Source organism: Ranitomeya imitator, chromosome 7, assembly GCF_032444005.1.
Source record: "Ranitomeya imitator isolate aRanImi1 chromosome 7, aRanImi1.pri, whole genome shotgun sequence".
In the NCBI taxonomy this organism is placed as follows: domain Eukaryota; kingdom Metazoa; phylum Chordata; class Amphibia; order Anura; family Dendrobatidae; genus Ranitomeya; species Ranitomeya imitator.
In genome coordinates, this window is record NC_091288.1 from 151920161 (window position 1) to 152064339 (window position 144179).

The 144179-nt window shown below is 47.6% G+C and overlaps 3 protein-coding genes and 1 long non-coding RNA gene across 5 annotated transcripts; 1 reads left to right on the forward strand and 3 right to left on the reverse strand.

Annotated features, from left to right (window-relative positions):
* Positions 1–4768: 4768 nt before the first annotated feature.
* Positions 4769–32721, reverse strand: PTCD1 (pentatricopeptide repeat domain 1). Its single transcript, XM_069733905.1, has 9 exons — positions 32626–32721; positions 25918–26340; positions 25139–25279; positions 22975–23193; positions 22346–22447; positions 18508–19194; positions 9464–9580; positions 9115–9297; positions 4769–4992 (listed from the first exon to the last, which is right to left on the reverse strand). The coding sequence occupies exons 2-9, from the start codon at positions 26308–26310 to the stop codon at positions 4864–4866; spliced, it is 1971 nt and encodes a 656-aa protein (XP_069590006.1). The 5' UTR covers positions 26311–26340; positions 32626–32721; the 3' UTR covers positions 4769–4863.
* A 22-nt stretch (positions 32722–32743) lies between these two features.
* On the forward strand, positions 32744–49062 carry CPSF4 (cleavage and polyadenylation specific factor 4). Of its 2 annotated transcripts, none has more exons than XM_069733907.1 (8): positions 32744–32972; positions 35203–35253; positions 35470–35622; positions 36782–36877; positions 36976–37069; positions 39595–39667; positions 39764–39931; positions 48693–49062. In XM_069733907.1, the coding sequence occupies exons 1-8, from the start codon at positions 32870–32872 to the stop codon at positions 48759–48761; spliced, it is 807 nt and encodes a 268-aa protein (XP_069590008.1). In that variant the 5' UTR covers positions 32744–32869; the 3' UTR covers positions 48762–49062. The 2 variants fall into 2 exon arrangements, with proteins under 2 accessions (XP_069590008.1, XP_069590007.1); XM_069733906.1 differs by having other exon boundaries at positions 32746–32972; positions 39761–39931.
* An 11353-nt stretch (positions 49063–60415) lies between these two features.
* Positions 60416–93961, reverse strand: ATP5MF (ATP synthase membrane subunit f). Its single transcript, XM_069733909.1, has 4 exons — positions 93815–93961; positions 90491–90598; positions 85209–85325; positions 60416–60514 (listed from the first exon to the last, which is right to left on the reverse strand). The coding sequence occupies exons 1-4, from the start codon at positions 93828–93830 to the stop codon at positions 60486–60488; spliced, it is 270 nt and encodes an 89-aa protein (XP_069590010.1). The 5' UTR covers positions 93831–93961; the 3' UTR covers positions 60416–60485.
* Positions 93962–102684: 8723 nt separating this feature from the next.
* Positions 102685–103651, reverse strand: LOC138644961 (uncharacterized). The gene is made up of 2 exons (XR_011314695.1): positions 103390–103651; positions 102685–102957 (listed from the first exon to the last, which is right to left on the reverse strand). It is a non-coding gene; the product is annotated as an uncharacterized lncRNA (long non-coding RNA).
* Between the last annotated feature and the right edge of the window lie 40528 nt (positions 103652–144179).

The window sequence follows — 144179 nt, forward strand, 5'->3', positions numbered from 1 at the left end:
GTTACTAACCTGAAGAGGAATGAGACGTCCAGGAGCTGATGGACGTCCTCGTCTCCGCAACCGACAGGCTCTGGTGGGCGAGTGGGTGGGGGACGGATACAGGACCGGACTTCTGAGCACGCTTGTGTGCCAGGATCATGGTCCTGCTGAGGGATCTATGAGGATACGGGGTGGCAGTACACGCCGTACTCATAGTCCGCCTAGTGGGACTACAGGTGCGACTGTTCACCCTGTATCCCTCCGGAAAACCTGAAAGAAAACAACACACATTGAGGTAGATAAGGTCTAATGAAAGACCCGTGTCCACCTCCTACTGACACTAAGCTAAAACTGAATATCCTACTTCCTGTCGGTGGGGTGTACACTGCAGAGGAGGAGCTAACTTTTTTATTTGCATAATGTCAGCCTCCTAGTGGCAGCAGCATACACCCATGGTCCCTGTGTCCCCCAATGAGAGGCGATAGAGAAACTAACTTTGCCCTGTTCCCTCCTTCCAAATATTACTCTGAATCTGCACCCTACTACTCATCTGTCTCCACACCCTCCATGCACATGATAACTGCACTTGATACTTGACTATTGCACTTAAAACACACGGGCTGATGACCGGATCATGCAGCTTTATATGAAAATCCCAATTTATTATAATTACCAGACCTGAAATAAGCACTTTTCACCTATCGTGTCCCCCCATTTCCTTGTAGATTGTAACCTTACGAGTAGGGACCTCACCCCTAATGTCACTGTTTAAATTGTCTTAACTTGTATTGAATTTATTGTCTGTACATGTCCTCGCTTAATTGTAAAGTGCTGCGGAATATGTTGGCGCTATATAAATAAAAAAATTATTATTATTACCTAAAACACCCTGCGTTTCTCATGCTGTCAAGTGCATGACAGCATGGCAAGCACTGCCTCTGGTGGTAAAATCATTACTGCTGGTCAGGCAGCTGCAGTTCCCACGCTGTCAAATGACAGTGTGAGCCTGCAGCTGTGATAGTAGGTAAAAAGTTTACTTCCGGGCACTGGTGTCAGCTGATAAGACTACTACTCTCATCAGCCTATGCCTGCTGCTTCTAATAACCGAGAGCAGGTGTGGCTGATGGGAGTATTCATCAGCATGCAATCTAAATACATTTTTTAAAAATTGGCATGGGTTCCTTTGTATTTTTAGTAACCAGCCAGGCAAAACTGACAGTTGCTGGCTGCAATCCTCAGCTGTCAGCTTCAGAAAGTTTGGTTGTCAAGAATAGAGTCACCCCCCCCCAGATTTTAACCAGAGTTGTCTCCTGGATGAGTTGCAGACGACGGCAGCTTTTGCAGCTACTCGGACAGATTCAGCGGAGGCGTTGGCTAGAAACCCCGTTGCCTTCTGTAGTAGTGGTAGGGAGTCTAGTATCTCCTCTCTTGAGGTGCCCTGTGTCAGATGATCCTCAAGTGTGCGTAACCAGAGAAACAGGGATCTGGCCACACATTTAGAGGCTATGTTAGTTTTCAGTAAATTTGTGGAGGTGTCTCAGGACTTCCTTAACAAGCTATTTTTCGATCCATTGGATCTTTGAGCTGGGAAGAGTTCTCAGAGGGAAGGGCTGTTTTTTTAGTTACCCAGGACACTTGTACATCATCTTTTGGGGTTCCCCATAAGGAGCTATCCCGTCCAGGGGGAAACGTTTTTTTTTTAGCTCTGAGGGCACACTAAGGAGTTTTTCAGGGAGGCCCCAATCATGGAAGATCAGATCCTGTATATTTTTGTGTACAGGAAACCCCTTTTGATCTTTGGGCTTCAGACCCCCAAACACTTTGTCCTGTACAGTGAATTTAACTTCTTCCTCCTCCACCCCCATGGTGCATCTCACCATACTGATCAACTCACCCATATCTTCAGAACTAAACTAGTATTTTTTGTTCTCTTTAGGGGTAGAAGTGGAACCCTCATTCTGCCAAACGTCCTCCGAACCCGAGGACTGAATCTCGCCCGAGTCCGATTCTACTGGGGCCTTCTTCCTCTTTTTTAGAAGGAGGTGGTTGAGGCAACGGGACCTGAGAGAAGGTAGCCATGGAGGTCTGGACTTCTTGTTTAATGAGGGATCTGATGCTATCCAGGAGAGAGGGCTGCTCGGAGAATAAGACCTCATCTGTACAGGACTGGCAGACCTTTTTCCCATATGTAGAGGGGAGCCTGGCAGCACATATTTTACACTTGCGGCTGGTCCTCTTAGGGACAGAGCCCTTTTATAGAGAGAGAAGGTTTGCTAAGCCACTTGAAGGAATAAACACTGGATAGCCGGGGCAGACACCTGCTTACAGTATGAGGGGGTATGCTGGGCTCCGCAGACGCAGAGGAAGGGGGCTTGTTACCGTCTATGTCTATCTGTCCACAGTCAGCGTCAGACAAGGTGTCTTACCTGGTGACTCCCCACCCGGATCTTTTATAGGATCGAGGGTCCAGCGTCATCTGTGCTCCTCCTCCCCCTTTCTTGGCCCAATGGGGGGAAAAACCACCTTTGAACGCCCCCAGATGTTGCCGCCGATCCAGGGAGGAAAGCGCCGGCCAGCGCGCGCTCCACCGTGGAAGTGACCCGCGCTCCTCCAGAAGTGACCCGCGCTCTAGTGGAACACACAGCGATGACCCAGAAGAGGAGGCGCACCACCTCAGGCCAGCGAGCTCTCCCCGAAGATGGCAGGATGGGGGAGGAGGAAGCGGGAAGCTACTGGAGGCCCCCGGCGCGCACATCACCGCTCCACTTTACCCCCGGAGGGGGTGGAGAGGTGGGAAGGTCCCCAGTCCTGCGAAGCGAGGAGACGGGAGCAGCTACAAGACGAGAGAGTAGAAGCAACCGACCTCTGCTAACCGGATTCTGGAGGTAGCGTGTTGTGGAATTGCACTTTTTTTGCAATTTCACAACGCTTGGAATTTTTTTCCCACATTCCAGTACAATATATAGTAAAAACAATAGTGTTGTTGAAAAGTGCAACTCATCAGGCAAAAAAAAGCCCTCTCATGGCCGTATTGATGAACAAATAAAAAAAAGTTATGGCTCTGGAAAGCGGGGGAGCAAAAAAAGAAAAAAAAAAGCAAAATCCCAAGGTTCTGAAGGGGTTAAAGATAGCAAGAGTTGGGAGGCTCTGTGCACAAATCTGCAGTGGAGAGTATATCAGAGTGCACAGAAAACAGACTATAGACAAGGATATAAGTACAGCTCACAACTTGTGCTGATATATGAAATCAAGTGAAAACAGGAAGGAACACACTGGATACACAGACTTCATATGAAACCTATATTACTGGGAGGGCCCCATGTTTAGCCTATATTACTGGAAGGGCCCCACATTCAGCCTATATTACTGGGAGGGTCTCACGTCTAGCCTATATTACTGGGAGGGCCTCACGTCCAGCCTATATTACTGGGAGGGCCTCACATCTAGCCTATATTACTGGGAGGGCCTCACGTCCAGCTTGTATTACTGGGAGGGCCTCACATCCAACCTATATTACTGGGAGGGCCTCACGTCCAGCCTATATTACCGGGAGGACCTCACGTCCAGCTTGTATTACTGGGAGGGCCTTACGACCAGCTTGTATTACTGGGACGGCCTCACGTCCAGCTTGTATTACTAGGAGGGCCTCATGTCCAGATTGTATTACTGGGAGGGCCTCACATCCAGCCTATATTACTGGGAGGGCCTCACATCCAGCTTGTATTACTGGGAGGGCCTCACATCCAGCCTATATTACTGGGAGGGCCTCACGTCCAGCCTATATTACTGGGAGGGCCTCACATCCAGCTTGTATTACTGGGAGGGACTCACATCCAGCCTATATTACTCAGAGGGTCTCACATCTAGCCTATATTACTGGGAGGGCCTCACATCTAACCTATATTACTGGGAGAGCCTCACATCCAGCCTATATTAATGGTAGCAGCTCATTTCCAGACTATAATACTTGGAGAGAGACACAGACCTCGCATCTAGGCTATCCAACTGTGAGAGACTCACAGACTTCACATTCAGCTATGTTACCAGAAGGGACTCACATACTTTACATCCAACCTATAGAACTGAAAGAAACATTCCCACAAGAGTAAAATCTTAAACTTAGATCAAGATCTAAACTGCGTATCAGGGGGTCAATGAATGAAGAAACTGGAGCCATTGTGCCTGCTGTCACCATGGGATAAAATAATGTTTCAGCAATATTATACACAATCTATAAAGTTGCCACTTGGAGCTGCCTTACATCTTTTTAGGCATCATAGACTCAGTGTACCCTACGTGATTTATATACAGCAGTCTCAGTGTATCCTATGTGATGCATACAACATGTAACTATTATCCTGAACATGTGAGGACTTACGGAGGAACTGTGAGGGTGGAGGGAAGCCGTAAATTATGATTAGTTTGCCAGCCACGCTATTTCATACCCTTTTCACACTAAGCTCTGTCCACAAAGAGAGGACAGCTTTTCTAAGCTAGCCGGACGTGGGGAAAACTAAAAAAGGTTGCAAAATTTTTTCGTCTCTACAAGTTGGGCACAATGCTGCAACATTTCAAACAGTTTTTGTCAGAATCCTGGAGAGAACAGTTTGATTAATTGGGACTATACGTGCAAAACAATATTGTTGGAACGCTTCGTTAATTTGGTCATACACCTGCTATTCCCCCACACATGCGCAGATAAGTGTATATTGGTTACCAGTTGAGAGAAGGGAGTAAGCCGCTGAAAGACACCTCGTAGGTGGGTAGGTAAAAACAAAAGGGTGAAAAATATTTTTGTGAAAGCGTTTATTCATGAAGAATGTAAATTATCGCTGATCATTACAGTATATACACAGTCACACATGTAAAAATCATTAACTGGAATCACTGAGGTTTAGTGCGGAATTTCTGCCATGGATGTTCGGTTTCTTCAGCATTCATCCATTCCAGCCAGCGGTTGTAGTAGCCACGGAAGCCGTCTATCTTCTCCAAGAACACATTCTTCTTAAGGTACTACAATGGAAATAACCAAAAGAGAACTAACAGTCATCAATGAATGTTGGATTGATGTCAGTGGGAGGGAGGCATCATGGCTTTCATTATGAATCCTAGCAGTCTACATACAGCAAATAACACTAGAACAAATAATATAATATGTGTAGTGAAACCTCCACCAGCGGGAGCTGGTGAGGGAAGAGAGGTTAAACACTAAGCTAAGTAACACAGAGCTCAGGCACAGGTGTCACAGGTAATGAGAGAAGTCAGACAAGCCAAGGTCATACACAGAGATATCAGCACTGTACACACGGGCAGTCAGGAGAATAGTCAGGGACACGCAAGAAATCAGAGCCTATCGGGGACGTGGTAACCAAAACGTGAGACGTAAGACAAAGTCGGAACCAGGAGGGGAGCGTGGTGTCAGAGACAGAAAACAAGAAGCGAAGTCCAGAGATCAGACCGAGTCATACACGGGTAAAGGCAGTCAGAGACACAAGGATCACCAAAATCAGAATACAGGTCAGGGGCTCAAGCTGGGAAGCATGAACTATCACTAACACCAGTCAGCAGGCTGTGAAGGACTGAAATAGCCCAGCTAGCTCAAGAACAAGGCTGAGGAAATTAACCCCTGCATGACCAGTCCCAAGAGAGGAAAGATGAAAATAAACTCCGGACTGGACCATGACAATATGGAGACACATTAACACAGGAGTGCGGGGAAGAGGTGGGAAGGGTTGTCAGACCATCATGCTCCCTTGAGGGTTCTGCAACCTTTGATTAGACCTCACAATCATATTAAATAAGAATAAAGACCTTTTTAAGAAAGAAAACTGTAACGATATGTAATCATATGCAATGTAATAACTTGCTCAGAAAAAAAATTCTCCAATTCTCTTAAGCCTGAGTATATGAACTGAAAAGTGGTTTTACAATAGAAAAAAAAAATAGGAATAGTTTTTCAAGCATTTTCTGAGGAGGTTTGCAAAAAAACACCCGAAGAAAAAAATAAACACAAAAACTGTGTGTCAACTAATACTTAGAGGCAGATGTCAGCTATATAATACAGCCAGCACCATCTTTGTATGCATGTAGAAAAGCCGCGGAGACACCATCACGTGTTTCTCAACGCAAGCAATAAATAGCCAGGTCTTTCACCGGGAAGGAACAACCACGGGAAGGGCAGCATCCAAAAGGAAAACCACCTATGCCAAAACATGGTATCCATCCACAGACAGCTGTTTTCCTTTTTATTGCTTGCATTGAGAAACACGTGATGGTGTCTCTGCGGTGTTGGATGTTTTGATCTCCCCGAGGTCATTCATCCTTATGTTTATAGTCCTTTTAATAGGCACTGCTCCTAATAGCCAGTTTCCTACTCCACACTGATGAGGGGCAAATACCCCGAAACAGCTATCTGTGGATGGATACCACGTTTGGCATAGGTGGTTTTCCTTTTGGATGCTGCCCTTCCCGTGGTTGTTCCTTCCTGGTGAAAGACCTGGCTATTTATTGCTTGCGTTGAGAAACACGTGATGGTGTCTCCGCGGCTTTTCTACACGCATTTGCATATTTCCCATAAGGGATGGAGGCAGTGTTCTGGATCACTGCGTTGAGAAACACGTGATGGTGTCTCCGTGGTGTTGGATGTTTTGATCTCCCCGAGGTCATTCAGCCTTATGTTTATAGACCATCTTTGTACTGTATGTACAGTTGAAACCAAAAGTTTACATACACTATATAAAATGACATACACGTTTTTCTCAATATCTGACATGAAATTAGAATAATCCTTTCCTGTTTTAGGTCAATTAGGATTACCATAATTATTAATATTTGCCTAATGCCAGAATCATGAGAATGTATTGAGGCATTTTTATTACTTACTGCAAAGTCAAAAGTTTATATACATTTCATTAGTATTTGGTGCCATTGCCCTTAAACTGAATGACTTGGGTCAAACGTTTGGGATCTCCTTCCACAAGCATCTCACAATAGTTGGTCGGAATTTGGGCCCGTTCCTCCTGACAAAACTGGTGTAACTGATCCAGGTTTGTAGGTCACATTGCTCACACCGGCCTTTTCAGCTTTGCCCATAAATTTTCAATAGGATTGAGATCAGGGCTTTGTGATGGGCACTCCAAAACATTTACTTTGTTATCCTTAAGCCACCTTGTTACCATTTTGGCAAAATGCTTCAGGTCACTGTCCATTTGGAAGACCCATTTCCGCCCAAGATTTAACTTCCTGGCTGATGTCGAGATATTGCCACAATCTTCTTTTCTCATGATGCCATATAGTTTGTGAAGTGCATCAGTTCCTCATGCAGAAAAACAACCCCACCACATGATGCTGCCACCTCCGTGTTTCACAGTTGGGGTGGTGTTCTTAGGCTTCCAAGCTTCTTCCTTTTTCCTCCAAACGCAACGATTGTCATTATGCCCAAAAAGCTCAATTTTAGTTTCATCACACCACAGGATGTCTCCAAAAATTAAAGTGTTTGTTCCTGTGTGCATTTGCAAACAATAATCTGGCTTCTTTATGTTTCTTTTGGAGTAATGGCTTCTTCCTGGCAGAGTGACCTTTCAGCCCATGCTGATAGAGTACTCGTTTCACTATGGATATTGACACAATCTTACCAGCCTCCACCATCATCTTCACAAGGTCATTTGCTTTTTGGCCTTGGGTTGATATGCACATGTCGGACAAAAGTACGTTCATCTCTGGGACACAGAACCCGTCTCCTTCCTGAGCAGTATGATGGCTGGACATTGCCATCTTATTTGTACTTGCGTAGAATTGTTTGTACAGACGAACGAGACACCTTCAGCTATCTTGAAATTGTACCCAAGGATGAGTCAGACTTGTGCAAATCCACAATTCTCTTCCTGATATCCTGGCTGAGTTATTGACTTTCCCATGATGCTACACAAAGAATCAGTGTGTTTCACGTGTGCATTAAAATACAACCACAGGTGTGTCTGTAACTCAGATGTTGCCAAAAATCAGAAGTTTCCAAACACATGACATCATCATATGGACAGTCCAGAATTGTTTAAAGGCATAGTAATCTTTGTGTATGTAAATGTTTGACTTTGCAGTAAGTGATAAAAAATGTCTTAAAACATTCCCTTTCTCATTATTCTGGCATTTGGCAAATATTAATAATTATGGTAATCCTAATTCACCTAAAACGGGAAAGGTTTATTCTGATTTCATGTCCGATATTGAGAAAAACCTGCAGATGTGTATTTTTTATATAGTGTTTGTAAGCTTCTAGTTTCAACTGTATATGACACATACCTGATCCAATCAATGAGAGTCTGCAGGTGTCTAAACATAAGCATTAGTTTCGGACAGCTGCTTTATTCCTCCACCCGGTTATTTATTTTTTGTTATATACAAATTCCTAGTCACTTTAAAGGGGAACCTTCCACTCGGATAATGCTATCAATCTGCAGACATAGGGTTAGTCACCTGGTTAATAGCATTAGGAAGGTGACTGGCTGACTTACCGGGAGTCAGCACCCAAGAGAAAATTAACTTTAGTCCTCCGTTGAGCCGCTGGCTTTCAGTCATGCAGGTGTGCCTTTAGTCACCAAACTGTACACCGCGAGCAGTGGCGGTAAGCACACCCCGGCACTGACTGACAGCCAACATAACAGGGCATCAGTGCAGAGCAACCTGTCAGTCAAAGTTCTGGAGCGTGCTTATTGCCACTGCTCATTGTGCATGGAGTGGTGACTGAAGGCACGTCTGCATGACTGAAAGCCGGCGGCTCACGGGAGGACTAATGTTAATTTTCTCTAAGATGCTGCACATTCAATATAGCGGACGGGCACCTAACTGACAGTATTACCCTGCAGATTAACCCCATAACTGCAGGTTAATAGCGTTATTTCACAGCTTCCTTTTAACTTCAAGGATCATGTTCACAAAAGGAAACTTCTGCAAACGCTTGTTTCTATTGGATCACTAGTTTTACTGGCCTTCTTGGTTGACTGAGTGCGCTGTGGATTATTTTTTACCAAACACAAGTTTCCATGTTGATAAAAACAATCCATTTTACCTAAAAGGAGGCCGATTCGCTCCTCTTCACCAGCCTCGAATATTATTGGTTTTATCAGCTTGTATACTCACTTTATCAAAGTTTGGTGGGTACTGTGCTGCAAACTCCAGCTGACGGATCACCACTTCATTAGGAGCCACATTTCTGTTCCTCATGTCCCGCAGAATATTGGTTAAGTAGACGTAATCCAACCTCTTTATGGCCGCATTAATCAATGTGCTATATACATTGACATTTGGATGGAATCCACAAATCTGTAAAGTAAGTTACCGATCAGATATGCAAGAAGATCCTTGTGACTTGGTTTATATAAAAAGGCAAATCAGTGAAAACATTTTATTGTTTTCTAGACTTTATCAAGTAAGAGTAAAAAAAGCCAATACACTAAATAAACAATGTAAACCAGCAATATGTTATTACCACCATGTCTTCCAGGAGCTGTAAACCATCTTTTTCTTTAAGGCATGCCCTAGCGAGATTGCAGAAGGTATGGACGTTAGGCGCAATTCCTCTCTGTGCCATCATAGGCAACAGCTCCTGTAAAGAAACCATTCAGACGATCAGATTTTAGACTGTACGTGTGACATCAAGTGTGAAACAATCGGCACGAGGTTTCCGAATGTGTCAGTGTTCTCCACGGCAGCCAACCAGATGCCAGATTTAATATTTCCAGGGCAATAAAAGAAGAGCTCCGATTGGTTGTTGTGGGTATCTGTCCGTTTTTTCAAAAAGTCAGCTTATGCATGAGGCCCAACATATTCTCAAAAAAGGGAAATGCTAAAATCTGTATTAAATAGTATTCACACATAAAATATTGCTGCGGGCAACTGAACGTTGTATTTTGGCGGCAGCACACAAAACGCCTACATACAGGCTCAGTGCACAGTTCCCGGTCTAAGCGCAAATTCACATGAATAATTGGCTGCTTACCGCTCAGGAAACAAAGGGACAGCTTTGATCCGTACAGTGGTTCATTTGTCATCCATAAGCAAAAAAAAAGGAATAAAAATGGCCAAGTACACTTTCCTATGTAATCTATACAACGCATCCATTAAAAACGCACCAGCCCCGCGGACTGTGCCCCACGGATGGCGGCTGATTCTTGTGCACCCATTGAAATCTATGGTTGAATCTCATTTATAAAATGGATGATGAGAAGTGCTGCTGACATTGTTTCCCCACAGTCTGGTGGTCATTACATTTATGTGGACTATTATTGGGCAACATGAATTATATTAGCAGATCATCAATGTAGCGGAAGTATGCAAGAGGTTTAACAGAGCAAGATGACAAAAATTCTTCCTCCAGTTTCGCCTGAAAGAAGTTCGCATATTGTGGGGACCTGGACACAGTATGACAGATTTAAAAGTCTTAATACTAAAAGGTCATTTTAAGGATGACAGAGAAAGGAAAATTTGGGAATTCAAACTAATGAAAATGTTCAATTCTTTAACACTAAGACTTAATTTAACACCTGGATTTATGAGTCACTACATGGATACAATTCACACCTCCACCAGACGGACTCCAGATAACTAAGAACATTATTCCCACTGCCTCTCCATTTCTAAAGGTACCGTCACATTTAGCGACGCTGCAGCGATCTAGACAACGATCCCGATCGCTGCAGCGTCGCTGTGTGGTCGCTGGAGAGCTGTCACACAGACAGCTCTCCAGCGACCAACTATGCGAAGTCCCCTGGTAACCAGGGTAAAAATCGGGTTACTAAGCGCAGGGCTGCGCTTAGTAACCCGATGTTTACCCTGGTTACCAGTGCTAATGTAAAAAAAAAAACAAACACTACATACTTACATTCCGGTGTCTGTCCTCCGGCGCTGTGCTTTCCTGCACTGACTGTGAGCGCCGGCTGGCCGTAAAGCACAGCGGTGATCTGCTTTACGGCTGGCCGGTGCGGACAGTGCAGGGAAGCAGAACGCCGAGGGACGCGACAGACACCGGAATGTAAGTATGTAGTGTTTGGTTTTTTTTTACATTTACACTGGTAACCAGGGTAAACATCGGGTTACTAAGCGCGGCCCTGTGCTTAGTAACCCGATGTTTACCCTGGTTACCAGTGAAGACATCGCTGAATCGGCATCACACCGATCACACCGATTCAGCGATGTCTGCAGGAGATCCAGCGACGAAATAAAGTTCTGGACTTTCTGCTCCGACCAACGATGTCACAGCAGGATCCTGATCACTGCTGCCTGTCAAACACAACGATATCGCTAGCCAGGACGCTGCAACGTCACGGATCGCTAGCGATATCGTTGTGAAGTTGGTCAGTGTGAAGGTACCTTAAGAGAATGCCAAATTTGATTTCTCCTTCGCCTCATTGGGGGACACAGGACTGTGGGTGTATGCTTCTGCTGCCAGGAGGCTGCCACTAAGTAAACGTGAAAAAAAGTTAGCTCCTCCTCCATCGTATACACCCTGACACTGGCTACCAGAGACTCCAGTTTATGCTTAGTGTCTCAAGGAGGCACACCTCTGAGTCCTGTTCCTTTGGACTCCTTTTTTTCAACACTATGAATTGAAGGCGCGACGGATCCTTTTGAGGGTCCGATCTCCCCAAAACCATCAACGGGCAAGCACGTGTGATTCCATATCCACGTACCCTTTCCCGCTACGTGGGATTCTGCACCAGACTTGGCCCTGACCACCCTAAGGTATTTAGACCCTGGGCTGTACAGGTGCCCCTAGACGTCCGTGTTTCCCCCCCGGATTTCTACACCCCTGCTCTGCTGCGGTGATAGATGGGGTGGTGGACGGTCCCTCTCCTTATCCTAGGTAATGGAGATAGGGCTCCTGCACCGTCTTTTTTGCTTCCCCCCTCGCCCTGCTGGCATCTAACAATGGGGGGGCTCCTGACTGTGCGCTTTAGGTTTTACCTTACGCCCCTGGCATCTTGCGACTGCAGGGGCTCTCTAGTGCTGGGGGGGATCCGTTGCCTGCGCCGTGTTCGGATTGTGCTGCGGCTCTGCAGCGCTCCTTTGCTGCCGACCCCTTTCTTTCAGGCGGCCGTTTCTGCGGCGCTGTGGTGGGGTCTCTGTACCCGGCGCTGCGGTGCTGTGTTGCGGCCGGCGCCACGGCGTTACGGCGCTACTGGCGCCGCAGCGCTACGTGTGGCTGGTGCCGCACTATCATCTCCAGGTGCGGGCCAGGTCTCCAGATTGCTCGGGGACATCTTCGGGCAGCACAGGGCCCGGGCTTCCACCCAGCAGACCGTGCCGTTAGGCTCCTCCCCTTCCGGTGCGTCCACTTCCGGTTCCGCCTTTCCTCTCTCAGGGGGAAAAAATTGAGGTTCCGGCTTTAGGCCTACTACAGGCCGCAGCGCTGTTTGGCGGTCCCTCCCCCTGACATCGGCTCAAGGGGCTCTGAAAAAGATAAAAGCAGCATCCTTTTGTTCCGCAGCGTGCGTCTGGAACTGTCGCAACGTTCTTGGGGACACAGGACTGGGGTGAGTGCTTCTCCCTCCAGCTGGCTGAAGCAGTATTTTTTGACCCAGTCTCTGGCCCCAGGTATAGCATTTACGGATCGCTATGTCTAGAAGAGTTAAAGTCTCACACGGTTCTATTTACCGGTTGTGTAGATTGTCGTGCCCCATTCCCGCACGCCCAGAGTAATCGCCGCTGCGAGGCCTGTGACTCTGAACGCGCCCAGGAGCCCCCCCCCTGCCAGCTCCCCAGCAATCCCTCCGGCTTCTGCCTCTGAGGATTTTGAGGCAGCTCCGCCGGTCACGTCTTTGTCGCAATCGATGGCGTCCCTTACTGAAGCAATCAAATCCCTTCAGACCCCGGCAGTTAGGGCCAGCAGTCCATCTGTCTCGGAGAGGGCCTCGGGGTCTCAGGAGCCTCCGGCTTGCAGGGGCCGCGCTCACACTAGACAGACGCGTGGAAAGCGGATTCGCGCTGCGTCTCCCAGGCCCTCAGGTGCTTCCGCATCCTGGAGCTCTGTATCTCGTTCTCCTTCCCCTGCAGAGAGCGGGGAAGTTGAGACAGACTATGAGTCTGAAGGGTCCCTTAATTTTGAGAATCCTGGTTTTCAGGAGTCGGTAGATAGCCTCATTGAGGCTGTCAATCAGTCCCTGGGAATAGAGGACGAGCTCGCCTCATCCTCGGATCATAAGGTCTCGTTTAAGCGGGCAAAACGGGCCCATAGGGTATTTTCCTCTCATCCGGAATTTGAGGACCTGATTCGCCGTAACCGAGAACACCCGGACAAACGCTTTTCAGGGCTTAGGGCTCTGAAAGCTAGGTATCCCTTTGCTACTGAACTTTGTAGTAATTGGGCAGAAAATCCTGCTGTGGATCCTCCGGTGTCCCGTTTAGCCTCTAATACATTGCTATCTCTCCCTAATGGCTCGGCAATTAAGGATCCTACGGATCGTCTTATTGAGAGCTTGGCTCACTCCGTTTTCGAGGCTTCTAGTTCAGCGCTTTTCCCTTCCTTCGCGGCAACCTGGGTTACTAAGGCTATGATGTCTTGGTCAGAGTCGTTAACTAAGGCTCTTCAAGAGAGTGATTTGTCAGCAGAATTGGCGGAGATGTCATCTGATTAATGCATCTTTGGATGCTGCAGATTGTGCCTCTGCAGCGGCGGCTAAAGCTATTGCTATTAGAAGGGCTCTCTGGCTAAGATCATGCCGGGCTGACTCTACTTCTAAAAAAATCGCTTACTACTCTACCGTATCAGGGTGGTCGCTTGTTCGGTGAAAAACTGGATCAGCTGATTTCGGATTCCACAGGAGGGAAGAGTAAGTTTCTTCCTCAGCTGAGGACTAGACAGCCTTTTCGCCGCCAATTTCAGGCTCGTTTCAGACCCTTTCGCAATGCTAGATGGGCTCCAGCATCGAGTTCTGCTGCGCAGGGTCGACCCAATCAGGACCGTGACGTTCGGTTCCCCTATTCGGCCAACCAGGGGGGAAGAATGCGTTCCCAGTCAACTAGATCCAGAGGATCTAGGACTCAAAGGTTTTCGGCTAAGTGACTGGAGGCCTCCTCGGGGTTCCTCCAACAGAGTAGGCGAACGTCTTCTTTTGTTTCACCAGGTCTGGCTTCAGGTAATCCACGACCGGTGGGTGGGGGAGCTTGTATCTTCAGGTTACAAGATAGAGCTGGTCCGTCTACCTCCTCCCCGGTTCTTCCCATCCCGTCTTCCCAAGTCCGAGTCTCTCCGTCAAGACCTGTACAACTCCATAGAGACCCTTCGTCTCAGCGGAGTAATTTCTCCTGTTCCAAGGGAGGAAAGGTTTTGGGGCTTTTATTCCAATCTTTTTGTAGTCCCCAAAAAGGACGGAACAGTCAGGCCTATTCTAGATCTAAAACTTTTAAACAGGTTTGTCCGCGTTCGTCACTTTCGGATGGTATCCCTCAGGTCTGTCATCGCCTCGCTAGAAAAGGGAGTTTTTGGCCTCAATAGACATTCAGGACGCCTATCTACATATTCCCATCTTTCCACCTTATCAAAGATTTCTCCGGTTTGCCTTAAACGATCAGCACTTCCAGTTCACGGCTTTACCCTTCGGGCTGGCCTCCGCCCCCAGGGTGTTCACAAAAGTCATGGCAACTGTAGTATCCATTCTGCACTCCCGGGGCATAGTTGTCCTGCCTTATCTAGACGATCTACTGATCAAAGGGGCGACTTTTCAATCTTGCAGGGAAAATGTCGGCATCACTCTGGACACCCTTTCACGTCTAGGTTGGCTAATAAATTTAAGGAAGTCATCCCTTCAACCATCTCGGAGAATCTCGCTTTTAGGCATGATCTTCGACACCTCTCAAGCCCTTTCAATTCTCCCCCAGGACAAGGTCCTTGCCCTTCGGCAGGAAGTATGGAAGCTTCAACAAATGTACTCTCATACGATCCGGTCTTGCATGAGGGTGTTAGGAAAGATGGTTGCAACTATAGAGGCAGTTCCTTTTACGCAGCTTCATCTTCGCCCTCTCCAACAAGCTATCCTGGCAGTGTGGAACAGAAATCCTCTCTCCCTCAACCGCAGATTCCGGTTGTCTCTCCAGGTCAGGCAGTCCCTCTCTTGGTGGCTAAACAGCTCATCACTCCTCAGGGGGGAGCCCTTTCCCCCAACCAATTGGCTAGTGGTCACAACAGATGCCAGTCTCCTGGGTTGGGGAGCAGTGTTCTTCCATCACACAGCTCAGGGGCTCTGGTCCCCTCAGGAATCAGCCCTCCCCATCAATCTCTTAGAGATCCGAGCAGTTCGGCTAGCCTTGCGACATTTTCACCATCTTCTGGCGGGTCGCCCTGTCCGAATTCAATCGGACAACGCCACAGCTGTGGCCTATATAAATCACCAGGGGGGCACTCGCAGCAAGGCAGCCATGCAGGAAGTAAAACAGATTCTGTTCTGGGCAGAGAGAAATCACTCTGTGATTTCGGCAGTTCACATTCCGGGCGAAGAGAACTGGGCGGCAGATTTCCTAAGCCGTCAGGGTCTAGCTTCCGGGGAATGGTCTCTCCATCCCGAGGTTTTTCTGCAGATATACCATCGTTGGGGGACGCCAGACGTGGATCTAATGGTGTCCAAGGGCAATGCCAAGGTACCCAGATTTGTCTCTCGGTACCGAGATCCTCAGGCTATCGCGGTAGATGCGCTAGTACTGTCTTGGAACCAATTTCTCTTCCCTTATCTGTTCCCGCCTCTGGCTCTGCTCCCGAGAGTAATCAAGAAAATCAAGGCAGAGAGAGTACCGGCTATTCTGATCGCTCCGGATTGGCCTCGTCGGACCTGGTATGCAGACCTGGTGCAGCTTCTCGCCGGGGTTCCATGGCGGCTCCCCGATCGGCCAGATCTTCTTTCGCAAGGGCCGATCTACCACCAGAACTCAGGGGTCCTACGTTTGACGGCCTGGCCATTGAATCTTGGGTTTTAACTCAGGCAGGGTTCTCCCAAGAGGTAGCAGATACTATGATCAGTGCACGTAAGACTGTTTCGGCCAGAATCTACCATCACACTTGGAAAGTTTTCCTTGCTTGGTGTAGAGAGCACGGGCTGCCCCCTCTGCGTTTTTCCGTCCCAAACATTCTAGCCTTTCTTCAAACAGGCCTGGACTCCGGGCTTGCGCCAAGTACTCTTAACGGCAGATCTCGGCCTTATCTGTCTTCTTTCAGCGCAGGATTGCTACTAATCTTCAGGTCAAAACTTTTTTCCAGGGTGTCGCTCATAAGGTCCCTCCTTATAAGACTCCTTTGGATGCTTGGGACCTTAATTTGGTCTTAAGGGCTTTACAGGACGCTCCTTTTGAGCCTCTTCAGGATATTTCCTTGACTCTCCATTCCTGGAAAGTTGTATTTTTAGTGGCCATAACCTCCATAAGGCGGGTATCAGAGCTGGCAGCCCTCTCCTGTCGTTCTCCCTTTCTTCGTTTTCATCAGGACAAGGTAGTGCTCAGACCAGCACCGTCTTTTTTGCCGGAGATTGTTTCCTCATTCCACATCAATGAGGATATTGTTCTGCCCTCTTTTTGTCCTGCGCCTACGCACCGTGTAGAAAAAGCTCTCCATACGTTGGATCTGGTGAGGGCACTGAGGAGGTACATTTCCCGAACGGCTCCTTTTCGCCAGACAGATGCTCTGTTTGTCCTTCCGGAAGGTCGCAGGAAGGGTTGTGTGGCCTCAAAATCCACCCTGGCCAGGTGGATACGGGCAACCATTCAGGAGGCCTATCGTACCAAGTGCATGATGGTTCCGGCTGGAATCAAGGCTCATTCCACTAGAGCAGTGGGGGCTTCCTGGGCGATTCGGCACCAGGCCTCAGCAGAACAGGTTTGCAGGGCTGCAACCTGGTCTAGTTTGCACACGTTTGTCAAACATTATAATGTCCACTCCCAGATCTCTGCGGATGCAAGTTTGGGTAGAAGGATTCTTCAAGCGGCGGTGGCGCACTTATAGAGAATCATTATCCGAATAATTACTACTGGTGAGTTAATTTCCCTCCCTGGGACTGCTTTAGGACATCCCACAGTCCTGTGTCCCCCAATGAGGCAAAGGAGAAATAGGGATTTTTGTGTTACTCACCTTAAAATCCTTTTCTCCGAGACGCTCATTGGGGGACACAGCTCCCTCCCTGGTAGCCTGTTGGCTGCTTTGGCTGTATCTGTTTTTGTTAGTCAGTAGGATCTTTTCTAGACATAAGTTTTCCGTATTTATGCTGTTATATCATTTTTTGTGTTTTGTTCTCCTACTGCTTTTGCACCAAACTGGAGTCTCTGGTAGCCAGTGTCAGGGTGTATACGATGGAGGAGGAGCTAACTTTTTTTCACGTTTACTTAGTGTCAGCCTCCTGGCGGCAGAAGCATACACCACACTGTCCTGTGTCCCCCAATGAGCGTCTCGGAGAAAAGGATTTTACGGTGAGTAACACAAAAATCCCTATTTCCTTGGCTTATCTATGGACTCATCACAATTCCCACCCCTTAACAAATGTCCTACTGTAGTATTCTTTAAATGTTGTGCTATATTCTTATTAATCTCTTTGTAATCTTGCCTGAAGAAGGAGCCACTGTGCTCTGAAAGCTTGCAAACATATTATTTTCTAGTTAGCCAATAAAGGTATCACTCCTAGAATACTTCTGTTATCATTGGGCAGAAAAGTATTCACATTGATAAAAAAAATTAGAAATGCCTAAAACATGCAAAAAAATCCTAAAGATCCAAACTTTTATTCCAAAAGAGATTAATGAGCCAAGGGCCGTAATGTATAGATCTAAATCTAGATGTGACAATTCCTGCCAAAGTGAAGGTCACCTCACAGTGGTAAATCTGCCCCATTACTTTGTAATGATAGACACATATGGACAGATATCTAAGAGTCATTTCTACATGAACTGGAAATAAAAAATTTTGGGTCGTTATTAAGCAATATTAAAACATTTACTTTTTTCTTTTAAGAAAACAAAAATATAAAAAAAGTCAGGCATATCTGTCACCAGCTTTACAAAATGATTTTATACTACAAATATAATCTTGTAAGGCTGTGTGCACACGATGCGGATTTGCTGTGGATCTGCAGCGGATTTTTCCACGCAGAAACGCTGCAGATCCGCACTGTGATGTACAGTACAATGTTATTCAATGGGAAAAAAAAAAAGCTGTGCAGAAAAATCAGTGCGGAATTGCTGCGGATTTCAAAGAAGTGCATGTCACTTCTTTTGTGCGGATCTGCAGCGTTTCTGCACCCCTCCATGTTAAAATTCCGCAATGGCAAAATCCGCAGAAAATCTGCATAAAAACCGCAGCAAATCCACGGCTGCAGATTCTGCCAGGAGATGCGGATTTTGTGCAGAAAATTCTGCACTTCTTTTCCTACGTGTGCACATAGCCTAACACCGGGCACCTACTGCAGCCTCTTTGCTGTCAGATATCGTGGATTTTCTCACAAGCGGTGGTAAACATTTTGTGATGCATTTTTATCATTTAAATTACTTAAAACATCCCCTTACCAAAGCCGACTGCAGATTCAGAGTTTTACTCCTCTTCAACACCAAAGTGTTAAAAAAGGTGAGATCAGGCTGTACTCCATAGGCATCCATGATGGCCAGTATGGCCGATTCTGACCCCACTTCTGGTCTCACCACTTCCGCTAGCAGCGTGAACGTTTTTATTGTAGGACAGACGTTGTCTTCTTTCATCTTTTGAAGAATGCCCCCTAAGTCACCAATCAGTGCCAGTCTGTCAGACGGGGTATTGACATTAGCAAGTGAAACTATTTTTTCCGTATTTATAGACAGGTCCAAGAGGTTTGGCCTATTACTGGTATCAAAAGAGGGCTCACTGGGAAAATGGTCAGCCTTCCTCACCACGGCCAGGGTCTGTGAGCCTACCAAGCCCACAGCTGTGTTATAGGTGCCACTGGTAACTGAGGAATCGTCCAGGAGCATCTGCTGCCCCATCTCTTGAGGGCTATCCTTACTTTTCTTGACTTGCAGGCTTTTCTTGTCTTGACGGCTTTTCTTGTCTTGCTCCTCTTTGCCTGCACTTAAAGTCAGGGTTGGCAGATCCATAGGCTGCGTGAGTAAATGTAGGGCTTCAGCTGCATCTCCAATTCCACAATCTCGGGTGGCACGAATAAGCAGGTTATAGGTGTTTACATCCGGCTTTACCCCCATGAGGAGCATCTGCCTCCAGACCTGAAGCACAAGATGGCATATACATTCATTATACCAGGACCAGAGAAGGATAATACATGCAAGTGTGGTAAGCTGCAAAAGTATGTACACCCCGTCACAAAGAAAGCAGTGATTAACTGGACACTGACTAGTTGACATGTAACGGCAGTATCTAAGTATACGACGCAGCGGCGACGCACGGAAAAACGCGCGCAAACGCGCGCAAAAACGCGCGCGTTTTGCGACGCGTGCGTCGTTTTTGACGAAAATCGGACGCACAGAAAATGCTACATGTAGCGTTTTCTTGCGTCCGACGCTAGCGTCGGAAACGACGCACGTGGCGAAAAACGCCACCAAAACAACGCACGCGTCCCCTATGTTAAACATAGGGGCGCGTCGCCGCTGCGTCGCCGACGCAACGCTAATGTGAACGTAGCCTAAGTATGTTCCGATAGGTCAGAGGATCACATTGGCAAAGCCTGTGATTTCCAGGATAAAAAGCTTTGTAGAGGGCTTGGCCCATCGTCTTATACCATTTCCAAATGCATGATCACATACTAGGCAATTTCTAGTAGCACATTCTTACAAGTTCTGAGCTATTTTCAGTATCTGTAAAGCCTTGCTATGACGACACAGCACATAATATTAAATATCCAGATGTAAGTTCAGTAGGCCAGGAGACATACGTTATTATCTTTATGCTGACTTTTGAATTTGTGTGTCTTTCTTTGGTTGGTCATGAAACACAGACTATTGCTCGTACTAGCCTGACTGTGACTCTGGAGTTGCTGATGGTTGCAAGCTTATTGTCTGCTATCATTGAGGGATAAAGATATGGGGTAATTGAACTATGGATGTATGCTTAATATGTTGAATGACCATTCTGTGGCACCCTGTGATTTGTTGACTTGCAAAACAGAGGAGAAGAACTATGCAAATTGATTAAATACTCAAACAATGCAAGTTAATCTCATCACTCCTTCCTCTTGACCTCTAGATGATGGCTTGAAGATCAACAGTTGCAAACTATATAGAGGGGATATGCCCCTGTAACAAGAGATCCAAAGAATCAGAGACTCTTTACAAAACCACAGCCAGAAGCACTTTGCAGGACAGCAGCCAGGGAAACAGCCAGGACAACATGGCTCCATTATGAGGGACACATATTTAACATTCTACAGGATACCAGCTTAGGGGACAACGGCCCTGGCTGAAATTATACAGATCTGCTCCATTGACCATCACTGAACCCATGGATACGTTTGGGGAGGCCAGGATTTGGACCTGTTGGTCACCCAAGTCCCATGGATATGTTTGCGAAAGCCAGGATTGGGCCCCACCAGTCACCTCGCTCATGGAGATGTTTGTAGAAGCCTGGTTGTGACCCTTCCGTCACCTGGCCTGGTACCTCAATGGACTGTCAGCTTCCATGCACCATCTTGGGTAATTTGCTGGGACTGTTCTATGGGTTATTGTCTGTTTGTGGATAATTAAAGTATTGCAACGCTATTTTACCCTCACCCTGTGTTGTCTGAGTAGTATTATGCCCACAATAAAAGGTGAGCGGGCGTTAAGTGGGATGATTCCTGGTCCATGCGGTCTCAAGGCAGCGGACTAGAGCACCCGTTGACCCTACCCCATGTCGCCACACTTGCCCACAGGCTTTCCCATTCTCTCTATACAGCATCCATACCTTCAGAGAATTCCCAGGTAAGCGTGCGGTGTAAGGGTATAGGCCGGCAGATGTAGGGTGTGAGGGTGTGTGCACAATCGATACCTGTAGAGAATTCCCAGGTAAGCATGCAGTGTAAGGGTATAGGCCGGCAGATGTAGGGTGTGAGGGTGTGTGCACAATCCATACCTGCAGAGAATCCCCAGGAAAGCGTGTGGTGTAAGGGTATAGGGTGGCAGATGTAGGGTGTGAGGGTGTACGCACCAATCCATACCTGCAGAGAATTCCCAGGTAAGTGTGTGGTGTTAGGGTAAAGCCCGGCACATGTAGGGTGTGAGGGTGTGTGCACAATCCATACCTGCAGAGAATCCCCAGGTAAGCGTGTGGTGTAAGGGTATAGGGCGGCAGATGTAGGGTGTGATGGTGTACGCACCAATCCATACCTGCAGATAATTCCCAGGGGTAAGTGTGTGGTGTTAGGGTAAAGCACGGCAGGTGTAAGGTGTGAGGGTGTGTGCACAATCCATACCTTCAGAGAATTCCCAGGTAAGCGTGCGGTGTAAGGGTATAGGGTGGCAGATGTAGGGTGTGTGCACAATCCATACCTGTAGAGAATCCCCAGGTAAGCGTGTGGTGTAAGATATAGGGTGGCAGATGTAGGGTGTGAGGGTGTACGCACTAATCCATACCTGCAGAGAATTCCCAGGTAAGTGAGTGGTGTTAGGGTGAAGCCCAGCAGATGTAGGGTGTGAGGGTGTACGCACCAATCCATAACTGTAGAGAATCCCCAGGTAAAAGTGCGGTGTAAGGGTATAGGGCGGCAGATGTAGGGTGTGAGGGTGTACACACCAGTCCATACATGCAGAGAATTCCCAGGTAAGTGTGTGGTGTTAGGGTAAAGCACGGCAGGTGTAAGGTGTGAGGGTGTGTGCACAATCCATACCTTCAGAGAATTCCCAGGTAAGCGTGTGGTGTAAGGGTATAGGGTGGCAGATGTAGGGTGAGTGCACAATCCATATCTGCAGAGAATTCCCAGGTAAGTGTGTGGTGTTAGGGTAAAGCCCGGCAGATGTAGGGTGTGAGGGTGTGTGCACAATCCATACCTTCAGAGAATTCCCAGGTAAGTGTGCGGTGTTAGGGTAAAGCCCTGCAGATGTAGGGTGTGAGCACAATCCATACCTTCAGAGAATTCCCAGGTAAGCGTGCGGTGTAAGGGTATAGGCCGGCAGATGTAGGGTGTGAGGGTGTACGCACCAATCCATACCTTCAGAGAATCCCCAGGTAAGCGTGCGGTGTAAGGGTATAGGCCGGCAGATGTAGGGTGTGTGCACAATCAATACCTGCAGAGAATTCCCAGGTAAGTGTGCGGTGTTAGGGTAAAGCCCTGCAGATGTAGGGTGTGTGCACAATCCATACCTGTAGAGAATTCCCAGGTAAGTGTGCGGTGTTAGGGTAAAGCCCTGCAGATGTAGGGTGTGAGGGTGTGTGCACAATCCATACCTGCAGAGCTTGTAGGAAGCCCAGCTCTTCATCCTTTATGCATCCCATAAACAGAACGTTGTATGTTTCAGGGCCGATGACACGAAATTTTTGTGCAATTTCCTTAAAATCCAAGAAGACAATATTAGCTTGTAATTCTCCAGCTTGTGAGAAATCTAACCAGCGCTGCTATGGGTCATGACATATGGTCACTTTAGTGGGACAGCGCGGCAGTTCCCAGCACAGCGGAGTGGCCAGAGCCCGTGCAGAAAAATAGTGAGGGGGACGCAGAGCTACACCGGTGGCAAGGATCTGTGGGGGTCCGTGTGCCACCATAATACGAGACATACTAACTAGCTGACATTGACACCACAGCACCATCTTCCCATGTATTGTGCTGGCAGTGGATGTGTTGGTAGCAGATAGTACAATGCCGTCCACATGTCTCAGAATTAGTCAGTGACCCCATTGGTCCCCAGAGAAGCACTGAATCTGGTGGGGTCTTCTTATGGCTGCCACGTCACTGCCCAGACACAGTGCACAGGTGATTCAGGAGGCTGAAGGATTCCCTATGGAATGATTCGCTCCCGTTAACCTACTTAGGGATAGTTATAAGGACTCCATTGTGGGTGACCAGGACTGTGACTTACCTTGAATACCTCACCACCGCCTTGCAGCCCTGAGCTCAGCGTGCAGACCTTCAGCAAACTCCGGTAAGTGATGGGATTAAGCAGAACGTTCTTGTTCATCAATTCTTCCCGCAGTTTCAGTGCGTGCTGTAGACCCGAGTCTTTCCATGGGGACTCCGCGCAGGCATTGAACAGGGCAGTGTACGTGGCATCCGTAGGAATCAGACCTCTCTTTTTCATCTAAATTTTGTAACAAGAAATGAGTCTATAATAACTGTATGTAATGATAGAGGAACATGAGACCCAGGGCGTGATCAGATAACTCCATTACGTCATTGGTCCCCCTCAACTAACAGAACAAATGGTCCGTGGTGCTCACTGGGGCGCTGATGCCTTCACAGCAAGAAACATCCCCACAGCTTCTACACTGATGGACAATGAACGTTACACTAAGGAACACTCTCCTAAGGCAGAACAGTCCTATCAGGTGGCTGCTGCTAAGTGTATGTAAGAGGAATAACACTATTCTGCTCCTTCGTGTCCTGCAATTGTCACCAGCGCTAAGCTTCAGTTACCTTCCAGCTAGTGGGTAGAGTATGGTTTTGTAGGAGCTGAGCACTGAGGGGAGATAACCCACTGACTAGAAGCTGCAGCACGTTCTGCCCGTCTCTCCCTCTTGTTGTTCTATCACTGTGCTCCTGCTCCATTCCTCAGTGACTTGGAAGTCCATCTAGTTTTTATATAGATGGATTATAGCTGTATGTCTGACTAAATAATGACTTCAGGAAGAAGGAGAAGTGGCTCTTGAGTAGAGAAAGAAGCGTATTTCTCTGACTAGATAGATTTGGTAATATTATTAATTTATGCTAAGTTTTTTGAAATGACAGTTACCAGCTAAATAGTATCTCCACTTTGTTTCATTAATCAATAGTGCAAGTGAAGACAATACACCTTATCAGGTAAACCTGCTTCTTTTGTCACTTACAATCCATTTCTCTCCCCTCTGTACCAGTCTGTCATTGTAAACTTGTTTACTGTGAACGATATCTATAACATTGTATGTAACCCCTTCTCATGTACAGCACCATGGAATTAATGGTGCTATATAAATAAATAATACGGTAGTAATAATTTCTGGCCTCTTGCACTAATCATTCACTTTCCGTAACAGCTAAATCTATGGGAGAAGGGAACCTGTCACCAGAAGAAACGTGATTAACCTACATATATGGGGTTGACCTGCAGGTTACTAGTGTTCTGAACCTGCCCAGTGGCGGCATTTAGACTCCCGCTGCCAGGAGGTCACAGGCTCAGTCACTACTCTGTGAATAGATAGCGGCGGCTGTAACCACACGCTGGCCCTGACTGACAGCGTGCCCTAATGCTGAGCTGCTGTCAGTCACTGCAGCGGGTGCCGTTACAGCCATCGCTCTCTATACACAGAGAGGTGCCACCCCCATGATTAACTCGAATGCTACCGGGAGGAACGCGACAGGTTCCCTTTAACAAAAATGTCTGCAATGCCCCTATAAGCCGATGGAAGAGGGAGCTGGAAGGAGAAAAGGCAGAGCACAAAAAACTGCTAAAAGTGCAGGATACACAGGATCATATAATCTACCCCCATGAGTGTATAATCAGGGGCAATTATTCTCATGGGGTATTCCTTATTCTAAGAAGCCATCTGAAAGTGCAGGTGAATCATAAAGGGAATCCTCACACGGTTTTAGATACCCCATCTGAGAGCAGCAGGATAGAAGGGGCGAGACCCCGATCCCAGCGATGCGTCACTCTTTTTGCTGCTTATTATTTTGATAAAAATCCCTGTTTTCTCTGCTGCAGATCTAAAAGTTCTCTAATGCTGTGCTCTGTGTAACCCCGCCCACACAACTAGTTGGCAGTTTTCTGCCTATGCACAGTGTACACTAAGATGCCAATCAGCGGTGTGGGCGGGGATATACAGAGCTCATTAATACATCAGTCTGCCTGATGAAGGTCTGTGTAAGACCAAAACGTTCATGTATGTTATACGGACTGCATTAAACATCTTCACAGATTCCTCTTGAGTGCCAAGTGTTATTTTTATACAGTCACACAGTGACTGCAGACGTATTCATTTGGCCCGGACAAGCCCTTTAACCATGGACGGCACAATGATGGGCGCACAGACTTGACCCCCGGTCCATACATCTGAATAGAGCGTGAAGGCCTTCTTCACATAGCCCGCTCTTCCGCAGCCTCCGATGAGAACAGTGTAGTTGCGTTCTTCAGGCTGCAGCCGCTCCGCTTTCAGCATCTGTACCTCGAAGAGCTCCAGGGCCTGGGCCAGCTGCACACAAGAGGGGACACATCAGAGGACAGCAATGGAGGGCTTACACAAGGAATCAGGAAAAGGCAAGGAAAGAAGGAAAAAAATCAAATAAATCACATAACTTAGAACATGTTGCGACTAGTAACAAAGGAAAAACTGTAAAAACGTACAGATGCAACGAAAGAAGCAAAAAGACGGAGAATGCAATAAAAACACAAGGAAAAGACTAAGCAAAGACACAGCAGCTATTTCTTAAAAACTCTTGTAACTAATTTATTGGTCTTGGATGTGATTTTCCTAATTGCAGGATCGCTGGGCCGTGTAGTGACTGCAATAGTTTTACTGTGATTACAAACAGCACTTGAAAAAAAAAAAAAAAAACACGGCACAAGAGCGACTTCTGTAAATGCCCTTTTAGTGATGGCTATGGTCCTAAACAATAATGGCGGCTATCTGCTCCATCCGGGCACTTGCCAGGCTTCGCTGTGTTTCTTAGGTGTTAGTGGTGACTCTACCGCCCTTTCTTAGGTTACTATCCGCCATCATTTCGGACAATGTTTGCCATAATCAGACATTACCTCATTATAAACCAGCATTGCGATGTAAGATCCCTCCCCTGCGGATCCCCAGTACCATGACATTACACACATTCTTACCTTGCCCTCCTTAATTTTGGCCTTACACTGGAGGAAGTACCAGTACGGAGTGTTTCGTCTTCCCCTGTACTTATTATGAGAGGGTTGCTTGCCCTCAGTAATTTCCTCATCCTCCTCATATCTCAAGTCCTGGAGATCTGGAGACGATTTCCTAAACACAGTTTTTGAGGAGTAGGTCTTGGACAATGTCCCAAAGTTGTCCTCCTCTGGGACTGGTGAGTTCTGACCAGCACCGGCATAGTCAGAGATAGTCCTGAATCGCGGGACTCTCTGCTGGGATGGAGTCTGGTAAGGAGTCAGACAAATCTGTCTGCACAAGGGTTGCAAAGTTATTAACCAGCCTGATGCCAGGGAGCAAGATGGCAACTTAGCGAGGATCTTCAGAATGCCCATGGTTTCTCACGAGCAATGGTCTTCATGCAACTGAAACAATTCACAAAAAGAAGAAAACATCAGCTCTAAACAGTGTGGTGGCTCCATGGTCAGCAATGTCGCCTCACTGCTCTGGAGTGGCGTGTACCAGTGTGCAGGCAACCAGGGGACTAGCAGCGTGTGACTGCTCTGTAGGAGACAGAACGCGGAATGGTTGGAGGGGAGCAAATACTTATTGCTCACTGCAAAATGCACATTTATACAATGTGATTTTCTGGATTTTATTTTTGATACTCTATCTCTCAATATTAAAATTAGCCTACCCTTAAAATTATAGACTATTCATGTCTTTGTCAGTGGGCAAAGTTACAACATCAGAAAGGGAGCAAATACTTATTTCCCCCACTGTATCTATGGGTGATACTGATGTACAGATATAAAGGGGTGATGACAATGTACACATACTGTATATAGGAGTGATGATGATGTACACATATATAGGGGTGATGATGATGTACACATATATAGGGGTGATGATGATGTACACATATATAGGGGTGATGATGATGTACACATATATAGGGGTGATGATGATGTACACATACAGTACAGACCAAAAGTTTAGACACACCTTCTCATTTAAAGATTTTTCTGTATTTTCATGACTATGAAAATTGTACATTCACACTGAAGGCATCAAAACTATGAATTAACACATGTGGAATTATATACTTAACAAAAAAGTGTGAAACAACTGAAAATATGTCATGGGGGTGCTGCCTTATTACAGGGTCTAACTATGGGGGCTGCCTCATTACAGGGTCTGACTATGGGGGCTGCCTCATTATAGGGTCTGACTATGGGTGCTGCCTCATTACAGGGTCTGACTATGGGGGCTGCCTCATTACAAGGTCTGACTATGGGGGCTGCCTCATTACAGGGTCTGACTATGGGGGCTGCCTCATTATAGGGTCTGACTATGGGGGCTGCCTCATTACAGGGTCTGACTATGGGGGCTGCCTCATTATAGGGTCTGACTATGGGGGCTGCCTCATTACAGGGTCTGACTATGGGGGCTGCCTCATTATAGGGTCTGACTATGGGGGCTGCCTCATTATAGGGTCTGTCTATGGGGGCTGCCTCATTATAGGGTCTGACTATGGGGGCTGCCTCATTACAGGGTCTGACTATGGGGGCTGCCTCATTACAGGGTCTGACTATGGGGGCTGCCTCATTATAGGGTCTGACTATGGGGGCTGCCTCATTATAGGGTCTGACTATGGGGGCTGCCTCATTATAGGGTCTGACTATGGGGGTGCTGCCTCATTACAGGGTCTGACTATGGGGGTGCTGCCTTATTACAGGGTCTGACTATGGGGGCTACCTTATTACAGAGTCTGACTATGGGGGTGCTGCCTTATTACAGTGTCTGCTGCCTTATTACAGTGTCTGCCTATGGGGGCTGCCTTATGCTATAGAGTCTGCCTATGGGGAGTGCATTATACTATATTGTGGACTATTTAGTGCATTATGCTACTGTATATGGAGGCTATCTAGGGGGCCATCATACAGTATGGAGATTACAGTGTGGGGGTCACTATAAATTGTTGGAGCCATCAAACAGTTTGGGGACTACTAAGGAGTCAAGGAGTCAGTATACTGTGTGGGTGCTACTATACAGTGAGGGGCATTATACTGTGTATAAGAGAGCTGTACGGGGGGAGACTTGGGCCATTATTAAATGTAAAGTGGGCACTTATTGTTATAGGGGAACTCGGGTTACTGTGGCTATCAAAGGGGCACACAGGGCATTATTACTTTCTAGGGGGCAAAATATGGGCACTATTTTCTAAGGCACTTGCACCCTGGCATTACTATATTATAGAGGGGTGCTTTAGAATTTAGAGAGCACAGAGAACCACACAGCAGGTGCAGTAACAGGGACACATACAGCAGCAGCGGCTCAGTATTGGGGTATCAGGTGGAGTAATAGGGACACATACGGCAGCAAGGGCTCAGTATTGGGGTATCAGGTGCAGTAATAGGGACACATACGGCAGCAAGGGCTCAGTATTGGGGTATCAGGTGCAGTAATAGGGACACATACGGCAGCAGTGGCTCAGTATTGAGGTATCAGGTGCAGTAATAGGGACACATACGGCAGCAGCGGCTCAGTATTGTGGTATCAGGGGCAGTAATAGGGACACATACGGCAGCAAGGGCTCAGTATTGAGGTATCAGGTGCAGTAATAGGGACACATACGGCAGCAGCGGCTCAGTATTGGGGTATCAGGGGCAGTAATAGGGACACATACGGCAGCAAGGGCTCAGTATTGGGGTATCAGGGGCAGTAATAGGGACACATACCCCAATACTGAGCCCTTGCTGCCATATGTGTCCCTATTACTGCCCCTGATACCCCAATACTGAGCACTTGCTGCCGTATGTGTCCCTATTACTGCCCCTGATACCCCAATACTGAGCCCTTGCTGCCGTATGTGTCCCTATTACTGCACCTGATACCCCAATACTGAGCCGCTGCTGCCGTATGTGTCCCTATTACTGCACCTGATACCCCAATACTGAGCCCTTGCTGCCGTATCAGGGGCAGTAATAGGGACACATACGGCAGCAGCGGCTCAATATTGGGGTATCAGGGGCAGTAATAGGGACCCATACGGCAGCAGTGGCTCAGTATTGGGGTATCAGGTGGAGTAATAGGGTCACATAAGGCAGCAGCGGCTCAGTATTGGGGTATGAGGTGGAGTAATAGGGACCCATACGGCAGCAGCGGCTCAGTATTGGGGTATCAGGTGCAGTAATAGGGACACATACGGCAGCAGCGGCTCAGTATTGGGGTATCAGGTGGAGTAATAGGGACCCATACGGCAGCAGCGGCTTAGTATTGGGGTATCAGGTGCAGTAATAGGGACACATACGGCAGCAGCGGCTCAGTATTGGGGTATTAGGTGGAGTAATAGGGACCCATACGGCAGCAGCGGCTCAGTATTGGGGTATCAGGTGGAGTAATAGGGACCCATACGGCAGCAGCGGCTTAGTATTGGGGTATCAGGTGCAGTAATAGGGACACATACGGCAGCAGCGGCTCAGTATTGGGGTATCAGGTGGAGTAATAGGGACCCATACGGCAGCAGCGGCTCAGTATTGGGGTATCAGGTGGAGTAATAGGGACCCATACGGCAGCAGCGGCTCAGTATTGGGGTATGAGGTGCAGTAATAGGGTCACATACGGCAGCAGCAGCTCAGTATTGGGGTATCAGGTGGAGTAATAGGGACACATAAAGCAGTAGCAGCTCAGTATTGAGTTATCAGGGGCAGTAATAGGGTCACATACGGCAGCAGCAGCTCAGTATTGGGGTATCAGGTGGAGTAATAGGGACACATACAGCAGCAGCAGCTCAGTATTGGGGTATCAGGGGCAGTAATAGGGACACATACGGCAGCAGCAGCTCAGTATTGGGGTATCAGGGGCAGTAATAGGGACACATACAGCAGCAGTGGCTCAGTATTGGGGTATCAGGGGCAGTAATAGGGACACATACAGCAGCAGCGGCTCAGTATTGGGGTATCAGGGGCAGTAATAGGGACACATACGGCAGCAGCGGCTCACTATTGGGGTATCAGGGGCAGTAATAGGGACACATACGGCAGCAGCGGCTCAGTATTGGGGTATCAGGTGGAGTAATAGGGACACATACGGCAGCAGCAGCTCAGTATTGGGGTATCAGGTGGAGTAATAGGGTCACATATGGCAGCAGCGGCTCAGTATTGAGGTATCAGGTGGAGTAATAGGGACACATACGGCAGCAGCAGCTCAGTATTGGGGTATCAGGTGGAGTAATAGGGTCACATATGGCAGCAGCGGCTCAGTATTGAGGTATCAGGTGGAGTAATAGGGACACATACGGCAGCAGCAGCTCAGTATTGGGGTATCAGGTGGAGTAATAGGGTCACATATGGCAGCAGCGGCTCAGTATTGAGGTATCAGGTGGAGTAATAGGGACACATACGGCAGCAGCAGCTCAGTATTGGGGTATCAGGTGGAGTAATAGGGTCACATATGGCAGCAGCGGCTCAGTATTGAGGTATCAGGTGGAGTAATAGGGACACATACGGCAGCAGCAGCTCAGTATTGGGGTATCAGGTGGAGTAATAGGGTCACATATGGCAGCAGTGGCTCAGTATTGAGGTATCAGGTGGAGTAATAGGGTCACATACGGCAGCAGCGGCTCAGTATTGAGGTATCAGGGGCAGTAATAGGGACACATATGGCAGCAGCGGCTCAGTATTGGGGTATCAGGGGCAGTAATAGGGACACATACGGCAGCAGCGGCTCAGTATTGAGGTATCAGGTGGAGTAATAGGGACACATACGGCAGCAGCAGCTCAGTATTGGGGTATCAGGGGCAGTAATAGGGACACATACGGCAGCAGCGGCTCAGTATTGAGGTATCAGGTGGAGTAATAGGGACACATACGGCAGCAGCAGCTCAGTATTGGGGTATCAGGTGGAGTAATAGGGTCACATATGGCAGCAGCGGCTCAGTATTGAGGTATCAGGTGGAGTAATAGGGACACATACGGCAGCAGCAGCTCAGTATTGGGGTATCAGGGGCAGTAATAGGGACACATACGGCAGCAGCGGCTCAGTATTGAGGTATCAGGTGGAGTAATAGGGACACATACGGCAGCAGCAGCTCAGTATTGGGGTATCAGGGGCAGTAATAGGGACACATACGGCAGCAGCGGCTCAGTATTGAGGTATCAGGTGGAGTAATAGGGACACATACGGCAGCAGCAGCTCAGTATTGGGGTATCAGGTGGAGTAATAGGGTCACATATGGCAGCAGCGGCTCAGTATTGAGGTATCAGGTGGAGTAATAGGGACACATACGGCAGCAGCAGCTCAGTATTGGGGTATCAGGTGCAGTAATAGGGTCACATACGGCAGCAGCAGCTCAGTATTGGGGTATCAGGGGCAGTAATAGGGACACATACGGCAGCAGCGGCTCAGTATTGAGGTATCAGGTGGAGTAATAGGGACACATACGGCAGCAGCAGCTCAGTATTGGGGTATCAGGTGGAGTAATAGGGTCACATATGGCAGCAGCGGCTCAGTATTGAGGTATCAGGTGGAGTAATAGGGACACATACGGCAGCAGCAGCTCAGTATTGGGGTATCAGGTGGAGTAATAGGGTCACATATGGCAGCAGCAGCTCAGTATTGAGGTATCAGGTGGAGTAATAGGGACACATACGGCAGCAGTGGCTCAGTATTGGGGTATCAGGGGCAGTAATAGGGTCACATATGGCAGCAGCGGCTCAGTATTGAGGTATCAGGTGGAGTAATAGGGACACATACGGCAGCAGCAGCTCAGTATTGGGGTATCAGGTGGAGTAATAGGGTCACATATGGCAGCAGTGGCTCAGTATTGAGGTATCAGGTGGAGTAATAGGGTCACATACGGCAGCAGCGGCTCAGTATTGAGGTATCAGGGGCAGTAATAGGGACACATATGGCAGCAGCGGCTCAGTATTGGGGTATCTGCAGGATGAGGAGTTTGTGCAGGTTGGGAATAGATAGTGATGGGGCTGGAATGTGAGAAGTGAAATGTGTCTTTGTTGTATTCTCTGCAGACGAGTCGTGGCTGGAAGAAGTTGTCATGTCGGTCTGGGCCAGATGGAAAAGACGGGAAAAATGAACGATTCCATCAGAAAGAACATCAGCGGTAAGTCATTATCTGTAACTGTGCAGTGATCTCTTACATGTTCTGTAGGACTGGTATCTTACCACTGACCATATGGCGGTAATATCTACGTTGATCTTTATATAGAGATTATCTTCAGTAACAGAGCGGTCATCTGCTGAGGTTCTCCTCCACTATTAGGGCGCGTCACCCAGTTATAATAAAGGTTACCTGGTTAGGGGACCACTCAGAAGCTTCGCCCCCTGAACCATAACCCTGGCTACGCCTCTGGTGCGCACTGTCCCAATACTCATGGACACGGCTGTTATCACTCTCCCATAGTGACAGTTCTGTGCTGTGTTGTGCATAAATATGTGATTCTTCAGATGTTGTTTTAGTCTTTGCCTGATGAAGAGACCTGTGTAGTCTGCAGAGTTTGCAATTTGTCACCATCTTTTCAGTTAGCCATTAAAAGGTATCAACCACTGAGGACTCTCAATCCTAAGTATTCTGTCTGGCACTGGGATTTCTGCAGTTCCTATTGGTAATGCCAATACAAACCCCGATAGTCACCGTGAGGCTGATAACAGCGAGCAATAGTGTGAGACAGAGAGCCGTTGGCACGTACCTGCGGCCGCTTCTCCTGGCCGTGCCCCCCGGCACACACCGCCACGGACCGGCAGCCCCTGCGTGCCATGCCGTCCTCTGTCACAGGTCACGTTACCCAGCATGCACTGCCGCGGCCTCAGCGCTTCCCTTTTCCCACAGTGCCTTGCGTCAGCTCGTTCAGCCGCTGCACGGCAATTATCTGCGCGGTCCCGGCCGGGGCTGATGCTGGTTCCCGGTGTGTGCGGCCCTGCGCTCCGGTCACCATGCAGGAGCTCATCGCGTGTGTGGATCATATCCGCTTCGACCTGGAGCTGGCTGTGGAGCAGCAGCTGGGGGCGCAACCTCTGCCCTTCCCGGGCATGGACAGTAAGTGATGGTGGCCGCGGAGCCTGCGCTCATCCCTCCCTCCGGGCAGCAAACCGGAATAATCCTGGCTCCGGACTTCATGAGAGCGTCTTAACCCCCCCACAGATCCGTCTGGTGTGCGATTTGTGCCGGGAAAGGCATGCGGTCTACCGACGGGGCTCCCGGTGTAGGGGCTGCTGGCGTGCGGGCGACCTGCATGCAGCATGGGGCTACCGGCGTGTGGTTACCGGTGGGGCTATTGGCATGCAGCTAGGGGCTACTGATATGGGGGATACCGGTGTGCCGGCTATGGGCATACAGTGTGGGGGCTACTGCCGTGTGGGCTATCAGCATGCAGTGTGGGGGCTACTGACGGGTGGTATGTGGGCCGTGATGCCAACCACTGTGTGGTGGTGACCACTGTTTGCCATGCTGGTTTCCGCCGTGGTGGCTACTAACATGTCTGTCACCTCTCCCAGTATGGTGGCTGCTCAGCTGTCCTGGACTCATGCGCTCCATCATGCCGGGTGTCTGCCTGCTGAGACCCCCAAACTGCTCCGTGCCCTCAGATCTCTGTTCAGTTCCTTCCTGTCAGGTCATGGAGCCGGGTGGGTTCTTGGGCTGTGTTCACATCTGCGTTTCCACCTCTCAGATTGTGTCAGCCATGCGTGACTGTTTTTCTGATACAATGACCATACATTGTGGCATCTGGAGGCCAAAGTCTGCTGGTGGTAGCCGCTCTCTGGGGAAGCAAAGTATCAGGCGTTGTAACTGAATGTGTCTGATTCGTCTCCCCCAACATCATCTGTCAGTGAGTCGGACCCTCATACCATAGATGGTCAGAAGGTGCAGCCGGATAAATTTAGTGTGTATGGGGCCTAGAATGGTAACCTTGGTGTATAGTGTACAGAACAGATCAGTAGATGTAAAGAAGCAGATGTATAGCAGTGACTGCAGAGCAGTGTTACCCAGGGGCATGAGCAGCCTAGCATCAGCAGGGCACACAGTGTCACCCAGGGGCATGAGCAGCCTAGCATCAGCAGGGCACACAGTGTCACCCAGGGGCATGAGCAGCCTGACATCAGCAGGGCACACGGTGTTACCCAGGGGCATTAACAGCCTAGCATCAGCAGGGCACACAGTGTTACCCAGGGGCATAAGCAGCCTGACACCAGCAGGGCACACGGTGTTACCCAGGGGCATGAGCAGCCTAGCATCAGCAGGGCACACAGTGTCACCCAGGGGCATGAGCAGCCTGACACCAGCAGGGCACACGGTGTTACCCAGGGGCATGAGCAGCCTAGCATCAGCAGGGCACACGGTGTTACCCAGGGGCATAAGCAGCCTGACACCAGCAGGGCACACGGTGTTACCCAGGGGCATGAGCAGCCTGACAGCAGCAGGGCACACGGTGTTACCCAGGGGCATGAGCAGCCTAGCATCAGCAGGGCACATGGTGTCATCCAGGGACATAAGCAGCCTGACACCAACAGGGCACACGGTGTTACCCAGGGGCATGAGCAGTCTGACACCAGCAGGGCACACGGTGTTACCCAGGGGCATGAGCAGCCTGACACCAGCAGGGCACACGGTGTTACCCAGGGGCATAAGCAGCCTGACACCAGCAGGGCACACGGTGTTACCCAGGGGCATGAACAGCCTGACACCAGCAGGGCACACGGTGTTACCCAGGGGCATGAGAAGTCTGACACCAGCAGGGCACACGGTGTTACCCAGGGGCATGAGCAGCCTGACACCAGCAGGGCACACGGTGTTACCCAGGGGCATAAGCAGCCTGACACCAGCAGGGCACACGGTGTTACCCAGGGGCATGAGCAGCCTGACGCCAGCAGGGCACACGGTGTTACCCAGGGGCATGAGCAGCCTGAAACCAGCAGGGCACACGGTGTTACCCAGGGGCATGAGCAGCCTGACACCAGCAGGACACATGGTGTTACCCAAGGGCATGAGCACATAAGCAGCCTGGCACCATGTGCTTAATGTCACAGTACATCAGGTATACAGTGATGTGGTATAGATAGGGGAACTCGCCCACCAGGGACCCGACGCGCGTTTCTCTGTATACCTGATGCACTGTGACATTAAGCACATGGGGATTTCTGACACTCTATCCCTCAGTGGTGTGGCCCTGCTCCCCTATCCTGTGACCTGTGTGTGATTGAATAAATGGATGACTTTATTTTCTTCATGTTGTGCAGATGATGATATTTGCTGCTTCTCTCTTTTCCAGAGTCCGGGGCAGCTGTTTGTGAATTCTACCTGAAGACGGCCTGCAGCAAAGGTGAGTAAGTGACTGAGGACGCATGGGCACGTCGTCTGGACATTACTGCAGTACAACAATGCATACAATACACTTTGTACCCAGATTGCTGTGTAACGTGTACGCCGGAGTTTCTATGCACAATTCTAGTTTCTATAGACATTAGCAGAACAGCACTAATGTAAGGTTATTTCATACTCACTCTGTGGATGTAAAATCCAGTTTGTTTGACTTTAGGGGGTATGTGCCCATTTCGACATATTAGTGGGGAGAAGACCGTGGTCTGTAAGCACTGGTTACGAGGACTATGTAAGAAAGGAGACCAGTGTGAGTTCCTCCATGAATACGACATGACCAAGATGCCTGAGTGTTACTTCTACTCCAAGTTTGGTAAGTTACGTTATCCCTGTGCGTGAGCCTGCACCTATGTAGCATGAAGCACTCCTTCAGTTACAGGGCTTCGTAGGACCACAGCCTTGTGTGCATACACTTACCTATAATCTGTGTGGAAAGGCTGCAGTGGTGGCATCACAGCTAGAGTATGTGAGCGCTGCAACCAATCACTGGGCTCAGCTGTGATGTTTTTGTAGTTGGGAACAGACAACTGAGCCAGGCCATTAGCTGTGGTGGTCATGTATTATACCTGTGAAGTCACCACTGGAGCAGCATTGGATGAAGGAAACTGTGTATTTTAACACTGGACAAGCCTGTGAACATAATAACAAAATCCTGCTGACAGGTTCGCATTAACTTAAGTAAACTACAGACAGTGTCATGTTGGCACTGTTATACTGATTAAAATGATATCTGGGGTGAAGAAAATTTGATTTATGGTTCTTGTGTAATCAGTGTTAGAAGTTTTCAGTTAATGATATGCCCGCGCTCCAGAGCGGGCCTGTAGGCAGGGTCTTATCTTCCTGCTCTAAGCCGGAGAAACCAAGGAAAGACTTGCCCACAGGCCGCCCCGAAACACAAAGTCTGTTTCTATGATGAGGAAAATGTTTGTGCTTCGTGGCGGCCTGTGAACAGATATCTCCTTGGTCTTTCCTTGGTTTCTCTGGCACACAACTGATTGCACAAGAACCACAAGACAGATTTCTTCATCCAGGTATCATTTGAATCCGTAGAGTAGCAGCAAGCTGACAGTGTCTGTAGTTTAGTCAGCACAGTCCTGACAGGTTCTTTTTAATCCTGGAAAACCTTCAACAATGCAATGTGTAGAGAAGATGACGGGCTGGCTTTCACAGGAGGATTGTAATGACAGGCATGGGGTCATACTAGCCTTCTACGGAGCAAGCTCAGCTCCTATTACAAAACTATTAATTACTGAGGACTCTCACTTGTTATTGTTTCCATTTACAAGTGAACACTGTATGTTCTTTCTCAGTAGTTTTGGCTAAATCCATGGTGAATTGCAATACATGGGCTAACAGACGTCAGGGCAGCCCCTCTCCGTTGGTTACAGGCACTACAAGCAGTACATCTGTGTGTGTATTGGTACTGTCACATAAAGTAGATCCGCTTTGCTTGAACTCTGTTTCTGTTGCAGGTGAGTGCAGTAACAAGGAGTGCCCGTTTTTACATATTGACCCAGAATCAAAGATAAAAGACTGTCCTTGGTATGATCGAGGCTTCTGTAAACACGGTAAGGGGGACGTCTGCGAATTCTGCTAACCCCACATCACCCTTACTGTCTGCCGCAGATGGAGATGTCGGTGCCTAACAGCTTTGCTTGTCTCCTAGGCCCCCTGTGCAGACATCGGCATACACGGAGAGTCATTTGTGTCAACTATCTAGTAGGATTTTGTCTGGATGGTCCTAACTGTAAATTCATGCAGTGAGTATATAATATCTCAGTATTTACTGCTCGGTAAGTATATGGATACTACATCGGAAAGTCTCATTACTGCCGTCAGGAGGCCACAGGTAGCTCAGCCGCCGGTACAGCGGGAGTGTGTGTGACCGGGGTGTATACTGCTAGTATCTGCAGTGATACCTACTGTATGCACAAAGTGGAGTGCCAGCTGGGGTCACACTTCACACAAAATATTATATTTAGAGCAAAGTAGAAATACTTCCCTTAGCATTTCTAAAAAATATTTTAGTAAAGAAGTATTTAGTTTTCACTAATGCAATTTTATAGTAATTTGGCTGAAGAACATTTAGGCCCTGATTCTTCAGGATTGACAAATTCCATGCTGGAATAGGATGTGCCAAATTCCCCCCTCGCCCGAGGCCGGCGCGGAAGGACCCCAATCTTTCCTTCACCTTCTATATCCAGTCTCTTTCCCACTGTTGTCACTTAACACCTAAAGAACATCTCTAGAATTCGCCCTCTTCCTCACCATGGAAACAACAAAATTCCTCACTGTAGCCCTGATCCACTCCCACCTGGACTACTGTAATGCCCTAGTAATTGGCCTCCCCCTCAGGCCGGCGTCACACTGGCGTTTAAAACGGCCGACTGCAATGCGATAAAAAAAATCGCATTGCACTCGGACCAATGTTAACATATGGCGCTGCTTCCAGCAGCCGACTTTTTGCTGCGATTGTCTCGGACCAAGGAAAACTCTCGGCTCACTCGCACCCATATAAGCCTATGGGTGCGAGTGAGACAGCGCACACCACTCGGATATCATCCGAGTGGTGTGCGCTATAAGCGGACCCCAGCAATGGAGGAGATGGAGAAATTCATTTCTCCGCCTCCTCCGCAGCTGTGCTCCGATCCTCCCTGTGCGAGAGAATCTGAGCACAGACGCATGACACTGCTGCGAGCAGGAGCCGAGGGTCATTAGCATATCGCATCCGATGCTCTCGCATCGGATGCAATACGCCAGTGTGACGCCGGCCTCACTCTTCTTTCCCCTCTCCAGTCCATTCTTAATGCAGCAGCCAGGGTCATCTATCTGGCCAATCCTTACTCGGATGCCTCAGGTCTGTGCCAGTCGTTACACTGGCTGCCCATACATTATAGGATCCAATTTAATCTGCTTGTTCTCAGCCACAAAGCTCTGCACAGTGCAGCACGCCCCTACATCTCCCTTCGCTTGTTATGCTCCACAAGCGACTTTCGACTAACATCTGCACTAATCCCATACCTACCACTCCCCGCTCCAATACTTCTCACGAGCTGCACCAATCTTCTGGAATGCTCTACCCCAAGAAATCAGAACTAACCACAACTTACCAGTATTAGGGGCTCCCTAAAAACACATCTGTTTAGAGCGCTATCACGTTCCCTAATCAAAGTCCTTTCGTGTGAGTGTGTGGCCCATTCACTATCTGTCTGAGAATAACCGTCCATCATACTCCACCGCACCCAACAGCACAACAAATAGTGGCTGGTGACTACCTCATGTAGCCTTTATCCCCATTCCCATCATTGTAAATAAGCACCTGTACTTTGTGTCACCCCCACCTCACTGTAGATTGTAAGCGCTAACAAGAAGGGGTCTGCAGTTTCATGGTGAATGGTTCCCTTTTAAAAAAAAAAAAATTCTCAAAATCAGGCATCTACTTTGGCTACTAAGTATTTCTTTTGGAAAATAGAGAAGGAAAATGCTATGGTAGCCGCAGTGGACAGAAAAAGGCAGCGGACGGATTGCTCATGTGGAATACTCAGGCAGCGGCTCACAATGCTGACATAATACTTTCTGGTGTGTGTGAATTGTACCTATGGACTGAGACTGTCGGATTCCGCCGGGATCATTCCCAGAGCTTTCTGTACCACTGGTTCTCACGTTTTCGGCACTTCCCCATGAATCCGCACTGGACAATGCCTGTGTATTTCTTCTCCTTCAGGGAAATTGTTCCTGGGCTCGCTCACACCACCGTCTCCATCTGAGTCCATCCGATTGTTTTTATCAGATAGCACTCAGACCAATGATATGTAATGGGGCAGTGCTGAGAAACGTATACTCATTCGGCATGAGAGAAATATCACAGCATGCTGCAATTTGTCTCATAAAGCGGCGAGACTCGCCCATGCATGTCAATTGGTGTGTGTAAATCATCAGACTGCACTCGGATGACATTAAAGTGCAGTCCGATTACCGTAGACTCACAGGAAAGAGAAGATTGAGAAACGTTCTCCATTTTCTCCTTACAGTGTGTTCTGATTCCCGCATCCAAGATAATCGGGTCACTATGCCGACATTGGAATAAACTCTGATAAGGGTCCTTAGCATAATGTATCACATTCTCCTGCATGAGACCCTGCGGCCATCTGACCCTAGTCTTAGTAAGATAATATGCTTTTTGGAATGATATGCAAGTCTGCCATGTTTTCCTTCGGGTACAGGCACAGGTCACAGTTCTGTTTTTGGAGCAATGCCGTTTATAGTAAACTCTGTTATTTTGCAGCCCCCGCTTTGAATTGCCTATGGGAGCCACAGAACAACCTCCTCTACCTCAGCAGGGCCTGAACCAGCAGAAGGTGACCTCACACACTGTCCTGGGTAAAATGTGGGTGCATGTATAGAATATGAAAATCGCCACCAAAATATTAATCTTCCATTCTCGCCTGCAGCAGAATAACAGCCAGCCTTTACAGCGATCGTCCTCCCTCATCCAGCTAACCAGCCAGAGTTCGCCCATCGGCCAGCAGCGGTCTCCACAGACTATTGGGGTCATGCAATCGCAGAACAATAATATAGGAAATCGGGGGCCCAGACCCCTGGATCAGGTCACCTGTTATAAGGTAAGATGCGGGCTGCGTGTTTCCAGCACTAGTAATGGGCCACTTTGCTCCAGACTTTGTGGCTCTATCTACACTGTTATGCTTAGGCCATGTGTTTTACTTTAGTTTGTACCTTGCTTGTACTTATTTGTTTGCACAGTCTCCTCTTTTTTACCCCTTAACTGCCAATAGCCATTGGGAATAATAGAATAGCGCCCTGCCACCGGTGCAATTCCTGCGGATGACAGCTGACACCCTACGGTATTTGCCCCAGCCAGTTTTGGAGCCAATCAGGGCCAATTAACCCCTTAAATACCTATATAAGGGGTTTAAAGACCCCCTTTGACAGGATTGACTCCCCTCGCGATCATAATAGCCGAGGTCGTCGATCATTGCCATGGTACCCTAAGGTCATCTGATGACCCCAGGGTGTTGGATCTCACTGACTCCTCAGCATCTAACAGGCGACTCGCTGACAGATCTCAGGCACTGCAGTAAAAAATGATACATGTCCCATAGTAGAATTACGTGAAAAAGTAAAATAAAAAAATGACTTGATGTGTAAAAAAGTACAAAAAAAGCACACACAAATCACGAAAAGCTGTTTCGCCACTAAAAACAGTGTTTACATTAAATCAAAAATAAAAAAGTACAGTACACATTGATATCTCTGCATCCAGAATAACCTGATCTATAAAGCTGGCACATTATTTATTCTGTAAACTGATCACTTTAAAAAAAAAAAAAAAAATAATAATAATAATAGTAAAAAACATTCCAAAAATGATTTTTTTTTTATCTTACTGACACACTAAAAAATGAATAGAAAGCAGTCAAAAAGACCTATGTAAAAAAAATTGTATAAATGACAGCTCCAAACTGTCCTGCAAAAGACAAACCCTGATATGGCTCATTTGGCAAAAAAAAAAAAAAAAAAGTTACAGCTCTCAGAATATAATGATGCCAAAACAAATTAATTTTTGTAAAATATTATTTTTGGTCTGTAAAGGTAACAAAGCATAAAAAAACTATATATTTTGTATCGCTGTGATCGTACTGTCCTGAAAAATAAAGCTGCCTTATCCCTTTTACTGCACAGTGAACCACGCAAAAATTAAAAACTATAACTGCATTGCTAGATTTTGTTCATTCTGTGTGAAACAAAAAAATAAAAAACCACAACTGAATAATAAGTGATCAAAAACGTTGTCCCAAAATGGGACCCAAAAAATTACCCAGCTTTTTGCGAAAAAAAAAGCTTTCTGCCAAATAATAAGTTACAGCTCTCAAAACGGCAAGAAACAAAAACTATTTTTTAATAAAGAAAAGTATTTTTACTGTGATATTAGAAAAAAAGTTTTGAAAAAACAAACTATAAACCTGCTATCGCTGTAGTCGCATAGACATGAAGAATAGTTGTCTTATGACTTATACCGCACAGAGAAACGTGCAAAAATAAAAATAAGAACTATTCTTGTACTCTTGTCTATTTACTCATTTTGCCTCCCAAAAACTTAGAACAAGGCTCGGCTCACATTTATCCTGCGCTCTCCACTGAGCGCTTACATTGGGTTTTCCTTGTAAATCCCAAAACATGAGATTCAGACAAAACCTCAAAGGAACCACTCGCTTATGAAGCAGATGGAATCACTTTGGACGGCTCTCTGTTCCGGCGGTTTCCCATCATTTTAGATGTCTTTTTAGAGCACAAGTGTGGACTACCACCATTCTGTGAACTCCTAAAAATATGGACACCACTAGAGCAGATGCCAAATGGAGTTGAAAGTGTCTCTATCGGCCTCATTGTGGTGGGTGGTTCCATTGGGGGTTTTCTCAGAATCACATTTTTGTTGGATTTACATGGAAACGCAGACGTAAGTGCTCAGTGTAGAATGTGATCCCAGCCTTATTCTAGAAACACTCGAAAAATATTACGTACCCCAAAATGTTACCACAAAGCCAGCCCCCACTGAGGTCCGATATGTCACTGGAACTATAGGGGGTTGCCATTTTACTGGTAGAATAAAGACTAGAAAAATGACAGTGCTTCTGCCCCCTCAAATGCGACACGGCGCCTGCAATCTCTTTCAGACTCCTTCCCTTCCGAGTACTGCTGTTTGCCAAACACAGGTTTATGACCACATGTGTGGTATCGGCATGCTCCGAAGAAACTGTAATAAATTGTGGGTCCATTTTCTTCTGCTATTCTTTGTCAAAGTGTAAAAATTGGATCTAAAACAACATTTTAGAGTAAAAATTACAACTTTTTTTTTACATTCAAATTTGCATTCGTTCATTTACTAATCCCAGTATTCGATGCGGGCTCAGGCGCTGAGCCTGCATCTGTCCCGGCGCATGATTTGATCAGCTGTCTTGGGTCCCTAACAGCCCCGTATGGATATGCGATCCACCCACGGCTGTTAACAAGTTAAATGCCAGTGTCAATCTCTGACAGTGGCATTTAATTCGCTCAAGCTGGAAGCGCGTCATAAGACACGCCTATCGGTGCCCATCGCCGGCGTTCATAGGAGATTATAATTTACTAGATGGCAGCCCGATTCTAAAGAATCGGGAGTCTAGAATCCATATATACTTTATTTATTCAAATGTAAGAATAATACAATTAATAAATAATAGTAAGAAAGAACAAAAAATGGCTGCACTCACTAGCTCTTGACAAAAGTTCAAAATTGGTGTGAAAATGTCACTGAACCACTTCACAACTAAATATATATAGTTTTGGTAAATGGTATTATCATTTTTTTGACGAAATTCGGCAGGAGCTTGAAGAGCAACGTCACTGGGCCCGCCTCCACGCAGTAGAAACTTGCTGTGAGGTAAAAATTCAAAAATCACACCAAAATGGTGGGCGGAGTGTGTCACAGTACGGCACGTTTCTGATTGGTCGCTCGCAGCAGGCGGCAACCAATCAGACACTGGACACTGTTGACGTCACTTATCTCCGGACATTAGCTCCGGACATTAGCTCCGGACATTAGCTCCGGACATTAGCTCCGGACAAAGCCACGGAAGTTGGCACAAATTGCAGGAAGTAGTATTCTAGGCAATTATATATTAGATGTTACACATAGCAGTGCTGAAGACCTGCCATGTATAGCACAGGCGATCGGGGACTAAGTCCTAAGGTGACTATTGAAGACAGTAAAAAAAATAAAATATTAAAAGACATAAAGTTTATCAACATATAAAATAAATTAATCCAATCTGTAAACTGTGTAATAAGAAAACAAATCAAACCGCCAAACTGTGCTAGTTTTTCAACATTTTTACCAACATTCTGATATTTTCACAAAGAGATGCAAAACATACCAACCTAAATTTAACACGAGCATAAAGTACAATATCCAGAAAAGTAACTCCGGCACACAATAGAAGTCAATGTGATTCACATATGAGTTTATTAGAAATTTCCAAACGTTGCCAATGACGTTTCAAATGACGTTTATCCGTTCAAAGAAGAAATATTTAACACCGCATACGTATTTAGAAAAAATGAGATAATAATATTCATCACTCCACAGGTAATTGTTTCGACGTTTCGGCTTATGAGCCTTTTATGAGCCTTTTTTATTTTTATTCTTTATTTGTTCCAATGTCGCTATATGTACTCAAATGTATCCATTTTTTGATATCATTACAGATACATGTACAGTATCTGTAATGATATCAAAAAATGGATACATTTGAGTACATAAAGCGACATTGGAACAAATAAAGAATAAAAATAAAATGAAACCTTGGTAAAAATCAACAAAACCTCGGATCATATCCTGATATCACATAGGATATAAAATAATCCCTTTTAGAAAACGGAAGACCATACATCCGTGCTGGGATATACTACGTAGTCGGAACTGAAAGACAAAATATCTACCAGTCAAACTAGAAAACCATCCAAAAAAGAGAAAAAGAAAAAAGAAAAAGGAGGGAGAGGGGAAACATAAGATCCAGAAAAGAGAGAAACCAAAAGTATAAGAAAAAAAGAAATATACACACACACATATATATACATATATACACACAAACACATGCATACATACATATACACATAAACCTATATAAGTAAATAAACCTATATAGGAGGGGAGGTGCCCTGAAAAGAATAATATAAGGCAAAGGCTACAGGCAGAACCATATTGTATGTTAATACAACAGACGTGTAAGGCCCAAGAGTACAGAGTATAAAAAATACAGACAGCATGTGGCCAAAGAGAACCCCTAAAAGAGGAACCAGAACGGCTAAGGTGAAGGGTAGCAACGGGCGACCCAGAGGGCTACATAAGAAAAGAAGAGAAAAACAAAGTATATTAGTAAAAGACATTACCAGTGATGGGAGTCCAGCTATGCAAGGTCCGTAGTGCGGTGAGGGAGAGAGCGCAGAGCCGCGCTTATATGTGCCCGCCGACCGCAGTGAATGGAGGAGGAAAAAGAACTTCGGGTGCCCAGGAGGTCAGGGTCCGTAGTGCGCAGACGCTGGGAGAAAATGAAGCGCCGGAGAAAGCCGAGTGGTAAGCGTCCTTAGCGCATGCGCAGTTAGCGCAAATCGGAGCCGACCTGCAAAAGAGAAAACCAGATAAATATATGCAACAAGAGAACAAGAATAAGAACACCAGTGGCCAGAGGAGGAAAGGGAAACCTAAGGAAAGAAAAAGGAAAAGGGGGGGAAAAAATCCATATGCCAAAAGGTGAAACTAATAATAATAAAAATAAGGATAATAATCCCAATTACTCAAATAAAGATAGAGGGAGAAAACAGACCTCCACATCAATGATGGAGTCCATAGGGGGCAGTACCTGCCAGCAACTGAGAGGGTCAGACATAACTGGTAGCAAGATGACTACATATCAATAAATAATGTCATAGTCCCTGTTGAGGCCAAAAGGAGAGAGTGTCTGCAGCTTATGAATCCAATAAGATTCACGAGCCTTAAGTTTTTTAATCCTATCTCCGCCTCTCCTGGCTAAAGGAACACAATCACCTGATAACGTAATTGTGCAATGGTGTATCTATGCTCCAGAAAATGGGCAGGAATGGGTAGCAGGCTACGTGAACACCTAATGGTAGATTTGTGCTGGGAAATGCGGTCCCGAATATGCTGGGTAGTCTCACCAACATATCCGAGACCGCATGGACATTTAATGAGGTACACCACATACGTGGAGTCACATGTGAAGTGACCCTTAATCTGAAATCTGCGCCCAGTCCGTGGGTGTGAAAAGGAGTCACCCTTTATGATGTTAGAACATTGGCGGCACCCTAGGCAAGGAAATGTCCCTTTCCGCGGAGTACTCAAAGTTCGTTGTCGTGGTGTGACTATTGCTGAACCAACATCTGCTCTTACGAGGTGGTTCCTGAGATTATCAGATCTTTTATTACAAATTAACGGCCGTGAATTGAATTCAGGGATATTAGGATACGAAGTCTGTAAAATGTTCCAATGTCTAAATATACTCTGGTGTATGGGCCGCTTGAAGGGGTGAAACATATTCACAAAAGCTATCCTGGGAGTCTTACTTCTGTCACGTGTTGATGTGTCAGTATTTTCTGATACCCCTGAAATCATTTAAGGATAACCCCTATCACGAAATTTAAAATCCATCTCGAGATGTCTGCGAGAGCGAACTAATGGATTTGAGACTATCCTCCTAATCCTCTCATGCTGGGATTTAGGTAGAGCCTTCTTGACATGACGGGGGTGGCTGCTTGTATATAAGAGAAGACTATTTTTGTCTGTTGGTTTTACATACAGATCTGTCTCAACCAAACCGCTCGGCTTTATCAGTACCAATGTATCCAAAAAGTTGATGGAACTATAATCATATTGGATGGAAAATGCAATATTTGGTGTACATAAATTTAAATCTCTGTGAAAGCCAAGTAGTGTCTCTACATCTCCTGTCCAAATAAGAAACACGTCATCTATATAACGCTGCCAAAAAAATACATGGGAAATGAACAGAGGATGACAGTAGACAAACGTGTTTTCAAAAAAGAGGACCGCATTTCCCAGCACAAATCTACCATTAGGTGTTCACGTAGCCTGCTACCCATTCCTGCCCATTTTCTGGAGCATAGATACACCATTGCACAATTACGTTATCAGGTGATTGATTGTGTTCCTTTAGCCAGGAGAGGCGGAGATAGGATTAAAAAAACTTAAGGCTCGTGAATCTTATTGGATTCATAAGCTGCAGACACTCTCTCCCTTTGGCCTCAACAGGGACTATGACATTATTTATTGATATGTAGTCATCTTGCTACCAGTTATGTCTGACCCTCTCAGTTGCTGGCAGGTACTGCCCCCTATGGACTCCATCATTGATGTGGAGGTCTGTTTTCTCCCTCTATCTTTATTTGAGTAATTGGGATTATTATCCTTATTTTTATCATTATTAGTTTCACCTTTTGGCATATGGATTTTTTTCCCCCCTTTTCCTTTTCCTCTTTCTTTCCTTAGGTTTCCCTTTCCCCCTCTGGCCACTGGTGTTCTTATTCTTGTTCTCTTGTTGCATATATGACATGTGTGTGTGTGTGTGTATTTCTTTTTTTCTTATACTTTTGGTTTCTCTCTTTTCTGGATCTTATGTTTCCCCTCTCCCTCCTTTTTCTTTTTCTCTTTTTTGGATGGTTTTCTAGTTTGACTGGTAGATATTTTGTCTTTCAGTTCCGACTACGTAGTATATCCCAGCACGGATGTATGGTCTTCCGTTTTCTAAAAGGGATTATTTTATATCCTATGTGATATCAGGATATGATCCGAGGTTTTGTTGATTTTTACCAAGGTTTCATTTTATTTTTATTCTTTATTTGTTCCAATGTCGCTATATGTACTCAAATGTATCCATTTTTTGATATCCTTACAGATACATGTACAGGTTTACTTGAAAAAGGCTCATAAGCCGAAACGTCGAAACAATTACCTGTGGAGTGATGAATATTATTATCTCATTTTTTCTAAATACGTATGCGGTGTTAAATATTTCTTCTTTGAACGGATAAACGTCATTTGAAACGTCATTGGCAACGTTTGGAAATTTCTAATAAACTCATATGTGAATCACATTGACTTCTATTGTGTGCCGGAGTTACTTTTCTGGATGTTTCTCCTGAGCACCAAATCAAAAGTAGTGAGCACCTCATTTTCTATATATTTAATAAAGTACAATATGTCACAAAAAACAATCAGAATCACTGGGATACACTGAAGCCTTCCAGAGTTATTACATGAAGTGACCCCGTCAGGAAGGATCAAGTTGGCTTGATCACTAGGGGGTTAAAGGGTAGCTATTGTTTCCATTTTTTCTGTTATTGTTATTGGTGCTGCAGATCACTGGTGCCACGGCCCTGAGGCCCCTGTAGATCGCTCAATAGGCGGCATTCAGGTGCTTAGTTCCTGCACGCATGAAATGTACGGACCCATAGAAACACTCCTGTTTAACCCCTTAGTGACCGAGCCAAATTTTTGAAATCTGACCAGTGTCACTTTATGTGGTAATAACTCTGCAACGCTTCAACAAATCCCAGTGATTTTGAGACTGTTTTTTCGTGACACATTATACTTTATGATAATGGTAAATTTTGTTCAACATTTTTTGTGTTTATTTATAAAAAATATCAAAAATTTGAGAAAAATGTTAAAAAATTAGCACTTTTCTAAATTTGAATGATTATCCCTTTAATCCAGATAGTCATACAACAGCAAACCATTAATAAATAACATTTCCCACATGTCTGCTTTACATCAGCACCATTTGTAAAATGTTATTTTATTTTTTTAGCATTTTAGGAGGTTTAAAAATGTAGCAGCAATTTTTCATTTTTTCAAAGAAATTTACAAAATTTATTTTTTTAGGGACTTATCCATGTTTGAAGTGATTTTAGGGGTCCCATATATTGGGAAACCCACAAACGTGATACCATTTTAAAAACAGCACCCCTAAACATATTGAAAACTGCTGTCAGGTAGTTTATTAACCCTTCAGGTGCTTTACAGGAATTAATGCAAAGTGGTATGACAGAAATGAAAATGTGCATTTTTACCACCTAAATGCCGCTAACTTCTAAACAGATTACTACAGCCGTCAGACTCTAAGGCCACTATCTGGTCATGAATTGCCATCGCAAACATCAGGACAACAAAATCATGATCTGAGGGCACCAACTGTGACAAAGAAGAAGCCCCCACACTCTGTTAACCATTTATAATGATGTAGTCACTATTGACAGCAGCATCTAAGGGGTTAAACAGATTTAGATGGTGCAAATACTGATCGTGGCTGGTACAGCAAGTTGTCAGCTATAGTGTACAACCGACAGATGCTGGATTGTCATCTGTATGGGGAGGCTATTCTCTTATATCTCAGGTCAGTTAAAAGACGTATTGGCGGTCATTAAGGGGTTAAAGCTTTATTGGTCCTACTTGTGTATATAGTGTAAGTGTGTAAATCTAGTGACTGATCTCCGAGAAGACCCAATGTACAGTCCGGCCCCTGTGCTCCGAAGAAGAACAAAGTGGATTTTTTCACCTTAAGTATCAATATAATCTGCGTCATTACAGCCAGGTCTTCACTTTACACTGCAAAATTGTGCTCACAGTATCTGTATAAAACAAGGAGAAAAAAAACTAAGTGGAAAATGGAGCACGTATCCGATAAATATGGCCACGTGGGGCAGTCTTCTGGCTCGCTTCTCTGTAAGGGACACTGTGCTCATTTCTCAGCTATAAGAACGCCACTAAAGTACAACGTTTTGCCTTTGCAGTGCGGTGAGAAAGGACATTACGCCAACAGATGTACAAAGGGTCACTTGGCGTTCCTGAGCGGTCAGTGACTGAAGACCAGAAGTGGAGGATCCGCTTTTATAAGTAGTGAAGGCATTTTGCTCGGTGGAAAAGGCAAAGGACCATTGGCTCTATTTTATTTTATTTTTTTATATATATATGTATAATTTTAACTTTTCAAATGTCAGGGTTTTTCTCTCTCCTGTAAATAGCGGGCCAAACCTCAATTAGTTTGCAATTTCTAAGAACATTTTCCTTTGTCTAGTCACTTTCCAAAATTATATTTTGGCGATTTAATTTTTTTCTATTTTTTTTTTTTTTTTAAATAAAATGTACATTTTTTTGTACTGATCTACTGCGTTTATTTTATATTTCTATGAGTGCGTCCTATCACCTATTTCTAATCATGATGAACAAATTCTCTATTTCCTTCAAAGATCGAGAAGCAAAAACACATACATGGGGAAGATTTAGCAAAAGTAGCAGAGCAGTATAGCGGCCAATCAAGAAGCAGCTTTCAATTAAATAAGGTCCACTGAAAAATAAAAGCTGGAATCTGATTGGTTGCTATGGACGGCTGCTTTACTTTTATGTATAAGGAGAGAAGCAGAGAACAATATATGTCTGTATTTGATTGCACCAATATTCAGGTCACAAGTAATCACTGTGAATTAATTGCTTTAATAACCTTTCAGCGACCAGGCCTGTTTGGGTCTTAGCCTTTAAAGGGTTTTTCTCCATTCGCATCTATGGCATTCACTGATTGACCGCAGTGGTTATGTGCTCTGTAATTCAACCATTCAACAAAAACTGAGCAAAGGTGAAGTGACACTAATGTCGATTTTACATAGAGGGAGCTGAGGGGTATAAACGAGTTCATGAAGCAGAGTCAGATTATCCTTTAACATCCCCCAATGGATATATTCATCATGGAGCGTGTCTGGGACTGTGGATCAGGCTCAGAAGCAGAGTCCACACCACACAGAGCACATACCAGCTGTAATATATGCAGTTAGGGACAGAAATATTTGGACAGTGACAAATTTTTAGCTGTTTACAAAACATACATATACACACACACACACACACACCATTTTCCAAAGAAAAAAGTGTCTTGTAGTCAAGATGTACCTGCTCTGGCTGTGGTTGGGAGGTGGCGGAGCGGCAGCAGGTCACAGGAGGCAGGGGCCGGTTGCTAGGACTAACTTCTATGCCCGCTGCTAAAGAGAAATATTCACTGCTCTCCACGCCCATGGGAGTGGAGAGCAGTGAATACTAATTTCTCTTTATTAGCGGACACACTGTTAGCCAAAGCTGCCAAATTTCCACAGCTGCCAGGCTTCTACCTGTGCCCGCTCTTTAAGGGAATTTATATTCACTGCCCTCCACTCCCATAGGCATGCAGACGAGTGAATATTCATTGATCTTTCATAGCGGGCACAGGAGCAGCCGCCAGCGACGACGCCTGCAGCTGCCAGATGATCATGTGGGCCCACTACTTAAGAAAATGAATATTCACTGCTCTTGGTGAATATTCTTTCCCTTTATTAGCTGGCACACGTGACCGTCCGGCAGCTGCAGGAAGCCAGTGGCTGTGGCGAACACTCTGCCTGCTATTTCAGTGAATAGTAACAGTTATTAAGGTTGAAGGAAGACTTTAAGTCCATCTAGTTAAACCCATAGCCTAACCTAACATATTGATCCAGAGGAAAGCAAAAAAAAAAAACCCATGTGGCAAAGAGTAAGCTCCACATTGGGGAAGAAAAATTCCTTCCCGACTCCACATACGGCAATCAGACCAGTTCCCTGGATCAACGCCCTATCAAGGAATCTAGTATATATACCCTGTAACATTATACTTTTCAAGAAAGGCATCCAGTCCCCTCTTAAATTTAAGTAATGAATCACTCATTACAACATCTTACGGCAGAGAGTTCCATAGTCTCACTGCTCTTACAATAAAGAATCCGTGTCTGTTATTATGCTTAAAGCTTAAACCTTTTTTCCTCCAGACGCAGAGGATGCCCCCTTGTCCCTGTCTCAGGTCTATGATTAAAAAGATCATCAGAAAGGTCTTTGTACTGTCCCCTCATATATTTATACATTAAAATAAGATCACCCCTTAGTCTTCGTTTTTCCAAACTAAATAGCCCCAAGTGTAATACCCTATCTTGGTATTGCAGACCCCCCAGTCCTCTAATTACCTTGGTCGCTCTTCTCTGCACCCGCTCCAGTTCAGCTATGTCTTTCTTATACACCGGAGACCAGAACTGTGCACAGTATTCTAAGTGTGGTCGAACTAGTGACTTGTATAGAGGTAAAATTATGTTCTCCTCATGTGTATCTATGCCTCTTTTAATGCATCCCATTATTTTATTTGCCTTTGTAGCTGCTGCCTGACACTGGCCACTGAATATGAGTTTGTCATCCACCCATACACCCAGGTCTTTTTCATTGACGGTTTTGCCCAGAGTTTAAGAATTGAAGCCATAGTTATACAACTTATTACTTCTACCCAAGTGCATGACCTTTCATTTATCCCCATTAAAGCTCATTTGCCATTTATCAGCCCAAGCTTCTAGTTTACATAAATCACCCTGTAATATAAAATTGTCCTCCTCTGTATTAATTACCCTGCAGAGTTTAGTGTCATCTGCAAATATTGAAATTCCACTCTGAATGCCCCCCTACAAGATAATTAATAAATATGTTAAAAAGAGGGCCCAATACTGACCCCTGTGGTACCCCAGCTAACCGCGACCCAGTCCGAGTGTGCTCCATTAATAACCACCCTTTGTTTCCTATCCCTGAGCCAGCTCTTAACCCACTTACACATATTTTTCCCTTTCCCCATTATTCTCATTTTATGTATCAACCTTTTGTGTGGCACCGTATCAAAAGCTTTTGAAAAGTCCATGTACACTACGTCCACTGGGTTCCCTTGGTCCAGTCCGGAACTTACCGCTTCACAGAAACTGATCAGATTAGTCTGACATGAACGGTCCCTAGTAAACCCGTGCTGATACTGGGTCATGAGGTTATTCCTCTTCAGATACTCCAGTATAGCGTCCCTTAGAATGCCCTCCAGGATTTTACCCACAGTAGAGGTTAAGCTTACAGGCCTATAATTTCCGAGTTCAGTTTTTGTCCCCTTTTTGAATATTGGCACCACATTTGCTATACGCCAGTCCTGTGGTACAGACCCTGTTATTATGGAGTCTTTAAAGATTAAAAATAATGGTCTATCAATGACTGTACTTAATTCCTGCAGTACTCAAGGGTGTATCCCATCCGGGGCCGGAGATTTGTCAATTTTAGTGATTTTTTTTAGACACCGACGTACTTCCTGCTGGGTTAAAGGGACTCTGTCACCTGAACTTGGCGGGACCGGTTTTGGGTCATATGGGCGGAGTTTTCAGGTGTTTGATTCACCCTTTCCTTACCCGCTAGCTGCATGCTGGCTGCAATATTGGATTGAAGCTCATTCTCTGTCCTCCATAGTACACGCCTGCACAAAGCAATCTTGCCTTGTGCAGGCGTGTACTATGGAGGACAGAGAATGAACTTCAATCCAATATTGCAGCCAGCGGGTAAGGAAAGGGTGAATCAAACACCCGAAAACCCCGCCCATATGACCCAAAACTGGTCCCGCCAAATTCAGGTGACAGGTTCCCTTTAAGCAGGTGACATTTAATGGGGAATTTTTATCACTAGTCATTTTGTCCGCCATGGGATTTTCTTGTGTAAATACTGATGAAAAAAGTCATTTAGCATATTGGCTTTTTCCTCATCCTCATCCACCATTTCACCCAGACTATTTTTAAGGGGGCCAACACTATCATTTTTTAGTTTCTTACTATTTACGTAGTTAACCCCTTCATGACCCAGCCTATTTTTACCTTAAAGACCTGGCCGTTTTTTGCAATTCCGACCAGTGTCATAAAGATGAGGTAATAACTCAGGAACGCTTCAATGGATCCTAGCGGTTCTGAGATTTAATAAATAACATTTCCCACACGTCTACTTTACATCAGCACAATTTTGGAAACAGAATTTTTTTTTTGCTAGGAAGTTATAAGGGTTAAAATTTGACCAGCGATTTCTCATTTTTACAACGAAATTTACAAAACCATTTTTTTTAGGGACCACCTCACATTTGAAGTCAGTTTGAGGGGTCTATATGGCTGAAAATACCCAAAAGTGACACCATTCTAAAAACTGCACCCCTCAAGGTACTCAAAACCACAATTCAAGAAGTTTATTAACCCTTCAGGTGCTTCACAGCAGCAGAAGCAACATGGAAGGAAAAAATGAACATTTAACTTTTTAGTCACAAAAATGATCTTTCAGCAACAATTTTTTTATTTTCCCAATGGTAAAAGGAGAAACTGAACAACGAAAGTTGTTGTCCAATTTGTCCTGAGTACGCTGACACCTCATATGTGGGGGTAAACCACTGTTTGGGCGCACGGCAGGGCTTGGAAGGGAAGGAGCGCCATTTGACTTTTTGAATGAAAAATTGGCTGCACTCTTTAGCGGACACCATGTCACATTTGGAGAGCCCCCGTGTGCCTAAAAATTGGAGCTCCCCCACAAGTGACCCCATTTTGGAAACTAGACGCCCCAAGGAACTTATCTAGATGCATAGTGAGCGCTTTAAACCCACAGGTGCTTCACAAATTGATCCGTAAAAATGAAAATGTACTTTTTTTTTCACAAAAAAATTCTTTTAGCTTCAATTTTTTCATTTTCACATGGGCAACAGGATAAAAGGGATCCTAAAATTTGTTGGTCAATTTCTCCTGAGTACACCGATACCTCACATGTGGGGGTAAACCACTGTTTGGGCACATGGTAAGGCTCAGAAGGGAAGGAGCGCCATTTGACTTTTTGAATGGAAAATTAGCTTCAATTGTTAGCGGACACCATGTCGCGTTTGGAGAGCCCCTGTGTGCCTATGCATTGGAGCTCCCCCACAAGTGACCCCATTTTGGAAACTAGACCCCCTAAGGAACTTATCTAGATGCATACTGAGCACTTTAAACCCCCAGGTGCTTCACAGAAGTTTATAACGCAGAGCCATGAAAATAAAAAAATAATTTTTCTTTCCTCAAAAATAATTTTTTAGCCTGGAATTTCCTATTTTGCCAACAGTAATAGTTCAAATTGGACCATAAATGTTGTTGTCCAGTTTGTCCTGAGTACGCAGATACCCCATATGTGGGGGTAAACCACTGTTTGGGCGCACGGCAGGGCTCGGAAGGGAAGGCACGCCATTTGGCTTTTTAAATGAAAAATGAGCTCCAATCATTAGCGGACACCATGTCGCGTTTGGAGAGCCCCTGTGTGCCTAAACATTGGAGATCCCCCACAAATGACCCCATTTTGGAAACTAGACCCCCAAAGGAACTAATCTAGATGCATACTGAGCACTTTAAACCCCCAGGTGCTTCACAGAAGTTTATAACGCAGAGCCATGAAAATAAAAATTTCTTTTCTCAAAAATGATTTTTTTAGCCCGCAATTTTTTATTTTCCCAAGGGTAACAGGAGAAATTTGACCCCAAAAGTTGTTGTCAGTTTCTCCTGAGTACGGTGATACCCCATATGTGGGGGTAAACTACTGTTTGGGCACATGCCGGGGCTCGGAAGTGAAGTAGTGACGTTTTGAAATGCAGACTTTGATGGAATGCTCTACGGGCATCACATTGCGTTTGCAGAGCCCCTGATGTGGCTAAACAGTAGAAACCCCCCACAAGTGACCCCATTTTATAAACCAGACCCCCCAAGGAACTTATCTAGATATGTGGTGAGCACTTTGAACCCCCAAGTGCTTCACAGACGTTTACAACGCAGAGCCGTGAAAATAAAAAATCATTTTTCTTTCCTCAAAAATGATGTTTTAGCAAGCAATATTTTATTTTCTCAAGGGTAACAGGAGAAATTGGACCCCAGTAATTGTTGCGCAGTTTGTCCTGAGTATGCTGGTACCCCATATTTGGGGGTAAACCGCTGTTTGGGCACACGTCGGGGCTCGGAAGGGAGGGAGCACCATTTGACTTTTTGAATAAAAGATTGGCTGGAATCAATGGCGGCGCCATGTTGCGTTTGGAGACCCCCTGATGTGCCTAAACAGTGGAAACCCCTCAATTCTAACTCTAACCCTAACCCCAACACACCCCTAACCCTTATCCCAACTGTAGCCGTAACCCTAACCCCAACACACCCCTAACCCTAACCACAACCCTAATTCCAACCCAACCCTGAGGCTATGTGCCCACGTTGTGGATTCGTGTGAGATTTTTCAGCACCATTTTTGAAAAATCTGCGGGTAAAAGGCACTGCGTTTTACCTGCGGATTTACCGCGGATTTCCAGTGTTTTTTGTGCGGATTTCACCTGCGGATTCCTATTGAGGAACAGGTGTAAAACGCTGCGGAATCCGCACAAAGAATTGACATGCTGCGGAAAATACAACGCAGTGTTTCCGCGCTGTATTTTCCGCACCATGGGCACAGCGGATTTGGTTTTCCATAGGTGTACTTGGTACTGTAAACCTGATGGAACACTGCTGCGAATCCGCAGCGGCCAATCCACTGTGGATCCGCAGCCAAATCCGCACCGTGTGCACATAGCCTAATTCTAAAGGTATGTGCACACGCTGCGGAAAACGCTGCGGATCCGCAGCAGCTTCCTATGAGTTTACATTTCAATGTAAACCTATGGGAAACAAAAATCGCTGTACACATGCTGCAGAAAAACAGGGCCGCGCTTAGTAACCCGATGTTTACCCTGGATACCGTTGTAAATGTAAAAAACAAACACTACATACTTACATTCCGGTGTCTGGTCATGTCCCTCGCCTTCAGCTTCCCGCACTAACTGGTGAGCGCCGGCCGGCCGTAAAGCACAGCACAGCGGTGACGTCACCATACGTATAATGACCACACATGATGCTCCATACTGTATAATGGCCACACATGATGCTCCATACTGTATAATGGCCCCACATGATGCTCCATACTGTATAATGGCCCCACATGATGCTCCATACTGTATAATGGCCACACATGATGCTCCATACTGTATAATGGCCACACATGATGCTCCATACTGTATAATGGCCCACATGATGCTCCATACTGTATAATGGCCACACATGATGCTCCATACTGTATAATGGCAACACATGATGCACAATACTGTATAATGGCCCCACATGATGCTCAATAGTGTATAATGCCCCCCTCCCATCTTGTATGCATGGCTCATCTTCCTCCCATCCCATATGCATGGCTCATATCCCCCCGCGTATGCATGGCTCATAATTCCCCCCCCCCCTGTATGCATGGCTCATATCCCCCTATGCATGGCTCATAATTCCCCCACCTCCTGTATGCATGGCTCATAATTCCCACCCCCTGTATGCATGGCTCTAAACCCCCCCCCCCCTGTGTACATGGCTCATATCCCCCCACCTCTTGTATGCATGACTCATTCCCCCCTGTGCATGGCTCATCACTCCACCCCCCGTATGCATGGCTCATCACTCCACCCCCCCCCCCCCCCCGTATGCATGGCTCATCACTTCACCCCCCCCCCTATGCATGGCTCATCACTCCACCCCCCTATGCATGGCTCATCACTCCACCACCCCCCTCCCAGCTCCTTCTCCCATCTTGCATGGTGCGGGTGGCTTACCGTCCTCCTTCACCCCCCTGTACTCTGTCCCTCAAACTCACCTGTCAGCTGTCTCACACAGAGCGGGCGCGCCAACATCCCTCCGGCTCTGTCCCGACTCCCGGTGCAGCACCTTCTTCCTGCGTGAGCGGTCACGCGATACCGCTCATTAAGGCTCATGAATATGCGCCTTAATGAGCGGTACCACGTGACCGCTCACTCAGGACGCGCTACAGAAGCTGAGACCAGGCATCGCTGGAGCAGGGTGAGTATCGTCTTCAAGGAGGGCGGGGGGCGGCGATCAGAGGGTGGGTGGGAGTCTGGGCGGGGTGGGGGGGGGTTTCGGGCGGGGTTTGGGGCGGTCGGGAGGTGAAAAAAAAAAACCTTACTCAGGTGCCCCCCCCCCCCCCCGCATCGTCCCCGCCCTAGGCACGTGCCCTCGAGTGCCTAGTGGCAAATACGGCCCTGCTGTGGATGCTGTCTGACCTGTTATCTGGCAGTGTCCGTCTTTTTTAAGCGTGTATAAATGTGCAGTCCGCCACAGTTTTGTGCATCTCTAAAAAGGACATCTATGAACAGAGGCCAATTCAGTGCAACTCTGCTGACATTTTAGTGAATGGATCCCTCGGTGATTTCTTCTGAATCACGTCAGTCAGATTTCGATGGAAACTCCGATGTAAGTGGTCAGCATAGAGCGTCAGATAAATGGGATCCCAAACGATATGTAAAATGTTCCCAACTAAAGCTTCAACTCAATCCACAAAAAAAGCAAGTCCCCACTCAGGTCACTTTTCTGTCAATGAAAATATAGGGGGCTTCCATGTTACTGGTAGCACAAAGGCTCTGGAAAAGCGCTATGGCTCCTTGCACCCTAAAAGAAATTCTGCACATTTCGCATTGCCATCTCGCCCCCCTCCATTCTGAGCCCGTGTGCCTAAACTGCATTTAGCGTCCACATTTGGCATGTCTGCAGTGATTACAGTCCGCCTAATTTACAGGTGCATGTGTCCAGAAGCATGAGCTGGTCACAATGTGCTGGTCGCTAGAGTGTACTGATGACAACGTACCACAATAGCAGATTTGACATTTTCACTCACCAACATCCACTGCTTCGTTTCTGGAAAACATCCATGGGGTCTAAATCAACACTACACCCGTAGATAAATTCCCAGAGGGGTATAATTTCCAAAATTGGGTCACTTGCGGAGGGATTCTGCTCCTCTAGCACTTAGGGGTTCTGTATATGGAGATATTCTAGAAAAGTCTGTTCTCCGCGGCAAATGCGGTAGCTCTCCGTGCCTTCCAAGTCTTTCCGTATGGCTAAGCAGTACTGTACAGCCACATATGGGGTATTGCCACGTTTAGCAGAAATTGTGGGACAAATTTTGTTGCAATTTTTACCCATTTCCCCTTGTAAAAGCGTAAAATCTTGGGCTAAAATAACATTTTTGTGATAGAAATGTAATTATTTTTTTCTTCACTGCCCAATGGTATAAAATTCTGTGCCACACCCATGGTGTCAATATGATCACTGTAATAGATGAATTAATTGAGATCAGACAAGACCGCCCCTCCGGGTGAGTAGAATATAACTTATTTTTGTTCACTTGCAGGTCGGATTGGGGGCTTATATGCAGCATTATAGAATGCTGTAGATACGCCCTGAAAGGCAGTGGACGCATCTTGGGCTACGTTCACATTAGCGTTCTGCCGGGCTGCGTCAGGTGCAGCCCCGGCGACGCATGCGCCCCTAAATTTAACATGGGGGCGCATGGACATGCGTTTTGCAATGCATGCATCTTTTTTGCCACAAGCGTTAGGGCGCAGAGGACGCAGCAAGATGCATTTTTTTTTGCATCAAATCAGGCAAAAAAAGGACGCATGCGTCGCAAAACTATGCGTTTTGCATGCGTTCTTTTTTGCTTTGTGCGTTGCGTTGCCGACACAACGCAAATGTGAACGTAGCCTTATAGTGGCAAAATCTGCTGACAGGTTCTTTTTAATAGGCTCATCTTGCTAAGGTCTCCTTTGAAACTTTTACGCCATTTCTAGACCCAGGAAATGATGCAAAATGGCCTATCTTTCCTCCAAGGTTCTGTGTGTTAAATACTGCAGTAAACCTCTTCTGACATCTAAAGTACGTAGTTTCTTACTTAGGATTCCTAGGATTAGAGCAGAATAATGGCAAAACAATCTTCTGCGACCTCTGGAATTTTGAACCTACCTTAGGGAGATTACCCGGGTCTAATTTCAGAACCTATCATCCAGACCCTGAGTGAGTGGAGGATCTGCTGATAAAGCTTGGGTGTCACTAAGGCTATGTGCACACGTTGTGGATTATTTGCGGTTTTTTAGCGTTTTTGCGCTATAAAACCACAAATAATCTGCATACATTAAGCATCCTATCATTTTTAATGAAATCCGCAACTTCTGTGCACATGATGTGCGTTTTTCCGCATGAAAAACGCATTGCGGAAAAATAATGAACCTGCTCATTAATCTTGGGGTTTTTTCGTGGTTTTCCCACTGTCTAATGCATTGGGAAGTGTCTGGGAAAAACCGCGTCAAAAACGCGCAAAAAAACGCATGCGGATTTCATGCGGAAATCTGGCAGAAATGTCCGGATTTTCACAGGAATTTTCTGCATGAATTCCTGAACGTGTGCACATAGCCTAAAGGTACCGTCACATTTAGCGACGCTGCAGCGATCTAGACAACGATCCCAATCTCTGCAGCGTCGCTGTGTGGTCGCTGGAGAGCTGTCACACAGACAGCTCTCCAGCGACCAACTATGCGAAGTCCCCTGGTAACCAGGGTAAACATCGGGTTACTAAGCGCAGGGCCACGCTTAGTAACCCGATGTTTACCAGCGTAAATGTTAAAAAACAAACACTACATACTTACATTCCGGTGTCTGTCCTCCGGCGCTCTGCTTCTCTGCACTGTGTAAGCACCGGCCGAAAAGCACAGCGGTGACGTCACAGCTGTGCTCTGCTTTACGGCCAGCCGGCGCTGACAGTGCAGGGAAGCAGAGCGCCAGAGGACAGACACCGGAATTTAAGTATGTAGTGTTTGGGTTTTTTTACGTTTACGCTGGTGACCAGGATGAACATCGGGTTACTAAGCGCGGCCCTGCGCTTAGTAACCCGATGTTTACCCTGGTTACCAGTGAAGACATCGCTGAATCGGCGTCACACACACCGATTCAGCGATGTCTGCGGGAGATCCAGCGACGAAATAAAGTTCTGGACTTTCTGCTCCGACCAACGATGTCACAGCAGGATCCTGATCGCTGCTGCGTGTCAAACACAACGATATCGCTAGCCAGGACGCTGCAACGTCACAGATCGCTAGCGATATCGCTGTGAAGTTGGTCAGTGTGAAGGTACCTTTACTCTGCAGCTGATGTTAAGGATACTAGCAGGGATGTTTTTAGACAGACTATTTTGTCTCTATTATATACTCTGACAAATTGAATATTATTAACCAAATAATTCATGTCTTCCTTTACCTAACCATGATTTTATTTTACTGCTGATTTTGCACTTTGGTATGTCTCTGTACTTTTTTGGGGTTCTGGGGGATTGGAGATATGTGAGGGTACATTCTTTTTATTTTTGTACGGGAAAAAAATTCTCAATGAAAAACATCTGATTAAAAAATGAAAAGGCAGACAGATGCTGCTAGCTATTCTATGTGATTTCTAGTGCCGGAGTGAGCTCTGGAAGAGCCTATGACTAGCACTGCCCCAATGAGGACTACAGCCTAGCAGGACGCTGCCTCGATCAGGACAGTCAGCAGCCCAGACCCCGGGTGGCCCATGCAGCACATTAACAATAAAACCTTTAATCGAATGATTTATAAAAATTATAGTGCAAAATCCTGCATGATAACGGTTGTTCTCTTCAAAGTGGAGGTATGCTTTTCAGTACTATCGAGATTACATGCTGAATGCAATATGAAGTGTGGGTTATGCTCCAGAATACCCAAGATTAGGCCTTATGTACAGAAGGATCACACATCCAGGACGGTTTTAATAACTTTAATACAGAACAGATACAGAAGCGTCTTGTGTAGTATGCGAAGACTCCTGTGATCAGTGGTACTTTCTCCAGCGGTCGTGCTCTATAAAAGAAACAAGAAAAATATTAGCAAGGCGTTTTAAAGTATTACAAATAAAGGGGACTTTCTAGGATTTTGGGTGCGCCATAAAAAAACAGATTGTTGAGGAAGCCTGCACTCAGAGCACCACTAATGAGAAGACTTAGGGACTCCATCAGGAACTTCCCATCACTTTTTCCAAGCACAGAACCATAGTGACTCTTTGTTGTATTCTAGCTCAGTCCACTGTACAGGGCACTGGGGCTAGAGTCGGCTGACCAGTAGAAGAGCAAGTAGTCAGGACACCACACTGATCGTGAAATTCCCTTTAAGGTTGGAATCACTAGTATGAGATCTGATGCGATATGCTAATGATACTCTGCTATGAGTGTGATCCCAGTGTCAGTGCTCCAATCCTCTTGCATGTGAGAGGAGACAAAGTCATTTCTCCATTGCCTGTCTTAGCGTATATCGGACTGCACTCGGATGACATCCGACTGCAGTCCAATGTTCCACATGAACCCATAAACTTGTATGGGTGCGAGTGAGTAGAGTCTCCCTGTCAATCGCAACATGCAGCTATTGCTCTCTCTAGAATATGTTGTGGCAACATAAGCAAACTAAGGCCATGTGCACACATTATTATTATTATTTATTTATATAGCACCATTGATTCCATGGTGCTGTACATGAGAAGGGGTTACATACAAGTTACAAATATCACTTACAGTAAACAAACTAACAATGACGGACTGGGGGGCGTGTCCTAGCTGGCCATGTGAGTGGAAGCAGGGAAGAGTGCTCCTGCTGCCATAAGGACAAAAATCCTGCTTTAACCCCGATTTTCGGGTAAACTCACCTAAATCCGGCTGGCTGAAGGTCCGGAGAGTGCAGCAGTGCGGAGCAGCAGGTCCGGAGTCGGCAGCGATGACCAGGAGGCGGCAGAAAGACGCTGGCACCAGCGATGCAGGAGCCAGCCAAGATGGCTCCGATGCTAGAGAGGACGCCGAGAAGGAGAACGCCGCATGTCAGCGGCGCATGGAGGTGGCCGCAAAGCTGCAGCAGTATTCCAGAGTGGAGGCTGCTGAGGAGGCAGAACCAGGATCTGGAGCTGGAGCGGACCAGGAGGAGGAGGAAGCAAGCACAGCCGAGCAGCATGAGGTACAGAGGGGGAAGGAGAGAGGCAGCATGGCTGGGGCTAGTGGGGGACCTGGAGGCATATCACAGGGAGAGGAGCCGACTCTTAGAGATGTTATCACACTGATCTCTTCATGTCCGCAATCCCTGAACTCCTTGGCCCAGCAGATGCAGGAAGTTAAAGGGGACACGGCACAGATTAATGCGGCTCTGCAGAAAATGGACAAACGTATAGGAGTGGTGGAGGAGAGGGTGAGCACGGCAGAAGATCACATAGTTAAGCTCCAAAAAGCTGAAAAGAAGTTCGCCCAAGCAATAGCCGAGCTCGCTGCCAAAAATGAGGATCTGGAAAATAGATCCAGAAGAAATAATATACGTATAGTGGGGCTGCCTGAAAATACTGAGGGGAGAAATCCCACTGAGTTTGTGGAGAACTGGCTGCTGGAGAAGATTGGGAGCACAGTGTTGACAAAAGTTTTTGCTGTTGAACGGGCTCATAGGGTCCCGCCGCAGCCCCCTGCCCCAGGAGCGAATCCCCGTACCATGCTTGCTAAAATACTCAATTACAGAGACAGAGACATTATCCTTAGAAAGGCTAGAGAGATGGAGGATCTGACGGCTGGAGGTCAGAAAATCGCCATTTATCCGGATTATTCCGCTGCGGTTCAGAAGCAGCGGATGAAGTTTACTGGAGTCAAGCGGCGACTGAGGGAGCTGGGAGTGCAGTACTCAGTGATGTTTCCCGCCAAGCTGAGACTGGTGGCTTTTAATAAGACCCACTTTTTCCTGACACCGGAGGACGCTACCCAGTGGCTTGATACTCATGAGAAAAAACTTAAGGGAATGGGCGACTGACATTTCGGCGAGATCCAGTTGGGATTTGTTTTCTCTGTCGATGGAGGAGAGTTCTGCGCTCGTTAGCAATGGTTAAAGAGTTGAGCAACTGTTGGGGGTTTTGCTGGGCCATATTGAAGGAATGGCCGGAGGGGACAGTACCAACTACTAAGTACGGGGGAGGAGGGTTATGCTGGGTACTGTGAACTGGTTTGGTACTTTTTCTATATGTTAATATAAGTTGAAATGTTAAGATACAATAAAGTGAAAGTTGGGGGGGAAATTGTGATTGCTATGGCAGCGGGACGCGAATGGAGAGGGTTAAGTAAGGGAGAGTGTTCGCAGTGGGCAGTGGAGCCCCACTCTTGATGAGGGGAAGAATGCGTTATATTGGGGGGGTTAGGGGGGCAGGTTGGGAGGGGGCAGGGGGGGTGGGAGGGTTGGGGCAGCTCATACTTGGGAAATTGGATACTTTAAGAAATGATGAGCCACATGATGGGAGATTGTATTAAAATATTGAGTTGGAATGTGAGAGGTCTGGCAGATAAAACACGGCGGGCGGCAAGTCTGCAGCATGTCCGAGAACAGAAGGTCTCAATGATATGCCTGCTGGAGACACATTTAGTGCGGGAGAGGGTGAACATATTGAATAGGCGCTGGATACAGAGGGCGTATCATTCTACTTTCTCGACGTATTCTAGGGGTGTGTCTGTGTTAATACCTGCGGGGGTGCAGTATGAGGAGGTAGTGGTAAAAGAGGATGTCGATGGTCAGTATGTGGTGGTGAAATGTAAAATGAATGGAGTGTTGATGTGTATAGTGGCAATGTATATTCCGCCCCCATACTCAAGCAAGAAGATAAGAGAGGTGCTGGAGAGGGTAGAGCGCTGGGGACCGTTACCATTACTAATTATCGGCGACCTTAATAATATATGTGATGACTTTTGGGATAAGAACAAAAACCCCCAGAATAGGACGGCGGGACATACCACTACGTTTGGGACTTGTCGGGGAAGTGGGCATGGTTGATTTATGGAGAGTTAGGCATATCGGGGAAAGGGCGTATTCATGCTACTCACCAGCTCATGGTACGCTGTCTAGGATTGATCTGGCACTGGGTAACCGATTACTAGATACGATGGTAAGGGACGTGAGATATTTACCTAGGGCTCTCTCAGACCATAGTCCAGTTGAAGTGGAATTTCGATCAGTGGGGACACAGAACGGGAGCAGAAGGGAGTGGAAAATTCACCCTAATTGGCTACACAGTATAGACTTGGAGAATATTAAGAAGGAATTGGTGGAATTTTTTGAGATAAATGAGGGTAGCGTAGATGTGCTTACTGTGTGGGAAGCCATGAAAGCGTACTTGAGAGGGCTGTTGTTTAGGGATATTAGCAGGTGTAAGCGGAAATCGAGAGAGGCAGAGAGGCTGGCGATAGATGGGCTGAGGGTGGCTGAAGATGAGATGGTAATAATGAGTACTTTGGAGGCTGGGAGGAGGTTAAAGGCAGCTCAAAGCCAGCTAGAGGCGGTCTTGCTGAGTAAGGCTGAAAGGAAGAGGGAATTCATGAATTTGGCCTATTACCAGGAGGGTGAATCAGTGGGTCATTTGCTGTCGCTGGTGGCATCTGCCCAGAGAAATACTTCCTTTGTTCACTCTTTGGTGACTGGGAGTGGTGTTGCTGTTTCTGAGACTTCAGAGATTTTGGAGACTTTTGCAGATTTTTACGCAGACTTATACTCCTCTCGGGTAGATGGGTCAATGGAGGACACGGTGACGTTCCTTGAGGAGTTGGAGCTCCCGAGGCTGAGTGACACAGCTAGGGAGGATTTGGAGGCTCCCATTACGGAGGAGGAACTGGGACGGGCATTGCAGTCGATGGCTAATGGGAAGGCGCCTGGCGTAGATGGATTTCCTGCCGAAATTTATAAAAGCTTGGGGGAAGTGTTGATCCCTAAATTGAAGGCGGTCTTGGAAGAGGCTACGAATGGTGGAAGGCTACCGGCATCTATGCGGGAGGCCACAATAGTGGTGATTCCAAAGGAGGGGAAAGACCCGACACAGCCGGATTCATATCGGCCAATTTCTTTGCTTACTATCGACGTTAAACTCCTGGCTAAGGTGTTGGCGATGAGGTTGACAAGTGTTATTTCTGGCCTGATACACTCAGACCAGTCTGGCTTTATGCCTGATAGGTCAACTGCGATTAATCTACGAAGGCTGTATATGAACTTGCAACTCAAAGCCGATAACTGTGGCCAGAGAGTTATTGCATCTTTAGACGCTCACAAGGCGTTCGATAGTGTGGAGTGGGGGTATCTCTGGCAGGTGTTGCGAAGAATGGGGTTTGGACCGCAGTTCATATCATGGATTCAATTAATGTACTCGATGCCGATGGCCAGGGTTAGGGTAAACGGGGAGTTGTCACGGACCATACAATTGGCTAGAGGGACGAGACAGGGGTGTCCGCTTTCCCCCCTTTTGTTTGCTCTGGCGGTGGAACCACTGGCCGCTACGCTTCGACAGTCTGATGAGATGACGGGGTTTAAATATGGGGTGATTGAAGAAAGGGTGGCGTTGTATGCGGATGATATTTTGTTGTTTCTGGCTGACCCGGTTGCATCCTTGGAGGGAGCCATTGGGATTATTGAACGATTCGGATCAGTGTCGGGACTTAGGATAAATTGGAGTAAGTCTATCTTGTTTAAGGTGGACGATGTGGATGGGGAGCCATTGGAGGACGGGCGACTGGAGGTGACGAGTAAATTTAAGTACCTGGGAATATGGGTATCTATGCCGGTCACTGACTATATACATGAGAATCTGACTCCAATCTTGGGTGCCCTCAAGGCAAAAGCGGATGCATGGCTTAAGCTACATTTGTCTGTGGTAGGCAGGGTGAATCTTATCAAAATGATTTTGATGCCGAAAATACTGTATATTCTTCACAATGCGCCGGTTTGGATACCACGTGGGAAATTTAGACAGATCAACTCTCTGTTTAGGAATCTGATTTGGGGGAGGCAGCATCCGCGTATCAAACTGGAGACACTTCAGCCACCCAAGGATGATGGGGGTCTGGCATTGCCTAACCCTGAGTTGTACTTTCTTGCAGCCCAGAGTCAGCATTTAAGGGGCTGGGCGCATGAGGGGTCATCTGGGGCAGTACAGCGGTTGATGGAGGTGGTGACAAAAAGAAGGCCAGTGGTGCAATGTTTGGAGGATGGATCCTTGGAGAGTTTGGGGAAGCTATATCCGACTTTGCTGTTGATACGCAAGCTGTGGAGTAGATTGAGGCACATACGTGGGATCACGGACTTGACTAGATACTCGCCGCTATGGCATAATAACAATCTGAAAGAATTTGAGGCATTGGGGGTACTGATAGAGTGGTTGGGCAAAGGGATTCAGTATGTGTATCAAATAATTGAACAAGGTGAACTGAAATCATTTTCCCAATTGCAGGTGGAATTTGGTCTTGGGTCTGCAGGGGAGTATCAATATTTGCGGATGAGGCATGCCTTTGGAGCTCAGAGTAGGAACGGAGGTATTAGGATTCAAAGGGATATAGTACTGGAGTATGTGTGTAATGATGGGACGACTGGAGGAGTCATATCCACTCTGTACAGGGATCTGTTGCACACTTTTCTATTGGGGTTTCCAATAATGGCAAGAGCTAAATGGGAAAGGGATTTGGGCCCAATAGATAACGAGACTTGGGAGTCGGTGTTGGAATGGATCCCAAGACTGTCGCTGAGTGAACCGTATAGACTGTCACAGCTCTATATGATACACAGAGTTTATAGGTCTCCGATGGTGCTATATAAGTTACATAGTTACATAGTTATTAAGGTTGAAGGAAGACTATATGTCCATCTAGTTCAACCCATAGCCTAACCTAACATGCCCTAACATGTTGATCCAGAGGAAGGCAAAAAAACCCCATGTGCAAAGAGTAAGCTCCACATTGGGGAAAAAAATTCCTTCCCGACTCCACATACGGCAATCAGACTAGTTCCCTGGATCAACGCCCTATCAAGGAATCTAGTGTATATACCCTGTAACATTATACTTTTCCAGAAAGGTATCCAGTCCCCTCTTAAATTTAAGTAATGAATCACTCATTACAACATCATACGGCAGAGAGTTCCATAGTCTCACTGCTCTTACAGTAAAGAATCCGTGTCTGTTATTATGCTTAAACCTTTTTTCCTCCAACCGCAGAGGATGCCCCCTTGTCCCTGTTTCAGGTCTATGATTAAAAAGATCATCAGAAAGGTCTTTGTACTGTCCCCTCATATATTTATACATTAAAATGAGATCACCCCTTAGTCTTCGTTTTTCCAAACTAAATAGCCCCAAGTGTAATAACCTATCTTGGTATTGCAGACCCCCCAGTCCTCTAATAACCTTGGTCGCTCTTCTCTGCACCCGCTCCAGTTCAGCTATGTCTTTCTTATACACCGGAGACCAGAACTGTGCACAGTATTCTAAGTGTGGTCGAACTAGTGACTTGTATAGAGGTAAAATTATATTCTCCTCATGAGCATCTATGCCTCTTTTAATGCATCCCATTATTTTATTTGCCTTTGTAGCAGCTGCCTGACACTGGCCACTGAATTTAAGTTTGTCATCCACCCATACACCCAGGTCTTTTTCATTGACGGTTTTGCCCAGAGTTTTAGAATTAAGCACATAATTATACATCTTATTACTTCTACCCAAGTGCATGACCTTACATTTATCCCCATTAAAGCTCATTTGCCATTTATCAGCCCAAGCTTCTAGTTTACATAAATCATCCTGTAATATAAAATTGTCCTCCTCTGTATTGATTACCCTGCAGAGTTTAGTGTCATCTGCAAATATTGAAATTCTACTCTGAATGCCCCCTACAAGGTCATTAATAAATATGTTAAAAAGAAGAGGGCCCAATACTGACCCCTGTGGTACCCCACTGCTAACCGCTACCCAGTCCGAGTGTGCTCCATTAATAACCACCCTTTGTTTCCTATCCCTGAGCCAGCTCTCAACCCACTTGCACATATTTTCCCCTATCCCCATTATTCTCATTTTATGTATCAACCTTTTGTGTGGCACCGTATCAAAAGCTTTTGAAAAGTCCATATACACTACATCCACTGGGTTCCCTTGGTCCAATCCGGAACTTACCTCTTCATAGAAACTGATCAAATTAGTCTGACATGAACGGTCCCTAGTAAACCGTGCTAATACTGGGTCATGAGGTTATTCCTCTTCAGATACTCCAGTATAGCGTCCCTTAGAATGCCCTCCAGGATTTTACCCACAGTAGAGGTTAAGCTTACTGGCCTATAGTTTCCGAGTTCAGTTTTTGTTCCCTTTTTGAATATTGGCACCACATTTGCTATACGCCAGTCCTGTGGCACAGACCCTGTTATTATGGAGTCTTTAAATATTAAAAATAATGGTCTATCAATGACTGTACTTAATTCCTGCAGTACTCGAGGGTGTATCCCATCCGGGCCCGGAGATTTGTCAATTTTAGTGATTTTTAGACGCCGCCGCACTTCCTGCTGGGTTAAGCAGGTGACATTTAATTGGGAATTTTTATCACTAGACATTTTGTCTGCCATGGGATTTTCTTGTGTAAATACTGATGAAAAAAAGTCATTTAGCATATTGGCTTTTTCCTCATCCTCATCCACCATCTCACCCAGACTATTTTTAAGGGGGCCAACACTATCATTTTTTAGTTTCTTACTATTTATGTAGTTAAAGAATATTTTAGGATTATTTTCACTCTCTCTGGCAATGAGTCTCTCTGTCTCAATCTTTGCTGCCTTGATTTGCTTTTTACAGAATTTATTTAATTTTCTGTATTTATTTAATGCCTCCTCACTACCTACTTCCTTTAATTCTCTAAATGCTTTCTTTTTGTCACTTATTGCGCCCCTTACAGCTCTATTTAGCCATATTGGTTTCCTCCTATTTCTAGTATGTTTATTCCCATACGGTATATACTGTGCACAGGTCCTATCCAGGATGCTAATAAACGTCTCCCATTTTCTCTGTGTATTTTTGTGTCTCAGGATATCGTCCCAGTTAATTGCACCAAGATCCTCTCTCATCCGTTGGAAATTTGCCCTCCTGAAGTTTAGTGTCCTTGTAACCCCTCTACTACACATCTTTTTAAAGGATACATGAAAACTTATTATTTTGTGATCGCTATTTCCCAAGTAACCCCCAACCCTTATATTTGATATGCGGTCTGGCCTGTTGGTTAATATTAGGTCTAGCAGTGCCCCCCTTCTTGTTGGGTCCTGAACCAGTTGTGAAAGGTAATTGTCTCTCATAATTGTCAAAAACCGATTACCTTTGCTGGAACTGCAGGTTTCTGTTCCCCAATCTATTTCAGGGTAGTTGAAGTCCCCCATAATAATGACTTCTCCTTGAGTCGCAGCTTCATCTATTTGCTTTACGAGGATATTCTTCATTGCTTCCATTATTTTTGGAGATTTATAACAAACCCCTATCAGTAATTTATTATTTTTCCCCCCTCCCCTTATCTCCACCCACAGGGATTCTACATTTTCATTAAATTCACCTATATTATCGCGCAGGATGGGTTTTAAGGATGATTTTACATATAGACACACCCCTCCCCCTCGCTTATCTGTACGGTCATTTCTGAACAGGCTATAGCCCTGCAAGTTAACAGCCCAGTCATGGCTCTCATCCAGCCACGTTTCAGATATCCCCACCATGTCATAATTATGCTCCAACAACATTAGTTCTAATTCGTCCATTTTGTTGGCGAGGCTTCTGGCATTAGTATACATGCACTTTATGTTCCTCTCTGTACTTCTATTTCTTAAATTATTAACTGTTCTGACCCCACCCCCCATGCCACCGCCACCCCCAACTTCCTTATTTGTGCCCAGGACTCTGTCTGCACTATCTTCCCCTCCTATAAAATGAATACCCTCCCCCCCAATTCCTAGTTTAAACACTCTTCCAACCTTCTAGCCATTCTCTCCCCCAGCACAGCTGCACCCTCCCCATTGAGGTGCAGCCCGTCCCTAGCGTAGAGCCTTGCAGGATTGCGTAATGACTCTGAATGTCCGAGGTGTAAGTCTACGGATGCAGACATTTTCCATATGATGTGGACATGTCCGAGGTTGGCTGCCTTCTGGGTGGTAGTTTTGAGTCGTATGGAAGGTGCGTATGGATACACGGTGCCAAGGGATCCAGTTGTCTGTTTGTTGGGATGCGTGGATGAGATTGGAGTGGATAAACACCTAAAGATAGCTATAGCTAGATTGCTATACATGGCTAGGAAGGTGATAGCTAGAAACTGGATTAGGGAAGAGCCGCCGTCAAGAGGAGAATTCCTCCAGTACGTAAAACAGGGCCTGACACTAGAAAAAGGGATTTATAAGAAGAAAGGTAAAACTGAAACGTTCAATAAAATGTGGTCTCCATGGATTGCTATGGGATAGTAATGTGAAGTGTGGCTTATACGAATGGTTGAGGGATTAGATACTCTATTGTTTTAATGATGGTAGTAATTAACAAGATGAGCTGCTTTGTGGGGTGGGGTGGGGGGCTTTGGGATCGAAGGGGGCTGTTTGAAGGGGGAGGGGGGGGGAATACTCTACATTGAAAATGTAAATGTAACATGTTAATTGCCTTGTTATTCTTAATAAAAATTTATTTGAATTAAAAAAACAATGACGGACTGATACAGAGGGGCGAGGACCCTGCCCTTGCGGGCTTACATTCTACAGGATTATGGGGAAGGAGACAGTAGGTTGAGGGTTGCAGGAGCTCCGGTGTTGGTGATCCGGTAGCTCCGGTGTTGGTGAGGCGGTAGCTCCGGTGTTGGTGAGGCGGTAGCTTCGATAGTGATGAGGCAGCAGCGGTGTCAGTGCAGGCTGTAGGCTTTCCTGAAGAGATGAGTTTTCAGGTTCCGTCTGAAGGATCCGACTGTGGTTGATAGTCGGACGTGTTGGGGCAGAGAGTTCCAGAGGATGGGGGATATTCGGGAGAAGTCTTGGAGGCGATTGGATGAGGAGCGAATAAGTGTGGAGGAGAGAAGGAGGTCTTGGGAGGACCGGAGATCACGTGAGGGAAGATATCGAGAGATTAGTTCAGAGATATATGGAGGAGACAGGTTGTGGATGGCTTTGTAGGTCAGTATTAGCAATTTGAACTGGATACGCTGAGGGAATGGGAGCCAGTGAAGAGATTTGCAGAGGGGGGAAGCGGAGGAGTAGCGAGGAGAGAGATGGATTAGTCGGGCAGCAGAGTTAAGGATGGACTGGAGAGGTGCAAGGGTGTTAGCAGGGAGGCCACAGAAAAGGATGTTGCAGTAGTCAAGGCGGGAAATGATGAGGGCGTGCACAAGCATTTTAGTAGATTGGGGGTTGAGGAAAGGACAGATCCTGGAGATATTTTTGAGCTGGAGGCGACAGGAGGTGGAAAGAGCTTGGATGTGTGGTTTGAAGGACAGGGCAGAATCGAAGGTTACTCCGAGGCAGCGGACTTCGGGTACAGGGGAAAGCATGATGTCATTGACTGCGATAGATAGGTCAGGTAAGGAAGATTTGTGGGATGGAGGAAAGATGATGAGTTCAGATTTGTCCACATTGAGTTTGAGGAAGCGAGAGGAGAAGAAGGAGGATATGGCTGATAGGCACTCTGGGATTCTGGACAGCAGAGCGGTGACGTCTGGGCCAGAGAGGTAGATCTGAGTGTCATCAGCATAGAGGTGGTACTGGAATCCATGGGACTTTATGAGTTGTCCCAAGCCAAGTGTATAGATTGAGAAGAGTAGGGGTCCTAGAACAGAGCCTTGGGGGACTCCAACATAGAGAGGGTGGGATGAGGAGGTAGTATGGGAGTGGGAGACGCTGAATGTGCAGTTGGAAAGGTAGGAGGCGATCCAGGATAGGGCGAGGTCTTTGATGCCAAGGAGGAGAGCATCTGTAGTAGGAGGCAGTGGTCAACTGTGTCGAAAGCAGAGGACAGGTCTAGAAGGAGGAGTACAGAGTATTGTCCAGTAGCTTTGGCGGTAAGTAGGTCGTTAGTGATTTTGGTCAGGGCAGTCTCAGTTGAGTGATGGGGGCGGAAACCAGATTGTAGATTGTCGTACAACAAGTTAGATGAGAGGTGGGAGGAGAGTTCAGCATGGACGTGCTGCTCCAGGAGTTTGGAAGCAAATGGGAGCAGCGATATTGTGCAATAGCTGGACATAGCAGTTGGATCGAGGGTTGGCTTTTTAAGGATAGGCGTGATTGTGGCATGTTTGAACGCAGAGGGGAAGGTGCCAGAAGTTAGTGATAGGTTGAAGAGGTGGGTTAGGGATGGGATAAGTGTGGTGGTGACATTCAGTATTTTACATCAGTATTTGTAAGCCAAAACCAGGAGTGGGTGATAACACAGAAGTGGTGATGTGTTTCTAATATACTTTTCCTCTGATTGTTCCTCTCCTGATTTTTTGCTAAAGCCGGCGTCACACTAGAGAGTTCTACGGACGTATGAGAGGCGCAAAAACAACGCATTGCACATGGATCAATGATTCTCTATGGGGCAGCTCCTATCTGCCGTATATTTCGCAGCCGTATTTTACGGGCTGAGAAAAATCACAGCATGCTGCGTTTGTCAGCGTATTGCACAAAAATTCGCCAATGAAAGTCTATTGGGGCGAGAAAAAAGGAGATTTTTGTGTACTCACCGTAAAATCTTTTTCTCCTAGCCAATCATTGGGGGACACAGGACCATGGTGTTATGCTGCTTGCCACTAGGAGGACACTAAGTAAACACAAAGAATTAACTCCTCTGCAGTATACACCCCTTGACTGGCCAGTAACGACCCAGTTCGGTAGTAAAGCAGTAGGAGTATAAGAATAACCAGACAAGTAAACTATTTAAAAAACGGAGGAAGAAACCACAATAACAACCAGCCGATAGGCAAACAGGGTGGGTGCTGTGTCCCCCAATGATTGGCTCGGAGAAAAAGGTTTTTATGGTGAGTACACAAAAATCTCCTTTTCTCCTACGCCTCAATGTGGGACACAGGACCATGGAAAGTCAAAGCAGTCCCTGGGTGGGGAGCAATTGCACTGCTAAACCCCATGTACCACTGGCTTACTGAGGTACTGCTGTCTGCAGAATGCGCCTGCCAAGGGCAGAGTCTGCCGAAGCCTGGGTATGAACGTGATAGTGCTTCGTGAAAGTATGCAGACTGGACCAAGTCGCAGCTTTACAAAGCTGTTGTGCTGAAGTCTGGTGCCGAATGGCCCAAGAGGCACCGACCAAGTCGAATGCGCCTTAACCCCTGCGCCTTAACCCCTGCTGGGACAGAGGCGTTCCTGACGCGGTAGGATTCCTGAATAGTGGAGAGAATCCACTTGGCTAGAGTGACCTTTGAGGCGGGTAGACCTTTCCTATGTCCCTCCGTAAGCACGAACAGGACATCCGACTTACGGAAGGGAGCCGTGCGGGATATGTACTGCCGAAGAGCTCTAACCACATCGAGAGTATGGAGAGCCTTCTCGATACGATGGGTTGGCGCCAGACAGAATGACGGCAAGACAATGTCCTCATTTAGATGAAAGGAGGAGACGACTTTAGGTAGGAAAGAGGGAGAGGTTCTCAAGACTATCTTGTCTGGGTGAAAAATCAGAAAAGGGGGCACGAGAGGGCCGCCAACTCAAACTCTTCTGATTGACGTAATTGCCACGAGAAAGACCACCTTCCATTAAAAGGAGGATGAGAGATGTCCTGCAATGGTTTGAAAGGGGCCTCCTGAAGAACTCAGAGAACCAAGTTAAGATCCCATGAAGCCAAAGGCATTCTATAGGGAGGAACCACCCGGGAGACTCCTTGGATGAACGTCTTAACCAGCAGTCTGGAAGCGATCTTTCGTTGAAATAGAACAGACAATGTGAGCCTTGAGCGAACTTAGGGCAAGGCCTGACTCTAAACCTGATTGGAGAAACTCCAGAATGGACGGAATGGAAAACACCAGAGAACGTCCATGGGCATTGCACCATGAAAAGAAGATGCGCCAGGTGCGATCGTAACTGCGCATGGATACGGGTTTCCTAGCGCGAACCATGATAGAAGAATCCCGCTTGGGCTAAAATTATTTATTATTATACATTTTTATAGCGCCATTTATTCCATGGCGCTTTACATGTGAATACGGGGCAAATATAGACAAATACATTAAACATGAGCAGATAACAAGGCACACGAGTACATAAGGAGGGAGGACCCTGCCCGTCTGCAGGGGGTGGGTGAGGATACACTAGGAGAGGGAAGAGCTGGCTGTACGGCTGTTCAGTAGGTTGAGGATCACTGCAGGCTGTAGGCTTGTCGGAAGAGATGAATCCAGGATTCAATGGCCACGCCGTCAAAGACAGGGCTTGTGGCAAATCAGGCTTTATGAGAGGAGATCCATGCGATCTGGAATTGCTTCTCCGGGTGTTCCCTGTGCTTTTGGACGATGTCCTGAAACTCAGGGTGATTAGCAAATATCTTTTGAACGCGTTTAGTCTTTTTAAAAGACACGTCCCTGAGTAGATACCGATTCCTTGTCCACCATTAGTGTTTTGTTGACTGCCTTAATAAGGGAGTCAAGGGTCTCCTGATCGATAGAGGAGTCTTGGGGTTAAAGATTCCTCCGACTCGTATTCTGAGTCATGTACGCTGCGACCCTCGGGGGGAGCGAGAAGATGAGCTCACAGATACTGAAGCTCGAGCATGGACGGGGAATGAGGGAAGGGTTCTTTTCCTGGCACCCCGAGATTCCCGTAGTATGGTACGCCCCTTGTGGTCGGACAGCCCCGCACCGGCACCAGATTCCGTCGCAGCCGACGGAGGTGAGTTCTGGCTTAAGGAGGACCCTCGGAAAGAATCCAATGCCTTGACCAAGGACTCCATTGAACTTGACAAGGACGCAGCCCACTCAGGAGGGTTAGGCTCGGCAGGGTCGGTGGAGACATTGGAGGTGGCAGCAGAAGGTGGCTGCGCACAGGCCGGGTCACAGTTCTGGCACAGAGGGGTATTGTGGGCACGTGGCAACGCAGAATTGCAAGTAGCAAATGAAGTAAAAAACACAGTGTGCTTTTTATTGCCCCTTTTTGCCTCCTTAGATTGGGACAGTGTATGTCTATTCTCCAGTAAGCTGCTAATAGCAGGGCTATGGGTGCAGAAAAGGGGTTAAGCTTTTCCCTATGGAGTGGAGCCGCTTACCCACGGTCCTGTGCTGGTGTCTCCAGGGAGGAAGAGAGGGAAGTAGCGTTATCGGCAGTATTTCCCTGCAGCAGTGGAGTCCCAAGATGGTGCCCGAGATTTGCAGGGCTCTTCTCGTTCAGAGTGAGAAGCGCCTGAGTAGTGGTCAGGGCTCCGGCAGTGGGCGGGATTTTTGAATTGCGGCCTAGTCCGGCTGAAGAAGGCTGCGGTGGAGCCTGGGAGATGCACATGAGAGGTATACTCTATGTGCTCGCCATCTTACAGGGGGGAGATCGGGACTGTATAGGAACCGTCACCCTAGCGTAAATTAGGCGTGCCCCAAACGTCTCAGGAGAGGTACGGGGAGGTATACTCGCCTGTTGATGGTTCGGGGGAGAGCGGACCCTGAAAAGGAGTCAGTCGCCCCCTTCACTCAGTTAATTAAATAAAAAATTACAGAAAAATAAACGTTGGGGTCTGAAAAAGACCCAAGTGTATCCTACAGACACTAAGCAAGAACTGGGTCGTTACTGGCCAGTCAAGGGGTGTATACTGCAGAGGAGGAGTTAATTCTGTGTGTTTACTTAGTGTCCTCCTAGTGGCAGCAGCATAACACCCATGGTCCTGTGTCCCCCAATGAGGAGTGGGAGAAATACGGATTACACACGGACCATCAGTGTGTCTTGCAAGAAATACGCACTGGTGTTCTATAAAAAAGCCAGTAAGGCTATGTGCACACGTTGCGGTTTTTGCTGCGGATCCGCAGCGGTTTTGACGCTGCGGATCCGCAGCAGTTTTCCATGCGGTGTACAGTACAATGTTAACCTACGGAAAACAAAAACCGCTGTGCACATGCTGCGGAAAAAAACACGCGGAAACGCTGCGGTTTATTTTCCGCAGCATGTCAATTCTTTGTGCGGAATCCGCAGCGGCCTGGCACCTGCTTCATATTAAAAAACCACAGGTGTCTAAAACAGCAGTGGAAACCGCACAAAAAAACCGCGATAAATCCGCAGTACCATGTGACCGCTCAGTGCAGCAAGAATCTGCAGCGCTGGAAGAAGCAGGGACCGTGCCGCGCCGGGAGTGGGTGAGTATAATTAGACAGCCCCCACTCCCCCTCCCCTGCCGACCCCTCCGTATGACTCGAGTATAAGCCGAGAGGTGGAGAATATAATATAATATTATATATATATATATATATATATATATATATATATATATATATATATATATATATATATATGCTTTACGGCCGGCGCTCACAGTCAGTGCGGGAAGCTGACGGCGAGGGACGTGAGACACAGGAATGTAAGTATGTAGTGTTTTTTTTTTTTTTACATTTACAATGGTAACCAGGGTAAATATCGGGTTACTAAGCGCGGCCCTGCGCTTAGTAACCCGATGTTTACCCTGGTTACAAGTGAACACATCGCTGGATCAGCATCACACACGCCGATTCAGCTATGTCTGCGGGAGATCCAGCGACGAAATAAAGTTCTGGCCTTCTAGCTCCGACCAACGATGTCACAGCAGGATCCAGATCGCTGCTGCGTGTCAAACACAACGATATCGCTATCCAGGACGCTGCAACGTCACGGATCGCTAGCGATATCGTTCTAAAGTTGCTCAGTGTGAAGGTACCTTAACGTGCTTGTTATGGAGTCCTCTGGGTTTCTTTTCACTCCTTTTTAGAACTTCCACCACATATCCAGTTCCGGTGGTCAAAAATGCCCAGTCTCATCAACTAGATGCTCTTGTAGATGGGTGGCAAACTGAAGGATATTGTACAGACCAAACAATAACACTTCCTTTTACCAACAGGCCATGAGATGGAGTTTCTGGAAGGAAATCAAAAGAACACTAGGGGGCGCCAATAACAAATAGAAATTTGGGTAATCTAATAGTAGTACAAAATAATTGAAAGGGAAACAATCAGGTCAAAGGAAGCTGAATAAAATGACACCTCAATAGCTGTGATCCGATGTCTAAAGGTACCGTCACACTCAGCGACGCTGCAGCGATATAGACAACGAGCCGACCTAAACTAGATCGCTGGAGCGTCGCTGTTTAGGTCGCTGTAGAGATGTCAAACACAGCTACTCCAGAACGATGCAGGAGCGATCCAGTGACGTAACGGCGACTCACTTCTCGTTCTCGCTGGTTGTTAGCTCCATGTCAAACAGCCGGAGTTTACCGATCCGACACACATCTAGGGGCCCTATGCTCGTTGCTGGCGTCGTTGCTTTTGATGTCAAACATGACGATACACGCCGACCTGGCGACGAAATAAAAGTTCTGGACTTCTAGCTCCGACCAGCGATGGCACAGAGGGATCCAGATCGCTGCTGGTGTCAAACACAACGAGATCGCTATCCAGGACACTGCAACGTCACGTATTGTGGTCGTTCTTTTTGCAAAGTTGCTGAGTGTGACGGTACCTTAATTCCAGAGAAATCCCTGTTTTTCTTATATGTAAATGAGCAGTTCAGGATTATGGGAGGAACCTTAATCTGCATGAGACTCTGCCTCCAGAGATTATTTCACATGAGGCATTACCAGTGTGCTGTGCGATGGCCGCTCTCCTGATCACACTGCGGAGTTCAGTTGAGCTGATAGGCACACGCCTGTCATAGCGCTGTTAGTGAATTTGGGGCATCTTATTCCTGTGTGCCCCTCAATAATATTGGAGTACAAAACACAATGAAGTGGAGCCATTGTATTTCATACAAAATGGTATTAACAGCTTCCAAACCAAAAACTAAGCCCTCACCCGGCTCAAATGAAAAATAAAGTTATGGGCCTCGGAAAATGGCGACACCATCTAAAGTTTGGAGAATCATACTGCCAGGTCATTCTTACTGCACAATTAATTTAACCCTGAAAACTGAGACCCAGAAAACTATGGCAGAATTGTATACTGTATCACTTCAATTGGATTTTTTCCCTTATTTTCCTGTACAGTAAAATGAATGCTTTTTTTCAAAACAACTCATCCCACAAAAAAACAAGCCTATATAGCCACGACAAATAAAAAGTCATGAATCTTTTCAAAAACAAAAGTTGGCTTTGTCCTTATGAGTTCAAGGCAGCCTTAGTAAGGGGAGGCATGACGGGTTGTAATTATTGGCGTTTTATAGAGATATGTATTAAATAAAGCTGTCTGCCAGAACTTTTACCATATGTATGACGTGTTTCCAACAGTTCTACGCCTTGTCCAACAAAGGGGTATGGCTTAGTGTAAAGAATCAAGGCCTGGCATAATGGAGTGTGGCCTACCATGCAACATCGTGCATATACTGTCATGGCCAAAAGTGTTGACACCCCTGCAATTCTGTCAGATAATACTCAGTTTCTTCCTGAAAATGATTGCAATCACAAATTCTTTGGTATTATCTTCATTTAATTTGTCTTAAATGAAAAAAATAGAATTATTCTTACCGTTAATTCGGTTTCTAGGAACCTTCCACGACGGCATATGGAGGTTGTCTCTTTGCCCTAATGGGGAACAGGAAACACAGAGAGGTTTAAAAGGACCTCCCACCTGCCAGTGACTTACAACTGAAACCATAGCACCGGTTTACCTTCTGAATCCCAGAACTAGTCCAGGAATATGTATCGGGTGGGAAATTAGTGCCGTCGTGGAAGGTTCCTAGAAACCGAATTAACGGTAAGAATAATTCTATTTTCTCTAGTCACCTTCCACAACGGCATATGGAGGAATACCAACTAATTTGGCACTAGGGAGGGACAACGGCCTGGAGAACTTTACGGCCGAAGACTAAGTCCTTATTGGACAATACATCTAATCTGTAATGTTTAGAGAACGTATAAAGTGAAGACCACGTTGCTGCCCTGCAGATCTGCTCTGGGGATGCACCTGCTCTTTCTGCCCAGGAGACTGACGTAGATCTTGTTGAATGGGCCTTGATCCCTACTGGAGGTATTTTGTTTTGAGCAAGGTAGGCTTCCGTTATAGCCTTTTTGATCCATGTAGCAATGGTACTTTTAGCTACTTTTTTACCCTTATTTTGCCCAGAGAGATGGACAAAGAGGTTATGATCGATTCTGAAAGCACGGGTCTGATCTAAGTATTGCAGCAGAATACGTCGGACATCCAGAGTGTTAAATCTTCTTTCTTCCGAGTTTGCAGGATTATGGCAAAAGGTTGGTAGAACAATCTCTTGGGAACGATGAAAGTCAGAGACTACCTTCGGAAGAAAAGAAGGATCTAGACGAAGTACTATTGAGTCATCTCTCACTAGAAGATACGGCTCTCTTATAGATAAGGCTTGTAGTTCACCCACTCTTCTAGCCGAAGTTATGGCTACCAAAAACACAGTTTTATAGGCAAGATTTTGAAGAGAGCAGGAGGACAAAGGTTCAAAAGGCGGGCCTGTAAGACCTTGGAGCACCACATTAAGATCCCATGGGGGAACTATGATCTGTTTTCTAGGATTCATCCTAGTTGCTGATGTTAAGAACCTTTTGATCCAGCGATGACCTGCTAGATCTTGATCAAAAAAGGAACTAAGTGCCGAGACCTGGACCTTGAGAGTACTGGGTCTAAGACCCATTTCTAAGCCTTTTTGTAAAAAATCTAAGATGTTAGGTATATTGGGCTTGAGAGGGTCTGGAAGGTTAGGCAAACAAAACGACGAAAACTTTTTCCAGATTTTGTTGTAGATGGCGTTGGTTACTGGCTTTCTCGATTTTTGGAGAGTAGCTATGACAGGGTCCGATAGTCCTTTTGCTTTCAAGACTTGGGCTTCAGTAACCACGCCGCTAAGTCTACGTTCACATTGGCGTTCCGCCAATGTGCGTGGCTGTTGCGCCGGCGACGCAGCGGCGACGCGCCCCTATGTTTAACATAGGGGACGCGTGCGTTTTTTGTGTGGCGTTTTTCGACACTTGCGTCGTTTCCGACGCTAGCGTCGGACGCAAGAAAATGCAACAAGTTGCATTTTCTGTGCGTCCGATTTTGGTCAAAAAACGACGCACGCGTCGCAAAAAGTTTTTCCGTGCGTCGCGCGTTGCGTCGCCAACGCAGGGCGGCGCAACGCTAGTGTGAACGTAGCCTAAGTTCCATTTCTGAGGGTCTGCGTGGAGAATAGGACCCTGAGAGAGGAGATTGTTTTTTAGAGGTAACATTACCGGTCCATCCACTTGTAGTTGGATGATCAAGTTGAACCAACTTCTTTTGGGCCAAAAAGGAGCTATCAGGATAGTCGAAGTCCCTTCTATTCGTATCTTCCTTAGAACCTTTGCAAGGATTGGGATTGGCGGAAACGCATAGGCAAGCTGGAAGTGCCAATCTTGGACTAGGGCATCCACTCCTCTGGGATTGCCTCTTGGGTTCAAGGAAAAAAAGGTTTTGACTTTTGCGTTCTGGTGAGAGGCAAAGAGGTCGACCTCTGGAAGACCCCACTTTTTTACTAGCATGTTGAACGTTTGAAGATCCAGGCTCCATTCGCCAGGATGAATGTCCTGGCGACTCAGGTAGTCTGCTTGAATATTTGCAGTCCCTTTTAGGTGAATTGCCGTCAGGGACAGTAAGTGTTTTTCGGCCCAATAAAAAATTCGAGCGGAGATCTTTTTCAAACTGAGGAATTTTGTACTGCCATGGTGCTTGATATGAGCCACCGTGGTCATATTGTCTGAATAGATCTGGACATGTTGACCAGAAATCTGATGGCTTGCTGCTAGCAGGGCCTCTTCCACAGCTTTGAGCTCTCTGAAATTCGACGATTTCTCGCTGATTGACTGGTTCCAAAGACCTTGGTAAGGAACATGATTTATTATGGCTCCCCAGCCCCTCCTGCTGGCATCTGTCTTGATCGTGGTTAGCGGAAGCTGAATCCAGCTCACACCCTTTAGGAGGTTTCTGGAATTCATCCACCATGTTAAGGATGCTTTCACTTGACCGGATGTGTGAATCCTTTTTGTTAGAGTGCCAGGTCGACCATCCCACCTGTCTAGAATGTGGGTTTGGAGAATTCTGGAGTGAGCTTGAGCCCAAGCTACCAATTGTATGCAGGCTGTCATGGAGCCTAAGAGAGACATTCCTTCTCGAAGAGTAGGCAATCTCGTCTCCTTGAATTTTCTGACTTTTGCTACTAATGGTAGCCTGTGATCGTCTGGGAGAAAGGACATCTGTCTTGCTGAGTCCAGAACCACACCCAAGAACTTTCTGGTTTTTGAGGGTTGAAGCTGAGACTTCTTCATGTTTGGAATCCAACCCAGAGACTTCAATATCTCCAAGGTGGTTGACACATGAGACATCAGGGTCATCTCGGTGGGGGCTACTATCAGGTGATCGTCCAAGTAGGGCACTATACAGACACCTTGGCTCCGGATAAATGACACTGCCTCTGCCATGATCTTGGAGAATACTCTTGGTGCTGAGGAAATGCCAAAGGGAAGGACTCCAAACTGATAGTGCTCCACTCGATGACTCCCCTGTATCGCAAACCTGAGGTATTTTCTGTGTCTCGGGTGGATAGGAATGTGAAAATATGCATCCTTTAGATCGATGGTTGCCATAAAGGAGTGATGTCCTATCAGAGGAATTGCAGATCTTACAGACTCCATCTTGAACTTGCGATATTTCACATGTTGGTTTAGACCTTTTAGGTTTATAATAATTCGTACATCCCCTGAGGGTTTGGGTACTAAGAATAGCCGGGAATAATGTCCTTTTCCCTGTTCCAGATGTGGAACTGGGGAGATCACATTTGATTCCATAAGATCCCTGAGACCCAATGTCAACAAATTGTGATCTCTTGAGGTCGGAAGGGTAGTAACGTTTAGACCCTGAGGGGGGGAAGAGATTAACTCGATCAATAGGCCCTCCTTGATGACATTGAGGACCCAGTGGGAACTGGTGATATTTTCCCACTGACCCACATATTTTGAGAGTCTCCCCCCTACCGGGTCGGAGTCATTGTTTGTCCTGTTGGGACTGTTGCTGCTGCTGCTGGGGGACAAAAATATTTTTCCCTCTACCCTTTGCGTAACTCCACCTGCCGGTTTTGCCTTTCCCTCTTGCTTGAGGGGGCTGAGACTGTGGGGCACGAAAAAACCGTTTCCTCGGTTGTTTTTGCTCTGGGAGTGCCTTTTTCTTGTCAGTAGCCTTGTCAAGAATATCGTCTAAGGCCGGACCGAAAACAATCTCCCTTAAAGGGTATAGCACACAACTTGGCCTTTGAGGTGATATCACCGCTCCACATTTTAAGCCAGAGGGCTCTTCTAGCGGAGTTGGAGAGTATGAGAGATCTGGCGGCCACTCTAACTGATTCTAGAGAAGCGTCAGCCAGAAACCCAGAGGCTCTATGCAGGATGGGAAGTGAATCTAATAATTCACCTCTTGGGGTACCCTGAGATATATGAGACTCTAATTTCTCCAACCAGCAGGAGAGGGCTCTGGCAACACAAGTGGAAGCGACATTGGCCTTAAGGATAGACGTAGAAGTTTCCCAAGACTTTTTTAGGAGACTTTCAATCTTTCTGTCCATAGGATCCTTTAATTGTGAGGAATCCTCAAAAGGGAGTGCTGTTCTTTTGGCGACTCTAGCCACCTGCACATCAACCTTAGGAATGTCCAATTTGATTGTTTCACCCTCTAGAGGAAATCTATGCTTCATCTCTGAAGGGGTACTGAGGCGTTTCTCAGGCTGTTCCCATTCCTGATCAATCATACTAACAATGTTAGCGTGCACCGGGAACCCCACTCTCTTCTCCGATCTGAGCCCACCAAACATCTGATCCTGTACGGACTGCGGTTCATATTCCTCTTCTAGGCCCATAGTATTACGGACAGCAGAAACTAGATCCTCAATGTAATCTGAGGAAAAGAGGTATTTCCTGACCTCAGCTTTAGGTGATACAGGATCTTCCCAGCCCACAGATGAAGTATGGGAGAGGTCTGAATCAGAGTCCGATTCAACCACCTGAATTTTTCTCTTTTTAGCTGGGGAATGTGGTGGCGGAGGCGGAGGTGGAGAAGTAAAAGCTGCTAACGAAGATTGCACTTCCTGTTTTACTAAGGAGCGAATTTCATCCAGCAGAGATGGTTGCTCAGCTTTTACAATCCTGTCAGTACATGGCTGGCAGAGCTTTTTGTCCCAGTTAGGAGGGAATTTAGTAGAACAGACTGGGCACTTCTTTTTAATAGCGGCTTTAGGGGCAGACTTTTCTCCCTGAAATGGAAAGGGAGAGAGGAGTGAGGACACTAAACCCCCTATAGGTACTACCTCCCGGATCCTATCCCTGCAAAACACTCACTGTAGCAGGGGTAGCGCTGGGCTCCGCAGACGCAGGGCACAAGGAACCATCCATACTGGGGAAATAGCCTTACCTCAGTGGTGGTTCAGCAGGGTTTAAGAACGCTGTCCTGCACCTGCCTCCAGCAATCAAGAGTTCCCCCTCCCCCTCCAGGATCCATGTGAGGGGACACCATTAGTCCGACACGCCGGCCGGCGATCCCGGAAGAACTGGCTTCCAGAGGAATGAAGGACCGGAAGTGACGCGCGAGACCGCCGACGTCACATCCGGAACGCCGAGCCGTCGATGGAGGGGGAGAACGCCGGGCAGCTCATGGAGGAGCCCGGTGAGGGATCCCAGGCCTGCTTTGCCCTCGTGGGGGCGCGGGAAGGCCGGGAAGGGGTCCCGAGGCACCTGCACAGCAGGACGACGGGAGCAGCAAAAGGAGTAGGCGGAACGCGACCACAGCTGCCCGGCTCTGACAGGCAAAGCCTGCATAAAGGTACCGCAGTCGCCGGCCACTACAGCACCTGGAGACCTCTCCCTGTCCCATGGGGAACAGGAAAGACACTGGCAGGTGGGAGGTCCTTTTAAACCTGTGTTTCCTGTTCCCCATTAGGGCAAAGAGACAACCTCCATATGCCGTCGTGGAAGGTGACTAGAGAAAACACAAAAGAGAATGAAGCAAAAAGCAAAACATTGATCATTTCACACAAAACTCCAAAAGTGGGCCAGACAAAAGTATTGGTACCCTCAGCCTAACACTTGGTTACACAACCTTTAGCCAAAATAACTGCGACCAACTGCTTCCGGTAACCATCAATGAGTTTCTTACAATGCTCTGCTGGAATTTTAGACCATTCTTCTTTGGCAAACTGCTCCAGGTCCCTGATATTTGAAGGGTGCCTTCTCCAAACTGCCATTTTTAGATCTCTCCACAGGTGTTCTATGGGATTTAGGTCTGGACTCATTGCTGGCCACCTTAGAAGTCTCCAGTGCTTTCTCTCAAACCATTTTCTAGTGCTTTTTGAAGTGAGTTTTGGGTCTTTGTCCTGCTGGAAGACCCATGACCTCTGAGGGAGACCCAGCTTTCTCACACTGGGACCTACATTATGCTGCAAAATTTGTTGGTAGTCTTCAGACTTCATAATGCCATGCACACGATCAAGCAGTCCAGTGCCAGAGGCAGCAAAGCAACCCCAAAACATCAGGGAACCTCCACCATATTTGACTGTAGGGACAGTGTTCTTTTCTTTGAATGCCTCTTTTTTTTTCTCTTGTAAACTCTATGTTGATGCCTTTGCCCAAAAATCTCTACTTTTGTCTCATCTGACCAGATAACATTCTGCCAAAACGTGTTAGGCCTTTTCAGGTAAGTTTTGGCAAACTCCAGCCTGGCTTTTTTATGTCTCAGGGTAAGAAGTGGGGTCTTCCTGGGTCTCCTACCATACGGTCCCTTTTCATTCAGACGCCGACGGATAGTAAGGGTTGACACTGTTGTACCCTCGGACTGCAGGGCAGCTTGAACTTGTTTGGATGTTAGTAGAGGTTCTTTATCCAACATCCGCACAATCTTGTGTTGAAATCTCTTGTCAATTTTTCTTTTCCGTCCACATCTAGGGAGGTTAGCCACAGTGCCATGGGCTTTAAACTTCTTGATGACACTGCGCACGGTAGACACAGGAACATTCAGGTCTTTGGAGATGGACTTGTAGCCTTGAGATTGCTCGTGCTTCCTCACAATTTGGTTTCTCAAGTCCTCAGACAGTTCTTTGGTCTTCTTTCTTTTCTCCATGCTCAATGTGGTACACACAAGGACACAGGACAGAGGTTGAGTCAACTTTAATCCATGTCAACTGGCTGCAAGTGTGATCTAGTTATTGCCAACACCTGTTAGGTGCCACAGGTAAGTTGCAGGTGCTGTTAATTACAAATTAGAGCAGCATCACATGATTTTTCGAACAGTGCCAATACTTTTGTCCACCCCCTTTTTAGGTTTGGTGTGGAATTATATCCAATTTGGCTTTAGGACAATTCTTTTTGTGTTTTTTCATTTAAGACAAATTAAATGAAGATAATAAAGAATTTGTGATTGCAATCATTTTCAGGAAGAAACTGAATATTATCTGACAGAATTGCAGGGGTGTCAATACTTTTGGCCCTGACTGTAGATTTTGAACCACCCAGGTAAATATGGCGCCTTTTGGGACGGTCTACGCTTGCACAGTAATGTATACGTCCTGCTCTATAACCACTTACTAATGTGATCGTATTCCCAGGTGTAGCTCAGCACTACATACGCAGCCAGCACCATGGCTATTCCCCCGATTCCTCCCTTCTTCACATTGATGTACTTGTTATAATATCGGTCGTGACCTGCGGAATAAAAAATGGTTTAGTGAAACTTGTACTCGTTTGTAAGAGCTTTACTTTGTAGTGTCTGGTATTCATCAAACATTACATTTGTTACTTAGCTTCATTTTATAGGGATTGTCCAATATAGATAAAATAAGGTATTTTATTACAAGCATGGATGCGGCGTGCACCAGCCCCGGGAGCAATGATTGGCTGAAGTCAGAGGACCACTGCAGTGTCCATGTGACTATAACGTGCAGTCAGACAGCCATATAAATGGAGCCGAGATCGGAACACAGTGCATAGGCCGGCGGATCTCCCAACCAGAGCGCGATAGCTGCACAGAAATACATAAAGCCATCAAGCTCGGGAGAGCCCATTCATGTGGCTGTCTGACTGCGCCCCAAGATGATTCCTGATAATGTGCTGTTCTAATCAGCTGACCACTGAAGCCAGTCACAGGCTGCAGCGGTCCTGGTAACTTCTACACTCATTTTACACAGATAACCCATCCTCAGTCTTCATTATAAGATTGAAGATGGATGCAAAACAAAAAGAGAAGCCAGCGCTGCTTGTGGTCAGAACGCAATTTGAAAAGCGCAAATGCGCATATTAACTTCTGACAGTATATCAAAATGAGATATTTAGCAAACAATTGATCAATTCTTTGAGCCACCCCGCCACGTCAATCTCTTGGGGCAGTCCTGCTCTACGATTTTTATATTCGCTGTGCCATTACGGCCTCCTTAATATGCTGGGAGAAAGACCACATTAGTCCCGCTGTAAGTTTACATACAGCAGCCCTGCCCTGCCTCAGGCTTTGTTTAATTATGCACCTGTGCCTCAGCCTGTTTCACTCTTCATCTGTGGCTCTGGATGGGCAGTGTGGAGGTTGGATCCGAAATGTCTGTCTGGACCTGGTCAACCTTTATCCTCGCTTGCCTACTCTGGCGCCATGGGGGCAACTCAGTATATGCTCCAGGTACAGCATGTTTTTAATGTGGTCTTGCATTTAGTTCATATAGGAGGCCTTTATGGCACAGCGAATATAAAAAACGTAGTGTAGGACTGCCCCAATATGAGATTGCCGTGAAGAGGCGGGGTGGCTCAAAGAATTGATCAATTGTTTGCTAAATGTCTCATTTTGAAAATACAGTTAGAAATTAATATGTGCATTTGCACTTTATGTATTGCGTCTTAACCTTAGGCTGCGCTGGCTTCTCCCCTTTTTTGCTCTGAAGATGGATGCAAACACGGTACAGACTGGAGCACAGCAGCGCCGCACACTTAAGTGGCTGCTGCCAGGTACTGCAGATCAGCTAGTCACACTATGTTGCCTCTGGAACGTGGAAGTGTTTTGGAGAATTTAAAAAAAAAAAAATCTGTGGCTGCCAATCTGATGCACAATGCTTGTGGTGTGGGCAGCAGGAGTCAGGCGGCTTCCCTCTATTTTATAATATCAAGAATGGGGGATTCAGGACCCTACAAAATTGCCAATAAGATTGGGTGATAGACTGCAGCAGTCAGGTGCCTGATGGACAAGATGTCATCACTTATGTCAGTGGTGGAATAAAAGACTGCAGCAATTCTTGGTATAGGCGACTGGTGTTTCTTTGCTAGAACTTTTTCTGCTTTAGGGCCAACTGCAAATCATCCTGAAAAACCCTTTAACCCCTTCTTGACATGCGCCGTACTAGTACTGCGCTGCCGGCACTGCAATTTGTGCCAGCCGCAGTACTAGTACGGCGCACCGATCACCGTGGTCTCGCGCTGAGCGCCACGGTGATCGGGTGCGGGTGTCAGCTGTATATGACAGCTGACACCCCGCAGCAATGCCCACGATCGGCGCTAGCGCCGATCGTGGGCATTTAACCCCTCTGATGCCGCTGTCAGTAGTGACAGCGGCACAGAGGGGGATCGCGCAGGGATGGGGGCTCCCTGCGCTCTCCCACCGGAGCAACGTGATGCGATCGCGTTGCTACGGAAGGAGTCCCTGAATCCAAGATGGCCGCGGGACTCCTTCCGGGTCACGAAGTGAGGTGGCAGAGCAGGCGCCAGAAAGCCTCCTGCACTGCGTGTCAGATCACTGATCTGACACAGTGCTATGCACAGTGTCAGATCAGCGATCTGATTTAATATAGTGATGTCCCACCCTGGGACAATGGTAGAAAGTAAAAAAAAAAAAAAATAGAATGTATTAAAAAAAAAAAAAAAGAAAATCCCCAAATAACAGAAAAAAAAATTTCCCAATAAAACAATTTATGTAAATTAAAAAAAAAACAATAAAAGTACACATTAGGTATCGCCGCGTCCGTAACGACCCGCTCTATAAAACTATACCACTAGTTAACCCTCTCAGTGAACACCGCAAAAAATAAAAAACAAGGCAAAAAACAACGCTTAATTATCATACAGGCGAACAAAAAGTGGAATAACACGCGATCAAAAAGACAGATAAATAACCATGGTACCGCTGAAAACGTCATCTTGTCCCGCAAAAAAAGCCACCATACAGCGTCATCAGCAGAAAAATAAAAAAGTTATAGCTCTCAGAATAAAGCGATGAAAAAACAATTTTTTTTTTATATAAAATAGGTTTTATTGTGTAAAAGCACCAAAATATAAAAAAAATTATATAAATGAGGTATCGCTGTAATCGTACTGACCCGAAGAATAAAGCTGCTTTATCAATTTTACCACACGTGGAACGGTATAAATGCCCCCCTAAAAGTATTTCAGGAATTGCTGGTTTTTGTTCATTCCGCCTCCCAAAAATCGGAATAAAAAGCGATCAAAAAACGTCATGTGCCCGAAAATGATACCAAAAAAAACGTCAACTCTTCCCGCAAAAAACAAGATCTCATGACTCTGTGGGCCAAAATATGGATAAATTATAGCTCTCAAAATGTGGTGATGCAAAAACTATTTTTTGCAATAAAAAGCGTCTTTTAGTGTGTGACGGCTGCCAATCATAAAAATCCGCCAAAAAAACGCTATAAAAGTAAATCAACCCCCCCTCATCACCCCCTTAGTTAGGGAAAAATAATTAAATTTTAAAAAATGTATTTATTTCCATTTTCCAATTAGGGTTAGGGCTGGGGTTATAGTTTCAGTTATAATTGGGGAGTTTCCACTGTTTAGGCACATCAGGGGCTCTCCAAACGCGACATGGCGTCCGATCTCAATTCCAGCCAATTCTGCGTTGAAAAACTAAAACAGTGCTCCTTCCCTTCCGAGTTCTCCCGCGCGCCCAAACAGTGGTTCCCCCCCACATATAGGGTATCAGCGTACTCAGGACAAATTGGACAACAACTTTTGTGGTCCAATTTGTCCTGTTACCCTTGGGAAAATAAAAATTTGGAGGCTAAAATATCAATTTCATGGAAAAAATATATATTTTTCATTTTCACGGCTCTGCGTTATAAACTGTAGTGAAACACTTGTTGGTTCAAAGTTCTCACATCACATCTAGATAAGTTCCTTGGGGGGGTCTAGTTTCCAATATGGGGTCACTTGTGGGGGGTTTCTACTTTTTAGGTACATCAGGGGCTCTGCAAATGCAAAATGACGCCTGCAGACCAATCCATCTACGTCTGCATTCCAAATGGCGCTCCTTCCCTTCCGAGCTCTGCCATGCGCCCAAACGGTGGTTCCCCCCAACATATGGGGTATCAGCGTACTCAGGATAAATTGCACAACAATTTTTAGGGTCCAATTTATCCTGTTACCCTTAGGAAAATAAAAAATTGGGGGCGAAAAGATCATTTTTTGTGAAAAAAAAAATATGATTTTTTTTTACGGCTCTACATTATAAACTTCTGTGAAGCACTTGGAGGTTCAAAGTGCTCACCACACATCTAGATTAGTTACTTAGAGGGTCTACTTTCCAAAGTGGTGTCACTTGTGGGGGGGTTTCCACTGTTTAGGCATATCAGGGGCTCTCCAAATGCAACATGGTGTCCAATCTCAATTCCAGCAAATTTTGCATTGAAAAGTCAAATGGCGCTCCTTCCCTTCCGAGCTCTGCCATGCGCCCAAACAATGGTTTACCCCAACATATGGGGTATCGGCGTACTCAGGACAAATTGAGCAACAACTTTTGTGGTCCAATTTCTCCTGTTACCCTTGGTAAAATAAAATAAATTGGATCTGAAGTAAAAATTTTGTGAAAAAAAGTTAAATGTTCAATTTTTAAACATTCCAAAAATTCCTGTGAAGCACCTGAAGGGTTAATAAATTTTTGAATGTGGTTTTGAGCACCTTGTGGGGTGCAGTTTTTCGAATGGTGTCACTTTTGGGCATTTTCTGTCAAATAGACCCCTCAAAGTCACTTCAAGTGTGAGGTGGTCCCTTTAAAAAATGGTTTTGCAAATTTTGTTGCAAAAATGAGAAATCGCTGGTCAACTTTTAACCCTTATAACTCCTTAACAAAAAAAAAATTATGTTTCCAAAATTGTGCTGATGTAAAGCAGACATGTGGGAAATGTTGTTTATTAACTACTAGATGGCAGCCCGATTCTAAAGAATCGGGAGTCTAGAATCCATATATACTTGAAATTCGGCAGGAGCTTGAAGAGCAACGTCACTGGGCCCGCCTCCACGCAGTAGAAACTTGCTGTGAGGTAAAAATTCAAAAATCACACCAAAATGGCGGGCGGAGTGTGTCACAGTACGGCACGTTTCTGATTGGTCGCTCGCAGCAGGCGGCAACCAATCAGACACTGGACACTGTTGACGTCACTTATCTCCGGACATTAGCTCCGGACATTAGCTCCGGACAGGAAGTTGGCACAAATTGCAGGAAGTAGTATTCTAGGCAATTATATATTAGATATTATGTGATATAACTCTCTAATTTAAGGGCATAAAAACTAAAAGTTTGAAAATTGCAAAATTTTCACAATTTTCGTCAAGTTTCCGTTTTTTTCACAAATAAATGCAAGTCATATCGAAGAAGTTTTACCACTATCATAAAGTACAATATGTCACGAGAAAACAATCTCAGAATCCAGGATCCATTGAAGAGTTTCAGAGTTATGACCAGTGCTCTGGTCTTTGGAAATGCCCCAGAGATTGGATGGTCCCCCAGGGATCATGAGACCAAGGAGCAAAACGGCAGCTGCACATTCACGGATACTCTCCAAGGAGACAAATGGGAGGCGGACGTCTCTGCAGCCCCGACTCACCTCTGCGGAGCGAAGCAAAAATCCCATTGGGAGTGAAGTTACAGGTGGAGAGCCAGGTGGGCAGCTGCCCGACCTTCACATCCAGGAGGCGCTTCTCCGCCAGGGGAACTGCAACACAATGGATTAAAAGTATTTAGTGACATCATAGCAAGGATATACACAGGCCAGAGAAATATAATGGAGAACCCCAGCCAAAAGGGAATGGTCACAGCCCAGGACCTCTTAAAGGTCACGTGACGCACAGGTGATCCCCAATATGCAGCCCCCCACACACCCCATCACATACGTAAGCCCGTGCCCTGCACAGCTCCTGTACATCCATACAGGGGTGACCCCCGACAGGCAGCCCCCCACATACAGCTCCTGTGCATCCATACAGGGGTGACCCCCGACAGGCAGCCCCCCACATACAGCTCCTGTGCATCCATACAGGGGTGACCCCCGACAGGCAGCCCCTCACATACAGCTCCTGTGCATCCATACAGGGGTGACCCCCGACAGGCAGCCCCCCACATACAGCTCCTGTGCATCCATACAGAGGTGACCCCCGACAGGCAGCCCCCCACATACAGCTCCTGTGCATCCATACAGGGGTGACCCCCGACAGGCAGCCCCCCACATACAGCTCCTGTGCATCCATACAGGGGTGACCCCCGACAGGCAGCCCCCCACATACAGCTCCTGTGCATCCATACAGGGGTGACCCCCGACAGTCAGTCCCCCACATATAGCTCCTGAGCATCCATACAGGGGTGACCCCCGACAGGCAGCCCCCACATACAGCTCCTGTGCATCCATACAGGGGTGACCCCCGACAGGCAGCCCCCACATACAGCTCCTGTGCATCCATACAGGGGTGACCCCCGACAGGCAGCCCCCCAAATACAGCTCCTGTGCATCCATACAGGGGTGACCCCCGACAGGCAGCCCACCACATACAGCTCCTGAGCATCCATACAGGGGTGACCCCCGACAGGCAGCCCCCACATACAGCTCCTGTGCATCCATACAGGGGTGACCCCCGACAGGCAGCCCCCCACATACAGCTCCTGTGCATCCATACAGGGGTGACCCCCGACAAGGCAGCTCCCCACATACAGCTCCTGAGCATCCATACAGGGGTGACCCCCGACAGGCAGCTCCCCACATACAGCTCCTGTGCATCCATACAGGGGTGACCCCCGACAGGCAGCCCCCACATACAGCTCCTGTGCATCCATACAGGGGTGACCCCCGACAGGCAGCCCCCCACATACAGCTCCTGTGCATCCATACAGGGGTGACCCCCCGACAGGCAGCCCCCCACATACAGCTCCTGTGCATCCATACAGGGGTGACCCCCCGACAGGCAGCCCCCCACATACAGCTCCTGTGCATCCATACAGGGGTGACCCCCCGACAGGCAGCCCCCCACATACAGCTCCTGTGCATCCATACAGGGGTGACCCCCGACAGGCAGCCCCCCACATACAGCTCCTGTGCATCCATACAGGGGTGACCCCCGACAGGCAGCCCCCCACATACAGCTCCTGTGCATCCATACAGGGGTGACCCCCCGACAGGCAGCCCCCCACATACAGCTCCTGTGCATCCATACAGGGGTGACCCCCGACAGGCAGCCCCCCACATACAGCTCCTGTGCATCCATACAGGGGTGACCCCCGACAGGCAGCCCCCCACATACAGCTCCTGTGCATCCATACAGGGGTGACCCCCGACAGGCAGCCCCCACATACAGCTCCTGTGCATCCATACAGGGGTGACCCCCGACAGGCAGCCCCCCACATACAGCTCCTGTGCATCCATACAGGGGTGACCCCCGACAGGAAGCCCCCCACATACAGCTCCTGTGCATCCATACAAAGGTGACCCCCGACAGGCAGCCCCCCACATACAGCTCCTGTGCATCCATACAGGGATGACCCCCGACAGGCAGCCCCCCACATACAGCTCCTGAGCATCCATACAGGGGTGACCCCCGACAGGCAGCTCCCCACATACAGCTCCTGTGCATCCATACAGGGGTGACCCCAGACAGGCAGCTCCCCACATACAGCTCCTGTGCATCCATACAGGGATGACCCCCGACAGGCAGCCCCCCACATACAGCTCCTGTGCATCCATACAGGGGTGACCCCAGACAGGCAGCTCCTGTGCATCCATACAGGGGTGACCCCCGACAGGCAGCCCCCACATACAGCTCCTGTGCATCCATACAGGGGTGACCCCCGACAGGCAGCCCCCCACATACAGCTCCTGTGCATCCATACAGGGGTGACCCCCGACAGGCAGCCCCCCACATACAGCTCCTGTGCATCCATACAGGGGTGACCCCCGACAGGCAGCCCCCCACATACAGCTCCTGTGCATCCATACAGGGGTGACCCCCGACAGGCAGCTCCCCACATACAGCTCCTGAGCATCTATACAGGGGTGACCCCCGACAGGCAGCCCCCACATACAGCTCCTGAGCATCCATACAGGGGTGACCCCCGACAGGCAGCCCCCCACATACAGCTCCTGTGTATCCATACAGGGGTGACCCCCGACAGGCAGCCCCCACATACAGCTCCTGAGCATCCATACAGGGGTGACCCCCATACAGGCAGCCCCCCACATACAGCTCCTGAGCATCCATACAGGGGTGACCCCCATACAGGCAGCCCCCCACATACAGCTCCTGAGCATCCATACAGGGGTGACCCCCGACAGGCAGCCCCCACATACAGCTCCTGAGCATCCATACAGGGGTGACCCCCATACAGGCAGCCCCCCACATACAGCTCCTGAGCATCCATACAGGGGTGACCCCCGACAGGCAGCCCCCACATACAGCTCCTGAGCATCCATACAGGGGTGACCCCCGACAGGCAGCCCCCCACATACAGCTCCTGTGCATCCATACAGGGGTGACCCCCGACAGGCAGCCCCCACATACAACTCCTGTGCATCCATAAAGGGGTGACCCCCATACAGGGGTGATAATAAGGAGAGGCCTCTGCTGTAATGAGAATCTCCCACACAGGAGATGGGCCCGTGCTGCCCCTGCAGTGGAGGACAAGGTGACCCCGCGCTATGGCCGCTCCTGCCTGGTGCAGCATAACCCTGAGTAGCAGAATGCCGTCACCACAACGTTACACAGCGCAGGAGCGGGCACCGGGGGCTGCGGCATTACTGTATGCGGGGTAGGAGAGCGCTGACCCTCCGCGGCCTCCGTTACTGTCAGCCTGCAGCCACCGGACTCCACCATGATTATACCGCCGGGCATTGCATCACACCCGTCCACGGAAGGTGCAGGGACACGCACACGCCGCGCTCACTTACCCAGCTTGTCCGCCATTTTGTCCTCCGGAATGACACTGACGCTCAGGAGTGAAAAGAGAACTTCACCGCTCAATGACTGCCGGAGAGGGGCGGGGCCGGAAGCTCGCCGTGACGTCACTCTTCTGATAGAATGGAAGCAGCCATATTGCAGGTGGCAACTGAGCTCTCGTCAATCATGATAGATACAAGGCATTGTGGGCAGGAATATCTGTTCATTGCGCATGCGCCACATGCACGCGAGGCAATCGCGTCCGCACGGCCGCGCGCACCTAGCGCATGCGCAGTAGATAGGGCTACTGCGCGCCGCCCGAGGCTGCACGGCCGCGCGCACCTGGCGCATGCGCAGTAGCTGCGCGCCGCCCGAGGCTGTAATAGCAGGTGGGCGGGTGCTTACCCAGCGAAACACGCCCCAACCCTCTTCTCCCGCCTTCTCGTTTTGGCGGCATGCCAAGACAGCGGACAGCCGGACACTGCTACCGGTACCCCCTTGGGGGGGGAGGTGTTATTAACCCTTTAGGGGGGTGCCAACACTGCTACCTGTATTAACCCCTTGGGGGGGAGGGGGGTATTAACCCTTTAGGAGGGTGCCATCACTGCTACCTGTATTAACCCTTTTTGGGGGGGGGGGGGTTATTAACCCTTTAGGGGGGTGCCAACACTGCTACCTGTATTAACCCCTTGGGGGGGGGGGGGGGGTTATTAACCCTTTAGGAGGGTGCCAACACTGCTACCTGTATTAACCCGGTGGGGGGGGGGGTTATTAACCCTTTAGGAGGGTGCCAACACTGCTACCTGTATTAACCCTTTGGGGGGGCGCGGAGGGGGGGTATTAACCCTTTGGGGGGGTGCCAACACTGCTACCTGTATTAACCCTTTGGGGGAGAGGGGGGGGTATTAACCCTTTAGGGGGGTGCCAACACTGCTACCTGTATTAACCCTTTGGAGAATCCGCAACGTCCTAGACGTACAGCAGAGGAAGTGTCACGCTGGTAGCCATGGTAACGGCCACCTTTACTATCCGTGTACCCAGCCTGAGGTCGGAGCCCGGAATCAGGAATAGCAGGGTCTGAATGCTGTGCACTGGATCACTGAGCGCATCAGATCACTGAGCGCACTGGATCACTGAGTGCAGCGGATCACTGAGCGCACTGGATCACTGAGCGCACCGGATCACAGCGCACTGGATCACTGAGCGCAGCGGATCACTGAGCGCACTGGATCACTGAACGCACTGGATCACTGAGTGCACTGGATCACTGAGCGCACTGGATCACTGAGTGCAGCCGATCACTGAGCACAGCGGATCACAGAGCGCACTGGATCACTGAGCACACTGGATCACTGAGCACAGCGGATCACTGAGCGCAGCGGATCACTGAGCACACTGGATCATTGAGCGCAGCAGATCACTGAGCGCACTGGACCACTGAGCGCACTGGATCACTGAGTGCAGCGGATCACTGAGTGCACTGGACCACCGAGCGCCCTGGATCACAGCACACTGGATCACTGAATGCAGCGGATCACTGAGAGCATCGGATCACTGAGCGCACTGGATCACTGAGTGCAGCCAATCACTGAGAGCATCGGATCACTGAGCGCAGCAGTTCACTGAGCGCACTGGACCACTGAGCGCACTGCATCACTGAGCACCTGCGGATTTACCTGCGTGATCAGAACGCCGCGTCGAAGACGCTATTATTCCTGATCGGTGCGAACTTGGCCAATATGGTTGTATTTTCTTTTTGTTTTCTTACAGGAGATGAGGGCTTCGGTGGAATTAGGTGTTAGGCGAGTAATACTGTGTTTAGTATGATTTCTAATAAAGGACTTTATTCTGTCTGTGTCTTTATTTACCATATAACTATAGGATTAGTAATGGAGAGGTGTCTTATAGACGCTTCTCCATTACTAACCAGTGGGCTTGATGTCACTGGACAATACAGAGGTGACATCAACCCCACAAATACGAACCCCACGTGCCACCGCTACAGGGCAACTGAGAAGAGTCGGGCAAAGCGCCAGAATTGGAGCATCTAATAGATGTGCCTTTTCTGGGTAGCTGAGGGCTGCTATTTGTAGGCTGGAGGGGGTCAATATCCATGGCCCCTTACCAGCCTGAGAATACCAGCCCCCAGCTGTCTGCTTTAGCGGTCATGGTTGTCAAAAAAGGGGGTGACTCCTCTATTCTTGATAACCAGCCATGATAGCCCTGAGGGTTGCTGCCCCAGTTTTGCCTGGTTGGTTATGAAAAATACAGGGGAACCCATGGCATTTTTTAACATTTATTTATAGTGCAGGAGCCGGCTGATGAATACTGTTAGGAGCGGCAGCAGGCATAGGCTGATGGGAGTAGTAGTCCCATCAGCCTACGCCTGTAACCAGAGGTAACATTTCAACTTCGAACAGGGGAGGGATATTGTTGTTTTTAGTTTTGTTTGTTTACAGGTGACAATGGCTTCAGGGGATTAGGTGTGAGTATAATTTGATTTTTTATTTTATTCTTAATTTTACATTTCAGTACAACTCTCAACATTGTCTCCTGCTCGCGCTGATCTCAGAGAGAGCAGCGGACAATGATGAGAGCACCCGGCGCCTGGGAACAGAGAATACTACTGTACTGAGGTATCTCCATCAAGTGTCCTAATCAAAATACTGCACTTTCCCTATTCATAATATACACATCACAGCAATCAGGTAGATAATACAATATACATAGCTGCATCTAGTAGTAAAACTTCTACAGTAAGAACATTTCACCAAGAGAAGGGTGGGGGTCTTTCAGTCTTTGTAACCCCTTACAATATCATGGACAAAATGCATGCTGCACAATGATGACGGACAGATGACATCCATGTGTCATCAATGTGACACGTACCGGCACCTGGGAACAAGTGGCACAGTTTGCGCTGTTCCAATGCGCCGACTGCTGAAGGCAGCTCTCATCATTGTTGCCTAGTCTCCATGTGATCAGCGTGTCCAGATGACTGATGGGAGTTGTATTCAGCACCCGCTGTGCACATTATGTGTAAAAGTAAGAATTAAATAAAAAATAAAAAAAGTCGTGGCCTCCTGCATAAATTTCATAACCAGCAGATGAAAAGCCGACGGCTGGGGCAGATGTTACTAATCTGTGGAAAGGGACAACATCCTATAAAGTTCCCAGGCTGCTAATATCAGCTCACAGCTGTATACCTAGCCTTTCCTGGGGAGTTTATGGGGGACCCCAGAAAAAAACTGACGTAGGGTTCCCCTATAAATTCTAACCAGCAAAGGCTAAACAAACAGCTGTGGGTTGATATTTATATCCTGGGAAGGGGCCATGGATACTGGCCGCCTACCAAGGCTACCAACATCAGCCCTCAGTTGCCCCAGAAATGACGTATCCATAAGGTGTGCGCCAAATCTGGCACTTAGCCTCGCTCTTCCAACTTGTCCTGGCACGGTGGCAAGTGGGGTAATAGGGTTGGGGGTTGATGTCACCTTTGTGCTGTCAGCAGGCATCAAGCCCAGAGGTTAGTAATGGAGAGGCATCTATAGGATGTCCCCATTAGTAACACTATAGTAAGTATTGAAATAAATGCACAGCAAGAATAAAGTCCTTTATTTAATAATACTCCCCTGCCATATTTTTCTCATTAATTACTGTAAAAATGAAAATACTAAAAACCATATTCCTCACCTGTCCCAGGCACTAATGACCACAGGCGGTACCTTTTTCCCGCTGGCGTCCTTAGATCAACACTAGATAGTTGTTGTGCAAATACTGTGAGGTGTGGGGGGGCATCAGCTCTGTGTCAGTGACCAAAGATTACAAGGGTGGCAGGGCCAGAGGCAGGGAGATGGACGATGCCACGGATGGTGGGTGTTATGACCTGGTGGTTAGGAGCACCCGGAATGACCTGATAGTTAAACCTCATACAGGACGAGCTCTGGGATGTGGGAGCTCTGCTGACCGCAAGCCCTAATCCTATCACACACACTAGAAATAGCCGTGGAGCGCTCCTGACCAGACCTAGGCGCCTCGTCACAGCCTAAGAACTATCTAGCCCTAGAGATAGAAAATAAAGCCTACCTTGCCTCAGAGAAATTCCCCAAAGGTAAAGGAAGCCCCCCACATATATTGACTGTGAGTAAAGATGAAAGTCACAAACGCAGAAATGAAACAGGTTTCAGCAAAGGGAGGCCAGACTTACTAAATAGACAGAGGATAGGAAAGGTAACTTTGCGATCAGCACAAAAACCTACAAAAGACCACGCAGAGTGTGCAAAAAGACCTCCGCACCGACTCACGGTGCGGAGGGGCCACTCTGCATCCCAGAGCTTCCAGCTAGCATGACAAAAACATGAAAACCAGCTGGACAAGAAAACAGTGAACAAATAATGACTATCAGGAACTTAGCTTCTGCAGGAGAAGGCAGGTCACCAGAGAGATCCAGGAGCGAACTGAACCAATGCAAAAACATTGACAGCTGGCATGGAGTAACGATCTGAGAGGAGTTAAATAGAGCAGCCAACCAAAGGATAAACCACGTCACCTGTGTAAGGAACCTCAGAAGCAGCAGCTTCACTCATAGCCACCAGAGGGAGCCCATAGACAGAACCCGCCGAAGTACCATTCACGTCCACAGGAGGGAGTTCGACAACAGAATTCACAACAGTTGGGGAGGAGGTGGAAGATGATGTTACTCAAGCAGAGGGGGGGGGGGGTCTAGAACAGACCTCCCAAGGAGCCAGCGTTAAGTCCCGCAGTGGGCCGCTCACCACCTGCCCGTCCCCCCAGCCAGGCAGGTATCTGCGTACTCAAAAGAAATTCCACAACAATTTTTGGGGTCTTACCCTTGTAAAAATAAAAAAAATGACGGCTAAAAGATCATGCTTGTGAAAAAAAATAGATTTTTATTTTCACAGCTGTGTGTTATACACTTTTGTGAAGCATCTGGTGGTTCAAGGTGCTCAGCACACATCTAGATCAGTTCGCTGAGGGGTATAGCTTCCAAAATTGGGTCACGTGTGCGGGGTTTCCACTGTTTAGGCACATCAGCGGCTCTCCAAATGTGACATGGCGTCCGATCTTAATTCCAGCCAATTTTGCATTAAAAAAAAGTCAAACAGTGTTCCTTCCTTTCCGAGCTCTGCTGTGCACTCAAACAGTAGTTTTCCCCAACATATTGGGTATCTCTGAACTCGAGAAATCGCACAACAAATGTTCTGGGTCGTTTTTTCTTGTTACCCTTGTGAAAATAAAAAATATGGGTATAAAATAAACTTTTGGTGAAAAAAGTTAAATGTTCATTCTTTCCTTCCACATTGCTTTAGTTCCTGTGAAGCACCTGAAGGGTAAATAAACTTCTTGAGGGGTGCAGTATTTAGAATAGTGCCACCTTTGGGTATTTTCTGTCATATAGGCCCCTCAAAGTCACTTCAAATGTGAGGTGGTCCCCCAAAAAAATAGTTTTGTAAATTTAGTTGGAAAAATGAGAAATCGCTGGTCAACTTTTAACCCTTCTAAATTCCTAACGAAACAAAAGTATGGTTCCAAAATTGTGCTGATGTAAAGTAGACATGGGGGAAATGTTATTTATTAACTACGTGCGGGGAAGAGAACAGCTGACCGCACCACCGCTACTCCGACCAGAATGCATAGAACTCACAGCTTTCAATCAGCCGGCAGACCTTAGGTGCTACAGCCAGAACAACGACCATCAGCGATACAGCAGCGAAGAAGAAACTTGGCGGCACTCACCGGTCTTCAAACAGGTATTTATTTCGTAACTTCACGGCACGGGGCTGCTCTTTTTGTCTACACCCCCGTGCCGTGAAGTTACGAAATAAATACCTGTTTGAAGACCGGTGAGTGCCGCCAAGTTATTTATTAACTATTTTGTGTGATCTGATTCTCAGATTTAAGGGAATTAAAATTAAAAGTTAGAAAATTGTGACATTTTTGCCGAATTTCTGATTGTTTCACAAATAAACGCAAATCATGTTGAATAAATGTTATGACTATTATAAAGTACAATATCTCATGATAAAACAGTCTCCGAATGAGTGAGATCCACTGACCAGTTTCAGAGTTATGACCTCATAAAGTGACAGTGGTCAGAATTTTAAGATTTGGCCTGGTCATGAAGGTGCAAACAGGATAGGGGGTGAAGGGAAACAGAGAATAAAGTTTTGGATTTGTTTGTATGTTGGAAAATAAAAGACGTTTAAGTTAAACTTTCTTGGATCATGGCCTCATTGCTGCACAGACACAAAAGTCACTGCCTTACAATTGTCACTAGTGATCCTTGTATTTTACGTAAACTACACACTATGTACAGCACTCAGGTGTATAATGTCACTGGTGATCCCTGTATTACCTGTACACTATACACTATATACAGAGCTCCTGTGTATAATGTCACTGGTGATCCCTGTATTACCTGTACACTATACACTATGTATATGCAGAGCTTCTGTGTATAATGTCACGGGTGATCCCTGTATTATCTGTACAATATATACAGAGCTCCTGTGTATAATGTCACGGGTGATCATTGTCTTACCTGTACACTATACACTATATACAGAGCTCCTGTGTATAATGTCACGGGTGATCACTGTATTACCCGTACACTATATACAGAGCTCCTGTGTATAATGTCACTGGTGATCCCTGTATTACCTCTACACTGACCCTATATACAGAGCTCCTGTCAAAATAAAGATTCAGAAAGCATAGAAAAATAATACTGTTTGCTAGAGACATATCTGTACTTGTCTCTCCATTAATACTTAGAAATATATATTTATAGTGCATTATTCATATATTACCTAATGATGGATACAGAGTATCCATAAACCACTATTACTCAAAAATAAAATCAATAAAGTTTATTGAAAAAATGTTAAAAGACATATAAACAAACATAACATATACAGTATATGAGGCATTCATAGGATAAGACAAGCAAAAGGGCGAGAGCAGTGGTGCTAACTCAAAAAAGGAAATCATAAAGGGTAATGGGTTCACAATGACCCACAATGCATATAAATCAGCCAATCATCCTATAAATAGTATAACCATTTCAAAAAACCACCCATATAAAGCTAATAACAGCTCAGTGCTTACTCATCATGTAGTCAAGCAGATCAGACACCACCCCAATAAACGCCCCGATGCACGTTTCGCCCACGTGCTTTCTTGACTCCCCTCGAGAAAGCACGTGGGTGAAACGTGTGTTGGGGCGGTGTCTGTGATCTGCTTGACTACATGATGGGTAAGCACTGAGCTGTTATTTAGCTTTATTTGGGTGGCCCCAGCGATCGATCCTTCTATTAGGAGAAAGTCTTTTGAAATGGTCATACTATTTATAGGATGATTGGCTGATTTATATGCATTGTGGGTCATTGTGAACCCATTACCCTACATGATTTCCGTTTTTGACTTACCACCACTGCTCTGTCTCTTTTGCTTGGCATATCCTCCCTATGAATACCTCATATATATGTTCTGTTTGCTTATATGTCTTTTAACATTTTTTCAATAAACTTTATTGATTTTATTTTTGAGTAATAGTGGTTTATGGATACTCTGTATCCACCTTTAGGTAATACAGAACTTCTGTGTATAATGTCACTGGCAATCCCTGTATTACCTCTACATTATACACTATATACAGAGCTGCTGTTTATAATGTCATCTGTGATCACTATTACCTGTACACTATACACTATATTCAGAACTCCTGTGTATAATGTCACTGGTGATCCCTGTATTACCTCTACTACACAATATACAGAGGTGCTGGGTATAATGTCACCTGTGATCACTGCATTACCTGTACACTATACACAAAACTGTGCATAATGTCACCGGTGATCCCTGTATAACCTCTTCACTATACACTATATACAGAGGTCCTGTGTATAATGTCACCAGTGATCACTGTATTACTTGTACACTGATACTATATATAGAGCTCCTGTGTATAATGTCACTGGTGATCACTGTATTACCTGTACACCACACACTATATACAGAGCTCCTGTGTATAATGTCACTGGTGATCACTGTATTACCTGTACACTATATACAGAGCTCCTGTGTATAATGTCACTGGTGATAAATTTAGTATTAGTAGTGTGTTTTTTATTAAAAGGGTGGTCATTTCTTCTTGAGAAATTCTGCAGAGACACTGTGACTGTGCACACTTTAAGTAATCACCACTGTTGCCGGTCTGTGCCGGGGATTCGCTCATTTGCCTGATTTACCTCTCTATAAGTGAATTTAGGGAAGCTGAGCACATCTAATCGGCACATGAATGCAAGCGTGCAAATTGCCGACTCTCACCAGCGGTATCAATGAATGCTGACAGCGTGTGCACTGCAAGGTATAAGGATTTAAAAGTCTGCAGACACAGAGTCTCTGCAGAGTGTCATCTGCCAGATACCAGACTGCAAAATTAATGATCAGTATGGCGGTATTAAGTCAGCGTAGTATATGTTATTACGGTATGTGGCATTATTTTATGTGGTATTATTGGTATTGGTGGGTTTTATTTAGTCAACGGATGGTGGTCATATTCTGGCTCTCTGCGGTGGTCCTATTGGTTTGGCGGCATTATTTTGCCCTGGAGCCGTAGAACTCCACTGTCTCCAGTATTTTCCCACATTGGCTATGGTGATACCATTGCTCCCTATGGTCCTCTGTTATCAGTCTGACAGCTCGCAGAGGGGTGCACATACGGCGGTGATGCGTGGACATAGTGACTTTGGTGATACCATTGCTCCCTATTGTCCTCTGTTATCAGTCTCTGTCTGATGCCTCGATGCCTGCAGGGGACGTACATACGGCGGTGACGCGCAGACACATTGGAGCAGAATGGTTTGTGGTCCGTTTATTTCAGTTGAGGAGGAGTACAGAAAAGACATCAGATGCAATATGGAGGGCAAGGCGGAAGCAGGCTGTCGCCATAGCAACATGGCAGCGGGATCCTGGCGCCGGCACTGACGTCACGGCGGCCTCTAGCAGGGCTTCTTGGCGATGCTGGTGAGGATCTGATGCTGCTGAGCGCGGTAACTGATGACAAAACTGTCGCCGACGATCCGACCGCGGCCAAAGTCGTCCACCTTCCCCATGAAGAGATAACTGGCGCCTGCGGATACAGAGATGGCTCAGCGCCACACACCGGGCATTCCTGCAGAGCATCTCTACTGACTGACACGGGGTCTGCAGAGCATTCCACTCCTGTACATGTCTGCAGCACATCGCACCCTGCACCTCCTGATACACAGCAACTCTGCAGAGTATTCTACCCCTGACCCCTGTACATGTCTGCAGCACATCGCACCCTGCACCTCCTGATATACAGCAGCTCTGCAGAGTATTCCACCCCTGACCCGTGTACATGTCTGCAGCACATCGCATCCCGCACCTCCTGCTATACAGCAACTCTGTAGAGTATTCCATCCCTGACCCCTGTACATGTCTGCAGCACATCGCCCCTGCACCTCCTGATACACAGCAAATCTGCAGAGTATTCCACCCCTGTACATGTTTGCAGCACATCGCACCGCTCAGTACACACCTTTCTTCAGGATGGGGCACTTGGGGCACTCGATGATTTGGACGCTCATTATCTTCCCAGCCTCCTGGATGTTCAGATTTCCCTCCTTGTAGGTCTGGATGATGTTGATGCTGGCGAGCAGAGTGCCCTCCTCCTCGCCCTTAACGAGGGTCTTCACGCTGCCAGTCAGCACGGCGGGTAAATGAGGTAGAGGTTAGTGAGGGTCTCCTCAACTGTGTGTAACAGATAATAATGCACCCGGACGTGACACCGTCTGCACCAATAATGCCCCCAGCGGGCCGCACCTGACACCGACTGCACCAATAATACCCCCCCCCCCCCCCGCAGTAAGGGACCCCCTATCCATCCATACACGGGCCCCCGCCATAAGGGACCCCCTATCCATCCATACACAGGCCCCCGCCATAACGGAACCCCCTATTTATCCGTACTCACCCCCCCCAGTAAGGGACCCCCTATCCATCCATACACGGGCCCCCGCCATAAGGGACCCCCTATCCATCCATACACACACCCCCGCCATAAGGGTCCCCCTATCCATCCATACACGGACCCCCGCCATAACGTACCCCTCTATCTATCCGTACTCACCCCCCGCGCCCTCTCCCCCATCTCTGAGTCCCCCGCGCCCTCTCCCCCCCAAAGGGTTAATACAGGTAGCAGTGTTGGCACCCCCTAAAGGGTTAATACCCCCCCGCACCCTCCCCCCCAAGGGGTTAACACCGGTAGCAGTATTGGCACCCCCCAAAGGGTTAATACCCCCCCACCCTCTCCCCCCCAAAGGGTTAATAGCGGTAGCAGTGTTGGCAACCCCCCCAAGGGGTTAACACCGGTAGCAGTGTTGGCACCCCCTAAAGGGTTAATACCCCCCGCGCCCTCTGCCCCCAAAGGGTTAATACATGTAGCAGTGTTGGCACCCCCCTAAAGGGTTAATACCCCCGCGCCCTCCCCCCCAAAGGGTTAATACAGGTAGCAGTGTTGGCACCCCCTAAAGGGTTAATACCCCCCCGCACCCTCTCCCCCCCCAAGGGGTTAATACAGGTAGCAGTGTTGGCACCCCCCTAAAGGGTTAATACCCCCCACGCCCTCTCCCCCCAAAGGGTTAATACAGGTAGCAGTGTTGGCACCCCCCTAAAGGGTTAATACCCCCCCCCCCCCCCCGCGCCCTGTCCCCCCCCCCCCCGGGGGTGAATACCGGTAGCAGTGTCCGGCTGTCTTGGCATGCCGCCAAAACGAGAAGGCGGGAGAAGAGGGTTGGGGCGTGTTTCGCTGGGAAAGCACCTGCCCACCTGCTATTACAGCCTCGGGCGGCGCGCAGCTACTAAGCATGCGCCAGGTGCGCGCGGCCGTGCAGCCTCGGGCGGCGCGCAGTAGCCCTAGCTACTGCGCATGCGCTAGGTGCGCGCGGCCGTGTGGACGCGAGTGCCGCGCGTGCATGTGGCGCATGCGCAATGAACATATATTCCTGCCCACAATGCCTTGTTTATAGATTATACACATTTATCATATACACATACACACACACGTCCATCATGTGCACCAGGGCCGGACTGGGACTAAAATTCAGTCCTGGCATTTGAAGTTACACAGGCCCACTCGTCACATGGTGACTGTATGATATCTTTGTACACTTGTAGGCAGGGCTGGTTTTAGGCAAAGTGGGGCCCCAAATGCTAACATATTGCACATCACACAAAAGCATTTCGGTTGTATTTACATGCACTGATCTCAGGCCGCTAAATGAGTTTGATCGACAATACTGAAGTCGTTCAACACTTGTTTCCCGGCCTCTTTCCACCGTCTGAGGAATAATGATGGGACAGAACGATCACTAACAGATCACTAACAGTAAAGCCGGGTTCACACTGCGTTATGGTGGTACGTTAAACGGACTACGTTACACCGCGGAATAACGCAGTGTAACGTAGTCCGTTAACGCCGCCATTGGAAGCAATGTCGGGCGCATCGCTAGCGCATGCCCACAATGGGCGTGCGCTAGGGATGTGCCATCATTGAGTGACGGACCCTGAGATGCAGGCTGCAGCGTTTCTGGGTCCGTCACTGCTAGCGCAGATAGAGCTAGCAGATGCTCCATCTGCACTAGCGCGATGTAAACGTCGGCACTTGCGTTACAGCAGCCCGTTAGCGTATGTGCTGAACGGGCTGCTGCTAACGCAGTGTGAACTGTTGTGAATTCTGCTTTTGGGTTCCCTCCAGTGGTTGTCAGGTGTATCTGCTGATTGCAGTTCTGACTGGGGTATTTAGGTGTGCAGGAATCATTAGTCCTTGCCAGTTGTCCATGGTTCTGGGAGGTTTTGGATCTTTGTCTGGTTCCTCCTGCCTTGCTGCCAATTCAGCAAAGATAAGTGTCTGGTTTTTGTTTCTGTGGCACACATGCTGTGTGCTTGATAATTCAGTGCTATTCATTTGTTTTCTCTTGTCCAGCTTAGATTGTGTCAGTGTTTTCTCAGTCTTGTTGGACTCTCAGGAGTTGCAGATATACGCTCCACGTCTTTAGTCAGATGGTGGAATTTTTTGTATTATCTGCTGTGGATATTTTTTGGAAGGGTTTTAATACTGACCGCTTAGTATTCTGTCCTATCCTTTCCTATTTAGCTAGAGTGGCCTCTTTTGCTAAATCCTGTTTCCTGCCTGCGTGTGTCTTTCCTCTACTACTCACAGTCAATATTTGTGGGGGGCTGCCTATCCTTTGGGGTTCTGCTCTGAGGCAAGGTAGAATTCCTACTTCCATCTATAGGGGTATTTAGTCCTCCGGCTGTGTCGAGGTGTCTAGGATTTGTTAGGCACACCCCACGGCTACTTCTAGTTGCGGTGTTAAGTTCAGGATTTGCGGTCAGTACAGTTTCCACCAACTCCAGAGAAAGTTTCATGCGGCTCCAAGGTCACCGGATCATAACAGTACTGGCCGATAATGAGTTAAATGCATCTCGGAAGAAAGGTGTTGAGCAATTTTTTTTCTGCACTCTGCTTTGTCTTCTCTTCCCTCTTTTTCTCTGGGTGGCTGAGGAGTCTTGTGCTAGCATGGATGTTCAGGAATTAGCTTCTCGTGTGGACCAGCTTGCTGCTAGGGTACAGGGTATTTCTGATTATATTGTTCAGACTATTGTTCAGGTATTTTTGGTACCAGAGATTTGGTTGGTAGGTCCTTTTGGTGGCCTTCTTTGTCACGTGATGTGCGTTCTTTTGTGCAGTCCTTTGGGACTTGTGCGGGGGCCAAGCCTTGTTGTTCCCATGCTAGTGGGTTGCTTTTGCCATTGCCGGTCCCTGAGAGGCCCTGGACGCATATTTCTATGGATTTTATTTCTGATCTTCCGGTTTCCCAGAATATGTCTGTTATCTGGGTTGTTTGTGACCGGTTCTCTAAGATGGTTCATTTGGTGCCTTTGCCTAAATTGCCTTCCTCTTCAGATTTGGTTCCGTTGTTTTTTCAGCATGTGGTTCGTTTGCATGGTATTCCGGAGAATATTGTGTCCGACAGAGGTTCCCAGTTTGTTTCTAGGTTTTGGCGGGCCTTTTGTGCTAGGCTGGGCATTGATTTGTCTTTTTCTTCTGCATTTCATCCTCAGACAAATGGCCAGACCGAGCGAACTAATCAGACTTTGGAGACTTACTTGAGATGCTTTGTGTCTGCTGATCAGGATGATTTGGTGGCCTTCTTGCCATTGGCCGAGTTTGCCCTTAATAATCGGGTAGTTAGGCTACTTTGGTTTCGCCTTTCTTTTGTAATTTTGGTTTTCATCCTCGTTTTTCTTCTGGGCAGGTTGAGCCTTCTGACTGTCCTGGTGTGGATTCTGTGGTTGACAGGTTGCAGCAGATTTGGGCTCATGTGGTGGACAATTTGGTGTTGTCTCAGGAAGAGGCTCAACGTTTTGCTAACCGTCGTCGGTGTGTTGGTTCCCGGCTTCGGGATCTGGTCTGGTTGTCTTCCCGTCATGTTCCTATGAAGGTTTCTTCCCCTAAGTTTAAGCCTCGGTTTATTGGTCCTTATAGGATTTCTGAGATTATTAATCCGGTGTCTTTTCGATTGGCGCTTCCGGCCTCTTTTGCTATCCATAATGTCTTCCATAGATCTTTATTGCGGAAATATGTGGTGCCCGTTGTTTCCTCTGTTGATCCTTCGGCCCCTGTGTTGGTTGTTGGAGAGTTGGAGTATGTGGTTGAGAAGATTTTGGATTCTCGTTTTTCGAGGCGGAGGCTTCAGTACCTTGTCAAATGGAAGGGTTATGGCCAGGAGGATAATTCTTGGGTTTTTGCCTCTGATGTCCATGCTGCTGATTTGGTCCGTGCCTTTCATCTGGCTCGTCCTGATCATCCTGGGGGCTCTGGTGAGGGTTCGGTGACCCCTCCTCAAGGGGGGGGGGTACTGTTGTGAATTCTGATTTTGGGTTCCCTCCAGTGGTTGTAGGTGGTAATGCAGTTGTCCCTGGGTTGCAGTCCTGGTCAGGTGTATCTGCTGATTGCAGTTCTGACTGGGGTATTTAGGTGTGCAGGATTCATTAGTCCTTGCCAGTTGTCCATGGTTCTGGGAGGTTTTGGATCTTTGTCTGGTTCCTCCTGCCTTGCTGCCAATTCAGCAAAGATAAGTGTCTGGTTTTTGTTTCTGTGGCACACATGCTGTGTGCTTAATAATTCTGTGCTATTCATTTGTTTTCTCTTGTCCAGCTTAGATTGTGTCAGTGTTTTCTCAGTCTTGTTGGATTCTCAGGAGTTGCAGATATACGCTCCACGTCTTTAGTCAGATGGTGGAATTTTTTGTATTATCTGTTGTGGATATTTTTTGGAAGGGTTTTAATACTGACCGCTTAGTATTCTGTCTTATCCTTTCCTATTTAGCTAGAGTGGCCTCTTTTGCTAAATCCTGATTCCTGCCTGTGTGTGTCTTTCCTCTACTACTCACAGTCAATATTTGTGGGGGGCTGCCTATCCTTTGGGGTTCTGCTCTGAGGCAAGGTAGAATTCCTACTTCCTACTAAATAGGGGTATTTAGTCCTCCGGCTGTGTCGAGGTGTCTAGGATTTGTTAGGCACACCCCACGGCTACTTCTAGTTGCGATGTTAAGTTCAGGATTTGCTGTCAGTACAGTTTCCACCAACTCCAGAGAAAGTTTCATGCGGCTCCAAGGTCACCGGATCATAACAGTGAACCCGGCCTAATAGATCACTAACAGATCACCATACAGTATCATGTTATCAGCAGCACATCTACAGTTTACACCGGCAATGTGCTGCTGAGAACAATGATTTTTGTTCCAGCAAAAACAATCTGAATATGCAACATTTTACTTGTTTAGTAAAATACACCCATAGTCCTCCATATATTATAATGTGCACCACAGTCCTCCATATGGTATAATACACTACCTATAGTCCTCCATATATCAAAGTACACTGCTCAGTCCTCCACATTGTATAATACACTCCTCATAGTCCTCCATATAGCATAATACACTCCTAATATTCCTCCATATAGCATACTACACTCCTCACAGTGCTCCATATAGTATAATGCACCGCCATAGTCATCCTTGTAGTACAATTCACTTCCCATAGTATAATGCACCCCATAGTTCTTCATATAGTATAACGTATTCCCCATAGTCCTTGATACAGTATAATGCAGCCCACATACAGTATAATGCAGCCACCACCCTACAGAGTATAATGCAGCCACCACAGAGTATAATGCAACCAACTCAGAGTATAATGCAGCCCCGCCATACAATATAATGCAGCCCCCTCAGAGTATGATACAATCACCCCTCATAGAATATAAATATAATACAGCCCCCAATAGAATATAATGTAGCCCTCGAATAGAATACAGCCCACCTCCCCATAGAACATAACGCAGCCCCATCAGAGTATGATGCAATCATCCCTCATAAAATCTAATACAGCTCCCCATAGAATATAATACAGCCCAACTCCCCATAATATATAATGTAGCCCCCTATAGAATATAATGCAGCCCCCCATAGTATATAAGACAGCCTCCCCCATAGAATATAATATACCCTGTTGTGAATTCTGTTATCAAACTCCCTCCTGTGGTCATGAATGGTACTTCGGCAAGTTCTGTCCATGGACTCCCTTTGGTGGCTGTGAGTGGAGCTGCTGCTTCTGAGGTTCCTTCCACAGGTGACGTAGTTTATTCTTTGGCTGGCTGTTCTATTTAACTCCACTCAGATCGTTACTCCATGCCAGCTGGCAATGTTCTTGTACTGGTTCAGTTCGCTCTTGGATCTTTCTGGTGACCTGTCTACTCTAGCAGAAGCTAAGTTCCTGCTAGTTAATTATCTGTTCATTGTTTCCTTGTCCAGCTGGCTATCATGATCTTGCTTTGCTAGATGGAAGCTCTGGGATGCAGAGTGGCACCTCCGCACCGTGAGTCGGTGCGGAGGTCTTTTTGCACACTCTGCGTGGTCTTTTTGTAGGGTTTTGTGCTGACCGCAAAGATACCTTTCCTATCCTCAGTCTGTTTAGTAAGTCTGGCCTCCCTTTGCTGAAACCTGTTTCATTTCTGTGTTTGTGACTTTCATCTTAACTCACAGTCAATATATGTGGGGGGCTGCCTTTTCCTTTGGGGAATTTCTCTGAGGCAAGGTAGGCTTTATTTTCTATCTTTAGGGCTAGTTAGCTCTTAGGCTGTGAAGAGGCATCTAGGTCGTGTTAGGTACGCTCCACGGCTATTTCTAGTTGTGTGATAAGATTAGGGGTTGCGGTCAGCAGAGCTCCCACTTCCCAGAGCTTGTCCTGTGTGAGTTTAACCATCAGGTCGTTCCGGGTGCTCCTAACCACCAGGTCCATAACAGTACAGCTGGCCCAAAGTATTAATGCATCTCAATAGAGGGATAAGAGAAGTTCTGAGACCATTTTTTTTTCTCTGCAGTGTTTTTTGTCTTTCTTTCCCCCTAAACCTCTGGGTGGTTCAGGACACAGGTGTAGATATGGTTAAATAAATAGGGCAGCACACTGCAGCGCCAAAACATGCAAACTTGAAAACACGAAATTTAAACTGCATTACTGCACTAGAAATATGAAAAATGAGAGCTTTTAGCGCATAAAAATGGCCAATTTTATGTGTACCTCGTAGCCACTTTACGGCATCTCTCTTATACGAGGTCCTACTCTAAACCTACCTCGCTGAGAATAAACGTCTCCATCTATATACGAGTTGGCGACTCTGGGTTTAGCACCTGTTCACACTCAGTCTATGTTTGGATGTGCAGATCAGGTTTTTTGACAGGTGTAGATATGGACATTCAAGGTCTGTCCTCTTGTGTGGATCATCTCACTGCAAGGGTACAAAACATTCAAGATTTTGTGGTTCAGAATCCGATGTTAGAGCCTAGAATTCCAATTCCTGATTTGTTTTCTGGGGATAGATCTAAGTTCCTGAATTTCAAAAATAATTGTATACTGTTTCTAGCTTTGAAACCCCGCTCCTCTGGTGACCCCGTTCAACAAGTAAAAATCATTATTTCTTTGTTGCGTGGTGACCCTCAAGACTGGGCATTTTACCTTGCGCCAGGAGATCCTGCATTGCGTGATGCAGATGCGTTTTTTCTGGCGCTTGGATTGCTTTATGATGAACCAAATTCAGTGGATCAGGCAGAGAAAATCTTGCTGGCTTTGTGTCAGGGTCAGGATGAAGCGGAGGTGTACTGTCAGAAGTTTAGAAGGTGGTCTGTGCTTACTCAGTGGAATGAGTGTGCCCTGGCGGCAATTTTCAGAAAGGGTCTTTCTGAAGCCCTTAAGGATGTCATGGTGGGATTTCCCACGCCTGCTGGTCTGAATGAGTCTATGTCCTTGGCCATTCAGATCGATCGGCGCTTGCGTGAGCGCAAAGCTGTGCACCATTTGGCGGTATTCTCTGAGCATAGGCCTGAGCCTATGCAGTGTGATAGGACTTTGACCAGAGCTGAACGGCAAGAACACAGACGTCGGAATGGGATGTTTTTACTGTGGTGATTCCACTCATGCTATCTCCGATTGTCCTAAGTGCACTAAGCGGTTCGCTAGGTCTGCCACCATTGGTACGGTACAGTCTAAATTTCTTTTGTCCGTTACTCTGATTTGCTCTCTGTCGTCCTATTCTGTTATGGCATTTGTGGATTCAGGCGCTGCCCTGAATTTGATGGACTTGGAGTTTGCCAGGCGCTGTGGTTTTTTCTTGGAGCCCTTGCAGTATCCTATTCCATTGAGAGGAATTGATGCTACGCCTTTGGCCAAGAATAAGCCTCAGTACTGGACTCAATTGACCATGTGCATGGCTCCTGCACATCAGGAGGATATTCGCTTTTTGGTGTTGCATAATCTGCATGATGTGGTCGTTTTGGGGTTGCCATGGCTACAGGTCCATAATCCAGTATTGGATTGGAAATCTATGTCTGTGTCTGGCTGGGGTTGTCAGGGGGTACATGGTGATGTTCCATTGCTGTCAATTTCGCCATCCACTCCTTCTGAAGTCCCTGAGTTTTTGTCAGATTACCGGGATGTATTTGAAGAGCCCAAATCCGGTGCCTTACCTCCTCATAGGGATTGCGATTGTGCTATTAATTTGATTCCTGGTAGTAAGTTTCCTAAGGGCCGACTGTTTAATTTATCTGTGCCAGAGCACGCCGCTATGCGGAGTTATATAAAGGAATCCTTGGAGAAAGGTCATATTCGCCCGTCGTCATCACCGTTGGGAGCAGGGTTCTTTTTTGTGGCCAAGAAGGATGGCTCTTTGAGACCTTGTATTGATGACCGCCTTCTTAATAAGAACACAGTCAAATTTCAGTACCCTTTGCCGCTGCTGTCTGATTTGTTTGCTCGGATTAAGGGGGCTAGTTGGTTCACCAAGATAGATCTTCGAGGGGCGTATAATCTTGTGCGAATTAAACAGGGCGATGAATGGAAAACAGCATTTAATACGCCCGAGCGCCATTTTGAGTACCTGGTTATGCCATTCGGGCTTTCTAATGCTCCATCTGTGCTTCAGTCCTTTATGCATGACATCTTCCGAAAGTACCTGGATAGATTCATGATTGTATATTTGGATGATATTTTGGTCTTTTCGGATGATTGGGAGTCTCATGTAAAGCAGGTCAGAATGGTGTTCCAGGTCCTTCGTGCAAATTCCTTGTTTGTGAAGGGGTCGAAATGTCTCTTTGGGGTTCAGAAGGTTTCATTTTTGGGTTTCATTTTTTCCCCTTCTACTATCGAGATGGACCCTGTTAAAGTTCAGGCCATTTATGATTGGACTCAGCCGACATCTGTGAAGAGCCTGCAGAAGTTCCTGGGCTTTGCTAATTTTTACCGTCGCTTCATCGCTAATTTTTCTAGTTGACTGATTTGACCAAGAAAGGTGCTGATGTGGTCAATTGGCCCTCTGTGGCTGTAGAGGCTTTTCAGGAGTTGAAGCGTCGTTTTTCTTCTGCCCCTGTGTTGTGCCAACCAGATGTTTCGCTCCCGTTTCAGGTCGAGGTTGATGCTTCTGAGATTGGAGCAGGGGCTGTTTTGTCGCAAAGAAGTTCTGATGGCTCGGTGATGAAACCATGTGCCTTCTTTTCTAGAAAATTCTCGCCTGCTGAGCGCAATTATGATGTTGGCAATCGAGAGTTGTTGGCCATGAAGTGGGCATTCGAGGAGTGGCGACATTGGCTTGAAGGAGCCAAGCATCGCGTGGTGGTCTTGACGGATCGCAAGAATTTGACTTATCTCGAGTCTGCCAAACGGTTGAATCCTAGACAGGCTCGATGGTCGCTGTTTTTCTCCCGTTTTGATTTTGTGGTTTCGTACCTTCCGGGCTCTAAGAATGTGAAGGCTGATGCCCTGTCAAGGAGTTTTGTGCCTGACTCTCCGGGTGTTCCTGAGCCGGCGGGTATTCTCAAAGAGGGGGTAATTTTGTCTGCCATCTCCCCTGATTTGCGGCGCGTGCTGCAGAAGTTTCAGGCTGATAGACCTGACCGTTGTCCAGCGGAGAAACTGTTTGTCCCTGATAGATGGACTAGTAGAGTTATCTCTGAGGTTCATTGTTCAGTGTTGGCGGGTCATCCTGGAATCTTTGGTACCAGAGATTTGGTGGCTAGATCCTTTTGGTGGCCTTCTTTGTCACGGGATGTGCGTTCTTTTGTGCAGTCCTGTGGGACTTGTGCTCGGGCTAAGCCCTGCTGTTCTCGTGCCAGTGGGTTGCTTTTGCCCTTGCCGGTCCCGAAGAGGCCCTGGACGCATATTTCCATGGATTTTTATTTCAGATCTCCCTGTCTCTCAAAGGATGTCGGTCATTTGGGTGGTTTGTGATCGCTTCTCTAAGATGGTCCATTTGGTACCCTTGTCTAAATTGCCTTCCTCCTCTGATTTGGTGCCATTGTTTTTCCAGCATGTGGTTCGTTTGCATGGCATTCCGGAGAACATCGTCTCGGACAGAGGTTCCCAGTTTGTTTTGAGGTTTTGGCGGTCCTTTTGTGCTAAGATGGGCATTGATTTGTCTTTTTCTTCGGCTTTCCATCCTCAGACAAATGGCCAAACCGAACGAACTAATCAGACTTTGGAAACATATCTGAGATGCTTTGTTTCTGCTGATCAGGATGATTGGGTGTCCTTCTTGCCTTTGGCTGAGTTCGCCCTTAATAATCGGGCCAGCTCGGCTACTTTGGTTTCTCCTTTTTTCTGCAATTCTGGTTTCCATCCTCGTTTCTCTTCAGGGCAGGTTGAGCCTTCGGACTGTCCTGGTGTGGATACTGTGGTGGACAGGTTGCAGCAGATTTGGACTCATGTGGTGGACAATTTGACATTGTCCCAGGAGAAGGCTCAACGTTTCGCTAACCGCCGGCGTTGTGTTGGTCCCCGACTTCGTGTTGGGGATTTGGTTTGGTTGTCGTCTCGTTATGTTCCTATGAAGGTTTCCTCTCCTAAGTTTAAGTCTCGTTTCATTGGTCCGTATAAGATTTCTGAGGTTCTCAATCCTGTGTCATTTCGTTTGACCCTTCCAGCTTCTTTTGCCATCCATAATGTATTCCATAGGTCGTTGTTGCGGAGATACGTGGCGCCTGTGGTTCCATCCGTTGATCCTCCTGCCCCGGTGTTGGTTGAGGGGGAGTTGGAGTATGTGGTGGAGAAGATTTTGGATTCTCGTATTTCGAGACGGAAACTCCAGTACCTGGTCAAGTGGAAGGGTTATGGTCAGGAAGATAATTCCTGGGTCTTTGCCTCTGATGTTCATGCTGCCGATCTGGTTCGTGCCTTTCATTTGGCTCGTCCGGGTCGGCTTGGGGGCTCTGGTGAGGGTTCGGTGACCCCTCCTCAAGGGGGGGTACTGTTGTGAATTCTGTTGTCAAGCTCCCTCCTGTGGTCATGAATGGTACTTCGGCTGGTTCTGTCCATGGGCTTCCTCTGGTGGTTGTGAGTGGGGCTGCGGCTTCTGAGTTTCCTTCCACAGGTGACGAGGTTGGTTCGTTAGCTGGCTGCTCTATTTAACTCCACTTAGATCTTTGCTCCATGCCACCTGTCAATGTTCCAGTATTGGTCTAGTTCGCTCCTGGATCGTTCTTGTGACCTGTCTTCCCAGCAGAAGCTAAGTTCCTGCTTGTTTTTCTCTTGTTTGCTATGTTTCTGTCCAGCTTGCTATTTTGATTTTTGTCTTGCTTGCTGGAAGCTCTGTGATGCAGAGGGGCGCCTCTGCACCGTGAGTCGGTGCGGAGGGTCTTTTTGCGCCCTCTGCGTGGTCTTTTTGAAGTTTTTGTGCTGACCGCAAAGTTACCTTTCCTATCCTCTGTCTGTTCAGTAAGTCGGGCCTCTCTTTGCTATATCTATTTCATCTCTGTGTTTGTAATTTTCATCTTAACTCACAGTCATTATATGTGGGGGGCTGCCTTTTCCTTTGGGTAATTTCTCTGAGGCAAGGTAGGCTTTATTTTTCTATCGTTAGGGCTAGCTAGTTCCTTAGGCTGTGACGAGTTGCATAGGGAGCGTTAGGAGCAATCCACGGCTATTTCTAGTGTGCGTGATAGGATTAGGGATTGCGGTCAGCAGAGTTCCCACGTCCCAGAGCTTGTCCTGTATTATTAGTAACTATCAGGTCATTCCGTGTGCTCTTAACCACCAGGTCCATTATTGTCCTAACCACCAGGTCATAACACACCTCTATGCTGACAACACACAGATCTACATCTCTGGACCAGATATCACCTCCCTTCTAACCAGAATCCCTCAATGTCTGTCCACTATTTCATCCTTCTTCTCCGCTAGATTTCTGAAACTTAACATGGACAAAACAGAATTCATCATCTTTCCCCCATCTCACGCGACCCCCCCAACGAACATATCCATTACAGTAAATGTCTGCCCACTCTCCCCACAAGCTCGCTGCCTCGGGGTAATCCTTGACACTGATCTCTCCTTCAAACCACATATCCAAGCCCTTTCCACTTCCTGCCGACTTCAACTCAAAAATATTTCACGAATCCGTTCATTCCTCAACCATGAATCTGCAAAAACCCTAGTCCATGCCCTCATCATCTCTCGCCTTGACTACTGCAACCTCCTGCTCTGTGGCCTCCCCTCTAACACTCTTGCACCCCTCCAATCTATTCTAAACTCTGCTGCCCGACTAATCCACCTGTCCCCCCGCTATTCCCCGGCCTCTCCCCTCTGTCAATCCCGTCACTGGCTCCCCGTTGCCCAGAGACTCCACTACAAAACCCTAACCATGACAAAGAAAGCCATCCACAACCTGTCTCCTCCATACATCTGTGACCTCGTCTCCCTGTACTTACCTACACGCAAACTCCGATCCTCACAAGATCTCCTTCTCTACTCCCCTCTTATCTCCTCTTCCCACAATCGTATACAAGATTTCTCTCGCGTATCACCCCTACTCTGGAACCCTCTACCACAACACATAAGACTCTCGCCTACCATCGAAACCTTCAAAAAGTACCTGAAGACCCACCTCTTCCGACAAGCCTACAACCTGCAGTAACCACCGATCGACCAAACCGCTGCATGACCAGCTCTATCCTCACCTACTGTATTCTCACCCATCCCTTGTAGATTGTGAGCCTTCGCGGGCAGGGTCCTCACTCCTCCTGTACCAGTTATGACTTGTATTGTTTAAGATTATTGTACTTGTTTTTATTATGTATACCCCTCCTCACATGTAAAGCGCCATGGAATAAATGGCGCTATAACAATAAATAATAATAATAACACAGATACACACATACACACATTCAGCTTTATATATTAGATGAGATTACAAAATCCACTTCAGCTGAGAGACCCAGCTCTCAGCAACTCAGCAATAAGGTTAACTCCTGCACTGCTGGCACAAAGCAGCCAGGTCAGAACACAGAAGAGCGCCGTCCGTAAAGCACAGCGGTGACGTCACCGCTGTGCTGTGCTTTACGGCCGGCGCTGACACAGTCAGTGCGGAAAGCTTACGGCGGGGGACGTGACAGACACCGGAATGTGAGTATGTAGTGTTTTTTTTTTTTTTTTTACATTTACAATGGTAACCAGGGTAAACATCGGGTTACTAAGCGCGGCCCTGCGCTTAGTAACCCGATGTTTACCCTGGTTACCCGGGGACTTCGGCATCGTTGGTCGCTGGAGAGCTGTCTGTGTGACAGCTCTCCAGCGACCACACAACGACTTACCAACGATCACGGCCAGGTCGTATCGCTGGTCGTGATCGTTGGTAAATCGTTTAGTGTAACGGTACCTTAAGCCCACCAGCATCAGGGGCTTATCTACAGCATTTTTTAATGCTGTAGATAAGCCCCTGATGTATCCCGAAAGATAAGACCACTGCTGTCACTGTACGCTGCAGATATACCGCTGCTGTCTCTGTACGCTGCAGATATACCGCTGCTCTGTCACTGTATGCGACAGATATACCGCTGCTGTCACTGTACACTGCAGATATACCGCTGCTGTCACTGTGCGCTGCAGATATACCGCTGCTGTCACTGTGCGCTGCAGATATACCGCTGCTGTCACTGTACGCTGCAGATATACCGCTGCTGTCACTGTACGCTGCAGATATACCGCTACTGTCACTATACGCTGCAGATATACCGCTGCTGTCACTGTACGCTGCAGATATACCGCTGCTGTCACTGTACGCTGCAGGTATACCACTGCTGTCACTGTTCGCTGCAGATATGCCGCTGCTGTCACTGTGCGCTGCAGATATACCGCTGCTGTCACTGTACGCTGCTGATATACCGCTGCTCTGTCACTGTACGCTGCAGATATACCGCTGCTCTATCACTGTACGCTGCTGATCTACCGCTGCTGTCACTGTACGCTGCAGATATACCGCTGCTGTCACTGTACGCTGCAGATATACCGCTACTGTCACTATACGCTGCAGATATACAGCTGCTGTCACTGTACGCTGCAGATATACCGCTGCTGTCACTGTACGCTGCAGATATACCGTTGCTGTCACTGTGCGCTGCAGATATACCGCTGCTGTCACTGTACGCTGCTGATCTACCGCTGCTGTCACTGTACGCTGCTGATATACCGCTGCTGTCACTGTACGCTGCAGATATACCGCTGCTGTCACTGTACGCTGCAGATATACCGCTGCTGTCATTGTACGCTGCTGATATACCGCTGCTGTCACTGTACGCTGTAGATATACCGCTGCTGTCACTGTACGCTGCATATACCGCTGCTGTCACTGTACGCTGCAGATATACCGCTGCTGTCACTGTACGCTGCAGATATACCGCTGCTGTCACTGTGCGCAGCAGTGTCACGATATTGTATGAAATATCATATAAGTTTAGTTTCTCTTGTTAGCCCAGGCTGTGGGCTAAAACCCCCCCTTCCCTTTCACTCAGGCAAAAGCTGCCTTGTCAATGTATGTGGGGGAGTTTTATTGAAGAAAGGTATTTACAACTGGCATAGCTGCAGTGGAAAGTTGTGCTAGCTAAAACCGGTCTGATTCCCTTCTGTAAATGCAAGAAGTCCTTTGTTCCATTATTGTAAGATCTTGGGCTAACGATTTAGGCTAGAAAAAGGAAAAAATACATATTCTTAATCGGCGGATCTGTCAACCGCTGTAAACATGAGCTTCTAACTCCATCGGTAAAAAGTAGGAATTTCTCTGTAATTATGCATCACAAATAGGACATATTTGATCTCATTAGAATGCCAATGTTAATACGAGATGAATTCTGGGTTTGTTATGACTATGACATGTTCTGTAGCCGAGTTACAGGCATTAGAAAAATTTAGGTTGAATTTAGTTAAACTGAAGAGATAGGAGGGTCTGGGAAAACCAGCCCTTTTTTGTGTCCTTTTTTGAGTCCTGAAGCCCTGGGACAGATGGAAACTCCACCACTAGCCTGGTTGCCTCACATGATCTGAACACATGTAAATGTTATTTCTCATTTAACCCGTTATTTTTATAATTACCTTGTACATATTTTCAATTGTCTCATATTGTAACATCTTTATATAACTGTTTATAAACACTGCCTAATATTTATGGAGTATAATATTTAACCCCTTTACCCCCAAGGGTGGTTTGCACGTTAATGACCGGGCCAATTTTTACAATTCTGACCACTGTCCCTTTATGAGGTTATAACTCTGGAACTCTTCAACGGATCCCAGTGATTCTGACATTTTCTCATGACATATTGTAATTCATGATAGTGGTAAAAATTCTTTGATAGTACCTGCGTTTATTTCTGAAAAAAACGGAAATTTGGCGAAAATTTTGAAAATTTTGCAATTTTCCAACTTTGAATTTTGATGCAATTAAATCACAGAGATATGTCCCACAAATTACTTAATAAGTAACATTTCCCACATGTCTACTTTACATCAGCACAATTTTGGAACCAAAATTTTTTTTTGTTAGGGAGTTATAAGGGTTAAAAGTTGACCAGCAATTTCTCATTTTTACAACACCATTTTTTTTTAGGGACCACATCTCATTTGAAGTCATTTTGAGGGGTCTATATGATAGAAAATACCCAAGTGTGACACCATTCTAAAAACTGCACCCCTCAAGGTGCTCAAAACCATATTCAAGAAGTTTATTAAACCTTCTGGTGCTTCACAGGAATTTTTGGAATGTTTAAATAAAAATGAACATTTAACTTTTTTTCACAAAAAATTTACTTCAGCTCCAATTTGTTTTATTTTACCAAGGGTAACAGGAGAAAATGGACCCCAAACGTTTTTGTACAATTTGTCCTGAGTACGCTGATACCCCATATGTGGGGGTAAACCACTGTTTGGGCGCATGGGAGAGCTCGGAAGGGAAGGAGCGCCGTTTGACTTTTCAATGCAAAATTGACAGGAATTGAGATGGGACGCCATGTTGCGTTTGGAGAGCCACTGATGTGCCTAAACATTGAAACCCCCCACAAGTGACACCATTTTGGAAAGTAGACCCCCTAGGGAATTTATCTAGATATGTTTTGAGCGCTTTGACCCACCAAGGGCTTCACAGAAGTTTATAATGCAGAGCTGTAAAAATAAAACAAAATTTTTTTCGCACAAAAATTATTTTTTTAGCCCCCAGTTTTGTATTTTCCCGAGGGTAAGAGGAGAAATTCGACCCCAAAAGTTGTTGTCCAATTTGTCCTGAATACGCTGATACCCCATATGTGGGGGGAACCAACGTTTGGGCGCATGGGAGGGCTCGGAAGGGAAGGAGCGCCATTTGGAATGCAGACTTAGATGGAATGGTCTGCAGACATCACATTGCGTTTGCAGAGCCCCTAATGTACCTAAACAGTAGAAACCCCTGACAAGTGACCCTATTTTAGAAACTAGACCCCCCAAGGAACTTATCTAGATGTGTTGTGAGAACTTTGAACCCCCAAGTGTTTCACTACAGTTTATAACGCAGAGCCGTGAAAATAAAAAATCTTTTTTTTTCCCACAAAAATTACTTTTTAGCCCCCAGTTTTGTATTTTCCCAAGGGTAACAGGAGAAATTGGACGCCAAAGCTTGTTGTCCTATTTGTCCTTAGTACACTCATACCCCATATGTTGGGGTAAACCCCTGTTTGGGCACACGGGAGAGCTCGGAAGGGAAGGAGCACTGTTTTACTTTTTCAACGCAGAATTGGCTGGAATTGAGATCGGACGCCATGTCGCGTTTGGAGAGCCCTTGATGTGCCTAAACAGTGGAAACCCCCCAATTATAACTGAAATCCTAATCCAAACACACCCCTAACCCTAATCCCAACAGTAACCCTAACCACACCTCTAACCCTGACACACCCCTAACCCTAATCCCAACCCTATTCCCAACTGTAAATGTAATCTAAACCCTAACCGTAACTTTAGCCCCAACCCTAACTTTAGCCCCAACCCTAACTGTAGCCTTAACCCTAGCCCCAACCCTAGCCCCAACCCTAGCCCTAACCCCAACCCTAGCCCTAACCCTAGCCCTAATGGGAAAATGGAAATAAATACATTTTTCTAATTTTTCCCTCACTAAGGGGGTGATGAAGGGGGGTTTGATTTACTTTTATAGCGGGGTTTTTAGCGGATTTTTATGATTGGCAGCCGTCACACACTGAAAGACGCTTTTTATTGCAAAAAATATTTTTTGCGTTACCACATTTTGAGAGCTATAATTTTTCCATATTTTGGTCCACAGAGTCATGTGTCTTGTTTTTTGAAGGACGAATTGTCGTTTTTATTGGTAACATTTTCGGGCACGTGACATTTTTTGATCGCTTTTTATTCCGATTTTTGTGAGGCAGAATGACCAAAAACCAGCTATTCATTAATTTATTTTGGGGGAGGCGTTTATACTGTTCCACGTGTGGTAAAATTGATAAAGCAGTTTTATTCTTCGGGTCAGTACGATTACAGCGACACCTCATTTATATCATTTTTTTATGTTTTGGCGCTTTTATACGATAAAAACTATTTTATAGAAAAAATAATTATTTTTGCATCGCTTTATTCTCAGGACTATAACTTTTTTATTTTTTTGCTGATGGTGCTGTATGGCGGCTCGTTTTTTTGTGGGACAAGATGACGTTTTCAGCGGTACCATGGTTATTTATATCCGTCTTTTTGATCGCGTGTTATTCCACTTTTTGTTCGACGGTATGATAATAAAGGGTTGTTTTTTGCTTCGTTTTTTTTTTTTTTTCTTACGGTGTTTACTGGAGGGGTTAAAGGGAACCTGTCACCCCGTTTTTTGAGATTGAGATATAAATACTGTTAAATAGGGCCTGCGCTGTGTGTTACCATAGTGTATGTGGTGTACCCCGATTCCCCACCTATGCTGAGAAATACATTACCAAAGTCGCCGTTTTCGCCTGTCAATCAGGCTGATCAGGTCGGGTGGGCGTGGTGACATCGCTATTTTCTTCCCCAGCTTTCCGTTGGTGGCGTAGTGGTGTGCGCATGTCCAGAGTTCCAAATCCCCTGCGCGCACGTGAAGCAAAAGCGCGCGTTCTGCGCTATTGCCCCTGTCATCGGTGGGGGCGGCCATCTTCCTGGGGCCGCGCGTGCGCAGATCGAGTGCTCTGCTGCACGGGGCTTCAGGAAAATGGCCGCGGGATGCCGCTCGTGCGCATTAGAGATCGCGGCGGCCATTTTCCCAAAGCCGAGTTTGCATAACACACAGCGCAGGCCCTATTTTTTTTTTTTACACATTTGGAAAAAATTTTTTTTACTTTTTTACTTTGCCCCAGGGGGGTCATCACAGATCGGTGATCTGACAGTGTGCACAGCACTCTGTCAGATCACTGATCTGACTTGCAGCACTGCAGGCTTCACAGTGCCTGCTCTGAGCAGGCTCTGTGAAGCCACCTCCCTCCCTGCAGGACCCGGATGCCGCGGCCATCTTGGATCCGGGCCTGGAGCAGGGAGGGAGGTAGGGAGACCATCGCAGCAATGCAATCACATCGCATTGCTGCGGGGGGCTCAGGGAAGCCCTCAGGGAGCCCCCTCCCTGCGGGAAGTTTCCTTATACCGCCGGCACATCGCGTTCATGTTTGATCGCGGTGTGTCGGGGGTTAATGTGCCGGGAGCGGTCCGTGACCGCTCCTGGCACATAGTGCCGGATGTCAGCTGTGATAGGCAGCTGACACCCGGCCGCGATCGGCCGCGCTCCCCCCGTGAGTGCGGCCGATTGCGTGTGACGTACTATCCCGTCGGTGGGCATACGGGCCCACCCCACCTCGACGGGATAGTACGTCATATGTCAGAAAGGAGTTAATATACTAGATTCATTCTTCCTGTTCTAAAACGTACCCTGTCTCCTGAAGGGAATTACGCTACTGTTTTGGGTTAGCTTCGGACCCGTTTAATCGAAGCTGGTGGCAGCATACCATGTGCGGGCCTTTGGGTGTTGTTGTAGCGACTGCGGCGTTGATAATTATTGTTCCTGCCTGAGTGGGAGTATTTATATTGCGTCACTACAGCGTGCCCAACAGTGTTGTGAATTCTGCTTTTGGGCTCCCTCCGGTGGTTGTAGGTGGTAATGCAGTTGTCCCTGAAGGGCAGTCTTGGTCAGGTGTATCTGCTGATTGCAGTTCTGACTGGGGTATTTAGGCGTGCAGGATTCATTAGTCCTTGCCAGTTGTCCATGGTTCTGGGAGGAGTAGGTTCTCTGTCTGGTTCCTCTTGCCTTGCTACTTAATCAGCAAAGATAAGTGTTTGTTTTTTTTTTCTGTGGCACTTATGCCGTGTGCTAATAATTTTGTGCTATTCATTTGTTTTCTCTTGTCCAGCTTAGATTGTGTCAGTGTTTTCTCAGTCTTGTTGGATTCTCAGGAGTTGCAGATATACGCTCCACATCTTTAGTTAGATGGTGGAATTTTTTGTATCATCTGCTGTGGATATTTTTTGGAAGGGTTTTAATACTGACCGCTTAGTATTCTGTCCTATCCTTTCCTATTTAGCTAGAAGTGGCCTCTTTTGCTAAATCCTGTTTCCTGCCTGCGTGTATCTTTCCTCTACTACTCACAGTCAATATTTGTGGGGGGCTGCCTATCCTTTGGGGTTCTGCTCTGAGGCAAGGTAGAATTCCTACTTCCATCTATAGGGGTATTTAGTTCCTCCGGCTGTGTCGAGGTGTCTAGGATTTGTTAGGCACACCCCACGGCTACTTCTAGTTGCGGTGTTAAGTTCAGGATTTGCGGTCAGTATAGTTTCCACCAACTCCAGAGAAAGTTCCATGCGACTCCAAGGCCACCAGATCATAACACAACAGCCAGTACATAGTAGGCAGCCTTTCTGGCGAGTAATTACCCTATGTGCAGTATCTAATCTGACCTGAGATTAAGGGGGGCGCCAGAGAGCTGCAAGTTTCAAGGGGAACTGTAAGTGAGATATACATAAATACCTGCAGTTCGTGGTATATTGAAGAGCAGTGGGATACTTAGAATAAGCCCCTGCTGTAAACTAAGAGGTCAATAGCCTTGTGTGTGTTTTTTCATTACATTGTGGAGTGGAGGGATAACTAAGATAAGCCCCCCTGCACATGTGATAGCCCTCTGTTGGCCTAAAGTCACCCCGATCCGTGACGTAGGGGTGACAGTCACGGTGTGAATCGTGACATATTGGTGGCAAGGCGGTGGGATATCTTAGAGCATTAGTGACTTGGTTTGAGCAATCATTCCTCTCACTAAAAACTTGCAAAGTTCTTGCGAGGACTCTGCACAAATAAGTTTGGAGAACGAACTCAGTGTTTATTAGTCCTGAGACAATTGTGTGTACTGGTAATTATCCCTTCCCTTTCTCTTCGTTTTTCTGTCCTATCTTTTATTTGGCAACCATGGTTGGGCTGGGAGAAAGCTTTTATAAGCAGCAGACCAGAGACACCCTTATTGCCTTATGCAGGTCACAGCACATTGACTTTGCAGGCAAAAACAAAGCCCAATTGGTCTCAGATCTGGTGCAATGGGAAGCCGCTCTAGACCGCTCTCAGAGCCCAGTGGCCGCAGAAGCCAGCACAAGCGAACATGGTGCTGCAGCAGAGGTCCAACCACCGAATGCCGGCCCTATTAGCAATCAGGGAGAATTGGACCCCACCTGCTGGCGGTCTTAAAACTACTCCCCGCCGATGACCGTGTTGGACGTCTGCAGCTGAACCAGCAATACCATGAGAGAGCCGAGTGGGAGGCTGAGTGCAGAGCGCCAAGCCCAGTGAGTTAATGAACTGGAGATGGTCCGGCAGGGGGGAATATCCTCCACCGCCCAGAGCCGTGAGCCCAGTAGCGCTCAGATACCGAAGCCCCGGCCCGATCACTTTCCTGTTATGGAGAAGGACGGGGACTTGGACACGAAGCAATCAAACAGGCCCTCATAGCCAAGTACCAGCTTACACCCGAGGTGTACCGCAGAAAGTTCCGGAACCTCCAATGTGGCCCACACGACAGTTACAGTGATGTGGCACATGGACTGGGGACCCACTTTGACCAGTGGACCCAATGACTGTCAGTGACCACCTTTGCACAGCTGCTAGACCTGATGATCAAAGACCAGTTCTTACATCTTTGCCCAGCTGAGGTGCGACAGTTCGTGATGGACAGAGAACCCAAAGACGTGACGAAAGCAGCGTAGATTGCCGATGCCTATGAGGCCAAACATAGATCGGAAGTGCGGAAGCCAGTCACCACCAGCTGGAGAGGGGGTAAGCCTGCAACCAACGCCAGTACCCCTGCCAGCCAACACACCAGAGGTCCTGTCCCCGTGGCCAACAGTACCAGACCTACCACCGAACCTCGCCAGTGTTTCCACTGCAAGCGGACTGGTCATATCAGTCCCTACTGTTCAGACAAGCTGAAGAACCCCCCAGCCAAGGCCCCAGGGCCTAATGCAGCAGTTCTTTTGGTGGGTGGTGTGGTTGGGAGGGTGTGTGACAACGTACAGCACGTCACTGTGGGAGGCCATGTTGCTACAGGCCTCAAGGACACCGGGGCTGAACGAACCCTCATCTGACCCGAACTGGCGGCCCCTGAAGAAATCATTCCTGGGAAAACCCTGTCACTGGGATTGGGGGCATCAGCTGTCCCTTACCAATGGCCCGGGTTTATATTGATTGGGGTGCCGGGAGCGGGGTGAAGGAAGTGGGGCTGTCTGATAATTTGCCCACTGATGTTTTGTTAGGGACTGATTTGGGGAGGATGATTGCATACTACGTCCCTGACACCCCTCCCCAAACTGCTAATGAGGGTAACGTTAACCCTGATGATGATGGGAAATCGCATGTGTTACCTGACCATGCTTTATCTTGCAATGATGCATCTGATAACCATTTTTCCCCTAGGATTGATGGTGAAAATGTTGTACCTGTGCAAACTGAACCTGATAACCATTTTTCTGCAAAGTTTAATGTGTCCATAGGTACAGGCATGCTCAGCCACGTCGCTCTGCGGAGTGAGACGGCTGAGGAACCCCTAGCAGGGGCAAGTGTCGGTGCTACAGGAAATGGGGAGATGCATGGGAACCGTGAGAAAGGTGACGCCATGAAATTGACCAGTGCCACCGAGGAAGGTAACTGGCCCATAAGTAGCACTGCCCCTGGAGTGTTGGGGGTGGATGGGGAGGTAGAGCCCATAGCAGCGCCGGCTGATGGGTCTGTAGAAATCCTCGGGGAGACAGCCTACGTAGCTGCTGTCACCCGCAGAGTGCTCAGAACGCAGATAACTGTCTGCCTTCCGGACCCTCCTCAGTGATCATTGTGACTGAACCAGAGGTGGACCCAGATCAGGTCCAAGATGGTTCCCGTGGGGAAGGGACCCTAACATCGCTTCTGGCTTCCCCCGAGGCAGGAGTGTAAGGCCGCTCTGCGCACAGATGCGAACCTAGAGAGTTTGAGACAACTTGCCGAGACGCCCACCTCCGTGACTGAGGAGAGGGTGTTCTAGGAACGAGGAAGGTTGTACCGGGAGACAGTACTCGGAAAATTGCAAAAGGAGTGGTTGAGGGAAAGACAGCTGGTCGTCCCGCAGCAATTCCAGGGTGAGTTGTTACGGATTGCCCATGAGATCCCGCTAGCTGGACACTTGGGGATCAGCAAAACTAAGGCCCGGCTGTCTCAACACTTCTATTGGCCTAAGATGGGGATAGATGTGTCAAACTACTGCCGCTCCAGTATCACATGTCAAAGAGTGGGGAAGGCGGGGCCCGCTCTTAAGGCTCCCCTGATCCCTTTGCCAGTGATAGAGGAGCCTTTCCAGAGAATCGCGGTGGACATTGTGGGCCCGCTGGCCGTCCCCAGCAGCTCTGGAAAGCAATACATCCTTACTGTGGTAGACTACGCTACCCGGTACCCAGAGGCAGTAGCTCTGTCGTCAACTAGGGCAGATAAGGTGGCGGATGCCCTATTGGCCATCTTATCACGTGTAGGATTTCCCAGGGAGATGCTTACTGATCAAGGGACCCAATTTATGTCTCGCCTAATGGAAGCTCTCTGTGAGAGAATGCAGGTGAAGCACCTGGTATCGAGTGCGTATCACCCACAGACCAATGGCTTGTGTGAACGCTTCAATGGTACCCTCAAACAGATGCTACGCATGCTGGTTGAAACCCAACGGCGCGACTGGGAGCGGTACCTTCCACACCTGCTATTCGCTTACTGAGAGGTTCCACAGGCCTCGACGGGGTTCTCCCCCTTCGAGCTCCTGTACGGCAGGCGAGTCCGGGAACCCCTTGGGTTGGTAAGAGAATCCTGGGAAGAGGAGCCGAACCCTTCTGAAGTGTCCATAGTGGAGTATGTCATGCGCTTCCGTGACAATATGCAGACCTTGACGCAGTTGGTGCATGACAACATGACGCAGGCTCAGGCTGACCAGAGCACTGGTACGACCAGAACGCCCGGGAGCGGACCTACCATGTGGGTCAAAAGGTGTGGGTGCTGGTCCCCGTTCCAAAGGATAAGCTTTAGGCAGCCTAGGAGGGCCCGTACATCGTCCACCAACAGCTCAACTCGGTCACCTACGTGGTCACGCTTGACCACACTCGGGGTAGGCGAAAGGCCTTTCACGTCAACATGATGGCTCATCACGAACGTGAACCTTTCGTCCTACCGGTCTGCAGCTTACCTGAAGACGGGGAGGAAGACACCCTCCTGGACATGCTGGCCAAAGCCAAGGCCGGTGGGTCCATCGAGGACGTGGAGGTAAGCGCCTCGTTAACTGAACCCCAGCGGTTGCAGTTGCAAACCACACTGGAACCCTTCCGGGTCGTGTTCTCCAACCAACCTGGGAGGACTGAGTTAGCAGTCCACGAAGTGGACATCAGGAATCACGCCCCACTACGGCGAACACCCTATCGAATCTCTGACCAGGTGCAGCAGATTATGTGCCAGGAGATCGATGAGATGTTACAGCTGGAGGTGATTCGATGGTCAAAGAGCGCGTGGGCCTCACCTGTAGTTCTCGTGCCAAAGAAAGACCGGTCCACCCGGTTCTGCGTACGCCATCACAGCCTCTGACGCGCACCCAATGCTGCGCATCGAGGAGCTGCTTGAGAGGTTAGCTGGCGCAGAGTACCTGACCATAATGGATCTGAGTCGAGGATACTGGCAGATTTTCCTGAGCCCCGAGGCGCAGGAGAAGTCTGCCTTTATCACACCCTTCGGACTGTACGAGTCCACAGCCATGCCCTTCGGCATGAAGAATGCCCCTGCCACTTTCCAGCGGATGGTCAACCTCCTGCTTCAGGGACTGGAGGAGTACACCGTGGCATACTTGGATGACATTGCCATCTTCAGTTCCTCCTGGGATGAACACTTGCAGCATCTCGAGGAGGTGCTCAGGCGAATTCACCGAGCTAGACTGACTATCAAGCCGGGAAAGTGCCAGATGGGCATGAGTGAGGTCCACTACCTGGGGCACCGGGTAGGCGAGAGCACCCTAAAGCCAGAGCCTGAGAAAGTGGAAGTGATCATGAACTGGCCCACCCCCAGGACCAAGAAACAGGTGATGTCCTTCCTGGGCACTGCAGGGTACTATAGGCGCTTCGTACAGCACTATAGTAGCATGGCAAAACCCTTGACGGTCCTCACCAGGAAGAAGCTACCCTACATCAACTGGACCGATGGCTTGAGGGGGCCTTCCAGGCGTTGAAAACAGCACTGTGCAACACCACTGTGTTGAAAGCAGTTGACAGCAGTCGACCGTTCTTGGTGCAGACCGACGCCAGCGAGTTTGGCCTTGGTGCTATGCTCAGCCAGGTTGACTCGGAGGACCAAGAGCACCTCGTGTTATACCTGAGCCGGAAACTTTTGCCGGGGGAAGTGGCCTACTCCACCATCGAGAAGGAGTGCCTGGCCATAGTTTGGGCCCTGCAGCGCTTGCAGCCCTACTTGTACGGTCACACCTTCACTGTGGTGACCGACCACCACCCTCTGTGCTGGCTAAATGCCATGTGTGGAACCAACGGCAGGTTGCTACGCTGGAACCTTGCCCTTCAGCAGTTTGACTTCACCATTGAACACAAAATGGGCAGGGAGCATGGAAATGGACTGTCCCGCCAGGGTGAACCTACTGAGGTGCGCATGGAGGCATACTGAGGGGTTCTGCCTCCGTAGCGCACACCAAAAGGGGGAGGTGTCACGATATTGTATGAAATATCATATAAGCTTAGTTTCTCTTGTTAGCCCAGGCTGTGGGCTAAAACCCCCCTTCCCTTTCACTCAGGCAAGAGCTGCCTTGTCAATGTATGTGGGGGAGTTTTATTGAAGAAAGGTATTTACGACTGACATAGCTGCAGTGGAAAGCTGTGCTAGCTAAAACCGGTCTGATTCCCTTCTGTAAATGCAAGAAGTCCTTTGTTCCATTATATATTGGGCTAGCGATTTAGGCTAGAAAAAGGAAAAAATACACATTCTTAACGTCCATCGGCGGATCTGTCAACCGCTGTAAACATGAGCTTCTAACTCCATCACGTAAAAAGTAGGGATTTCTCTGTAATTATGCATCACAAATAGGACATATTTGATCTCATTAGAATGCCAATGTTAATAGGCGATGAATGCTGGGTTTGTTGTGACTATGACATGTTCTGTAGCCGAGTTACAGGCATTAGACAAATTTAGGTTGAATTTAGTTAAACTGAAGAGATAGGAGGGTCTGGGAAAACCAGCCCTTTTTTGTGATGTCATCAGGCTGAGCTATAAGTCTGCCAGGCACCCCAGCCTGGGGCTGTCTGTCTGCTGGAGCCTATGCGAGTCTGACTTGAAGAGCTGTTCCTAACCAGAATCCTGATGCACTGGGACAGATGGAAACTCCACCACTAGACTGGTTGCCTCACATGATCTGAACACATGTAAGTGTTATTTCTCATTTAACCCCTGATATTTTTATAATTACCTTGTACATATTTTCAATTGTCTCATATTGTAACATCTTTATATAACTGTTTATAAACACTGCCTAATATTTATGGAGTATAATATTTAATATACTAGATTCGTTCTTCCTGTTCTAAAACGTACCCTGTCTCCTGAAGGGAATTACGCTACTGTTTTGGGTTAGCTTCGGACCCGTTTAATCGAAGCTGGTGGCAGCATACCGTGTGCGGGCCTTTGGGTGTCGTTGTAGCGACTGCGGCATTGATAATTATTGTTCCTGCCTGAGTGGGAGTATTTATATTGCGTCGCTGCAGCGTGCCCAACAGCCAGTACATAGCAGGCAGCCTTTCTGGCGACTAATTACCCTAGGTGCAGTACCTAATCTGACCTGAGAGTAAGGGGGGCGCCAGAGAGCTGCAAGTTTCAAGGGGAACTGTAAGTGGTATATACATAAATCCCTACAGTTCGTGGTATATTGAAGAGCAGTGGGATACCTAGAATAAGCCCATGCTGTTAACTAAGAGGTCAATAGCCTTGTGTGTGTTTTTTCATCACATTGTGGAGTGGTGGGATAACTAAGATAAGCCCCCCTGCACATGTGATAGCCGTCTGTTGGCCTAAAGTCACCCCGATCCGTGACGTAGGGGTGACGGTCACGGTATGAATCGTGACAAGCAGATATACTGCTGCTGTCACTGTATGCTGCAGATATACCGCTGCTGTCACTGCGCTGCTGATATACCGCTGCTCTGTCACTGTACACTGCTGATATACCGCTGCTGTCACTGTACGCTGCAGATATACCGCTGCTGTCACTGTACGCTGCAGATATACCGCTGCTGTCACTGTACGCTGCTGATATACCGCTGCTGTCACTGTACGCTGCAGATATACCGCTGCTGTCACTGTATGCTGCAGATATACCGCTGCTCTGTCACTGTACGCTGCAGATATACCGCTGCTGTCACTGTACGCTGCAGATATACCGCTGCTCTGCCACTGTACGCTGCAGATATACCGCTGCTGTCACTGTACGCTGCAGATATACCGCTGCTCTGTCACTGTACGCTGCAGATATACCGCTGCTCTGTCACTGTACGCTGCAGATATACCGCTGCTGTCCCTGTACGCTGCAGATATACCGCTGCTCTGTTACTGTACGCTGCAGATATACCGCTGCTGTCACTGTACGCTGCAGATATACCGCTGCTGTCACTGTACGCTGCTGATATACCGCTGCTTTGTCACTGTACGCTGCAGATATACCGCTGCTGTCACTGTACGCTGCTGATATACCGCTGCTCTGTCACTGTACGCTGCTGATATACCGCTGCTGTCACTGTACGCTGCAGATATACCGCTGCTGTCACTTTACGCTGCAGATATACCGCTGCTGTCACTGTACGCTGCAGATATACTGTTGCTGTCACTGTACGCTGCAGATATACCGCTACTGTCACTGTACGCTGCAGATATACCGCTGCTGTCACTGTACGCTGCAGATATACCGCTGCTGTCACTGTACGCTGCTGATCTACCGCTGCTCTGTCACTGTACACTGCAGATATACCGCTGCTGTCACTGTACGCTGCAGATATACCGCTGCTCTGTCACTGTACGCTGCTGATATACCGCTGCTGTCACTGTACGCTGCAGATATACCGCTGCTCTGTCACTGTACGCTGCTGATATACCACTGCTGTCACTGTACGCTGCAGATATACCGCTGCTGTCACTTTACGCTGCAGATATACCGCTGCTGTCACTGTACGCTGCAGATATACCGCTACTGTCACTGTACGCTGCAGATATACCGCTGCTGTCACTGTACGCTGCAGATATACCGCTGCTGTCACTGTACGCTGCTGATATACCGCTGCTCTGTCACTGTACACTGCAGATATACCGCTGCTCTGTCACTGTACGCTGCAGATATACCGCTGCTCTGTCACTGTACGCTGCAGATATACCGCTGCTCTGTCACTGTACGCTAGAGATATACCGCTGCTGTCACTGTACGCTGATATACCGCTGCTGTCACTGTGTGCTGCAGATATACCGCTGCTGTCACTGTACGCTACAGATATACCGCTGCTGTCACTGTACGCTGCAGATATACTGCTGCTGTCACTGTACGCTGCTGATATACCGCTGCTGTCACTGTACGCTGCAGATATACCGCTGCTGTCACTGTACGCTGCTGATATACCGCTGCTCTGTCACTGTACGCTGCTGATATACCGCTGCTCTGTCACTGTACGCTGCAGATATACCGCTGTCACTGTACGCTGCAGATATACCGCTGCTCTGTCACTGTACGCTGCAGATATACCGCTGCTGTCACTATACGCTCCAGATATACCGCTGCTGTCACTGTACGCTGCAGATATACCGCTGCTGTCACTTTACGCTGCAGATATACCGCTGCTGTCACTGTACGCTGCAGATATACCGTTGCTGTCACTGTACGATGCAGATATACCGCTACTGTCACTGTACGCTGCAGATATACTGCTGCTGTCACTGTACGCTGCAGATATACCGCTGCTGTCACTGTACGCTGCTGATATACCGCTGCTCTGTCACTGTACACTGCAGATATACCGCTGCTCTGTCACTGTACGCTGCAGATATACCGCTGCTCTGTCACTGTACGCTAGAGATATACCGCTGCTGTCACTGTACGCTGGTATACCGCTGCTGTCACTGTGTGCTGCAGATATACCGCTGCTGTCACTGTACGCTGCAGATATGCTGCTGTCACTGTACGCTGCTGATATACCGCTGCTGTCACTGTACGCTGCAGATATACCGCTGCTGTCACTGTACGCTGCAGATATACCGCTGCTGTCACTGTACGCTGCTGATATACCGCTGCTCTGCCACTGTACGCTGCAGATATACCGCTGCTGTCACTGTACGCTGCAGATATACCGCTGCTCTGTCACTGTACGCTGCAGATATACCGCTGCTCTGTCACTGTACGCTGCAGATATACCGCTGCTGTCCCTGTACGCTGCAGATATACCGCTGCTCTGTCACTGTACGCTGCAGATATACCGCTGCTGTCACTGTACGCTGCAGATATACCGCTGCTGTCACTGTACGCTGCTGATCTACCGCTGCTCTGTCACTGTACACTGCAGATATACCGCTACTGTCACTGTACGCTGCAGATATACCGCTGCTCTGTCACTGTACGCTGCTGATATACCGCTGCTGTCACTGTACGCTGCAGATATACCGCTGCTCTGTCACTGTACGCTGCTGATATACCGCTGCTGTCACTGTACGCTGCAGATATACCGCTGCTGTCACTTTACGCTGCAGATATACCGCTGCTGTCACTGTACGCTGCAGATATACCGCTACTGTCACTGTACGCTGCAGATATACCGCTGCTGTCACTGTACGCTGCAGATATACCGCTGCTGTCACTGTACGCTGCTGATATACCGCTGCTCTGTCACTGTACACTGCAGATATACCGCTGCTCTGTCACTGTACGCTGCAGATATACCGCTGCTCTGTCACTGTACGCTGCAGATATACCGCTCCTCTGTCACTGTACGCTAGAGATATACCGCTGCTGTCACTGTACGCTGATATACCGCTGCTGTCACTGTGTGCTGCAGATATACCGCTGCTGTCACTGTACGCTGCAGATATACCGCTGCTGTCACTGTACGCTGCAGATATACTGCTGCTGATATACCGCTGCTGTCACTGTACGCTGCAGATATACCGCTGCTGTCACTGTACGCTGCAGATATACCGCTGCTGTCACTGTACGCTGCAGATATACCGCTGCTGTCACTGTACGCTGCTGATATACCGCTGCTCTGTCACTGTACGCTGCTGATATACCGCTGCTCTGTCACTGTACGCTGCAGATATACCGCTGCTGTCACTGTACGCTGCAGATATACCGCTGCTCTGTCACTGTACGCTGCAGATATACCGCTGCTGTCACTATACGCTCCAGATATACCGCTGCTGTCACTGTACGCTGCAGATATACCGCTGCTCTGTCACTGTACTCTGCTGATATACCGCTGCTGTCACTGTACGCTGCAGATATACCACTGCTGTCACTTTACGCTGCAGATATACCGCTGCTGTCACTGTACGCTGCAGATATACCGTTGCTCTGTCACTGTACGCTGCAGATATACCGCTGCTCTGTCACTGTACGCTGCAGATATACCGCTGCTGTCCCTGTACGCTGCAGATATACCGCTGCTCTGTTACTGTACGCTGCAGATATACCGCTACTGTCACTGTACGCTGCAGATATACCGCTGCTGTCACTGTACGCTGCTGATATACCGCTGCTCTGTCACTGTACGCTGCAGATATACCGCTGCTGTCACTGTACGCTGCTGATATACCGCTGCTGTCACTGTACGCTGCATATATACCGCTGCTGTCACTGTACGCTGCTGATATACCGCTGCTGTCACTGTACGCTGCAGATATACTGTTGCTGTCACTGTACGCTGCAGATATACCGCTACTGTCACTGTACGCTGCAGATATACCGCTGCTGTCACTGTACGCTGCAGATATACCGCTGCTGTCACTGTACGCTGCTGATCTACCGCTGCTCTGTCACTGTACACTGCAGATATACCGCTGCTGTCACTGTACGCTGCAGATATACCGCTGCTCTGTCACTGTACGCTGCTGATATACCGCTGCTGTCACTGTACGCTGCAGATATACCGCTGCTCTGTCACTGTACGCTGCTGATATACCACTGCTGTCACTGTACGCTGCAGATATACCGCTGCTGTCACTTTACGCTGCAGATATACCGCTGCTGTCACTGTACGCTGCAGATATACCGCTACTGTCACTGTACGCTGCAGATATACCGCTGCTGTCACTGTACGCTGCAGATATACCGCTGCTGTCACTGTACGCTGCTGATATACCGCTGCTCTGTCACTGTACACTGCAGATATACCGCTGCTCTGTCACTGTACGCTGCAGATATACCGCTGCTCTGTCACTGTACGCTGCAGATATACCGCTGCTCTGTCACTGTACGCTAGAGATATACCGCTGCTGTCACTGTACGCTGATATACCGCTGCTGTCACTGTGTGCTGCAGATATACCGCTGCTGTCACTGTACGCTGCAGATATACCGCTGCTGTCACTGTACGCTGCAGATATACCGCTGCTGTCACTGTACGCTGCTGATATACCGCTGCTGTCACTGTACGCTGCAGATATACCGCTGCTGTCACTGTACGCTGCTGATATACCGCTGCTCTGTCACTGTACGCTGCTGATATACCGCTGCTCTGTCACTGTACGCTGCAGATATACCGCTGCTGTCACTGTACGCTGCAGATATACCGCTGCTGTCACTTTACGCTGCAGATATACCGCTGCTGTCACTGTACGCTGCAGATATACCGTTGCTGTCACTGTACGATGCAGATATACCGCTACTGTCACTGTACGCTGCAGATATACTGCTGCTGTCACTGTACGCTGCAGATATACCGCTGCTGTCACTGTACGCTGCTGATATACCGCTGCTCTGTCACTGTACACTGCAGATATACCGCTGCTCTGTCACTGTACGCTGCAGATATACCGCTGCTCTGTCACTGTACGCTGCAGATATACCGCTGCTCTGTCACTGTACGCTAGAGATATACCGCTGCTGTCACTGTACGCTGGTATACCGCTGCTGTCACTGTGTGCTGCAGATATACCGCTGCTGTCACTGTACGCTGCAGATATGCTGCTGTCACTGTACGCTGCTGATATACCGCTGCTGTCACTGTACGCTGCAGATATACCGCTGCTGTCACTGTACGCTGCAGATATACCGCTGCTGTCATTGTACGCTGCAGATATACCGCTGCTGTCACTGTACGCTGCTGATATACCGCTGCTCTGCCACTGTACGCTGCAGATATACCGCTGCTGTCACTGTACGCTGCAGATATACCGCTGCTCTGTCACTGTACGCTGCAGATATACCGCTGCTCTGTCACTGTACGCTGCAGATATACCGCTGCTGTCCCTGTACGCTGCAGATATACCGCTGCTCTGTCACTGTACGCTGCAGATATACCGCTGCTGTCACTGTACGCTGCAGATATACCGCTGCTGTCACTGTACGCTGCTGATCTACCGCTGCTCTGTCACTGTACACTGCAGATATACCGCTACTGTCACTGTACGCTGCAGATATACCGCTGCTCTGTCACTGTACGCTGCTGATATACCGCTGCTGTCACTGTACGCTGCAGATATACCGCTGCTCTGTCACTGTACGCTGCTGATATACCGCTGCTGTCACTGTACGCTGCAGATATACCGCTGCTGTCACTTTACGCTGCAGATATACCGCTGCTGTCACTGTACGCTGCAGATATACCGCTACTGTCACTGTACGCTGCAGATATACCGCTGCTGTCACTGTACGCTGCAGATATACCGCTGCTGTCACTGTACGCTGCTGATATACCGCTGCTCTGTCACTGTACACTGCAGATATACCGCTGCTCTGTCACTGTACGCTGCAGATATACCGCTCCTCTGTCACTGTACGCTAGAGATATACCGCTGCTGTCACTGTACGCTGATATACCGCTGCTGTCACTGTGTGCTGCAGATATACCGCTGCTGTCACTGTACGCTGCAGATATACCGCTGCTGTCACTGTACGCTGCAGATATACTGCTGCTGATATACCGCTGCTGTCACTGTACGCTGCAGATATACCGCTGCTGTCACTGTACGCTGCAGATATACCGCTGCTGTCACTGTACGCTGCAGATATACCGCTGCTGTCACTGTACGCTGCTGATATACCGCTGCTGTCACTGTACGCTGCTGATATACCGCTGCTCTGTCACTGTACGCTGCTGATATACCGCTGCTCTGTCACTGTACGCTGCAGATATACCGCTGCTGTCACTGTACGCTGCAGATATACCGCTGCTCTGTCACTGTACGCTGCAGATATACCGCTGCTGTCACTATACGCTCCAGATATACCGCTGCTGTCACTGTACACTGCAGATATACCGCTGCTCTATCACTGTACTCTGCTGATATACCGCTGCTGTCACTGTACGCTGCAGATATACCACTGCTGTCACTTTACGCTGCAGATATACCGCTGCTGTCACTGTACGCTGCAGATATACCGTTGCTGTCACTGTACGCTGCAGATATACCGCTACTGTCACTGTACGCTGCAGATATACTGCTGCTGTCACTGTACGCTGCAGATATACCGCTGCTGTCACTGTACGCTGCTGATATACCGCTGCTCTGTCACTGTACACTGCAGATATACCGCTGCTCTGTCACTGTACGCTGCAGATATACCGCTGCTCTGTCACTGTACGCTGCAGATATACCGCTGCTCTGTCACTGTACGCTAGAGATATACCGCTGCTGTCACTGTACGCTGCAGATATACCGCTGCTGTCACTGTACGCTGGTATACCGCTGCTGTCACTGTGTGCTGCAGATATACCGCTGCTGTCACTGTACGCTGCAGATATACCGCTGCTGTCACTGTACGCTGCAGATGTGCTGCTGTCACTGTACGCTGCTGATATACCGCTGCTGTCACTGTACGCTGCAGATATACCGCTGCTCTGTCACTGTACGCTAGAGATATACCGCTGCTGTCACTGTACGCTGATATACCGCTGCTGTCACTGTGTGCTGCAGATATACCGCTGCTGTCACTGTACGCTGCAGATATACCGCTGCTGTCACTGTACGCTGCAGATATACTGCTGCTGTCACTGTACGCTGCTGATATACCGCTGCTGTCACTGTACGCTGCAGATATACCGCTGCTGTCACTGTACGCTGCTGATATACCGCTGCTCTGTCACTGTACGCTGCTGATATACCGCTGCTCTGTCACTGTACGCTGCAGATATACCGCTGCTGTCACTGTACGCTGCAGATATACCGCTGCTCTGTCACTGTACGCTGCAGATATACCGCTGCTGTCACTATACGCTCCAGATATACCGCTGCTGTCACTGTACGCTGCAGATATACCGCTGCTCTGTCACTGTACGCTGCTGATATACCGCTGCTGTCACTGTACGCTGCAGATATACCGCTGCTCTGTCACTGTACGCTGCAGATATACCGCTGCTCTGTCACTGTACGCTAGAGATATACCGCTGCTGTCACTGTACGCTGCAGATATACCGCTGCTGTCACTGTACGCTGGTATACCGCTGCTGTCACTGTGTGCTGCAGATATACCGCTGCTGTCACTGTACGCTGCAGATATACCGCTGCTGTCACTGTACGCTGCAGATGTGCTGCTGTCACTGTACGCTGCTGATATACCGCTGCTGTCACTGTACGCTGCAGATATACCGCTGCTCTGTCACTGTACGCTAGAGATATACCGCTGCTGTCACTGTACGCTGATATACCGCTGCTGTCACTGTGTGCTGCAGATATACCGCTGCTGTCACTGTACGCTGCAGATATACCGCTGCTGTCACTGTACGCTGCAGATATACTGCTGCTGTCACTGTACGCTGCTGATATACCGCTGCTGTCACTGTACGCTGCAGATATACCGCTGCTGTCACTGTACGCTGCTGATATACCGCTGCTCTGTCACTGTACGCTGCTGATATACCGCTGCTCTGTCACTGTACGCTGCAGATATACCGCTGCTGTCACTGTACGCTGCAGATATACCGCTGCTCTGTCACTGTACGCTGCAGATATACCGCTGCTGTCACTATACGCTCCAGATATACCGCTGCTGTCACTGTACGCTGCAGATATACCGCTGCTCTGTCACTGTACGCTGCTGATATACCGCTGCTGTCACTGTACGCTGCAGATATACCACTGCTGTCACTTTACGCTGCAGATATACCGCTGCTGTCACTGTACGCTGCAGATATACCGTTGCTGTCACTGTACGATGCAGATATACCGCTACTGTCACTGTACGCTGCAGATATACTGCTGCTGTCACTGTACGCTGCAGATATACCGCTGCTGTCACTGTACGCTGCTGATATACCGCTGCTCTGTCACTGTACACTGCAGATATACCGCTGCTCTGTCACTGTACGCTGCAGATATACCGCTGCTCTGTCACTGTACGCTGCAGATATACCGCTGCTCTGTCACTGTACGCTAGAGATATACCGCTGCTGTCACTGTACGCTGGTATACCGCTGCTGTCACTGTGTGCTGCAGATATACCGCTGCTGTCACTGTACGCTGCAGATATGCTGCTGTCACTGTACGCTGCTGATATACCGCTGCTGTCACTGTACGCTGCAGATATACCGCTGCTGTCACTGTACGCTGCAGATATACCGCTGCTGTCACTGTACGCTGCAGATATACCGCTGCTGTCACTGTACGCTGCTGATATACCGCTGCTCTGCCACTGTACGCTGCAGATATACCGCTGCTGTCACTGTACGCTGCAGATATACCGCTGCTCTGTCACTGTACGCTGCAGATATACCGCTGCTCTGTCACTGTACGCTGCAGATATACCGCTGCTGTCCCTGTACGCTGCAGATATACCGCTGCTCTGTCACTGTACGCTGCAGATATACCGCTGCTGTCACTGTACGCTGCAGATATACCGCTGCTGTCACTGTACGCTGCTGATATACCGCTGCTGTCACTGTACGCTGCAGATATACCGCTGCTGTCACTGTACGCTGCTGATATACCGCTGCTCTGTCACTGTACGCTGCTGATATACCGCTGCTGTCACTGTACGCTGCATATACCGCTGCTGTCACTTTACGCTGCAGATATACCGCTGCTGTCACTGTACGCTGCAGATATACCGTTGCTGTCACTGTACGCTGCAGATATACCGCTACTGTCACTGTACGCTGCAGATATACCGCTGCTGTCACTGTACGCTGCAGATATACCGCTGCTGTCACTGTACGCTGCTGATCTACCGCTGCTCTGTCACTGTACACTGCAGATATACCGCTACTGTCACTGTACGCTGCAGATATACCGCTGCTCTGTCACTGTACGCTGCTGATATACCGCTGCTGTCACTGTACGCTGCAGATATACCGCTGCTCTGTCACTGTACGCTGCTGATATACCGCTGCTGTCACTGTACGCTGCAGATATACCGCTGCTGTCACTTTACGCTGCAGATATACCGCTGCTGTCACTGTACGCTGCAGATATACCGCTACTGTCACTGTACGCTGCAGATATACCGCTGCTGTCACTGTACGCTGCAGATATACCGCTGCTGTCACTGTACGCTGCTGATATACCGCTGCTCTGTCACTGTACACTGCAGATATACCGCTGCTCTGTAACTGTACGCTGCAGATATACCGCTGCTCTGTCACTGTACGCTGCAGATATACCGCTGCTCTGTCACTGTACGCTAGAGATATACCGCTGCTGTCACTGTACGCTGATATACCGCTGCTGTCACTGTGCTGCAGATATACCGCTGCTGTCACTGTACGCTGCAGATATACCGCTGCTGTCACTGTACGCTGCAGATATACTGCTGCTGATATTCCGCTGCTGTCACTGTACGCTGCAGATATACCGCTGCTGTCACTGTACGCTGCAGATATACCGCTGCTGTCACTGTACGCTGCAGATATACCGCTGCTGTCACTGTACGCTGCTGATATACCGCTGCTCTGTCACTGTACGCTGCTGATATACCGCTGCTCTGTCACTGTACGCTGCAGATATACCGCTGCTGTCACTGTACGCTGCAGATATACCGCTGCTCTGTCACTGTACGCTGCAGATATACCGCTGCTGTCACTATACGCTCCAGATATACCGCTGCTGTCACTGTACACTGCAGATATACCGCTGCTCTGTCACTGTACGCTGCTGATATACCGCTGCTGTCACTGTACGCTGCAGATATACCACTGCTGTCACTTTACGCTGCAGATATACCGCTGCTGTCACTGTACGCTGCAGATATACCGTTGCTGTCACTGTACGCTGCAGATATACCGCTACTGTCACTGTACGCTGCAGATATACTGCTGCTGTCACTGTACGCTGCAGATATACCGCTGCTGTCACTGTACGCTGCTGATATACCGCTGCTCTGTCACTGTACACTGCAGATATACCACTGCTCTGTCACTGTACGCTGCAGATATACCGCTGCTCTGTCACTGTACGCTGCAGATATACCGCTGCTCTGTCACTGTACGCTAGAGATATACCGCTGCTGTCACTGTACGCTGGAATACCGCTGCTGTCACTGTGTGCTGCAGATATACCGCTGCTGTCACTGTACGCTGCAGATATACCGCTGCTGTCACTGTACGCTGCAGATATACCGCTGCTGTCACTGTACGCTGCTGATATACCGCTGCTCTGTCACTGTACGCTGCAGATATACCGCTGCTGTCACTGTACGCTGCTGATATACCGCTGCTGTCACTGTACGCTGCAGATATACCGCTGTCACTGTACGCTGCAGATATACCGCTGCTGTCACTGTACGCTGCAGATATGCTGCTGTCACTGTACGCTGCTGATATACCGCTGCTGTCACTGTACGCTGCAGATATACCGCTGCTGTCACTGTACGCTGCAGATATACCGCTGCTGTCACTGTACGCTGCTGTCACTGTACGCTGCTGATATACCGCTGCTCTGTCACTGTACGCTGCAGATATACCGCTGCTCTGTCACTGTACGCTGCAGATATACCGCTGCTGTCACTGTACGCTGCAGATATACCGCTGCTGTCACTGTACGCTGCTGATATACCGCTGCTCTGTCACTGTACGCTGCAGATATACCGCTGCTGTCACTGTACGCTGCTGATATACCGCTGCTGTCACTGTACGCTGCAGATATACCGCTGTCACTGTACGCTGCAGATATACAGCTGCCGTCACTGTACTCTGCTGATATACCGCTGCTGTCACTGTACGCTGCAGATATACCGCTGCTCTGCCACTGTATGCTGCAGATATACCGCTGCTGTCACTGTACGCTGCAGATATACCGCTGCTCTGTCACTGTACGCTGCAGATATACCGCTGCTCTGTCACTGTACGCTGCAGATATACCGCTGCTGTCACTGTACGCTGCTGATATACCGCTGCTGTCACTGTACGCAGCAGATATACCGCTGCTCTGTCACTGTATGCTGCTGATATACCGCTGCTGTCACTGTACGCTGCAGACATACCGCTGCTGTCACTGTACGCTGCTGATATACCGCTGCTGTCACTGTACGCTGCAGATATACCGCTGCTGTCACTGTATGCTGCAGATATACCGCTGCTGTCACTGTACGCTGTAGATATACCGCTGCTGTCACTGTACGCTGCTGATATACCGCTGCTGTCACTGTACGCTGCAGATATACCGCTGCTTTCACTGTATGCTGCAGATATACCGCTGCTCTGTCACTGTACGCTGCAGATATACCGCTGCTGTCACTGTATGCTGCAGATATACCTCTGCTGTCACTGTATGCTGCAGATATACCGCCGCTGTCACTGTACGCTGCAGATATACCGCTGCTCTGTCACTGTACGCTAGAGATATACCGCTGCTGTCACTGTACGCTGGTATACCGCTGCTGTCACTGTGTGCTGCAGATATACCGCTGCTGTCACTGTACGCTGCAGATATGCTGCTGTCACTGTACGCTGCTGATATACCGCTGCTGTCACTGTACGCTGCAGATATACCGCTGCTGTCACTGTACGCTGCAGATATACCGCTGCTGTCACTGTACGCTGCAGATATACCGCTGCTGTCACTGTACGCTGCTGATATACCGCTGCTCTGCCACTGTACGCTGCAGATATACCGCTGCTGTCACTGTACGCTGCAGATATACCGCTGCTCTGTCACTGTACGCTGCAGATATACCGCTGCTCTGTCACTGTACGCTGCAGATATACCGCTGCTGTCCCTGTACGCTGCAGATATACCGCTGCTCTGTCACTGTACGCTGCAGATATACCGCTGCTGTCACTGTACGCTGCAGATATACCGCTGCTGTCACTGTACGCTGCTGATATACCGCTGCTCTGTCACTGTACGCTGCTGATATACCGCTGCTGTCACTGTACGCTGCAGATATACCGCTGCTGTCACTTTACGCTGCAGATATACCGCTGCTGTCACTGTACGCTGCAGATATACCGTTGCTGTCACTGTACGCTGCAGATATACCGCTACTGTCACTGTACGCTGCAGATATACCGCTGCTGTCACTGTACGCTGCAGATATACCGCTGCTGTCACTGTACGCTGCTGATCTACCGCTGCTCTGTCACTGTACACTGCAGATATACCGCTACTGTCACTGTACGCTGCAGATATACCGCTGCTCTGTCACTGTACGCTGCTGATATACCGCTGCTGTCACTGTACGCTGCAGATATACCGCTGCTCTGTCACTGTACGCTGCTGATATACCGCTGCTGTCACTGTACGCTGCAGATATACCGCTGCTGTCACTTTACGCTGCAGATATACCGCTGCTGTCACTGTACGCTGCAGATATACCGCTACTGTCACTGTACGCTGCAGATATACCGCTGCTGTCACTGTACGCTGCAGATATACCGCTGCTGTCACTGTACGCTGCTGATATACCGCTGCTCTGTCACTGTACACTGCAGATATACCGCTGCTCTGTAACTGTACGCTGCAGATATACCGCTGCTCTGTCACTGTACGCTGCAGATATACCGCTGCTCTGTCACTGTACGCTAGAGATATACCGCTGCTGTCACTGTACGCTGATATACCGCTGCTGTCACTGTGCTGCAGATATACCGCTGCTGTCACTGTACGCTGCAGATATACCGCTGCTGTCACTGTATGCTGCAGATATACTGCTGCTGATATACCGCTGCTGTCACTGTACGCTGCAGATATACCGCTGCTGTCACTGTACGCTGCAGATATACCGCTGCTGTCACTGTACGCTGCAGATATACCGCTGCTGTCACTGTACGCTGCTGATATACCGCTGCTCTGTCACTGTACGCTGCTGATATACCGCTGCTCTGTCACTGTACGCTGCTGATATACCGCTGCTCTGTCACTGTACTCTGCTGATATACCGCTGCTGTCACTGTATGCTGCAGATATACCGCTGCTGTCACTGTACGCTGCAGATATACCGCTGCTCTGTCACTGTACGCTGCAGATATACCGCTGCTGTCACTGTACGCTGCAGATATACCGCTGCTGTCACTGTACGCTGCTGATATACCGCTGCTCTGTCACTGTACTCTGCTGATATACCGCTGCTCTGTCACTGTACGCTGCTGATATACCGCTGCTCTGTCACTGTACGCTGCTGATATACCGCTGCTCTGTCACTGTACTCTGCTGATATACCGCTGCTGTCACTGTATGCTGCAGATATACCGCTGCTGTCACTGTACGCTGCAGATATACCGCTGCTCTGTCACTGTACGCTGCAGATATACCGCTGCT

Bases quoted from the DNA above. Each gene is read 5' to 3' on its own strand.
- PTCD1 (XM_069733905.1), bottom strand. From the start codon at position 26,310: ATGGGCATTCTGAAGATCCTCGCTAAGTTGCCATCTTGCTCCCTGGCA. The intron at 23,194-25,138 runs GTATGGACCGGG...TACAAAATTTAG, and splicing joins CCTTCACGCTCTATTCAGAT to ATGAAAAAGAGAGGTCTGAT. The intron at 19,195-22,345 runs GTATGGATTGTG...CTTGTGCTTCAG, and splicing joins GCTTCCTACAAGCTCTGCAG to GTCTGGAGGCAGATGCTCCT.
- CPSF4 (XM_069733906.1), top strand. From the start codon at position 32,870: ATGCAGGAGCTCATCGCGTGTGTGGATCATATCCGCTTCGACCTGGAG. The intron at 36,878-36,975 runs GTAAGGGGGACG...CTTGTCTCCTAG, and splicing joins TCGAGGCTTCTGTAAACACG to GCCCCCTGTGCAGACATCGG. The intron at 37,070-39,594 runs GTGAGTATATAA...GTTATTTTGCAG, and splicing joins CCTAACTGTAAATTCATGCA to CCCCCGCTTTGAATTGCCTA.
- ATP5MF (XM_069733909.1), bottom strand. The intron at 85,326-90,490 runs GTGAGTCGGGGC...TTTATTCCGCAG, and splicing joins TTTTGCTTCGCTCCGCAGAG to GTCACGACCGATATTATAAC. The intron at 60,515-85,208 runs GTAAGTGGTTAT...TTTCTTTTATAG, and splicing joins CTGGGAATACGATCACATTA to AGCACGACCGCTGGAGAAAG.